Here is a 144,179-nt window from a genome sequence, read left to right as displayed (position 1 = left end):
GCATTAAAAAACATGTACAAGATATTGTATCCGGGAAGAGAAGATATGATTATCCCGATGTCCAGCAGAAGATGCAGTTCACTCTTTCTTGGGAATGAGGTATTAGGTTCGTGGGATTCAAGGCAGAGGCGATCATCATATATTATGGCATACTGGAACGATTTCGATGGGAGAATAATGCGAGACGCTGAAAGTGTTGTTTTGACTCCAGGAATTGTACAAAAGTATATCCTCCACAACTTGATCGTCGAAGGCAATAATCAGATCCACTTGTTAGCCAAAGTAAACTGGTTTACGCCTCTACCAGCTTCATTACGATACCACTGTGGAGAACCTATCGAAGCTTGGAATAGTGAACTTATTGACACATTTGGTCCATCAGCTTTCATACCCGTACAGAGATTTTACTGTAGATTTGTTCAGGCAGACGGGTTTATATCTAATAAGACAGTTTCCTTCGTTTGTCCTCTTAATAATGGACTAAATGTTTGATAAGCTTTGATGTCATAAATTTTTAAGCGAGGAACAAGATTTTGCAGATGATATATTTTTAATTACTTTATAATTTCTAATTGTCAAACACTTTATGTAAACAAAATTCCACGCGCGTATCATGTATATTAAAGATACAATTACTCTCTAAATACCTGAACCTATATGCAAAAAACACGAAGTTAAAATATCCATTCGTAGTACTAATTTATCGTAGGACGTGTAGAAAAATCCGTTTGTTCGGAACAAAACTCGAGCAGTTCAAACCTGATATTTTAAGATGTCTGCACGTTGATTTTATTTACAGTGAGATAATTTATCATTCATATAATTTTTGGTATATTAGATTAATATTTTCTGTTAAAAATATCTAATTTTCCGCTTTTTCAAAAACGAGGTTAATGTGTTTCCTATATATATGAAGTTTGACAGGGGTCGTTTCAACAAAGCGTCTGATAAAAAAATGTCTTTAGACACTCTTACAGATTTTGAAATGCTTTTTAAATAGTTCGATTGTGTTCTGCACAGGGTTGTGGTGTATTGTTTAAATTCAAATCTGTATTAAATTTTGTTCATCTAGACCTCTGGAATATGATTTTTCAAGTGAATATCTTTGTTAACTCTTTGTGAATTAGTTTTATGCATGAAGCGAATTTTTATTAATCAATTGTTTACCAATCTCTTCAACACATTATTTTTACTGAATAAAAGGATGTGTACTTTGATGGGTTTTACATATGATCTTAATATATTTTTTTTAAAATCTTCCTTCTCCAATTCCGTCTCAAGTGTCCCTTTGAGTTGAGTATGCAAGAATTCTATAGATTCATAAGAAAAGAGGCCATGGCAAAAAATGAAAAAAAAACAAACAGAAAAACAGTACTTCACATGACACAACATAGAAATCTAATGAATAAGCAACACGAACCCCACCAAAAAATAGGGGTGATCTCAGGTGCTCCGGAAGGGTAAAAATCGAACCTTCCGAACATCATTACTTTTCGCAGGAAACTCAAATGTATAAATGAAAGAAGCATTGAACGAAAAAGTAAGCTAAAAATACATGCGACCAAAGATAAATATCTAAAGATAACAATGACGATAGAATCTCACAAAACGTAAGGCAAGCTATATATGTCTGCCTATGTGTCTAATAATAATAATAATAATTCTTCATTTAAAGAGGGTTACACAGTTAGCTATAAAGCTAATCTTCCTTGAGACCCTGTCTTTCTGTGTTGTGATATTACACATTTGTTTCAGATAAGGTAAGGGGTCTGTACCAATTAAAACGTTTAAACCCCCTGCTTTTGTTTGCACATGACCAAAGTCCGGAATCTGATGTTCTGTTGATATACGGTTCATAAGTGTTTCTCGTTTCTCGTTTTTTAAATAAATTAAACCTTTGGTCATTTTTTATAGCTTGCTGTTCGATGTGAGCCAAAACAAATACAAAAAATAATATATATATATACATGTATATCAAAGTCAATGTCATAGGCAAACAAGAAACACAATCTTATAATTTTGAATTGTTACATGTAAGACTGAAATATGAAGACATAATAAAATTGAGAATGGAAATGGGGAATGTGTCAAAGAGACAACAAACCGACCAAATAAAAAACAACAGCAGAGGGTCACCAACAGGTCTTCAATGTAGCGAGAAATTCCCACACCCGGAGGCGTCCTTCAGCTGGCCCCTAAACAAATATATACTAGTCCAGTGATAATGAACGCCATACTAATTTCTAAATTGTACACAAGAATCTAAGATTAAAATAATACAAGACTAACAAAGGCCAGAGGCTCCTGACTTGGGACAGGCGCAAAAATGCGGCGGGGTTAAACATGTTTGTGAGATCTCAACCCTCCCCCTATACCTCTAACCAATGTAGAAAAGTAAACGCATAACAATACGCACATTAAAATTCAGTTCAAGAGAAGTCCGAGTCTGATGTCAGAATAAGTATTATTTAACTTATTCAGGAAAATACACAAGCAATGTAAGCATGACCTCCCTGCCGTATATTGAAATTGTTTTTCCCTACGTTTGTATGCCCCACCTACGATCAAAGAGAGACATTATATTTTCTGGTCTGTACGTCCGTCCGTTCGTCCGTCCGTCTGTACCGGTCAAGGTTAAATTTTTTTGGTCAAGGTAGTTTTTGATGAAGTTGAAGTTCAATGAACTTGACACTTAGTACTCATGTTCCCTGTGATATTATCGTTCTAATTTTTATGCCAAATTAAAGTTTTGACCCCAATAACGGTCCACTAAACATAGAAATGATAGTGCGAAGTTTAAGTTAAAGTTTTTGGTTCGGGTAGTTTTTGATGAAGTTGAAGTCCAGTCAACTTGAAACGTCCTATGATATTATTTATACTATTAAACGAGAAGACCTCATTTTGTGTGTCGCTTCTCTTCTTTCCACAATAAATTAATCAACACGCCTCTGTGTCCTATAGGTACAGTACATAGTCGCATTTGTCATCCATTCGTTTGATTATTCAGATTGAGTTATTTTGGGAGAAAAACGAGAAAAAAGTCTTCCGGATTTTGTCCCGTCATTGGACGAAATTTTAAGTCAGATTAGACTTCCAGTTTGCTTTTTTCTGTATTCTCTGAACATACATATACTACGAATAAAGTGTATTTTAATTCTATCTGCTATCATTTTCAAGTTTACTATCCACGACGGTCACAGAGTTTATTAAATGGATAGGATCTGTATACTATATCAATTGACCACCATGGATCGAAAAGTAAATTTAGAATTGAAAGTAAATACGCTTTATTTATATAGGAATTTTTGAAAATGAAGGAGGAGGGATAAAAAAAAACATTTTCCTATCCCCAATAACCTATGACTTATGATACTTTTGCTGAAATTCTCCAGTCATTCAATATTTTACCAAATTCTTCCAACAACACTTTACAGACTTTAAACTATGCTCTGAATGCCGGTGTGTTCTAGTCTTTCTAATTTGAAGGGCATAAACATCAATAATTTTCAACCAATGATATAAGATAAAAGATTAATGAGAACTATGTAAGTTCTAAAAGAATATGTAGATAAAGAATCTAGTATGATATGTGTTTTTAATTATACACTAATGCATTTTAATGCATATAAATAGGTGTCCTAAGGTTAGGACGATCAATGCGATATATCAAGTTAGACAAAGACATGTCATAAGATAGTCTAAGAACATGTAATTATCCTAAGATAGCTTCGGGAACACCACCAAGAATTGCCATCAAAAACTTATTCTCGAAGAAAGTGTATTTACTCAACGAAGAACACAATATAAAGATAAGGATATGTGGTATGCCTATCAATGAGACAGCTATCCACCAAAGTTCACATGAAGAGGATTTAAGCAATTATAAGCAATTGCACGGCCTTTAACAATGACCAAAAAAAAACCAATACCGTATAAATAGTCGGCAATAAAAGGCCCCGACAACACAGGCACTTGTCTCAAAAAAAAAATCCTATATACCTTAATATAAAAGGTATACATAGGATTTTTTTCCTGAGACAAGTGCCTGTGCCCGACAAGCTAACATTACCATTGTCTATCAACAGTTTACAATATTTATCGACAGAAACGATTTTGTACCACTAATTCACATTAACTTCAAATAACAATACGTATATAACAATAAGCATTGTGCTTCCAAGAAATGAACTAAAATTGTTCAGGCTCCTAAAGGATATGCAGATCATGCTTTATATATGTCATGTTGATCATTTATGAACAAATTTGATATGAAGTTTCATTCCTAGATGTAACGTTCAAGGCAAACAGGACGATCAAAACATGCATATGCAATACTCTAAGGAACATATTGCTGGTTATCTGTGACATAAATGTTACTGAATTGTAACCAACACGAGATTGTTTCGTAGCAGCTCAGATTGTCATATTATTTTCGATCTATGAGTTTGACTGTCCCTTTGGTATCTTTTGTCCCTCTTTTCGAAAGGATAACTATAATTACATTACGTGGAACCCATGGGTTTATAGCTTGCTTCTTATTATCAAGTAGATCCTATTTGTCGGCAGGGGTCTAGAAACATGATAATTTCTTGGTCATCTTTCCACGACAGAAGACACGCTGGACTGTGTGTGATGTATAAATTCGTCCGGTCAGTAAGAGAACGTTACGTTACTGGATGCCGATGATTTATTATAGTATGAACCCTTGCAATAATTCTGTGAGAGGAAAGGCGTTGGTCAGTTACAATGCCTAAATTCTGTTCCTTTTCCATATACCAACATTTTCAATTTGCATTCCAACTTTCCAGCGACCATCCCGGTTTAACCCCTATTGCAGGACCTAACTATTGTATAGATTTACTTTTAATTTGTCTCATCCTGATAATGCATGACACATTTGTCCTGGACCTTAGTCAAACATCAATAGTATCACAGAAATTGTGTGAGGACATACAAGCTCCGGAATATTGTATCAAATGGAGCTATACAAGCTATACACAAGAGCTGCTAAGATCTTTTTCAAAGAAATGAAAAGTTAGGTAGACGCCATCATCTCTTTTATGTCAAGTTTTTGTTTGAAATCGGCCATCATGGTCAATTTCTAGATGTATAAGTCAAGGTGAGAGACAAACTTAACTATACAGTGGTATCCTTCCATGTTCGATACGATAGATCGAGACATTCGACGGAGTCACCATCATTGAACTATTTAGCGAGAGGACATCATCTACATATCGGACTGTTAATATAATTCGAATGTTCCGAAGGAAATGTGACTCGTATGAATAATGAAATAGTCTACGAGCATAAACCCAGTTAATTTCCATATAATGCCGATTCCTTGTCGAAAAGTTGTCACCCAAACTAACAGATATGTAGTCAATAAAAATTACCAATCATCTTGAAAAAAGCAGCTTCAGAGAATTTCTGTATGAATATAAAGAGATTTTTTTTTATATAACGTTGATAAATTGTTCATTACTAAATGTTCAGTGACAAATTCATGTGTGTTTAGGACGATGACCATGAGTAACGTTAGGATATGCAAGGTTCTGGTCTGCAGGGAAGGCGGACGGGAATGTTGGACTGTCATTGGAAAATAAGGGCATGTTACGTACGGACTCCTTCTTTAACGTGCAAGCAGCAACACTCGTTTAATTACACAAAGCACCAGATTACATAGATATAAGAAGATGAAGTATGACTGCCAATGAGACAACCAAGTCACAATTTGTAAAAGTAAACCATAATAGGTCAAAGTACGGTCTTCAACAAGAGCCCCAAAAATAAGTAGTGAAAACCCGTTTAAACGGGAAAACCAACGGTCTAATCTTTTAAAAATAACCACCCCAACAAATGATAACCATGCACTGAACATCAAGTTCCTGTCCTAATTCCGAAGGGGCACGACTACCTATATTTATGTATCCCAAACAACCAAAATGGAAGCCGCAATAGCACAAGGATTTTACTACTGGAACCATTAGTACCAAAGAGGACAATATATCTAAATCCCAGTTAACCCTTGGGGTCAATCACCAAGTATAATTTGTTCCTCCCTGGAACCAGATAAATGTATCTACGTTAAACTTTGCTTTCTTTTTTATAAAACAAAATTGGACAAATAATTTTGATTTGAAATTTTAAATATAAGTATAAAATCTTTATAGGATTACAAGAGGGAAAAAAATATCTTACAAGTCTATGGAATATTTTGTATCCACATCTGATTCGTTATACATCTCTTACATGTTATCAGACGAATGTTTATGTTCGCATATACATAATAGTTCAGCAAGGATTTATTCAGGATTTAATTATTCTAGTAAATATCTCTGATAAATATCTTTTGATAAATAGTAAAATATCCATTATGCATTTTTTTCTTGATAGTTTTATAAAGGATCAATACAAAAAATTGTAGATTCCTTGTCTAAACATGTTTACTATAGAATACGTTATGATATTATAAAATGTATTTTAGAATATAATTTAAATGTTTTTACATCGCCTTTCTTAGCAGCTTTTTAGCTAAGTAGACATATTTTCTTTTAGTCTATTCATGCATGGTGCAAAAATAAATAAAAGAAAGAGAAAAACTGTATGGAATATACATTTATTATTTACTATTTAAACACCCGTCTACATTTGTAAATATATAAAAAGAACTTTACATTGTTTAGATTATATATCGAATTTCTAAATTTGTAGATAAACGATCGACTATAAAGTCAGAGTTCAAATTATCATATATAATAGTTTAACACGTCCCATTAACTTAATTGATCAGGAACGCCACGATCTTATTGTGATGAAAGCTTTATAATAAAGTACTATTGGCGTCCTTTGATCCTTTGTCAGAAAATGCACCCTACTACGAAACATTTGTTCTTGCGGATGTGAAAATATCTGCCAGATTTAATTTACATTAGAGTTAGGGCAATGAGGTCATATAACCTCTTTAGTTATTTCACTTCCATGGTTAGGGTAAAAAAAAACCTGAATAATTAAAAGTCAGGCGTTGATAAAATAAATAATAATAATCTTTATTGACTCATATATATTTCAACAAATTAAACGTGTTTGTGACAAACTGAAAAAAAAACCTAACATATCCACATACATATAATATATATGTATATATCTATTGTTGCAAGTTGCAAGTATATACATGTAATATAGTGAAAAATCTAAATACAAATTACAGCATATTAATTAACCACAAAACTTTAAACCATGCATCGGTAAATCAAGCCTTGTCCTCAGTTTAAAAACGAGCCTAAAATGTGTTGAATTTTTTTATTGATTGATCATGATGAGTATGTATTGTAGTTTTTGTTTGTTAGTGCAACACACAAAGTCAGTATTTTGAAAAGCATTTGCAGAGAAGTTATTATTTCTTACATGTTTATTTATTTCGCAATGAAAGAAGGAGTGAAATTCACCATCTATAACTTTTAAAGGGCAAAATCGAAAAAAAATAGTTTAAACATGGAAAGCAGCTAATTTCCTTTAATTTTTTTTTACCAAGACCATACATGTAGTGTCAAATGTGTACTTTTAGATTTACACATATATTTGTTTTTTGTTTTACATATTTTCGGACACGTGATTATCTTATAACTGTACAAGTTATAGAAATTTGTTCAGATGGCACACGACCTCAATTTTACAGATACATGTACATGTATTTGCAAATTTTTAGTATTTATTATGAAACGATCTGTTGGACACCCATACGCAATTTAAATCGCAGGGGAGTTTTAAACTCCATATTGGATTATAATTGATAAACTCAAGTTACGACCTTTGTATACAGACCTTTATATTTAAAAAAAACTTATGGAAATTCGGAGCTCAGATTTTAATAGATACCTAAACCATGGAAGTATAAATTTTACTTCCATGCCTAGACAGTGCATTTTGAAAGGTTCAGAGTTTGAATCTGAAAAGTATTCTTGATATCCATTCGTTAGGCTAGCATTAAAAGAACAAAGCATGAGATTATGGACCATGTATATTTTTCCTACCAATAAAATAGACTTGTGGTTAATTTTCATTAATTTATGTTTTATATGTTGTACACTTGTATTGTGCATTGCTATGTAAATCATATGTGCTTTATCCAATGGATAATTTGGATTTTTGCAAGTACGAAATTTCGACACGTTACATGAAGTATAAAAAATACAGGGAAATTAACCGAACCTCTATAAAATTCCATATCCTTAAAGTTTTGCTTATCTAAATCTTAAACTCTGCTTTAATACATAAGGCTAATGTATACCAAATTGTATATGCCACGTCTGTTTATATCATAGAAACTGTGATTGGTAAACAAACATAGCTGTAATAGTTACACAAAAGATTCCATTGAACCACATTTGCATCTTCCTTTCTATGATACTAAAAGATGAAATATACATGTACATACAAAGACACATAATAACGATTTCTCGATTTCTACCGATTGGATTGCGGTGCGATTGCCCATATATTACGACATTTCATAGATCCGTTTGATACCCTTTGTCTGAAAATGATAAACCACTTAAAAAAAGGGACTAGTAAGCAAATATTTTGACTGTTACTTTAAAAAAAAGTGTAAGCACTTTACAAATATGATATTCCACAAGGGGGACCGTTCCCCTGCCCCTCCCCACTTCATCATCTTCTCACAGTTGTAATCGAAATTTCGCTTCATTGGAGTCGGTGTTGACAAAGTCGTCTGCCGGTGAAAATTAAAAACAAACCTGAATGATACAATGGCATACATTGTACATACTCTTGTATTAACTATATTATTCAAGATCACCGAAATTAAAATGATTTATTCAATATTTTGGGAAAAAATACAGTATATCCGTTCATAGGAATAGGCGCACAATTAGGGTTCTCCGAAAATCAGTATAAAAAGTGATGAAAAATGTGTGCGCACTCATGTCTTGCAAATACATGGTTCAAACTAAAATAAAATCATTTTACCCGTAAACAAAAAGAATCGTATGAACAATTAGTTGTTTGCTGGTTTTAGTGACACTATCGTTACGCTTGGCTTTCTAAACACACTTTGACGAAGAAAGAACCACAGTCACAGCCTCAGTTTTGACACGCTAGTGGCCATTAAAGTACTAGATTGTCATTTCGGGGCCTTTTATAGCTGACTATGCTGTATGGGCTTTGCTCATTGTTGAAGGCCGAACGGTGATCTATAGTTGTTAATTTCCGTGTCATTTTGGACTCTTGTGGAGAGTTGTCTCATTAACAATCATAACCACATCTTCTTTTGGTATACGTAGACAACTCGGTGATAAAGTTCCCTTCACATATCGACAGATCCAGTTTTCTTATGACAAATGAATATATTCTATATCATATTCATTGAAATGGATATGGTTTGTTGAATTAGTTCGTCCTAAATATATCTGTAATACTTGCCACTGCACGATGAAACGATCTATTAACCGTTCATAGGAATTGCGAAATTGTTCTCTTTCAACTTCTCTTCCTGCGTACTGTTTAAGGGGATGACCATGTTATAGTTGGAGAGGGGCAGTAGACGATTTCAGGAGGAGAATATCAATTTTCCCCTTTTGCGAAGCCGGCTTTTTCTTTTATTTATCTAAAATGGTCTTTTTCCAGAGACATGTATAACAAGACCAGAAGACTCAGGTGTCATAATCTCCCTCAAAGAATATCAAATGTTCGTTCTCATATAAACAAAGAAAATCTTTATTATTTTAATACATATTTATAGAGAAAATTGATTAAGATTTTTAAATAGCTGCGTAACATCAACAAACAGTTCACTCTAATTTTAATGCGAACGGTTTTAGAAGATACTCTGATTTACAATGTATGTAGACCGATACACTGAGTTGACATTTTGAAATAATGACTCCATTTATAGTGCGAAAAAGAACCCAATGCTTGATATTATTACAAGACTTTGTCTCTGCTCTTTGAACAAACCCACAACCTCTAAGCCTGTACATAGGACAATTACAAACTCTTTACCGTGAAACTACCGATGTGGTACAATTGTAATACAAGACAAAAATCTAGAGTTAAATAGAACTTAAATCAAAAGCAACATGCAACTGTTGTATAGGATAATTCAAGTAAAAATACTTTCTTTTATAACTGCCCTTTCAAAGAATGTAGGCATATTGTGTTTGCCATTTTACCTGTGTGGAAGTTTTTGTAAAAAAACTTTCTTTTGAAGAAGACCTAAGACATACGATGATTTTGAGCTTGTCATCAATGCTTGTACAAAATGTATATTACCTTTAAGTTCGGTCTCAATGTCAAAATATCAATGTCGGATTATTCGTATTGATGTTACCTTTCCGAATATAGTCCTTTGATTCGACCTTTTTGATTTGAGTCGGTGTAATTTTTTGTCAATCGTACTTACATGTATGCATGATATTGGTTCTCTAGAAAAGTTCTCGGTTTCGAACTTTATGTTCGTGTGACGTTGAATAAAAAACAAAGATAGATTTCAGTATTAAAATAAGATAGTTCAGTTTCATACAATAACAACTTGAACTAATTTTAGCCAGATTATGAAATTCTGTGATATATGACAACCTGGGTGTAGAGAATTCGAATATACGGAGAAATGCATAACGTTAAAATGTAATGGGATGGAAATTGTGTTTTCGTCATCGGTTGTTATAAACTGACTACTAAAACTTTCAAATAGTTCTGCAAGATTGTCCAGGTGGACACATTTTCACAGGACACTATTATATCTTACAGTTGCTTCATATTTTTATTTTTCTTCGGCTTCTCAATTCAAAGATTGGCCAGACTCTTTCAATTGCTTTCTTTACATAAACAAATACTAGATATATGATCTGTTTAGGAAATAGCCATGTCCTTAACATTTTACAGTATTTTACCTTTTCTATTTTTTTAACCTTGATTGTATATTACAAATTCGTTTATGTGCTGGCGTTGTTGTGGTAGTAAATAGAAAGATAGAAACGGTAAATTAACCAATTAGCATGTATCTAATATTTAAGAATAACCAAATAAAACGTTGTTGTAAATGCAGCGCAGTTAGTTCCCCTGGATGCATCTTTTGCAATCAAAGGGAGGTAAACTCTACGAACATAGGGATACAATTTTAGATCATACTAAGCAAAACTAGATGTATGCTAAACAGTTACAACATATGCTAATTTATTGCAAAAATTAAAACCCTGACTATACTGATAATGCAAAGGAATATAAATAATGCCGAATAATATACGAATGATTAAACAGTTTAATAGCATAATACACCATATTTGATGTTTTCATTTATGAAACAAAACAGTCACAGCTCAACTTTATCATACGATTAAAAAAAAAAAGCGGGTGCTTCGCATGCTAAAGTCCATCATTATTCCTGTTTTTTTTTTGTCTCCTTCGCTGTATGAGAGAAGTAAGCGGTCTATATTTTATATATATATATTATAAGTACTTCTGAACCAGTGACAACTCTACAACCGATTTATCCATCGGATCATCAGCAGTGATGGTGATACATGGCTGTGTACATTCTGTATATACAACACGTCTAAACATCAACCCAACAATGTCAGATCTGTAAATTTGCTTTCGGAAATTTGTTGTTCTTCCCTCGCCGGGATTCGAACCCATGCTACTGAGATATATATGCATATATTTGTTTTTAAATCAACGCGTTTTAAACGTTCAGACAGGATCTACACATTTTTCAATTACGATGTAAAATAAAGTCATATTCTGATCAGTACACAATATAGTATACTGCTTTGTGATTCGTCTGCAACACTATTTTCAAGAGTTTGGTTTGATACAGTCTGGAATCGAATATATATACGATTTTCCACATTTGCAGAGAGCATACTAGCCTAAGATTTCAGTTCAATAGATTAGATATAGGCTATGAGATTTAGTTCTAAATATTTAAAAACCACAAAAGGGTACGGTAAACTGTCGAAGCAGTTAACATTTCAGTACTATAAGGCTAGGTTATAGTACTAAGACGAACCCAGCACTGCTTTCGTGTTTAGATGATATTTAGGGGCCAGCTGAAGGACGGCTCCGGGTGCGGGAATATTTCGCTTCATTGAAGACCTGTTGGTGACCTTCTGTTGTTGTCTTTTCTTCTATGGTCGGGTTGTTGTCTCTTGGACACATTCCCCATTTCCATTCTCAATTTCAATGTATAATAGGCAATGCCCAGGAAATGTGTAAATAGTACTAAATACTCAATCACGCATGGTGAAGTCAGAAGTCAGATCAGTGAAATTATTCTGATTCTACTTCTAAATAGATTGAACATAGCGCATTTTCATGCGTTAGAACCGTTTTATCAAAAGTATGTGACTTTTCAGATTGAGGCTTTTTAAAGCAGAAACTTTTATCCAACATATCTTCTTTTTATGGACACTCCAAATATTATAACGTATACACATTTTATGTTACAAGTATGATTACAATCATTAATCACGAACATTGATTCAGATAATATTTATAGTAAGAACAATTAGAAACAAGCACTTGACGTATGTTTTATGTCAGATAAGTATTGAGCAGTCATTGTCCTAAATCCGACATCGGCGATTGTTCCAACACTGTCCAAGTTATATAAGCGGATTGTTGATATTTTTAATCCGGTTCTTGGACGTTCCTGTCCAACTTCAATATCAAGTCCTTGGGTTTTCTTATTTTCGTTTAGTTTATTATTTACGTATATTCTGACCGTGCTTTTTCAATTTCGCTTAATTGTTATTCTTTTATATTTAATTACTTGTAATTGATGGCTTAATTTCAATACAGTGTATGAGATTAGCTCATCGGTGACTGTCATGCGATGAACCCATATCTGTTGGTCTCTGGTGGATTTATGTATAATCCTAATACTTATACAAATTGTTTTTTTTAGTTGTGAGAAAATAAAAATTTATAGAAGACAATATATTAATGTAAATTATTTATTTAAACGTTTAATAGTTTGGATAAATGTTTTACATTGTTATAAATAAAATGTGAGATTTTGAATTAAATCGGTGAACATGAATTTGACAGCTAGTGCCCCTTTAACATAGTCATCATGTCAACATAACCATTGCACTATGATTTCCCTATAATCATTGTCATACTTGTTTTAATATCATGGACAGATTGTCACACACACTTGTATAAGGGAATCTGTATGCAACTACAGTAAATGAATTAGCAGATACGAAATAATTAGTATAAGATATCGAAAATAAAAAAAAGGGAATTTGGATAAAAAGGCCGATTTTCTACATCTCGTAGTGGTTGAATTGTGTAGAATTTTTATAGTGTCCCTCATGAAATAGTGTCCACTGGACATTATTTCATAGTAAATACTGTCCATGGACACGATTTCCTATGTAAAATATGTCCTCAGGTATAACGTGGACATTATTTAATTCTATAATTCTGTCCAGGGATAATTTGTCCACACGGACAATTTTTTATATGATAAAATATTAAATGATATTCATCGCCTTGTAAACTATACGTATTGTAACCTACATGTATAATTGCGAACTTGAATACATTGTTACGTTGAAAAAAGAGTTGTTTCATCAGTACACATGTATACCATCCTTATCTTCTTATTTATATTTAAGTACATGCACATGTATAATGATTTAAGTTCAAAATGCTTTTCAGTATTATTTTCCAAGGACATAGACATATTTAAACACTAACTACTAATAAATATTGTCCTGTAGTTGGACCATATTTCATACCTGTAATTATAACTATTATTGTTAACTGCTGTCCACTTACAGGACAACATTTTATTACAATGGACATTATTTATATCAAAATTCTATGTTTTATTTTGTCTTCTTCTCATAATAAGTATAGTAAAGTTGCTCAAATTTGATTTTTATACTTTACAAACTTCCTCCTTTCATTGTTATTAGCATTAACTGGGTATTTCCAAGGAATTAATGTCTCTATATTCATTTCCAACCATAATATGGTTGTTAACATTTGTATATTAATCAGTCATGCGAGTTTCCGAATTTTCAATTGTTCAGATTTTATTAAAATTCAAGTATAATAAAACTTTTTAATGACCTTTGTATTACTTCCCTTGGAGGACACAATTTAATTGCAGATTCTATGAAAGTTGTCCTGTGGTTAACACTATTTCATGGTTTTTGCAGTAAAAATATGTCCACTTAAGCGACAATATTTCATGGCAATGGACATTATTAAATAGCAAAATTCAATGAAAAACTGTCCAGGTGGACACATTTTTACAGGACACTATTATATCTTACAGTTGCTTCATATTTTTATTTTTCTTCGGCTTCTCAATTCAAAGATTGGCCAGACTCTTTCAATTGCTTTCTTTACATAAACAAATACTAGATATATGATCTGTTTAGGAAATAGCCATGTCCTTAACATTTTACAGTATTTTACCTTTTCTATTTTTTTAACCTTGATTGTATATTACAAATTCGTTTATGTGCTGGCGTTGTTGTGGTAGTAAATAGAAAGATAGAAACGGTAAATTAACCAATTAGCATGTATCTAATATTTAAGAATAACCAAATAAAACGTTGTTGTAAATGCAGCGCAGTTAGTTCCCCTGGATGCATCTTTTGCAATCAAAGGGAGGTAAACTCTACGAACATAGGGATACAATTTTAGATCATACTAAGCAAAACTAGATGTATGCTAAACAGTTACAACATATGCTAATTTATTGCAAAAATTAAAACCCTGACTATACTGATAATGCAAAGGAATATAAATAATGCCGAATAATATACGAATGATTAAACAGTTTAATAGCATAATACACCATATTTGATGTTTATGAAAATAAGGAGATGTGGCATATTTGCCAATGAGACAACTAAGATTAAACTATCCATATATATATATATACATATATCCATCAAAATTCAGATGAAGTGGATTTAAGTTATAGGCAACCGTACAGAACATCCTTCAACCATGAGAAAACCCCTATACCGTATAGTTGGCTACAATAAGCCCCGACATAAAAACCATGAAACAATTAAATTGAGAAAACCAAAAGCCTTATTTCTTAATAACCCCAAAATTGTTAAATTATGTACGAGGAAAATAGGAATTTGCAATGTAAAAGAAGTAATATGATAATGGAAAGGGGAGTAAAGAATTAGTATCAACTTCTTGAAATTTGACCCAAACAGTCTTTTTTAATAAATGATTTATTAGCCGATATATCCAACCTCAGATTAAATAACTGTTGTCTCAAATGTCTGCACAAAAGTAATGTATAGTAACTTTCCTCGTTATCCGATAATTCAGTGAACAAATGCAAAGACGAAAAAAGAATAGAATAACTTGAATATAAAATTAATGCTATATTTTGCAAATTTGCTTTAAACCACTCCTAACTATATGTATACTATAAAAATAACTCTCATTAAGATTTCAAGATTTCAAGATTTATTAGGAAAACACTCAGACACATTTACAATGTGTTACAAGAGGTCATTATTGATAACATATATACATTAAATATGACAGAAATGAACAAGTGATTAACAAATTAATACAAACAAAATTTAAAGAAGAGAAGACAGTTTTCTGATAAACATTGACAATTTTTTATATAATTCAATATTGCAGAGTGACAAAAGACCTTCCATTTTTACAATGTTTGGATTATTTCTATAATACTGTGGTAAATATCTGTTTCTCAAATCTACTATCTCTGCATTTTTACAAATAAATAATACATGATACTCATCACCAATATCCTCTTTGCATAAATTACATTTTCTTTCTGATTTTGGTATATTGTACCATCTACCAGTTTCTATAGGCAATCGTAAGTTTGCAGTTCTGAGTTTTGAAATCCAAATTCTAGATGACTCTGGTAAATTAATAAGGTATCTTTCTATTTCAAAATTCTTTTTGAGCAGTGAATAAAATTGTCCACGTGATGTGGTGTGTAAATCACTATACCATTTTTGTATGAACTGGTCACACAAAATTTGTTTTACTAAAGCCTTTTCGTATATAGCAAACTGGTTTAAAAAAATAAAGCTCATGCCTAGCTCATTAAATATAGATTCTATGTGGTTTATCCACTTGAAATTCACACCATGATTGCTTTTTAAAGGATGGGGTCAAATGTAATTTAACTAGACTTTAAATTGCAAAAAAACATAACAAATTAAATTCTCATGAATTAGAAGTAGAAAATATTTTAAATTCGAGTTATTCGTTATTCAATTCCAACTAAAAAACTTTTTATAAATTCTGATAAACTTGAAATATATTGTATTGTAAATTTACTTTAATGTGAATTAATTTTCAAATCGAATCAATTCAGTATTTTCTGACAAACTTGTAGTATAATTTGCCTTAAATTTCAAGTATATTTCTAAACTTCAGTAGAAAGAAATTTATTGAAAAATTAAATGTTAGTAAACGCATGCGTTCATGCAGTGTAACTTATGAGGTTTTTTAACAGCATTAGCGAAATGAAATATAACACAAGAGCGAAAGACTAAACCACTTACATTAGAATTCTTGAGAGCAGCATGTTTAGTTCTCATGAACAGAGTTGTACGTTGGATATGAGTATAATCTTCCAAACGTTACATAAATAAGATCTTCCCACGCACAATATGTATTCGAATCACATCTTTTATGAAAGCATTCTGATAGGTTATTGTATAACAAAAATAATGATTATTGCCGCCTTTTTCAATAATTATATCTTTGATAACATTGATCGTGATAGATCAACCGACTTCTCCGCTGAAAAATCTTTCCGCTAATAATGCATAAAAAAAACTTTCTCCCGCGCTGTTATCATAATTTCTGTATTCTTGATAAACCACATATATTTCTAGATATAGAAAAGGCATCTTACGTACAATATTTACATGAAGACAGAAGAATACAGAAAAAAATGCTTAGACAATAGATGATGCATCTTTAACGAGAAGCATATATTCCTGTGCTAATATTCTATATATATTTAATATTCTAAATTCTATATCGTTATGCAAAAATCATCTGCTTGTATTTATAGACATCTGCATTTTAAAAATTAATGCTTTATTTTTTCTTCAAAGTATTAACATTTTTATATGTAGCGGTCAGAAGACTGTAAATCAGTGGCCGTTAGTTTTCTCATTTGAATTGTTTTACATAAGTAATTTTAGGGCTTTTGATAGCTGACTATGCAGTATGGTTTTGTTCAGAGTTAGGTGACTAATAATTGTTGATTTGTGTGTCACCTGGTATCTTGTGGATTGTCTCATTGGAAATCATACCAACTCTTCTTATTATCATATTGATTGATAGTTTAACGCCGCTTGAAGCACTATTCGGTATTTCATAGCGGTAACTTGACATGATATAAATGGTAATACTACATAAGTTTGATTCTCTGTATTTGCAGGTATAATTTAAAAAAAAAACACATTTAAGGTGGTACCCAACATCTTAACTACAATTAATTTTGCTCGTTTAATTTTCTTAAATTTTGACAAAGTACTTACTTTGACCCCTTGACAAAAATATAAAAATTTCAAAACATTTAAACCAACCATTTAATCAGAAAAATTACAAAGGCTATATAGCGGTTTGACAGACAATACTTTTGATCATTGAGAAGCTAAATATTCCCTTGACAACATAACGTAATTAAAACGTTTAGCTGATTTTTAAAGAGTTATATCCCTGTAGTGTTAGGTACCACCTTAATTGCATCATTGACTCGAAGTGAAAGTAGGAGAGTTGTCTCATTGACAATCATACCACTTCTTGTTTTTTTACATTCCACTGAAATTTTAAAACATAAAAATGGAATAGCAAATTGGCATTGATAGATAGAATTCTACTTCAAACAAACGTAAACAATTGACCAAAAAAAATATATGATTTTGATCTTGTAAACAAATTTGAAAATCATCAAGGCAACCCATTTTTCATTTTCGTTGTATTGAATACCTGAATCAAATATAACAATAATGATAGTAAAACATTTACATTCTTCACAAATATAGATCTAAATTATAGAAATATATAAACAAATATGTATAAAAGAGATATGAAATGATAGTCAATTATAAAACCATCCATTGAAGCAGATTTAAGTTGTTAAGGCAATCTTACGGCCTTCGATAATGAAAAAAAACTATATCGTATAGTCGGTTACAAAGGCTCCGGAAAATGGGACACAATTTGAATTTGAAAACTAAAGGCCTCATTCATAACTATAACTTAAGTTAACACAAGTACAGTGGAACATGTCTAATCCGACACCTGAGTATTCAAACATTATGATGCTGTAACCGGAACTATGAGTATTCCAACATTCTGATGCTGTAACCGGTACAATGAGTATTCTAACATTCTGATGCTGTAACCGGGTCACTGAGTATTCCAACTTTATGCTGTAACCGGAACACTGAGTATTCCAACATTCTGCTGTAACCGGAACACTGAGTATTCCAACATTCTGATGTTGTAACCGGGATACTGAGTATTCCAACATCCTGCTGTAACTGGGACACTGAATATTCAAACATTCTGATGCTATAACCGGGACACTGAGTATTTCAACTTTCTGCTGTAACCGGAACACTGAGTATTCCAACATTCTGATGCTGTAACCGGGACACTGAGTATTCCAATTTCTGCTGTAACCGGAACACTGAGTATTCCAAAATTCTGCTGTAACCGGGACACTGAGTATTCCAACATACTGCTGTAACCGGAACACTGAGTATTCCAATATTCTGCTGTAACCGAAACACTGAGTATTCCAACATTCTGATGTTGTAACCGGGATACTGAGTATTCCTACATCCTGCTGTAACTGGGACACTGAATATTCAAACATTCTGATGCTATAACCGGGACACTGAGTATTCCAACTTTCTGCTGTAACCGGAACACTGAGTATTCCAACATTCTGATGCTGTAACCGGGACACTGAGTATTCCAACTTTCTGCTGTAACCGGAACACTGAGTATTCAAAAAAAAAATACTGCTGTAACCGGGACACCGAGTATTCCAACATTCTGATGCTGTAACCGGGACACTGAGTATTCCAACATTCTGATGCTGTAACCGGGACACTGAGTATTCCAACATTCTGCTGTAACCAGTACACTGATTATTCCAACATTCTGCTGTAACTGGGACACGGAGTATTCCAGGATACTGCTGTAACCGGAGCACTGAGTATTCCAACATACTGCTGTAACCGGGACATTGAGTATTCCAACATACTGCTGTAACCGGGACACCGAGTATTCAAACATTCTTCTTTAACACACAACTAAACCTGTGTGACAGAAATGCACCAACGACAATAACTGACTTACAGCTACCTGCTTTGTAAAGGCACATACACAATTGATTTGTTGAACTCTCCCTTTAACCTTGGACAGTGGTGCTACAGCACTAAATTAGAACAAATCGTAACAGACAATTGCAATGTGCTTTACCGAAAACATCAGTGCTCGGTACATAACAACCAACGAAGAAACAATAGACATAAAGGACCGAAATGATAGAATAATGAGGTGCTTTATCATAAGGAATACAAAATAATAAGCATCAAAATATAAAAAAGAGGAAAATAAGGAAATCAAAAAGACCACAGAAATGAATGACCTGAATTCAGACCCTAATATAATACCTACAATAGAGTATGATTAATAGAAGGCGGGGACACTGTTATCAAACTTAATTGTGTATAACCTGCTGATGAACGGGACAACGAAACTCTATAGAAGTGTTTATAATGAAAAAAAACATCATTTGTTTTGTAAATCATTTTCTTTTAAGATCCATGGAAACTATTATTATAAAAGATCTTGACTCTCTTATTATTATTTTATGGTAAAGCTTCGTGCTATGTTTTCCCATTAAGGAACACTACCAGTCCTATTGACAGGATACCAAGATTATTTTTTAACGCAAGATTCGTATTTCAACATCCTTATATTCTTTGAAGGATAATTAAAGATCTATGTGTTCAATGCAATGAAAAATGACTCCAATTAACGTTACACAGAACAACAACAAATTTCTACAATAGACACATGAACTATTAATCTCTGATCACAAACAAAAAGCCTTGAGCTTTGAATATGTTGAAAAGGAATAAAAGTATCCCATTATATTTACAATTTACCAAAGAGATTGAGCTATAACACAAACAAAATATTAGTTGAAACATTGTTCATGTGTTTGAGAACTGTTTTATGTTATTTCACAGACACATTAAGTTTTATAGTTGTTTTAGATTTTGATAATTATTAATTAGCAGATATTCAGATATATATGTTAGCAAATGTTTTCAGCTAGGGTAAATGAGAAAAAAAGTTGCTTGAAACCTTGAAAATTGTATGATGATTTCTGGCTTTAAATACTTTAGAATACCAAAATGATTTAATTTATTAATCCGTTTCAAATTTAGAAGCTACTCGCGGCCGATTGTTCCTAACAGATAAATGAAGAGTATAGTAGGGGATTCATCCGAATATTACCGATGAAGAAGCAAATTGCTGAAACCTAGTACTACTGTTTTCAAATGAATTAAGACTATTGCCAACCAACTAGTTTCGCAAGAGATTTATTAATGTGACTTTCGCGAGTAAAAATATAACACGAATATAAATCGTAATGGATATCAAACTTGCTTTTTTCCAACTTGCTTTTTTCCTCTTTCATTTGCATCAAGTTAATTGAAGAATCGCAAAATAAATCGCCCCGGAATGGGTTCGAATGAGCAAAACGCAAAATAGTGTTTCTGCGAAAATAAGTTTGTATTCAGTATTTCTATGTAAACAATAAAGTATAAGTATTGAAAAACTACTTATTTCTTAACAGCTGTGGATACCCTAACCATTGATGTCATGGATGGTTTGATAAGGAATGTGTATTCCCAAGACATTGAAAAAAATCATTTATTTAGTACAAGGAAGGACTCTTCTGTCATTATGTTTAATGTGGTACTAACACTGATAGATTATTTCTTGTAATGAAGGTTATACAAAGAATTACAGAAATTATGTCCATTCTACAATGTCATTGCATGACAAAATGGTATTTTTGTTTGTGGAATAAAAGGACAGATTATTTGTTTTCAGCACTGTTAAAGCCATTTTTCATTAAAACAAGGGACCGATTATTGATCTTCACAGTTATATTTATAAAGCCCGAAGAAGCTTATAAATAGGAGAATTATATTTTAATAGCCCTTAAAATATGTGTCAGGTTACTTTTGATATCAAAAGTTGAAATTCCTGTTACATGTTTACAAGAGAAGCAAAATAATTTGTAACTAGGGTAAGTAGGTAATGATAAAACATAATGCTATTCTATTTCTGAAAAGTTTTGATAATTTACAGCCAATATGTCCACAAACTCGTTAAACAGTGAAATTGATATCGAGCAAAATGAACATAGATTGAAGAAAATAACGTACTGGATAAAAATACGGCGTCAAACGTTTTCCTTACCCAGGGAGACGCAGATTCAAACCGTTAATTTACCAATCTGACGACGGAGGGATCATTTTCTCAAATGACGTATTCCGACTGACAATCAGACAGTTTGACCGTGTATATACAGCTTATTTAGAGAGAAGGAAATCACCAGAACAGTATATACTAAATCTAAGATATCCTGAATCTGTTTCTCTGATGATTTTTATCCTTCTTTTGATAACTATATTTCAAAGATTTTCAGAAACTTGTGTTCTTTATATGTCACGTCATTCGGCATGGTCTCCTTTTTACATGACGTCCCAATAGGAAAATTCAGTAGAAAACAAAACATTTTGACCTCATTATCTAATTTCGACTAATCATCCCGAGAACAGATATTTTACTAGCGAGGAGAAATATTTATCTCACACCGATCAAGAAATGTGAAAATAGCACAAACAATAGAGAAAGTGGCGTTAAACACTGATAAATCAATCAGTCACTATAAATTATGAAACGAATAAAAAATACTATTACACAATAACTAAAAGCTATACCAAATGGCAGTGTGTTTTTCTATAATTTAACGGACAATGCCAACTTAGTATTGCATATTCGTGATAAATCACATTTTAAATGACAACCTAACTATAATTCTGAAAATCGGTTTACAAGAACAAAAAACGTTATATTTCGAAGTCAGACAAGGTTAACTTTAGATCTAATTTCCTTATGCAGGTAGAACAAGATTTTGGTTAACATGATTGCTTTGTTTGTATATAGTTGAATTGTAATTTAGATAATTGATGTCCAATCAAATTTAGATATAATATAATTATAAAGGTTTATCATGCCTTAATATATATATTTTCTGAAAATTGCAATCTTATTTAATATAGCTTGAGCTTATTTATACACACAAAGCAAGCAAGCCCACCAAAGTTTTACTCTATTTAAACAATGTCACTTATGTTTCGAGAATTATTCATATTTTTTGGCTTTTGAATTCCGCTGCTTTGGTGGGGCCCCCTTTGATTGCACCTACCGTAACCTGCTGTTTAGTAGTTGTTTGATAATGTATTTCAAGGTGTTTCTCGTTTTTTCGAATATATACTAGACCGTTAGTTTTTCCGTTTGAATGGTGAATTAAACCCCTAAAAATATGTTTTAACGTAAATTTTTAAAATTTCGGGACGGAATTGGTTCAATTAAATGCTTAACGTACCGTGGCAAATATTATTCTCGACGAAATAACATTTTTGATTAGACGATTCCTTCAAATAGATTAATGTTTGCGTACAATATCCATTGACATTCATCAGGCATACTCAGTTTGGTCCCTTATATTCATTCTTCTATATGGACTTGTCAAGCTTATGTTAACGTTGTCAAGTTAAACAGAAGTGGAGATTACAAGATTATGCCATTGTCTGTTAAATTCATTCTTCTATGGGGACTTGTCAATATTATGTAAACGTTTTCAAGTTAAACAGGAAAGGAGACTGCAAGATTATGCCATTGTCTGTTAAGTTCATTCTTCTATGGAGACTTGTCAAGAGTCTGTTAACGTTTTCAAGTTAAACAGGAAAGGAGACTGCAAGATTATGCCATTGTCTGTTAAGTTCATTCTTCTATGGAGACTTGTCAAGAGTCTGTTAACGTTTTCAAGTTAAACAGAAGTGGAGATTACAAGATTATGCCATTGTCTGTTAAATTCATTCTTCTATGGGGACTTGTCAATATTATGTAAACGTTTTCAAGTTAAACAGGAAAGGAGACTGCAAGATTATGCCATTGTCTGTTAAGTTCATTCTTCTATGGAGACTTGTCAAGAGTCTGTTAACGTTTTCAAGTTAAACAGGAAAGGAGATTACAAGATTATGCCATTGTCTGTTAAGTTCATTCTTCTATGGGGACTTGTCAATATTATGTAAACGTTTTCAAGTTAAACAGGAAAGGAGACTGCAAGATTATGCCATTGTCTGTTAAGTTCATTCTTCTATGGAGACTTGTCAAGAGTCTGTTAACGTTTTCAAGTTAAACAGGAAAGGAGACTGCAAGATTATGCCATTGTCTGTTAAGTTCATTCTTCTATGGAGACTTGTCAAGAGTCTGTTAACGTTTTCAAGTTAAACAGGAAAGGAGACTGCAAGATTATGCCATTGTCTGTTCAGTTCATTCTTCTACGGGGACTTGTCAAGAGTCTGTTAACGTTTTCAAGTTAAACAGGAAAGGAGACTGCAAGATTATGCCATTGTCTGTTTAGTTCATTCTTCTATGGAGACTTGTCAAGAGTCTGTTAACGTTTTCAAGTTAAACAGGAAAGGAGACTGCAAGATTATGCCATTGTCTCTTCAGTTCATTCTTCTACGGGGACTTGTCAAGAGTCTATTAACGTTTTCAAGTTAAACAGGAAAGGAGACTGCAAGATTATGCCATTGTCTGTTAAGTTCATTCTTCTATACGGACTTGCCAAGAGTCTGTTAACGTGGTCAAGTTAAACAAGACAGAATACTGTGACATTATGTCATTGTCTGTCAGGTTCATTCTTCTGTACGGACTTGTCAATATTCTGTTGATTTTATTTATTCATAGCTACAATGTTATATGCTCTTTTACAAATACTGAATCATAAGTGAGTAATATATTTCTTCTATAAATTTTAGTACATTCTGATGATTTATTTAATAATAAGAATGAGAAAGACATGTCTTCCTGTTTATAATATTAACTGACACGTCGACATTATCAAAAAGAAATATCGTATAGGATGGTAGTTACGACATTAGTAACATATCTGTTATCATCAGTGAAACAGATCTTCCATCACGATCAACAAACTCGTGATGGCGTCTGTAAAATGTTCGGACGATTTCAAAAACTTTATTTGGAACTCTTGGTTTAATAGCTCCAGGTAAAATATTCGAATATGTTATATTGAAATTGACACAATTGTCTTTCGATTACCTTTAACTTTGGTATGATTCGACTAACCGCATAAATAGGTTTCGAATTACAACTTGTCTATATAAAAAAAGATGATGTTTTATGATTGCCAATGAGACAACTATCCACAAGAGACCAGATGACACTGAAATTAACAATTATGTCACCCTTCGGCCTCTGACAATGAGCAATACCCATACCGTACAGTCAGTTATGAAAGGCCCCAAATTGCCAATGTTAACCAATTCAAAGAAGAAAATTAACGGTCTAGTTTATGTACACAAAATGAACGAAAAACAAATATGTAATACATAATCAAACGTCAACGACTGAATTACAGGCTCCTGACTTTGGACAGGCACATGTCCACCAAAAAAAAACATGAATTTTTGCTCGTTTTTCCATAAAATTTAATTGTAAAGATCAAGGGTCAAAGCAACACGGATGTTAGAATACGGACATTCAAACAGAGAAATGGCCTCTAAAACATGTTAAAATCAATCTAAATGTTCATATAAAGTAAAACCTACTTGGAAGGCTATATTCTTCTTCTACTACCAAAAAATCAATTTTATTGTACAAAAACTTTTATATTTTAAAAAATTCCCCCATGGCCAAAATGCGAATCAAATTTGCAACTGTGTATTGCTACCTCTGACTGGTGATCATGTCGTTAAAGAAAATGGGGTTTCCAATTCTTAAGAATGCATAATAAAACCAGCAATTTCCCTAAACGTACTTTAATATGAAGAAGTGATTTCTAATGATAATCTGACTACGACTTTTATATGCAAAAATAGTGTAAGTTGTATTTGTTACGGTTTACGGAAAGCTGTTAAAATATTTTTTTTTTCAAATAACCTTGTTAAAACATAAAACTCGGATGAATACATTAATATCCACATGATCCAGTGCATTTGGAGCTTTTTAAGCTCATTATATTAAGGCCCACACAAACCAGACACTCTGGTGATAACAAGTTCGTTTTCTTTTTCTTTTATAATTGTTCTATTACTGTAGTATTTAGGCCTTTTAAAATGTTTTATTTAAATTTTTTTTTTTTTTTTATCTAATAAAAATTTTACTTCCCAGCTTTTGTAGATATTATTGGCGAACAAAGCATGAAAATGAAAGGATATAGTTTTCTGGACATAGTGAACCTCCTGCACTAAGACTGAGGAATCTTAATCAAATAAAATTAAATAGTTTCCTTGATTTAGTTGATCTCTTCCACTAGGACTGATGAATCTTAATCAAATGAAAGGATATAGTTTCCTTGACTTAGTTGACATCTCCCTAAAGGGCTGAGGATTCTTAATCAAATGAAAGGATATAGTTTCCTTGACTAAGTGGACCTCTCTAAATAGGGCTAAGGATTCTTAATCGAATGAAAGGATATAGTTTCCTTGACTAAGTGGATCTCTCCAAATAGGACAATGAAGTTTTAATCAAACTCAAATATATAGCATCCTTGACTTAATGGACCTCTCTTCCTAGGACTGAGGATTCGTAATCAAATGAAAGGATATAGTTGTTTTTTTTTTTTTACTTAGTGGATGTTTTCTCTATGACTGATGAGTATAAATCAAATGCAACGATATAGTTTTCTTGACTTAGTGGACCTCTCCCACTATGGATGTGGAGTCTTAATAAAATGAAATGATACAGTTTACTTGACTAAGTGGACCTCGCTCACAAGGACTAAGGAGTCCTAATTACTTTAAATGCATAGAATGAAAAGATCAAGATCGAAGCTTTGTGTATTAAGATTAAAGTTGAAGTCGTCTCTTCTGAAGAATTATTTTGATGCAATTAGAAACCTGTGTACCATATATAATTGAAAAAACTGCAACATTACCGAATGAAAAGTGTCACTTATTTTTCATTATCATTATGAGGAACACGTTTATCCATGGTTTGACTTTTGTGCCTCAATTTCTATGACATGTATAGTGTTTTGTAATTGACCGTTTTAGAATCTAACGGAATATGAATAATTTAAACGCTTTTCCTTAAATAACCGTACGACACTTGTCGAATTCTCATTGTTCAGGAGGATTGTTAACAATCACGACGTTTTGGTGACCGCTTTTAGGAATATTACCCAGAATGCAATTGTATACTGAAAAGGCGAAATGATGTTTTTCCCATTGATTTGTGATTTTTTTCTGTTACTTTTTGCCCTGTGGTATCTTTGTTTTCTTTTTTGGTCCCTTATACATGTTATATATAAAATAAGTGAGATATGTGGTATGATCGCCAATGAGCCAACTGTCTACCAAATTTCAAATGAAGTGCATGAATATATGCAATTATAGGAAACATTACATGTCTGTTTTCGTTTAAACGATTATTTTTTAATAAAAATCCTGCACGCAAAGAAATGGTTAAAGATATAATTTGATTTTAATAGACCATTCAACAACGTGTACTCTGTGTAGTATTTGTATTTGTATCCATCTGATGTTTAACGCTTTTTCAACTGATTTTTATAGTACGTTCTTTTTTGTACTGTTACACCACTGTCCCAAGTTAGAGAGTTCGGATTGGATCCTGCTTACACATTTAACTCTGCCACATTCTGTATAAATGTGCTTGTCACAAGTGAGAAGCCTATAATTTTACTGGTTGTCGTGTGTTAATGTGTTACATATTTTTTTTGTTCATCTTTGGACATCTATTAGACCGTTAGCTTTTTTTTTTCTGTTAAATGTTTTACATTATCCGATCGGGGCATTTAATAGCTGCCTGTGAGGTATGGTCTTTGTTCATTGTTGAGGGCCGTATGGTGATATATAGTTGTTAATTTTAATGTCATCTGGTCTTTTGTGGATAGTTGTCTCATTGGCAATCATACCACATAGTCTTTTTCATATAGACAAGGTACAATTCGAAAGTGAAACTTTTTAAAGGTAAACGATAAGCAATAGAGTATGTCATTTTCAGTATGTCATATTCAATTATTTTACGTGGAAGCTATTAAACCAAGAGTTTTAAATAAAATTCTTGAAATCGTCCGGAAATTTTCCAACGCCATCACAAGGTGGTTGACCGTTATGAAATATCTACTTCACTGTGATAACAGATATGCTCCTAATGTCGTAACTATCATCCTTTCCGCTTATATAGACTGCGCAACCTTATCAGACTTGTTACCAGGTTCGTTCTTACATGAACAACACGACGGCTGCAACACGTGTAGCAGGATCCGATTACCCTTCCGGAGCACATTAGATCACCCCAGTATCTAGTGGGGTTCCTGTTGCTTATTCTTTATTAGTTTTGAATGTTGTGTTTGTGTGCTATTGTTTGCCTGGTTGTCTCTTTTTTGCCATGGCGTTGTTAGTTCAATTTCGATTATGTGTTTGAATTTTTCTCTAATATCTTTCGCCCCTCGTTTGCGCCTCCTTCTAAATAATGAGACAATACAAATACTTTGATTAAACAGAAAACAACATGTCTCTAATGTTTGTTCTATTTTCACGTTTCCTGACCGGTGTGAGAAAAATATTTCTCCTCACATGTGAAACATCTGTTCTCGGCAAATGATTAGTCGAAATTTGATTATGACGTCAACATATTTTGTTTTCTGAATTTTCCTATTGTGACGTCATGGAAAAAGTCGACCTTGCTTGATGACGTCGCATATAAAGAACACAAGTTTCTAAAAATCTTTGAAAAAGAATGATAAAAATCATCAGAGAAACAGATTCCGACACTATAACTCGTGTATTACGATATTTCTCCACTCTCGACAGTTGAATTTTAATTATTTAAAAAGCTCGGCAAGCCTCGCGCTTTAACATGCTTACTCAATACAATTTAACTGTCTCGAGTGGGAAAATATCGTAATACACTTGTTGCAGTGTTGGAATCTATATTCCTTTCAAATCAAAATTCGATTATTTAATGATCTATAAATGATATCATTATAGTATACTTATTTAATAACGATTTAATCAGTTTATTAGAGAATGGATATATTCTTTAGATTTTTTTTATACTCTTTGAATAACATTTTCATATAGAGTTGCCACTTATGCTTTATTGCGCTTCATAATTTTAGAAGACTAGTCGTGCGAGCAGCCGGCGAGTTATCACACTTAGCGCATCACAACTCTTGAATAATTGTTACTAAAACCAGGAAGTAGGTGTCTGACAGATCTGTTATTCACATGTTTTCAATTCATTACTACAGCACATGGATTACTCGGCTGACTAATCGTGATGGAAATATGTTGAAAAGTTTACGAGAAAGGTTCATAGGCGGACGAAGGGCCGAAAAACATTTAGGACAAAATAAGCTCTGAAGGTATAATACCACCAAAGTAGGTCGAAAAAAATATTCCCTTGGATTTGACAGTTGTAGGTACTTAATCCTATATTTTATTGCAGTAAAACTATTTATGTGTCATAAACATTGGGTATTTCAAAACACCATTATTTTTTTTTCAGATTTCTATAGAAAATTTTGTTATCTTGAGGTTACATGGTGACTAAACCTTGTACACAGTTACAATGAGGCGAGAAATTGGTTAACTTCCAATGATGGTTATTTTCTTAAATGGAATGAAATATTCTGTGATTTTTTTTCTATAGAACTGGACAGGATAAATCTTTACTCATGCCAAGTATTTCTTTCTTTGAAACAAAGATATATTCTGCACAAATTTTTGAAAAGTGCAAATTAAACAAAGACTAATAGGGGGAAATCAATGTTGGTATTACACCTGAAAGAACGGATTGGGAAGGTATTGACAACAATTTTAATTAAATCGAAAACAAAATGAATTTTATATCTCATTTTAATCGAAAGTAATACATAAAAATATTCAGCAAATAAGTGCCACGTTATTGCAGTAAAATAGAATGATAGGGGATAAGCATAACACAAGCTATAAGTTAATGAAAACATGTCTATAAACATGCCATCAAACATTTCTGCGTAATGAAAATATATTTTCTTTTTAAAACACTAAACCATTCATTAAGGACATTTGATTACAGAATAAATTTAATACCCATGATTTCCTAGGTCAGGAATATTTATTAATAATAATGTCATGGTTAATAAAGCTGAATGTACTTTGTCCAAGTATATGTGTTATCAGATACAAGATAACTAAGCAGAAAATTTAAATAAAAAAAAATAATGCGCGGGTTTTATTAATGCGAATAATACAATTTGGTGATTATCGCATTACTCAGAACTCGCATTATATATCTGATACATATGTTTGTCTGCAGATGACTAATCTTGCATTTTGTCCATTTTCCAAAAAGGGAAAAAAATATAGTTGTTTGGTAGTTAATAAACATTAAATGATCATTACAACAAAATAAGATGATACCAACTTGACCAATGACCAAAAAGACATAAAACACAAAGGACAGCATGACAAATACCGTCTATAACAAATAAACCGACGTTTCCATGCCCCCCTCCAACAAAAAAAAAAAGAAATTGATTTTGAAATGATCTTGTGGTACATAAAATTATTTTAACATTATAGTAACTACTAACTTTTATCTTTGTGCAAGTTCATTGTATGAGGTGCATAAAATTGTAAATTATCATTACTGCAGTAAACGCATATGTAAATTATAATTTCTGATGCTTTTTAAAAGATGACAATATAACACCTTGACTATTTAAAAACTCAAAATATTCAGCAAATATGGGATACGTAATCAGATCACCATGAAATTCTAATGATGAAAAGGTATGCACGACAAAGCTATTACATGTTACTCAGATAAATGAAAAATTACAAAACTATTCAGTAGGCATTAACAAGATAAAAATCACACCAATTGCCATTTTTTCTAAAAAGCAGACACTAAGATACTAGTAACCGACTATACAATGGCAAAATCATCATCTGAAGCTGTTCCGGTCATGATTTTTTTTACAAAGATCCAAAAACGTCCCAGTCTGGGTCCTGTATCAAATTCGTCAAAGGGTTGCTTTTCTTTTCAGCTACATGCTGCTGACATTCTTGTGTTGCTTTGTTGTAGTTTGAAGCGTAACATTCCTGGCGTACTGAACACAGGTAAACACATTCAATGATACTTCTTGCAAAGGCTGTCTCCAAAAAGTCCCCTTCAATTCTGTGTCCAGATGATCCACACTTGTAAGACCCTTTACCACCTGTTGAAATAAGATAGACATAACTCGTAAAGCGTAACACAATATCTCAAACTGTGCTCAGATACAGACTTAAGTATGTTCGCTGTTCTTGTTTTTGGCTATTATAAAATATTCGGAATCATCTAAATATACATTTTGTTCGCCTAACCGTACTTTTTCTATTAATAATTTCATTAAATATAGTTTGAAAGGCCTTTTTTGAAAATCTAATAAAATCCATCAAATGTTTTTCTTGCCATTTCAAATGTTCATTTAAAAAATCAAATGACAAAATGTACACAAAGACACAAACATTTATACTGTTATAGTAAATACAAAACAATTACCATAAAAAAAAGGAAAAACTAAGACGAAAATAATGCTTATCTCTTATACCTATATATTCTGATGGTAGCTGTCTGCCGAATATTTCAACCTCGCACAATGAAAGATAGTCTGTTTTCTCTAACTGAATACGGACGAACTGCCCCACTGTATTTTGCTGACAGGTGGCATTTAGAAAGTCGACTTTCTCGTTTTGATAATGACATTCGGAAATATCTCCCATGAAAAAGTCGGTCCAGTTACCAAATTGATAGGGTCCACATTTACGAGGCTTTACTGGCATAATGGCATCAATGGTAAACGATGAAAGTCTTTCAACTGAAATCATATATTCATATTTTCCATGATATTGGTTACATTGACTCATCATGGTTATGTACATAGATATTTAAGCGGCAATAAGTACAATAAGGCATTAAGATTAAATCCAAGTCAATAAGCTAACGCCTAGGTATTAATTATATTGCCTACATGAGGATTTAAGCTTAACTCCTTTAAAAATGTATGCAAGCATTAACATTATTGCCTAAAATATAAATGCGTGTATATGAAAGACATTTATTCATTTAAAAAAAATAGCATTTATTACATAATATTAACATTACGAGAACGGAGGCTTAAAGTGTCATCTACCGGAAATAATATCACTGATAATACATTTTATTTATTGATATTTTAAATCTCATCTAATAATACTTTAATATGATCATTTTTTATCACAAGTTGTGGAACTATTAACAGAAAAAAACACTTATCCCCAAAAACATTGGAAAATGGTTTAAGCAAACAATCATATCTTAATTTGTCTACCTTTATCCAGTAACCACCTCTGTTTAATGGACAATACCACATAAAAGTATGAGTTACTGATGTACACCTCTGAGGAGCCAGAAAAAAAATCTTGATTTAAAGTGTTTTTCTTAACCTGATTTTTGGATTTATATAAAAGAATAATTGATGAAGAAAACATCTAATAGTGGTGCACTTTTTTTTGCTACTGCCCTTAGAAAGAACCATCTTTAGATGATTTGGGTTTATTATCGTGAAAAAAAAAATCACAGTTAAATATTTAAATTTTATTCATATTTTCAATAAAGATGAAGTGGACCAATCTTAATAAATTTAACTTAAAAAAGCTATAGGATTTGGTGTAATATAAGAAATGTTATCAAATTTCAGTCTTTTTCGTTTCAAATTTACCATGTTGTCAATTTTAGTTTGTTTGTATGTCTAGTAGTTTTGTTGCTTGTTGTTTGGTGTGAACCAAGGCTCCGTTTTGAAGGCCGTACATTGACCTATAAGGGTTTATCTTTTTTAAATTGTTATTTGGATGGAGAGTTGTCTCTTTGGCACTCACACAACATCTTCCTATATCTATTGGATGGAGAGTTGTCTCATTGGCACTCACACTACATCTTCCAATATCTATTGGATGTAGAGTTGTCTCATTGGCACTCACACCACATCTTCCTATATCTATTGGATGGAGAGTTGTCTCATTGGCACTCACACCACATCTTCCTATATCTATTAATTACTAGATTGACATTTGAACAATTTCTTACTCAACAACCACTTATTGTAGATACACAATGTTTACATAAAGTTATGTAGGTTTGGTCATAACATTTTTAAAATTCATTGATATTTTCCACTTCTATCACATGTTTGTGAAATGATCCATAACGAGATTTCAAAGAGACTGACACATCATGGAGAATATTACGTCGTTCATTCTGTTTTTGAACTGCTAAAAATAATCCAAAAACTTACTAAAATTTGAAGTTCTGTCAAATACATAAAATGCTTGCAGTAACTAAGAAACTACTTTGTTATGTTTGTTTCAAGAATAAATCATCGAATATACATTAATTCCAGAGTTCATGTATTGTCTAAAATTATGTTCGGCAATAGGTTAAATAATAATCTTCAGATTTCAGGAAATAAGCTTAATGCCTGAACATTTCAGGCAATAACTTAATGCCTAGATGTTAACTTATTGCCTAGGATTCAGGCTAAATACTTAATTTCACGTATTGCCGGTAACATATACATTATCAAATATTGAAACACTATTTTTTTTTATACAAAATAGACCCAGGATACAAGTTATGATCGTATTTGTTGCACTCAAAAAAGCAATCTATATATTGAGTTGTAGAGGAAGTTTTGAATGTTCGTATGCTGATTAAGCCAAATGGAATAATTCATCAGGTAGACAGTCGAAGTTAAACTATCAACATATTTTAAAAAGGCAGAACACTTTTTGTTGATATTTATCCGTTATATTCCTATATTACATTCATATTCAGTCTTGAAATGCTCCTAAATGTAGATAAAAGTAAAATCTCAAAAATACTGAACTCCATGGAAAATTCAAAACAGAAAGTCATAAATCGAATGGCACAATAAAAAGCTCAAACAGTTCAAACGAATGGGTAACAACTGTCATATTCATGAATTGGTACAGGCATTTTCTTATGTAGAAAATGGTGGGTTGAACCTAGCTTTATAGATAGTTAAATCTCTCACTCGAGTGACAGTGGCATCGAATTCCATTATATTTATAACGATGCGTGAACCAAACAAACAGACATACAATGTCAAAAGTACAGCAGATAACATTGTGTTATAATCTTAATCACTGAAATACACACAAATATGAAACAAACAAGCACAAAATGGCATATAGATCAATTATTTAAGCAAAAATTAAATACAAGAATATGCAAATTGACCTAAGTTAGTACAATTACACAATGGCGGGATGTATATAAGTACAGAGCCACGTCATATATGTGAAAAAGCAACATAAAAAGGCATATAGACAAAGTAGATAGCAACACTGAACTTGAACACAAGCAACAAACAAGTTTTCGAAGTAACACCAAGAGGCATATAGACAAAAAAAACATTGGCAAAAATGCAAAACATGAATATTAGAATATCATGAATATAATGACAAGACATAGAAATACTACAAGTATCATAATTACAATAAAAACAAAAACATATTTATTATATTTAGCAAACTCAACAACCTCATTAACTGCTTTCTTATTTTTGAATCCCATTTATGGATGTTAAATACATCCATAAACAAATGAAAGACTCTGGGATTGAATGGCCAGATCAGCATGGCTTTAATGCAGAATAGCGCATCAGACGTCAGAATGTAAACGTAGATATATCAAATATTTTTTGTCGTTTAAAGTATGAAAATAATATAGTCTATAGTTCTTTGGGCATATCCTATGATGAATGTAAATGAGAGGTTTACATTTCCTTCTTGCTGATTGTCTATAAGTTAATTGTGTATTTCTTCAAAATAAAAGATAAATGGTACGAAAGTAATTTGTTACGATTGCTAACCAAACAATTGTATACGAATGACTATGGGTCAAAAACGTAAGTTAGTGTGCAGTATTTTTAATAATGTACAAACTCATGATTACGATTGTGTCCGCTATCTCAAATCGGAATAAATCACAAAATGTATTTTAAAACTCTAACTGCTTTCAAGAAAATATTGATTTTGATAGGAGTAATTCACATTTGTGCTATCTCACATATCCAATCGAATTGGAGATGAAGGCTACTACATAATCTTTCAGTCATTTTAATTGAGGTCTGAAGCTGGCATGTCAGTAACTGCTAACAGTCTTTGTTAATTTATGAATCATTTTCATTTTGTATAGTTTCTTTTGTTACCGATTCTGACGTAAGACTTGTAATTCCCTTAATCTCAGTTTTACTGTGCGTATTGCTGTGGGTTTTTCTACATTGGTTAGACTTATAGGGGGAAGGTTGAGATCTCAAAACACTTGTTTAACCCCGCCGCATTTTTGCGCCTGTCCCAAGACAAGAACAGCTGGCCTTTGTTTGTCTTGTATTATTTTTAATTTTCATTTATTTCTATCTTTCGGGGTTAAGTATGACGTCCGTTATTACGGAATTAGTACACATTTTTTAATTGAAATCAGCGGAGGCACGCCTTGTGGTTGGGATGCTGTCTCTTTGACACATTCCTCAAATATTTTCTTTTTCAAATTTACTGTCTAAACTAGAAGATCTACGTCATATCTTGATCGTTCCTCGATATTGACAATAAACTAACAAAATCTAACATTAATCTTTGAAAAACGAGTTTATTTTAATTTTTAAGATGGTCGACGAAAATTTACACAGCATAAGTATAATGGTTACTATTATTGTTGATAATTATTCCGTATGAATTTCACAAATAATACATAATGGTTCTGACGTATATATATTTTAGGTACTGATGTTGTCTGACAGCTTAATTACATATTTTAATATTTGCCTTTGTAAATCATTAACTCAAACACGAGATATGTTAAACTAAATTAAACTATGCATTTGAAAATTTGAAAATGAAATGAAAATTTAAGATGCACTAGCTGTCCTTTTTGTTTTATTTAGTAATAATCAGTCTATTTTTTACCTTCAAATTTTCTAAAGTAGAGGTGAATAATACACAAGAAAATAATTGAATTTGGAATCGCGTATGATATTTACATGATTTATACATGAACAAAATGACGAGAAACTAGAAATTGTAATGATGTCAAACAAGCGCACCAAAAAAATTAAATTGCTGATTTTCATAATAACATGTATTTACCGGTGACTCTACAATGATTGGCATATTTTAAGACATGTGTAAATAGAACTAAAACGATAAATCAAAATAAGAGTAGCTACTACGCAAAACTAGGCCGAACTTTACTATTGTGCAACATGATGTTTTTGGAATAAAATTATATGTACAAACTTTTGGTATAACTTGTTTCAGATCTAAATATTTTTCTTCGAATTTCTATTTTTTTCTTGTTTCTTCTTCTGTTTTACTGCAAAAATATGTCAAGAATATTCAATATTCAATTACACCCGATACGTATATCATAATCAATAATACTCACTGCAGCAATCTTTTCGTCCCCAAATAATTACATGAGATATGAGATATATTGCACCAAGATCGACAGACCACCAGCTGTTAAATTCTTGTTCTGTATGCGTGCATCTGTTCCCTATTTGGTCGTTCGTACTGCCGTCCACTGCTAAATAAGAACCTTTTTGTCGTTTGTCAGCTGACTGTTTAGTCTGTTTTCCTAAAGCAATGTTCTGACCTGTTTATAAAGATGTACATTGAAAGTGCGATGAATGCAGAGTGATAGAAATATATTATTTTTTGGATGTAACACTATGACGTTTTCACAATTTGTCTGTTTTTATTCTGTATGAAATATCATTTTGTTTTTAAATCTACACATGATACAATTCATTTTTCATTAGTACATGAAAGTGAGTCTGAAATGGTCATTTTTGACTTAACATCGTCTTAAAATTTAAAAACTAGTAGTCATGGGCAGGGGCGGATACAGGATTTGACGTTAGGGGGCGCGCAGAAAAAAAATCGCCGAGCGGAGCGAGGCGAAAAAATTTTTGAGGTTAAAATGATCAAAGTTATTGAAATATTCTTCTAGAGTGGGTGCAATGTACATAGATATCTTGCCAAGCGAAGTGTGGCGAGAAACATTTGTGATAAAATGAGCGAGAAATTAAAGATTCAATCTAAAACCGCATAATTTAAATGACTACATTAACCATATTAACAAAAAATCGATTAGTTTCTGTTTATTGACTACTTCTATATATTTACCAGAAAACGGGACTGAACAAAAGTAGAATAGAAACAATTCTGAGTACACAAACTGATTCTCCATATAAAAAAGTGAGACGAAGCAAATGACGATAGCTCATCTGACCAATATAAGATATTGAAAACGAAAATTATTACTGGTACAATTTAATTGTCAATTCATAATACGTGTTTTTATTTTTGTTCTATTTTCGGAGGTCGTGCTGGACTTTTTACATACTGTAAAACAAAAAAAAAACAAAAATGGCCGCTAACCACTAAAATCAAAATGAGATCCTTAAAATATTCATTGTGCTTATTTTCTTGGGATCCCATGTAATACGGTAGTACCTACGGGTTTGGGCCTTGACCGTTAATGCATGCTTCGGCAAAATTTACATGTTGCAAGTGAGAATCATATATTGTCACAGAGATATTAAATAATGAGTCAAATTAACAAACTAACCTCTCGCTTGAACCATAATCTTTATCTTTCCTAACTGAGACTGCTTTCTTGGTCGTGCCATGATGAAATAACCAACCGGTTACCCAAATAGCAGGTAGGGCACTTTCACCTTCTTCGTGGGAAAGTGATGTAGGGATGTTTTTGAACTTCGATTATCAAAGAAATTGTTAATTAAAACTGCAACTACAATGTCACAATTGTTTTATTCTAACTGCTAAAAGTCTATGATATTTGTCATCAAACGCAGTACCGCGTTTGACACCTTCCTTTGAAGTGTAACATGTTTATAGAACTTAAATAAACAAAAGGTCAGTTGATTAGTAATCACGTTAAATGATTCTGTTAAATTACTGTTTTATATAGTAATACTTGTTTGAATGTTAAAACAGATTGAATGCGGCGACATTTGCTTTCGTCTGATACTTTATTACGTCCGGACAACTCATGCTTTGCAAATTTTAGGGGGGGGCGCACGCCCGCCACGCCCCCGCCTAAATCCGCCCCTTTTAGACATATCCACTGCTGCAAATTAAGTACTATTATAATGATTGGTTATCAGGCAATACAGATGTGGTTTGTAGCTATTTAGATAATGCAGTATTGTATTGATGTCTATACAGTTAGCAAAGGTACCAGGCTTATAATTTAGTACGCAAGACGCGCGTTTCGTCTACATCAGACTCATCAGTGATGCTCAGAATGTTAGAATAGCCAATATTCAATCTGAACGTAGACTTACCTTATTTGGATTGACTGAATCTTCTGAAAGGTACTGAGTTAACGATAGTGTTTCAATACCAAATGAACAAAAGATAAACAAATCATATCACTTAAAGAAAATAAATCGTTTGTATTCTACCTAGTACTAATTTAGTAGTCTGATATATATAAAATATGTATGAAACTTCCTTTCATACTTATTCCGTGGAATGTACAACGAAAATCTTATGTTTGCAATGAATGGTACTTTTTGATTTTTTGAAATTACTTCACTGGAGTTTCCCATGCTGTTTATTTGATAAATAACACATATTATTTCCCACTAGAATCTTACTCTTATACAATTGTAACTCGCTGGCGAGGTGAAATATCCAAAATGGTCAACCCGAGTGTAATGACTTTCACCGCGCGTAACGTAACGCTATACTTTGGTGTTCCATATGTAACGTCACATCCTTAGTAACTTTGTTATGTGTTCTTGTATAGATTTTAATACACGTTCCACATGTTATATTTGTTGTCTTGTAAATGCCTAAGTTATTTCACCGAGTAAAGGCGATTCCACGAGGAATGACCATTTATGGGCCATTGCTTTTTTTTTTCCGAACATATACTACTATTAAAAGTAAATTATTATACAAAAATGTAACAAACTGTCAAAACAATTAGTACGTTAGAAAATTATTTTATGTCTATTGACATTTTGCGTAAACATAACAACATGAACAAAGCTAAATATGAATGGCCGTTTACAGGAGATATCTCCGACACTAGATGAATTTTCAACCCTTGTATGGTCTTGTTTTGTCGTCACTTGGTGGACTCCTAACCTGACCGTTGCCATATTTGTTAGTTTCTCTGACGTTAAGTGACGTCAAACTTTACAGGGAGTCAACTCTTGGTCATTGAGTACGACAAGGCTGATTCGCCGTTGAATACTAAGGTTGTTCGATGGAGGTTTCAATTTGTCTGGGTTATTAACCCAGGAATAATAGGGTTGTTTGATGAAGGCTTCAGTTTGTTAATATTATTCATCGCTCCAGCCAATTTTCGTAAAAAAAACATCGAAATTAAACTATTACCAATCAAGTATTTACTGTATAATGTAAGGTATAATAATAACATTGAATACCTTACACACAAAGTTTCCTCCTCTGCTGTCTTTTTCCATAACAGTTTTCAGTCATACCGATGTACAAAAATTGAAAGAAAAAAATCGTTTTCGACTCCTCGCCAAATAAATAGATTGTTTTTCGCCGAAAACAAAGTTTGTCCAGAAAAAAATCCATAGCCCCCCCCTTCCCCCCAGAAAATCAAATAGTTACTGCCTTACCCCTTAAACGTACAGAATCACACAAATATAAAACGCTAAACAGTACGATTGCTTTTTGAAATTCTCCGTCTATTTCAAGTCTGTCAACATAATCAATACTTACCATTGACCATATGTATATTCACAAAAACGAATAGTTTTGTCCAATAAAATAGAAAACATACAGCCAAATTAACTCGTCTCATTCTGATGAATAACAGACATCGAATGAACCTTCAATACGCCTTCTAAAATCAAACTGAAATGACATAATTAACAAAGATTGACATCGATTCAAATAAATTATGAAACGATACTTTTTAATCAAAATAAAACGAGTTATGATAATTTTTGAATGTCAAAGAGTTAGTTTTCTGTTTGTTGTTGATACCTTATTTCTCAAAGGAAAACTGCAAACATTAAACATTATAAATTTTCAAATTCAAAAATTAATTGTTAACAGATAAAATCTACGCCTATGCATGGACATTATCAATTAGTATTTTTCCTGTTAAAAAGATTAAGGCCAAACAAAGAGTGACATATGTATATATATATATAATCAACTGTATTTAGAAGGCCAATTTTCAAAAGCAAAGAGAAACAAACAAACGCCTCAGTAAACGTTGTGCAGGTTCGTACCACTTCAAATAAGACTTGATTCTTTTCGACCCTATTTCGTCTTACTATACTAAGTAAGCGCTATGCATTATACTTAAAAACATCGAAAACCTTGGAATGAAAAAAAATATTTAGTTTTTTTTCTCATTTTCAGGACTTTATTTGAAATTGACCATTTCAATGATTTTTTGGTATAATCTGGGATATTAAAAAAATACTTGTCAAATGATAAAGTATATGCTATTCAAGTGCATTTTCAATTTCTGAAAAAATCCTAGATTATCTCAATCAATTGGCCCTAAGGATATTCACACATATAATGGAAACGCATATTTCTTGCTCTTGATACAACAACCAAGTTAAGTCGTCACATCCTGATTATTCAAAAATTATCGAATGGTTCTTCGAAACTGCTTTTTAACAGAAATGAAATAATTCACACGATTTCATAATTATGAGACACAAATATATAATTCATACAAAATTTGTTCTAAATTTCTATAAATTTTAAATTAATTATAATTTTATAACATTTTGTCTCAAAGGAATTTACGTTGCATAATAAACTGTCAACTGACAATATTCATTCATTGATGAGCGATAAAATCTGCAATTCATCGAAATAATCAATTTGGAATTATCTGTCAAAAAAGCAGAGGGCAAAGTTATTCATCTGGCTAATTTTAGAAGATAACTAGCTTTAAACTAGTCACAGAAAAAAGACAGAAAAAAGCCATTTGTATAGTATAGCAAATGCGAGAACTGTCTTTGTCCCAACATTCCACCTGCTTCTTCTTTCTAAGCGCTATGCTTTGAAAGTCATAGAATCGATGGGTCGACTGCTTAGAGTCTGAACAAATATATCAGTAACCACATAAGACTATACATTATGACGGCATTACATGAGAAATTTTACCTTAATTGGTATTTCCTTGAAAATCTAAGTCGACGTGTCAGTCAATATTATACACAGGAAGACATGTCTTCCTTTTCATTATTTGTTAAATAATCGGAATTTACTAAATTTATTAAAGAAATATATACCTTACTTAATGGCGGTCTTAAGTTGGCTCATATTTACTATTTTTCTATAGTTTAAAAATTACTTGGCTTTACAAATTTCTAGACCCACAAAATCCCCCCCCCCCCCCCCCACCTCCCCCCTTGGAAAGTGTTGCTGCCTAGTTGTATACATAAATTTGGGTGTAACAAATTTTACCCTTAAGTCAAGATGGATAGATTTATTTAGCAAAATAGTCAATCCTTTTTTGCATGGCATTCTGGTAAATGTTTCTAAGATGCAAAATAAGTTTAAGATAAAAACAATACTGATATTCTGACCCAGGCAATATGGCTGAACCCAAACATTAAAATAAGTTGTAAGATAATTTTGAAGTTTACATATATTGAAAATTGGGTATTCTCTCATAATAATCTGGTGCAATTCCAAATAGCTGAAAAAGTAGGGTAGAAGGAAGTTCTAAATTTGATAATATTGATAATAAATTGTTAGATAAAATTAAAAAGGAACCAAAATCTTATAAATTGTCGATCAATTGTTTCCGGAGTATAATAAAGTGTTTACTTTATCTTCCCGTAATAAATGTGGAAAAAAATTAAACATGCAGATTGAAGATTAGAATTTTTTTATATAACTAGACATCCGTTTTTACAAAATTTTCAGTTAAAGATTATTCACGTGATTTTACCATCTAATTCTTTTTTTATTGAAATGTAAGTTAAAACAAACTGTGCTGTGTACATTTTGCTGAGAAATCAGAGATATTCCCCGCAAAATATTGTGAGAAGAAATATTTAAAATATTGGATTAATATAGAAAAACACTCCGTATGTTTCTTAACCCGTGCACGTATTTTTTTTTTTTTTTTTTTTTTTTTTGGTTTTTTTTTTTTGCATTTTATGCAATAGAACCTCGATTAATCAACTCAGTAAAACTTTTCTTAGTTCCGAGATATATGAGGTAAAGTAATATGTGTTTATATATATATATATATATTAAATACTGAATAAATAGTCAACGATAAATCTTATGGGGCGATGGATCATAAAATTATGATTCAGTACACTACAAAATATAACAAGTCTAAAGGGGTACAACATCACCAAAAACACAATAAAACGAACAATATGTTAGATATTTCGGATAACAGATATCCTTCCTCGGTAAGAGCACGATGACAAGTGAATCATGTCAATTCAAATTAAGACTCTATCAAAATCTTGAAATTAGTACAATTTAAGCGAACGCTGGAACAATTTTAAAATTTCCAAACACGGCGCAAAGACTACAGAGATATGTCAAAATAAAAATAGTGATTTACGATGTGAACTGGCACAACTCTAAATTCCCAAAGGTGGTGATAGTTGAGATGTTAAACAACTGCAAGGGAATACAGTCCCAATAAACAGTCCTGACCGATCTAAGCTGGTATAATATTTAAAATATGACAGCGGTAGAAAAATTGCAACAGAGACTGCGTATTTAAACATCCCAAATATATAGTAATTTGATAATAAGAAAAATGAGTAATTAATTTTTACTAAGGTTAAGTAATAGAACGTGGCTGTGTATTTACACATCCCTGCCAACTGTAATTAAAACTAGTATAATTCAAAAATTCCTGAAAAGTGTAAGTGTCCAGTACGGAAGCCGGAGTTACTGGACACAAGTTATGGCAGGAAGTTAGTGATGGTAGGGAAAATGAGTGACTCTTCTATGTTTTTTCATTAATGCCCTCTGGTGAAACTGTCCTGAGCTTTCTTATCCAAAAACTGTCCCGAGCAAGTCTGTCGGCCTTTGGCCAATCCTCTTTGTGATCTATGATGGTGATGGTAAGTTTTTTTTTTAGATCAGCTTGGTCGTGCCCATGTGATCTTAAATGACGACTTACGGGGAGGTCGGGCTTGCAGGTGTAGTCACTACGATGATCATTCATGCGTTTGTTGAATGGCTGTTTTGTCTCGCCAACATACTGCATGCCACATCGACACTGAAGAATGTATACAACATTCTGGGTTTTGCAAGTTACATTACAAAATATTGTGTACACAGACCCAGTGGAGTGACAAGTAAATGTTTGAGTATTCAGTATTTGTTGGCAAGTCAGACATCTTTTGTTACCATATGACTTGCACCATCCTGTAGTTGAACAGCTTTTATTAGAGGAGACGGCAGCTTTCACAAATAAGTATTTTAGACTTGCTGGTCTCCGAAAAGCTAAGACAGGAGGATCGGGAAAGATTTTGGATAATTTTGGGTGATTGGTAATACTTTGCCAATTGGCACGGATCAAACGTGAAAGGTTAATAAAGGCGGAATTGTATGTTAAGACAAATGGAACTATTTTGCTATATATATATATATATATATATATATATATATATATATATGTGTGTGTATACTGTCTGTAGAATGAGAGTAAAGTTGAACTGTCAAGATTATTTGCTTTTATTTGTTTTCTATTATTGTTTATGCGGTATCAATGTTCTAATGAGGTTTTCAAATGTTATTAAGGAAAACTGAATATGCTGATTATTCGCATAAAGACTCTGAGATGGTTCATAAAAAAAGAGGATGTAACAAAACATATATAAATTTTCCGTAACAATAAAAATAAATTGAGTGTTCGTCAATAGTAGATGTCTTCTTACATATTTAACCAAAATAAACAGGCCATTGTTTTCCATGCAGTCAATGGGTTTAGATTAAAAGTGAAGAAGACACAAAAAATAATAGAAAGTTTTTTAATGGAATTCAAATTGTACAATGTTAACATGAATTTCATATCAAAGTCCTATCTACGAGTTGTATAGTACAAGTCATGTCTTCTTTGACCCTCAATGACGTTGAAAACTAAATCATTGGGACGTGTTTCAGTAAATTTCTGCTCCTGATGCAGGACAATAATTAATAATTGTTTTTGGCTTTTAACTATCTTTCAGTTAGAGTACTCGCAAATCTGTTGATACATTTTTTTAATTTTTTTTTGTTATTTGATATTTACTTATTATATGTTATATCTCGTGTCTGTGATTCCAATATACACAAGCTTTGATAAATGTTGAGTATGACTATAAATTATCACTTCTGTTCTCGTACTACGAACAACAAAATTATTTATTTTGTAAATAAAAGATTCCGTTCATCTTTACTATATAACTTACAACAAAATTATTTTCTTTTACCTGTGTATATTATACTTACATTTATAAACACACAGAAATTTTAAAAAGGTTATTTGATACATAGAAAATATACTCCTGTTACAGTGTTGCACTTGTTATACTTTGAAGAGTGAGCAAATCAGGTGAGTGTGTGAGTTAGTATGTTTTATTTTATTTTATTACATTGTATTATGATTGGAGAACCTTAACTTTCTGGTAATAAAACCCGTCACGGCCTGGCTGGGGAATTTGGTAGGCAAATGCTCACAATAATCTGTACCGGTACAGACTCCAAATGTCCTCCTTTATACACCATAACTCATGGTGGTGTTCCTTATAAAGGAGGCTCTTACGGAAACAAAAACTACATTATTCTGTTTGGACGCCTTCGGTGCAGAGATTATGGTTGTCTTTATGCTGGGCACTTCCCCCTTATTTTATTGATTTTGTATTTACATCGTGTAATAGATCAAATTTATTTATTCAGTGTATATTCACTTTTTAGTGGTAATATGTCTTTGGATTAAGTTTAGATATTTCAGTTGATTTTTTCTAGTTTATCTTTCTATGGTGTTACACTATTGTTCCAGATAAGGTTAAAGGTTGGTATCTATTAAAACGTCTAAACCCGCTGCTTCTGTTTGTACATGACCTATGTCAAAAATGAGGTTCAGTGGTTATTGTTTGTTGGTTGGGTTCATAAGTGTTTCTTGTTTCTCGTTTTTAATATAGATTAGACGATTGGTTTTCCATTTCGAATGGTTAATCACTAGCAATTATTGGGACCCTTTTTTGCTGAACGGTATGAGCCAAGATTTGTTTGATGTATATTTTTTTTGGCCATTTGCTTAATCACTTTCTGCGCAACATCAGCTAGTCAAAAAGAAATTTTTGTTTTACATTTTTTGTTGGATGATCAAAATGACACACGAGGTTTTAACACCCATGATAAAGTGACATAAATACAAAACTAATCAAAGCGATATTAATATGACACCATAAGCCTTTAACAATCCATGAATTTTATTGAACCTATATGTTGAGAGTACCATGAGTACGCATACCAGTCATTGCGTTCACTGCGTAAATAGGTCTAAAGAGATCAAACCGGGGATTTTATTTCTCTGTTAATTCGTAGAAAATAATGAATACATAATTTGATTTTAATTGGATATTATGATTTTCGTAATTTAAGGAATAAGATCTTTAAATCGATACATAGTTTTTGATTTTATCTATTATCGATGTTTTTTTTTTATTGTGATGGATAGGTTTGTCACGTTGTCGACTATGTAACTTAAACATAATGGCTGACCAATCGAACATAAACTCGTTACAAGAATTTTCTGGCAAGTTCTAATACTGACACAAGTTTCATCCCAATAAGGCAATTTATTTCTCCTGGTTATCATATCAACACTGATATTAATGACAAAGTTTTTGAAGCTACTATAGAAAACGCCAACTTTAATGATTGAGCTATGGTTGCTGGCAGCTGTCAATCAGAACAGAGTTCCGGAAGTTCCACTTATACCGAATGTTAACAACATTTTGTTTCAAAATGAAATTCCCATGCAAAAACATGATTTAAAACGAGATTTTTTCGACTACTGATAGTAGTAACGATGTAAATAAAAACAATTCTAGAAAATCGGAAACACATCATGACGATTATCAATCGCAGCTGGGCAATTTGCTTTATAATTATTTTGATCTGAGCTTCACTGATGAGTCTTATGTAGACAAACGTTCGTTTGGCGTATTAAATTATAATCCTGGTACCTTTGATAACTATTTATATTTGATGATGTATCCTTTCTCAATCTTATGTATGAGAATACACCTTCTCATACATAAGATTGAAAAAGGATACACCATATGTGTCAGTATGGCGTAGGTTGAAGCTGTCTCAAACATCTGCTTGAGATCCCAAGCTTTTCTCAAATGAATCTGAATGAGTAAAGGCACAGCTTTGCATATCAAAATATGGTTCAAGTCTAATCTACAGTTTATTTAGTAATTATACAGTTCCTCATTCATCTAATTAAGGTCTAAATCCTTTGTTAATATATTGTATTTAGAAGTATCTAAGAAGAATGTACTTAATCTTAGGTTAATATAATGTACCTATTGTTATATTTTAAAGTAAGAACAAAGTGCTATGCTATAATAATGTACGTTTTATTGAGATAGTGTATATTTGTGTATTCATCTGATTGGGTACTAAAGCTATAAAGCTCAGAATGTGTCTTGTGTTATGTTATAAGTATGTACTTAGTGCCATGCTATAAAAATGTACGTTTTATTGAGTAACTTTACAGTTTTTTATTCATCTGACTTAGTACTAAAGCTATAAAGTTCAGAATGTGTATTGTGTTATGTTATAAGAATGTCCTTAGTGCTATGATATAATAATGTGCTTAGTGATATGCTATAAGAATGTATCTTGCGAAATCTTTAACGAAATAAGTACGAATACACCTCTCATACATAAGATTAAGAAAAGATACATCATATGTGTCTGTATGGCTTAGGATGAAGCTTTCTCAATCAGCTGCCTGAGATCCCAAGCTTGTCTCAAATGCATCTGAATGAGTAAGGGCACATCTTTGCAAACATATCAGGATATGGTTCCAGTCTAATCTACAGTTTATTGAGTAAATGTACAGCTTCTCATTCGTCTGATTAAGGTTTAAATGTAATCATATAGTTTCTAGTGATATTTAACAAGAATGTACTTAAACTTCTGATAATTTAATGTAACTTGTGTTATGTTTTTAAGTAAGAACTTAGTGCTATGCTATAAGAATGTACGTTTTATTGAGTACGTGAACAGTTTTTATTCATCTGATTGAGTACTAAAGCTATAAAGTTCAGATTGTGTCTTATGTTATAAGAATGTACTTAGTGCTATGCTATTAGAATGTATCTTGCAAAATCTTTAATGAAATAAGTAAGAATACACTTCCTCATACATAAGATTGAGAAAGAATACACCATATGTGTCAGTATGGCGTAGGGTGAAGCCTTCTCAAACATCTGCTTGAGATCCCAAGCTTGTCTCATCAAATGCATCTAAATGAGTAAGGGCACAGCTTTGCAAACATACCAGGATATGGTTCCAGTCACATCTACAGTTTATTGAGTAATTATACAGTTCCTCATTCATCTGATTTAGATCTAAATCCTATGTTATTATATTGTATTTAGTGGTATCTAACAAGAATATACTTAATCTTATGTTTATATAATGTACCAAGTGTTTTGTTTTTAAGAAAGAACTTAGTGTTATGCTATACTAATGTACATTTTATTGAGTAAGTGTACATGATATTCGTCTCATTGAGTACTAAAGCTATCAAGTTCAGAATGTGTCTTGTGTTATGTTTTAAGAATATACTTAGTGCTATTATATACATATAATGATGTACTTAGTGCTATGCTATAAGAATGTATCTTGCGAAATCTTTAACGAAATAAGTAAGAATACACCTTCTCATACATAAGATTAGGAAAGGATACACCCCATGTGTCAGTATGGCGTAGGTTGAAGCTTTCTCAAACATCTGCTTGAGATCCCTAGCTTTTCTCAAATGAATCTGAATGAGAAAAGGCACAGCTTTGCATTTCAAAATATGGTTCAAGTCTAATCTACAATTTATTTAGTAACTATACAGTTCCTCTTCCATCTAATTAAAGTCTAAAGCATATGTTATTATATTGTATTTAGTAGTATCGAACATGAATGTACTTAATCTTAGGTTAATATAATGTACCTAGTGTTATATTTTAAAGTAAGAAAAAAGTGCTATGCTATAATAATGAACGTTTTATTGAGATAGTGTATATTTTTGTATTCATCTGATTGAGTACTAAAGCTATAAAGTTCAGAATGTGTCTTGTGTTATGTTATAAGTATGAACTTAGTGCCATGCGATAATAATGTACATTTTATTGAGTAAGTGTACAGGTTTTTATTCGTCTGATTGAGTACTAAAGCTATAAAGTTCAGGTTGTGTTTTGTGTTATGTTATAAGAATGTACTTAGTGCTATGATATAATAATGTACTTAGTGCTATGCTATAAGAATCTATCTTGCTAAATCTTTTACGAAATCAGTAAGAATACACCTTCTCACACATAAGATTGAGAAAGGATACATCATATGTGTCTGTATGGCTTAGGGTGAAGCTTCCTCAATCAGCTGCCTGAAATCCCCAGCTTGTCTCAAATGCCTCTGAATGAGTAAGAAAAAACAGCTTTGCAAACATATCAGGATATGGTTCCAGTCTAATCTACAGTTTATTGAGTAAATGTACAGCTTCTCACTCGTCTGATTAAGGTTTAAATGTAATCACACAGTCTCTAGTGATATCTAACAAGAATGTACTTAATCTTCTGATAATTTCATGTAACTTGTGTTATGTTTTTAAGTAAAAACTTAGTGCTATGCTATAATAATGTACGTTTTATTGAGTACGTGAACAGTTTTTTATTCATCTGATTGAGTACTAAAGCTATAAAGTTCAGATTGTGTCTTATGTTATAAGAATGTACTTAGTGCTATGCTATAAGAATGTATCTTGCAAAATCTTTAACAAAATGAGTAAGAATACACTTCCTCATACATAAGATTGAGAAAGGATACACCATATGTGTCAGTATGGCGTAGGGTGAAGCCTTCTCAAACAAATGCTTGAAATCCCAAGCTTGTCTCATCAAATGCATCTGAATGAGTAAGGGCACAGATTTGCAAACATATCAGGATATGGTTCCAGTCTAATCTACAGTTTATTGAGTAATTATACAGTTCCTCATTCGTTTGATTTAGAACTATATTCTGTTATTATATTGTATTTAATGGTATCTAACATGAATATACTTAATCTTATGTTTATATATTGTACCCAGTGTTTTGTTTTTAAGAAAAAACTTAGTGCTATGCTATACGAATGACATTTTATTGAGTAAGTGTACATATTTTTATTCGTCTGATTGAGTACTAAAGCTTTAAAGTTCAGAATGTGTCGTGTGTTATGATATAAAAATATACTTAGTGCTATGATATAATAATATAATTAGTTCTATGCTATAAGAATGTATCTTGCGAAATATTTAACGAAATAAGTACGAATACACCTTCTCATACATAAGATTGAGAAAGGATACATCATATGTGTCTGTATGGCTTAGGGTGAAGCTTTCTCAAACATCTGCCTGAGATCCTAAGCTTGTCTTAAATGCATCTGAATGAGTAAGGGCACAGCTTTGTATATCAGAATATGGATCCAGTCTTATCTACAGTTTATTGAGTACATATACAGCTTCTCATTCATCTGATTAAAGTATGAATACTATGTTATTATACTACACCTAGTAGAAAACGGGTATCTTATACGAATAAACTTATTCTTATGTTAACATAATGTACCTTGGGGTATCTAATTAGAACTTACATAGTGCTATGTTATCATAATGTACATAGTGTTATGTTTAAGGAAGAACTTAGTGCTATGCTAAAAGAATGTACATGCTACAATAAGGATACAGTTTTTTCAAGCTGTCTCAAATACATTTGACTAAGTAAGGGCACAGCTTTGCGTATCAGAAAAAAGTAAAATCGCAAAAATACTGCACTTAGAGGAAAATCAATTCGGAAAGTCCATAATCACATGGCAAAATCAAATAACAAAATGCATCAAAAACGAATGGACAAGAACTGTCATATTCCTGACTTGGTACAGGCATTTTCAAATGTAGAAAATGGTGGATTAAACCTGGTTTTATAGCGCTAACCCTCTCACTTTGATGACAGTCTCATCAAATTCCGTTATATTTACATTGATGCGTTAACTTAACAGACACAATAAATAAAACAGTCAAAATATAGGTACATCAGTCATCAACAATCGTATAACATCGTATAACAATTTTAAAAAGAACAATTTAACAGAACACAAAAACATCTATCTACAAACACATTCATTGATTTGTGTGTCTTACGTCTGAAAATTGTATACGTCACATAGATTTGTCGTTCATTGTTCATACAAACAATTTTAAAGTTTACATAGGCAATGTTAACCTATAGGGTTAAAAAATCAAAAGTATGTAAGAATATATTTCAGAAATAGACCGAGATTGAAAATAGTCCAAAAGTTATATATAGAATTTATAAGAATCCACAAATAGTTAATTCCACTACGCGATTGAATGATTTTGACGTTTATGGTTCAACGTATTTTGTAATTCCTAATAGAAATGTATCATACTGACATAAAATAGAGCAATATCATACTGACGGGATCTTTTAAAGTACAGAGTCACGTTATAAGAACCAAAGAAATGCAAAAAGTCGCATATACGAAACACGCCACCAAAAAAATGAAAGGCAATACAAATACATTGACGAGATGTATAAGTACCGAGCAACGTCAAACGGATATCACATAAAACCATTCAACAGTAATAGTAATATTAACAATAGAACAAAGACAAATGAAAGAACTATAAAACACGTTTTTAAGATGATAAACAACATCAGTACGCAGAATCTATACATCAAAACCATCGTGTATTATTTGTGAAGTTGATACGGAATATTTATCAACAAGATCTTGGTACCTTCCGATGAACTTTTTTAGAAAAAGGACGAGGCGTTCTTTGACATATCCCTGGTTCATCAACTTTCTACTCAGACACCGATGACGTTTTACAAAGTCTGAGTAGGAGCTGCAAGCTCTTGAATATCGAATAAGTTGGGAAATAAAAATTCCATATGCAGGTGAAGTTGGTATATTGCTAATAAGGTGGGGGAAATTAATAATTTCAAAATTCAAAATCGTCTCGTTTGTCATAGATTCTGGTACTGAGATGACTGTGTAAGTCAAATTCGAGATATAAGTCTAAAAATGAGGCGGAGGAAGCCGTGTCTGTTGTTTCTTTAATCTCTAGTTCTGGGGGATATATTAATGGAACCCAATCAGAAAAGTTCGGATTGTTTATGGAAAGAACATCATCAATATATCTGAAAGTGAAATTAAATAATCTGGTTGTTTCTTTTATCCTCTTGTTTTTGACAAGTGTCTGGAGGAACTCCGATTCATAAGAAATTAAGAAGAGGTCGGCAAGAAGAGGCGCACAGTTTGTTCCCATAGGAATGCCGACAATTTTTTAGAAAAGTCTACCTCCAAACTCAACAAATATGTTGTGGATAAGAAACTCCAGCATACTGACCACTTGTTCTTCTGTGTAGCATGTTTTACCTTTTTGTTTGTCACTATTAACGAAATATGCCTTATGAAATCCCAAAGTAATAAATTTATTGCGTATGCTACCATTTTTATGTTGAAAGGCATTGTGGATTATTTCTTTAAGGCGATTTTTCAATTTCACATGGGGAATGGTGGTAAACAGGGTTGAAAAATCAAAAGTTTTGATAGAACTAATTTCAGAAAAAGACCGAGATTTAAACTTGTCTAGAAGTTCTTTAGAATTTTTAAGAATCCACATATGGTTAATACCACTACGCGAGTAAAAAGTTTCACAGTATTTCTGAAGACCCTCTTTCACTGTGGACTGAATTTTAGTCAAACTAATGGACAATTCTTTAGTTGAACATGAAGATAAGCCAGCAATATACTGTTGTTTGTACGGAATTTTATGAAGCTTTGGTATATAATACAAACAAGGTAAGTCCTCCGATTTGGTGTTCAATGTAATGTTTATTGAAGCCATGAAGGACTTATGATTTGCTAAAATCTCATCCTTGTCAAATAATATGTTTTTGTATGTGGGATTACCTGATTGCATCTTTATACCCAATTCTTTTACAAGACATTCGTAGTAATACGATTTACATACAAAGACAATATTATTTGAAGCTTTGTCCGCAGGAACCAGAGCATACTTATCATGAAGAGATGGTAGACATTTCATGGCCTCTTTGTCTCTGAAAACAGACTTTGGTCGATCGTTCACACAGTTTTTCAACTTGTGAATGCGACGTTTTATCAGAGACCTGATAGTTTTAACCCATTCTAACAAAGTGTCCAGTTCAACTTCTTCTCGCTAAGCCCATGCTCTGGCGTAGTGCTCAATGGAATTCATAATTATTTTGAAGTTATGGTTCCAATTGATGTGTTGGGGTTCCCTAAACTTAGGACCATGAGAAATCAGCTTTCGGAGATTTTCATGTTTAATTATGTTTAGATCCCCAGTTATAACATGACCAGAGGGGCTGTAATTCTAAGGCAGGTTAGAACAGTCACATGTTGGAGGTTTTTTATGTATTGTTCTAAGTCAAGGTCCTGCAATGCTTGTTTATAGTTAAATATTTTAGGTGCAATGGTTTTGAATTTTTAGGAATTTTAGATGTTACCTCCTTGTGATGTAGAACGTTGCAGATATTGTTTGCACCAATTTCTCTATTGGCAAAATCAACAGGAAGGAATTTCCTCTTTTCCTCATGTAAAGGTTCCGATCTTACTGGTTTGAAAAGACGGAAAAGAGCTACATCACAAATGATACTGACTAGTCTGTATATTGCAGAAAATGTATTGGTGCCTCCTTTGTCAAGTGCATAATCTGTCATACGTTTTAGAAAATTAACTGGCAGTGAAAAGAGAATAGTTCTTATGTAATGTAACCCTAGTGGATGATGAAGATGTGGAGGGGAATAATGTGGCGAGTTGTTTCTTTAACATGTCTATAATTACCTACTCAGAAGTAAGTTGAATTCATATCGACAATTCGTTCATGCAATACGTCATATGAATTATAAAGTGACAAATTAACTTTTTTTTTCTCTAAGGTTCGTCTTGGTTATTTGAAAAAATCTGCAGATGTTTCCACAGCAAACATGATAACATAGTATTCAGACCTTAATCAGATGAATATAAAGCTGTACAATTACTCAATAAAATGAACACTAGAAATGGAACCATATTGGTCAGATGTATATGAGACTTATGGGGGTCTCAAGCAGATCTATGAGAAGATATACCATACTTATAGCACATCAATTTGTACATCGCAAAGCACTAAGTTCAAACTTAAAACATAAATATAAGTACATTATAATATATCAGTAAGGACATTCTTATTAAATAACACTTGATACATTCGAAAAATATAATATTCAAACATTGATCAGATAGATAAGATGCCTTGCCGCTACTTAATAAACTGTAAATAGTACTGGAACCATATTCTCATATGCAAAGCCGCTCCCTTACTTAGTCAGATCCCTCTGGGACAGCTCCACCGTAAGCCATACAGACACTTATGATGTATTCATTCTCAATCACATTTATGAGAAGGTGTATTTTACATGTTGTACCCATATTTTGACTATTTTATTTATCATGTACATTCTTATTTAATAACCAAGATACATTCTTATAATAAAGTATTCAAACTTTAATAAGTTGAATGAGAAGCTGTGCAGTTACTCAATAAAATGTAGATAATACGTGTTCTGAAAGTACGCATCATTGAGAAAATTTATCACCACACAAATAGCCCTGTACTAAGTACTCCTTTCCGCAAAGATAGAAAAAATTTCTGGATAAGGGAGTTAGGGACTGCAATGCCATATGGTTGCAATGATAATATTAAAGGAGTAGGAAATTTGTCAAGTCCTGCCAGCAGTGATGTTAATGTAATGAGTTTATTTAATACTACCTTACGACAACAAAGTGGTCATGAGCAAAAACATTACCATCGGCCTAATGTAAAAAAGTCTTCCAAATCTAGATCACCCTCTGGGAGCTTTGATGACCTTTTTTCACATCTTCATCATCCACTAGGGTTACATTACATAAGAACTATTCTCTTTTCACTGCCAGTTAATTTTCTAAAACGTATGACAGATTATGCACTTGACAAAGGAGGCACCAATACATTTTCTGCAATATACAGACTAGTCAGTATCATTTGTGATGTAGCTCTTTTCCGTCTTTTCAAACCAGTAAGATCGGAACCTTTACATGAGGAAAAGAGGAAATTCCTTCCTGTTGATTTTGCCAATAGAGAAATTGGTGCAAACAATATCTGCAACGTTCTACATCACAAGGAGGTAACATCTAAAATTCCTAAAAATTCAAAACCATTGCACCTAAAATATTTAACTGTAAACAAGCATTGCAGGACCTTGACTTAGAACAATACATAAAAAACCTCCAACATGTGACTGTTCCAACCTGCCTTAGAATTACAGCCCCTCTGGTCATGTTATAACTGGGGATCTAAACATAATTAAACATGAAAATCTCCGAAAGCTGATTTCTCATGGTCCTAAGTTTAGGGAACCCCAACACATCAATTGGAACCATAACTTCAAAATAATTATGGATTCCATTGAGCACTACGCCAGAGCATGGGCTTAGCGAGAAGAAGTTGAACTGGACACTTTGTTAGAATGGGTTAAAACTATCAGGTCTCTGATAAAACGTCGCATTCACAAGTTGAAAAACTGTGTGAACGATCGACCAAAGTCTGTTTTCAGAGACAAAGAGGCCATGAAATGTCTACCATCTCTTCATGATAAGTATGCTCTGGTTCCTGCGGACAAAGCTTCAAATAATATTGTCTTTGTATGTAAATCGTATTACTACGAATGTCTTGTAAAAGAATTGGGTATAAAGATGCAATCAGGTAATCCCACATACAAAAACATATTATTTGACAAGGATGAGATTTTAGCAAATCATAAGTCCTTCATGGCTTCAATAAACATTACATTGAACACCAAATCGGCGGACTTACCTTGTTTGTATTATATACCAAAGCTTCATAAAATTCCGTACAAACAACAGTATATTGCTGGCTTATCTTCATGTTCAACTAAAGAATTGTCCATTAGTTTGACTAAAATTCAGTCCACAGTGAAAGAGGGTCTTCAGAAATACTGTGAAACTGTTTACTCGCGTAGTGGTATTAACCATATGTGGATTCTTAAAAATTCTAAAGAACTTCTAGACAAGTTTAAATCTCGGTCTTTTTCTGAAATTAGTTCTATCAAAACTTTTGATTTTTCAACCCTGTTTACCACCATTCCCCATGTGAAATTGAAAAATCGCCTTAAAGAAATAATCCACAATGCCTTTCAACATAAAAATGGTAGCATACGCAATAAATTTATTACTTTGGGATTTCATAAGGCATATTTCGTTAATAGTGACAAACAAAAAGGTAAAACATGCTACACAGAAGAACAAGTGGTCAGTATGCTGGAGTTTCTTATCCACAACATATTTGTTGAGTTTGGAGGTAGACTTTTCTAAAACAAATTGTCGGCATTCCTATGGGAACAAACTGTGCGCCTCTTCTTGCCGACCTCTTCTTAATTTCTTATGAATCGGAGTTCCTCCAGACACTTGTCAAAAACAAGAGGATAAAAGAAACAACCAGATTATTTAATTTTACTTTCAGATATATTGATGATGTTCTTTCCATAAACAATCCGAACTTTTCTGATTGGGTTCCATTAATATATCCCCCAGAACTAGAGATTAAAGAAACAACAGACACGGCTTCCTCCGCTTCATTTTTAGACTTATATCTCGAATTTGACTTACACAGTCATCTCAGTACCAGAATCTATGACAAACGAGACGATTTTGAATTTTGAAATTATTAATTTCCCCCACCTTATTAGCAATATACCAACTTCACCTGCATATGGAATTTTTATTTCCCAACTTATTCGATATTCAAGAGCTTGCAGCTCCTACTCAGACTTTGTAAAACGTCATCAGTGTCTGAGTAGAAAGTTGATGAACCAGGGATATGTCAAAGAACGCCTCGTCCTTTTTCTAAAAAAGTTCATCGGAAGGTACCAAGATCTTGTTGATAAATATTCCGTATCAACTTCACAAATAATACACGATGGTTTTGATGTATAGATTATGCGTACTGATGTTGTTTATCATCTTAACAACGTGTTTTATAGTTCTTTCATTTGTCTTTGTTCTATTGTTAATATTACTATTACTGTTGAATGGTTTTATGTGATATCCGTTTGACGTTGCTCGGTACTTATACATCTCGTCAATGTGTTTGTATTGCCTTTCATTTTTTTGGTGGCGTGTTTCGTATATGCGACTTTTTGCATTTCTTTGGTTCTTATAACGTGACTCTGTACTTTAAAAGATCCCGTCAGTATGATATTGCTCTATTTTATGTCAGTATGATACATTTCTATTAGGAATTACAAAATACGTTGAACCATAAACGTCAAAATCATTCAATCGCGTAGTGGAATTAACTATTTGTGGATTCTTATAAATTCTATATATAACTTTTGGACTATTTTCAATCTCGGTCTATTTCTGAAATATATTCTTACATACTTTTGATTTTTTAACCCTATAGGTTAACATTGCCTATGTAAACTTTAAAATTGTTTGTATGAACAATGAACGACAAATCTATGTGACGTTTACAATTTTCAGACGTAAGACACACAAATCAATGAATATGTTTGTAGATAGATGTTTTTGTGTTCTGTTAAATGGTTCTTTTTAAAATTGTTATACGATGTTATACGATTGTTGATGACTGATGTACCTATATTTTGACTGTTTTATTTATAGTGTCTGTTAAGTTAACGCATCAATGTAAATATAACGGAATTTGATGAGACTGTCATCAAAGTGAGAGGGTTAGCACTATAAAACCAGGTTTAATCCACCATTTTCTACATTTGAAAATGCCTGTACCAAGTCAGGAATATGACAGTTCTTGTCCATTCGTTTTTGATGCATTTTGTTATTTGATTTCGCCATGTGATTATGGACTTTCCGAATTGATTTTCCTCTAAGTTCAGTATTTTTGCGATTTTACTTTTTTCTGATACGCAAAGCTGTGCCCTTACTTAGTCAGATGTATTTGAGACAGCTTGAAAAAACTGTATCCTTATTGTAGCATGTACATTCTTTTAGCATAGCACAAAGTTCTTCCTTAAACATAACACTATGTACATTATTATAACATAGCACTTTGTACTTTCTTATTAGATACCACTAGGTACATTATGTTAACATAAGAATAAGTTTATTCGTATAAGATACCCGTTTTCTACTATGTGTAGTATAATAACATAGTATTCATACTTTAATCAGATGAATGAGAAGCTGTACATGTACTCAATTAACTGTAGATATATTCTGATATACAAAGCTGTGCCCTTACTCATTCAGATGCATTTAAGACAAGCTTAGGATCTCAGGCAGATGTTTGAGAAAGCTTCACCCTAAGCCATACAGACACATATGATGTATCCTTTCTCAATCTTATGTATGAGAAGGTGTATTCGTACTTATTTCGTTAAATATTTCGCAAGATACATTCTTATAGCATAGAACTAATTATATTATTATATCATAGCACTAAGTATATTTTTATATCATAACACACGACACATTCTGAACTTTAAAGCTTTAGTACTCAATCAGACGAATAAAAATATGTACACTTACTCAATAAAATGTCATTCGTATAGCATAGCACTAAGTTCTTTCTTAAAAACAAAACACTGGGTACAATATATAAACATAAGATTAAGTATATTCATGTTAGATACCACTAAATACAATATAATAACAGAATTTAGTTCTAAATCAAACGAATGAGGAACTGTATAATTACTCAATAAACTGTAGATTAGACTGGAACCATATCCTGATATGTTTGCAAATCTGTGCCCTTACTCATTCAGATGCATTTGATGAGACAAGCTTGGGATTTCAAGCATTTGTTTGAGAAGGCTTCACCCTACGCCATACTGACACATATGGTGTATCCTTTCTCAATCTTATGTATGAGGAAGTATATTCTTACTCATTTCGTTAAAGATTTTGCAAGATACATTCTTATAGCATAGCACTAAGTACATTCTTATAACATAAGACACAATCTGAACTTTATAGCTTTAGTACTCAATCAGATGAATAAAAAACTGTTCACGTACTCAATAAAACGTACATTATTATAGCATAGCACTAAGTTTTTACTTAAAAACATAACACAAGTTACCAGAAATTATCAGAAGATTAAGTACATTCTTGTTAGATATCACTAGAGACTGTGTGATTACATTTAAACCTTAATCAGACGAGTGAGAAGCTGTACATTTACTCAATAAACTGTAACCGTATCAGACTTGTTACCATGTTTTTTCTTGCACGAGCAGCACGACGGGTGTAACATGTGTAGCAGGATCCGATTACCCTTCCGGAGCACATTAGATCACCCCCAGTACTTAGTGGGGTTCTTGTTGCTTACTCTTTATTAGTTTTGTATATTGTGTTTTGTGTACTATTGTGTGTCTGAATGTCTCTTTTTTGCCAGGACTTTGCTAGTTCAATTTTGATTATGTGTTTGAAATTTGCTCTGATATCTTTCGCCTCTCGTTTGCGCCTCCTTCTAAATAATGAGACAATGCAAATATTTTGATTAAACAGAAAACAACATGTCTCTAATGTTTGTTCTATTTTCACGTTTCCCGACCGGTGTGAGAAAAATATTTCTCCTCACATGTGAAACATCTTTTCTCGGCAAATGATTAGTCGAAATTTGATTATGACGTCAACATGTTTTGTTTTCATCTGAATTTTCCGATTGTGACGTCATGGACAAAGTCGACCTTGCTTGATGACGTCGCATATAAAGAACAAAAGTTTCTAAAAAATTTTGAAAAAGAATGATAAAAATCACCAAAGAAAAAAATTTCAACACTATAACTCGTGTATTATGATATTTCTCCACTCTCGACAGTTAAATTTTAATTATTTAAAAAGCTCGACAAGCCTCACGCTTTAACATGTTTAAGTAATACAATTTAACTGTCTCGAGTGGAGAAATATCGTAATACACTTGTTGCAGTGTTGGAATCTATATTTCCTTCAAATCAAATTTCGATTATTTAATGATCTATAAATGATATCATCATAGTATACTTGATTTAATCAGTTTAAGAAAGAATGAATGTATTCTTACGATTTTTTGATAATCTTTGAATAAAATTTTTATATAGTGTTGCCACTTATGTTTTATTGCGCTTCCTTATTTTAAAAGACTAGTCGTGCGAGCAGCCGACGCGTTATCACACTTAGCGCATCACAACTCTTGAATACATGTTACTAAAAACAGGAAGTAGGTGTCTGACAGATCTGTTATTCACATGTTTTAAATTCATTACTACAGCACATGTATTACTCGGCTGACTAATCGTGAGGGAAATATGTTAAAAAGTTTACAAGAAAGGTTCATAGGCGGACGAAGGGCCGAAACACATTTAGAACAAAATAAGCTCTGAAGGTGTAATAATCAAAGTAGGTCGAAAAAAATATTCCCTTAAATTTGACCGTTGTAGGTAATTAATCCTACATTTTATTACAGTAAAACCATTTCTGTGTCATAAACATATGTTTGTGGATTCTTATAAATTCTATATATAACTTTTGGACTATTTTCAATCTCGGTCTATTTCTTACATACATTTTATTTTTTAACCCTATATGCTAACAATGAACATTGCCTATGTAAATTTTAAAATTGTTTTATGCACATTGAACGATAAATCTATGTACGTATACAATTTTCTGACGTCAGACACACAAATGAATGTGTTTGTAGATAGATGTTTTTGTGTTCTGTTAAATTGTTCCTTTTAAAATTGTTATACGATGATGACTGATGTACCCATATTTTGACTATTTTATTTATTGTGTCTGTCTAGTTAACGCATCATTGTAAATATAACGGAATTTGATGAGACTGTCATCAAAGTGAGAGGGTTAGCGCTATAAAACCAGGTTTAATCCATCATTTTCTACATTTGAACCTGTACCAAATCAGGAATATGACAGTTGTTGTCCATTCGTTTTTGAGGCGTTTTGTTTTTGATGTGTTTTGTCATTTGATTTTGCAATGTGATTATGGACTTTCCGAATTGATTTTCCTCTAAGTTCAGTATTTTTGTGATTTTACTTTTTGGGTATTTCAAAACACCATTATTTTGTAATCTTGAGGTTACATGGTGACTAAACCTTGTACACTGATACAATATAGGGAGAAATTTGTTAACTTCCATTGATGGTTTTTTTCTTAAATTGAATGCAATGTTCTGTGAATTTTTTTTCTATAGAACTGGACAGGATAAAACTATACTCATGCCAAGTATTTCTTTATTTGAAACAAAGATAAATTCTGCACATGTTTTTGAAAAGTGCAAATTTAACAAAGACTAATAGGGAAATCATTGTTGGTATTACACCTGAAGGAACTGATAGGGAAGGTATTGACAACAATTTTAATCAAATTGAAAACAAAAAGAATTTTATATCTCATTTTCATCGAAAGCAATACATAAACATATTCAGCAAATAAGTGCCACGTTATTGCAGTAAAATAGAATGATAGGGGATAAGCATAACACAAGCTATAAGTTAATGAAAACATGTCTATAAACATGCCAGCAAACATTTCTGCGTAATGAAAATATATTTTCTGTTTAAAACACTAAACCATTCATTAAGGAAATTTGATTACAAGATAAATTTAATACCCATGATTTCCTAGGTCAGGAATATTTATTAATAATAATTTCATGGTTAATAAAGCTAAATGTACTTTGTCCAAGTATATGTATTATCAGATACAAGCTTCGCGGATTATTCAATGTGAAGAGTCAAAAATTAGTTTTATGGTTCAATAAAATCAAAATAAATTATTGCCATTCATTATAAATAAATTTCTATCAAAAATAAGGCTCAAAGAACTTTTTATATTAATTATATTAAAACAATAACAACGTACACACAAGTTGGCGTATGAATATACAACGTCAGAGTGGGCGTGTCCCCATAAAAATTGACAACATTGAAAATAAAACTAATAATTTTAACCAATCAGAAGACAGTAAATACACCAAATTTATTTATTATCAGATACAAGATAACTCAGCAGAAAATTTAAATAAATAAAAAATAATGCGAGGGTTTTATTAATGCGAATAATGCAACTTGGTGATTATCGCATTACTCAGAAATCGCATTTTATATCTGATACATATTTTTGTCTGCAGATGACTAATCTTGCATTTTTGTCCATTATCCAAAAAGGGAAAAAAATGTAGTTGTTTGGTAGTTCATAAACAATAAATGATCATTACAACAAAGTAAGATGATACAAACTTGACCAATGACCAAAAAGACATAAAACACAAAGGACAGCATGACAAAGACCGTCTAAAATGAACGAACCGATGTTTCCATGTCCCCCCTTCCAAAACAAAAAAGAGATATTGATTTCAAAATCATCTTGTGGTACATAAAATTATTTAAACATTATAGTAACTACTAACTTTTATCTTTGCGCAAGTTCATTGTATTAGGTGCATAAAATTGTAAATTATCATTACTGTAGTAAACACATATGTAAATTATAATTTCTGATGCTTTTTAAAAGATGACAATATAACACCTTGACTATTTAAAAACTCAAAATATTCAGCAAATATGGGAAACGTAATCAGATCACCATGAAATTCTAATGATGAAAAGGTATGCACGACAAAGCTATTACATGTTACTTAGATAAATGAAAAATTACAAAACTATCTAGTAGGCATTAACAAGATAAAAATCACACCAATCGCCATTTTTCCCAAAAAGCACACACTAAGATACTAGTAACCGATTATACAATGCTGCCAAAATCATCATCTGAAGCTGTTCCGGTCATGATTTTTTTACAAAGATCCAAAAACGTCCCAGTCTGGATCCTGTATCATATTCGTCAAAGGGTTGCTTTCCTTTTCAGCTACATGCTGCTGACATTCTTGTGTTGCTTTGTTGTAGCTTGAAGCGTAACATTCGTTGCGTACTGAACACAGGTAAACACATTCAATGATGCTTCTTGCAAAGGCTGTTTCCACAAAGTCCTCTTCAATTCTGTGTCCAGATGCTCCACACTTGTAAGACCCTTTACCACCTGTTGAAATAAGATAGACATAACTCGTAAAGCGTAACACAATATCTCAAACTGTGCTCAATTCAGACTTAAGTATGTTCGCTTTTCTTGTTTTTGGCTATTATAAAATATTCGGAATCTTCTAAATATAAATTTTGTTCGCCTACCCTTACTTTTTCTATCAAAAATTTCATTACATATAGTTTAAAATGCTTTTTTGACAATCTAATAAAATCCATCGAATGTTTTTCTTGCTTTTTTCAAATGATCATTTAAAAAATCTAATGACAAAATGTACACAAAGACACAAACATTTATAATAAATACAAAACAATTACCATAAAAAAATGAAAAAATAAGACGGAAATATTGCTTATCTCTTATACCTATATATTCTGATGGTAACTGTCTGCCATATATCTCAACCTCGCACAATGAAAGATGGTCTGTTTTCTCTAACTGAATACGAACGAACTGTCCCACTGTATTTTGCTGACAGGTTGCATTTAGAAAGACGACTTTCTCGTTTTGATAATGACATTCGGAAATATCTCCCATGAAAAAGTCGGTCCAGTTACCAAATTGATAGGGTCCACATTTACGAGGCTTTACTGGCATAATGGCATCAATGGTAAACGATGAAAGTCTTTCAACTGAAATCATATATTCATATTTTCCATGATATTGGTTACATTGACTCATCATGGTTATATACATAGATATGTAAGCGGCAATAAGTACAATAAGGCATTAAGATTAAATCCAAGTCAATAAGCTAACGCCTAGTTAGTAATTATATTGCCTACATTAGGATTTAAGCTTAACTCCTGTAAAAATGTATGCAGGCATTAACATTAATGCCTAAAATATAAATGCGTGTAAATGAAAGACATTTATTCATTTAAAAAAACAATAGCATTTGTTACATAATATTAACATTACTAGAACGGAAGCTTAAAGTCTCATCTACCGGAAATAATATCACTGATAATACATGTTATTTATTGATATTAAATCTCATCAAATAATACTTTAAAAATCTAAAACCATTTGTAATCACAAGTTGTGGAACTGTTAACAGAAAAAATACTTATCCCCAAAAACATTGGAAAATGGTTTAAGTAAACAATCATATCTTAACTTGTCTACCTTTAACCAGTAAGCAACTCGACAACTGAAGTGTAAAAATTTCCAAATTATTATTATAACTATTATATAGAATTACACCACTGTTTAATGTGCAATACCACATAAAAGTATGAGTTAATGATGTACACATCTGAGGAGCCAGAAAAAATTCTTGATTAAAAGTGTTTTTCTTAACCTGATTTTCGGATTTATATAAAAGAATAATTGATGAAGAAAACATCTTATAGTGGTGCACTTCTTTTTTGCTACTGCCCTTAGAAAGAACCATCTTTAACTGATTTGGGTGTATTATCGTGAAAAAAAATCACAGTCAAATATTTAAATTTTATTCATATTTTCAATAAAGATGAAGTGAACCAATCTTAATAGATTTAACTTAAAAAAAAAATATAGGATTTGGTGTAATATAAGAAATGTTATCAAACTTAAGTCTTTTTCTTGTCAAATTTACCATGTTGTAAATTTTGTAAATTAGTAATTTTTCTCTGTTTTAGGACCAAAATATTTATTCTTTCAACAGTTTTATTATAAAAGATTGCAAAAATACATATTTAAGAAATTTAAAAAGAAAAAAAAAGTGATATGGGAAATATATTGGTACATGTTGTACAATGTCATGTTTCTGGTAAACACTTTTTTGTCCCTCTTTTGCTCATTTTTGGCTAAGAAAACTTAATTTTTAACGTTTAATCCCGCTGCAAATGTTTGCACCTGTCCTAAGTCAGGAATCTGATGTACAGTAGTTGTCGTTTGTTTATGTACTTTATACGTGTTTCTCGTTTCTCGTTTTTTTTATTTTATATAGATTAGACCGTTGGTTTTCCCGTTTGAATGGTTTTACACGTCTAGTAGTTTTGGGGCCCTCTATAGCTTGTTGTTTGGTGTGAACCAAGGCTCCGTGTTGAAGGCCTTACATTGACCTATAATGGTTTATCTTTTTTAAATTGTTATTTGGATGGAGAGTTGTCTCATTGGCACTCACACCACATCTTCCTATATCTATTAATTACTAGATTGAAAATGACATTTGAACAATTTATTACTCAAAAACTACTTATTGTAGATACACAATGTTTACATAAAGTTATGTAGGTTTGGTCATAACATTTTTAAAATTCATTGATATTTTCCACTTCTATCACATGTTTGTGAAATGATCCAAAACGAGATTTTAAAGAGACTGACACATCATGCAGAAAATTACGTCGTTCATTCTGTTTTTGAACTGCTAAAAATAATCCAAAAACTTACTAAAACTTGAAGTTCTGTCAAATACATAAAATGCTTGCAGTAACTAAGAAACTACTTTGTCATGTTTGTTTCAATAATAAATCACCGAATATACATTAATTCCAGAGTTCATGTATTGTCTAAAATTATGTTCGGCAATAGGTTAAATAATCATCTTCAGATTTCAGGAAATAAGCTTAATGCCTGAACATTTCAGGCAATAACTTAATGTCTAGATGTTAGCTTATTGCCTAGAATTCAAGCAAAATACTTAATTTGACGTATTGCTGGTAACATATACATTATCAAATATTGAAATACTATTTTTTTATACAAAATAGACCCAGGATACAAGTTACAGTCGTATTTGTTGCACTCAAAAAAAAACAATCTATATGTTGAGTTGTAGAGGAAGTTTTGAATGTTCGTACGCTGATTAAACCAAATGGAATAATTCATCAGGTAGACAGTCGAAGTTAAACTATCAACATATTTTAAAAAGGCAGAATACCATTATATTTACAACGATGCGTGAACCAAACAAACAGACATACAATGTCAAAAGTACAGCAGACAACATTGTGCTATAATCTTAATCACTGAAAAACATACAAATATGAAACAAACAAGCACAAAATGGCTCAATCATTTAAGCAAAAGTTAAAGACAAGAATATGTAAATTGACCTTAGTACAATTACACAATGGCGTGATGTATATAAGTACAGAGCCACGTCATATATGTGACAAAGCAACATAAAAAAGTACAGAGCCACGTCATATATGTGACAAAGCAACATAAAAAGGTATATAGACAAAGTAAATAACAACACTGAAACACAAACAACAAACAAGTTTTCGAAGTAACACCCAGAGCCATATAGACAAAAAACATTGGCAAAAATGCAAAACACGAATATTAAAATATCATGAATATAATGACAACACATACAAATACAACAAGTATCATAATAACAATAAAAACAAAAAAATATTTATTATATTTAGCAAACTTAACAACATCATTAGCTGCTTTCTTATTTTTGAATTCCATTTATGTATGTTAAATACATATATAAGCAAATGAAAGACTCTGGGATTGAATGGTCAGATCAACATGGCTCTAATGAAGGATAGCGCACCAGACGTCAGAATGTAAACGTACACAGGTAGATATATGAAATAATTTTTGTCGTTTAAAGTATGAAAATAATATAGTCTATAGTTCTTTGTGCATATCCTATGAGGAATGTAAATAAGAGGTTTACATTTCCTTCTTGCTTATTGTCTATAAGTTAATTGTGTATTTCTTCAAAATAAAAGATAAACGGTACGAAAGTGATTTGTTACGATTGCTAACCAAACAATTGTATACAAATGACTTTGGGTCAAAAACGTAAGTTAGTGTGCAGTATTTTTAACAATGTACAAACTCATGATTACGATTGGGTCCGCTATCTCAAATCGCAAAATGTGTTGTAATACTGTAACTGCTTTCAAGAAAATATTGATTTTGATAGGAGTAATTCACATTTGAGCGATCTCAGATATCCAATCGAATTGGAGATGAAGGCTACTACATAATCGTTCAGTCATTTGAATTGAGGTCTGAAGCTGGCATGTCAGTAACTGCTAGCAGTCTTTGTTAATTTATAAATCATTATCATTTTTTTATAGTTTCTTTTGTTACCGATTCTGACGTTAGACTTGAAATTTCCTTAATCTCAGTTTAACTGTGCGTATTGCTGTGGGTTTTTCTACATTGGTTAGACTTATAGGGGGAAGGTTGAGATCTCAAAACACTTGTTGAACCCCGCCGCTTTTTTACGCCTGTCCCAAGACAAGAACATCTGACCTTTGTTTGTCCTTTATTATTTTTAATTTTCATTTATTTCTATATTTCGGGATTAAGTATGACGTCCGTTATTACTGAATTAGTACACATTTTTGCTTTGGAATCAGCGGAGGCACGCCTTGTGGTTGGGATGTTGTATCTTTGACACATTCCCCATATATTTTCTTTTTCAAATTTACTTTCTAAACTAGAAGATCTACGTCATGTCTTGATCGTTCCTCGATATTGACAATAGACTAACAACATATAACATTAATCTTTGAAAAACGAGTTTAATTTTCAAGAAGGTCCACGAAAATTTACACAGCATAAGTATAATGGTTATCATTATTGTTGATAAATATTCCGTATGAATTTCACAAATAATACATAATGGTTTTGACGTATATATATTTTAGGTACTGATGTTGTCTGACAGCTTAATTACATATTTTAATATTTGCCTTTGTAAATCATTAACTCAAACATCGCGTATGATATTTATACATGAACAAAATGACGAGAAACTAGAAATTGTAGTGATGAGAAACGAGCGCACCAAAAAAAAAATGGCTGATATTCATAATAACATTTATTTAGCGGTGACTCTACAATGATTGGCATATTTTAAGACATGTGTAAAGAGAACTAAAACGATAAATCAAAATAAGAGTAGCTATTACGCAAAACTAGGACGAACTGTACTATTGTGCAACATGATGTTTTTTAATAAAATTATATGTACAAACTTTTGGTATAAGTTGTTTCAATTCTAAATATTTTTCTTCGAATTTCTATTTTTTTCTTGTATCTTCCTCTGCTTTACTGCAAAAATATGTCAAAAATATTCAATACCCAATTATACCCAATATTATAAGATTTCAATCTTTTTGAGTCTCTTGGAGAAAGAAGTAAAATTCCTGATCATTCCGTTATATTAGCAGAATTCAATACCTACGAGGAAGCTAACGAACCCTACCAAGTTACGCGTTCTCTGTCAAAACGATACAAATTAAACTCGATACCAATTGATTTTCTAGCGTCGGACATGCGTAAAACAGCTTTGCAAAATTTGATATTCAGAATAGAAACCACAAGAGAAAACCAGACAAATATGGATAATATATATTCAGATTTGTGTAATATAATCATTGACGAAATGAACGCTAAAATTCCGGTTTTCGACACTAGTAGAAGGACAAGTAAAAGTTTTAAAGTGGGAAAACCTTATTGGAATGACCATCTTGGCTCACTGTGGCATTCAATGCGTAATAAGGAAAAAGGATTTCTTAAATTCAGAGGGAACTTGTCCGTTAAACGTAAACTCCGTGAAGAATTTCATACTGCCCAAAATATATTTGACCGCACTTTAAAGCGATGTGAACGACAATTTAGACATTCGTTTTGTGTTGAAGTTGAAAACATGACAACATCGAACCCTAATGAATTTTGGGAAAAATTTTTAAAAAACTCGGACCTCGTAAAACCCAGAGAATCCCGATGGAGGTATACGGCGAAGATGGAACGATTCTCACGGATGATGAAACTATATTGAATAAATGGAAAACAGAATTTCAGAACATATACAATACGGATAATGCCGCTTCAAATTTCGACGATGAATTTTATAGGCAAGTTTCAACACACAAATCGTCATTAGAGGACAAAATGCTTGACCCGCTTTATAATGCAAATCAAGATAGAAATACGACTATAACCATCGAAAATATTAGACGGCTTGTGTACAAAACAAAAAACGGCAAAAGTTGTGGTTAGATAGTATTCCATACGAACATATAGTGGTCGTGATTCATTCATTGTTCCAACTGATTTTTGAAACCGGTATCATTCCATCTGTTTGGAGACAGGCTATACTTTGTCCAATTCTAAAAGACAAATCTGCAGATCCACGTGTACCTCTCAATTACCGAGGAATTAGTTTACTTTCTTGTATATCAAAACTGTACAGTGCATTCAAAAACAGTCGATTATCATCATATTTAGAGTCCAACGATATTTTAGCAGACGAACAAAATGGTTTTTCGCTCCGATCGATCGTGTTAGGATCATGTATTTACTCTTAATGCTGTATCGAGAAACCTCAAGACTTCATTTGCAACTTTTATTGATCTAAAGAAAGCGTTCGATTTTGTTGACCGAGATTTGCTGTTATATAAGCTTTTGTTAAATAACATTGATGGGAAAATTTACAACTCCATTAAAAACATTTACCTTTAGTTAGTACTTCTGCTTGTGTTCGTGTGAACAACAGACTTTCACAGTGGTTTGTATGCAGTTCTGGGGTTAAACAAGGGGATAATTTATCCCCGACGTTATTTTCGATTTTTATCAACGATCTGGTAGAGGAAGTAAACAGTCTCGGACTTGGTGTAAATATTGGCGACTCAAGGATTTCGTTACTTTTATATGCGGACGACATAGTCTTATTGGCATCATCCGAAACTGACATGCAATGTATGCTTGATAAAGTCCATGAGTGGTGCAAGCGATGGCGTGTTTTGATAAATACAGAGAAATCAAAAGTTATGCATTTTCGTCCGTCTCTATCTAAAAGAAGTAAATTTCATTTCAAAATCGGTAACGTAATCTTCTTCAATTAACTGACACATACAAATACCTCGGTGTAACATTTCACGACCTAAAGGAATTTAAAGATAATGCAAATAGACTATCGGAAGCTGGAGGTAGAGCTTTAGGAGGAGTTATATCCAAGATTCATCATCTAAAAGACTTTGGAATTAAAACTTTTGAGAAACTTTTTACCTCGTGTGTAGTACCAGTGCTTGACTACAGCTCTTCGATCTGGGGATACAAAGACTTCGCTTGCATGAATCAAATCCAGAACAAAGCAATTCGTTATTTTCTTGGCGTCCTTAAATTTGTACCAACATTGGCAATAAACGGTGAAGTTGGTTGGGTGAATGCAAAGGAACAGTGATGGTGCAATATGATAAGGTATTGGAACAAACTTATATCAATGGACGACACTCGTATATGTAAATGCGTCTTCAATTGGGACTACGAAAAATGCACGAACAATTGGTCACTCGAAGTGAAAAACATTATGTCAGTTATAGGACTAGAGAGCAATTTCATTACAAAAAACACCTGCGATTTATTGATGTGTCAAACATTACTCAAAGATAAATGATCCGAAAATTAGCAGAAAGGTTTAACAAACTTTCCGAAACTACGAACATACAGGCTCATAAAATCTGAATACTGCTGTGAACAATACATTGAACTTAATCTTAACCGTACTGAACGATCCATAATAGCGCAACTCAGGTGTGGCATTCTTCCTCTCAGGTTAGAAACTGGTCGTTTTGTAGGTGAAGACGAATGTGACCGTTTGTGTAAAATGTGTAGCGATAACTGTGTGGAAAACGAATTTCATTTCCTTATCAACTGTAACTTTTATAACAATCTGCGACTGCAACATTTCTCACAAATAGACAATTTATGTATACTATCAAATGAAGAACAGTTTAAATATTTACTAAGTCAACATCCGAGAAAAACTGCTAAATATCTTTTGCAAGCTTTCAGTGAGAGAAAAAACTTTTTATATGAAAATTTTCGATAACATTTATTTATTTTTGTTCGTCGTACTATTGAAATTGATGTTTAAAGTGACTTATAGACCCAAAAGGTCGGGTGTTCTAATTATTGTTTTTATATTTCACTGTATTATATAATATTTTGTGAAAAACACATGTCACTATAATAAACAATTTACTTACTTACTTACTTATACCCGATACGTATATCATAATCAATAATACTCACTGCAGCAATCGTTTCGTCCCCAAATAACTACACGAGATATGAGATATATTGCACCAAGATCGACAGACCACCAGCTGTTTAATTCTTGTTGTGTATGCGTGCATCTGTTCCCTTTATTGTCGTACATGTACGTACTTCCGTCCACTGCTAAATAAGAACTTTTTTGTTGTATGTAATGATAAGATGACTGTTTAGTCTGTTTTCCTAAAGCAATGTTCTGACCTGTTTATAAAAATGTACATTGAAAGTGTGGTGAATGCAGAGTGATATAAATATATTATTTTTTTGTATGTAACTCTATTACGTTTTCACAATTTGTCTGTTTTTATTCTGTATGAAATATCATTTCGTTTTTAAACATACAATTCATTGTTCATTAGTACATGAAAGTGAGTCTGAAATGGTCATTTTTAACTTAACGTCGTCTTAAAATTATAAAACTAGTAGTCATGTGCTGTCTTTCATTTTGTTTTTAGACATATCCACTGCTGCAAATTTAGTACTATTATAATGATTGGTTGTCATGCACTACAGATGTGGTTTGTAGCTATTTAGATAATGCAGTATTGTGCTGATGTCTATATAGTTAGCAAAGGTACCAGGATTATAATTTAGTACGCAAGACGCGCGTTTCGTCTACATAAGACTTATCAGTGACGCTCAGAATGTTAGAATAGCCAATAAACAATCTGAACGTAGACTACGTTTATTTTGATTGACTGAATCTTCTGAAAGGTACTGAGTTAACGACAGTGTTTAAACACTAAATAAACAAAACATAAACAAATCAAATCAATTAAAGAAAATAAATCGTTTGTATTCTACCTAGTACTACAATAGTAGTCTTATATATATAAAATATGTATGAAACTTCCTTTTATACTTATTCCTTGGAATGTACAACGAAAATCTTATGTTTGCAATGAATGGTACTATTTGATTTTTTGAAAATACTTCACTGGAGTTTCCCATGCTGTTTATTTGATAAATAACACATATTATTTCCCACTAGAATCTTACTCTTATACAATTGTAACTCGCTGGCGAGGTGAAATATCCAAAATGGTCAACCCGAGTAAGGGCGATTCCACGAGGGTTGACCATTTGGGATATTCATTGGCTCAATGGGCCATAATTGTTATTTTTTTCGAACATACACTACTATTAAAAGTAAATTATTATACAAAAATGTAACAAACTGTCAAAACACTTAGTACGTTAGAAAATTATTTTGTGTCTATTGACATTTTGCGTAAACATAACAACATGAACAAAGGTAAATATGAATGACCGTTTACAGGAGATATCGCCGACACTAGATGAATTTTCAACCCTTGTATGGTCTTGTTTTGTCGTCACTTGATTGGCTCCTAACCTGACTGTTGCCATATTTATTATTTTCTCTGACGTTAAGTGACGTCAAACTTTACAGGGAGTCAACTCTTGGTCATTGAGTACGACAAGGCTTATTCGCCGTTAAATACTAAGGTTGTTCGATGGAGGTTTCAATTTGTCGGAAAAAAAACATCGAAATTAAACTATTAGCAATCAAGTATTTACTATATAATGTAAGGTATAATAATAACATTGGATACCTTACACACAAAATTTCCTCCTCTGCTGTCTTTTTCCATAACAGTTTTCAGTCATACCGATATACAAAACATAATGTTAAAATCTTAGTTCTTAGAATCTTAAATTCCTTACCCCTTAAACGTACAGAATCGCACAAATAAAAAACGCTAAACAGTACGATTGCTTTTTGAAATTCTCCGTCTATTTCAGGTCTGTCAACATAATCAATACTTACCATTGACCATATGTATATTCACAAAAACGAAGGAAACGAATAGTTTTGTCCCATAAAATAGAAAACATACAGCCAAATTAACTCGTCTCATTCTGATGAATAACAGAAATCGAATGAACCTTCAATACGCCTTCTAAATTCAAACTGAAATGACATAATTAACAAAGATTGACATCGATTAAAATAAATTATGAAACGATACTTTAAAACGAGTTATGATAATTTTTGAATGTCAAAGAGTTAGTTTTCTGTTTGTTGTTGATACCTTATTTCTCAAAGGAAAACTGCAAACATTAAACATTATAAATTTTCAAATTCAAAAATTAATTGTTAACAGATAAAATCTACGCCTATGCATGGAAATTATCAATTAGTATTTTTCCTGTTAAAAAGATTAAGGCCAAACAAAGAGTGACATATATATATATATAATCGAATGTATTTAGAAGGCCAATTTGCAAAAGCAAAGAGAAACAAACAAACGCCTCAGTAAACGTTGTGCAGGTTCGTACCACTTCAAATAAGACGTGATTCTTTTCGACCCTATTTCGGCTCACTATACTAAGTAAGCGCTATGCATTATACTTAAAAACATCGAAAACCTTGGAATTAAAAAAAAATATTTAGTTTTTTTTTCTCATTTTTAGGACTTTATTTGAAATGGACCATTTCAATGATTTTTTGGTATAATCTGGGATATTAAAAAAATACTTGTCAAATGATAAAGTATTTGCTATTCAAGTGTATTTTCAATTTCTGAAAAAATCCTCGATTATCTCAATCAATTGGCCCTAAGGATATTCACACATATAATGGAAACACATATTTCTTGCTCTTGATACAACAACCAAGTTAAGTCGTCACATCCTGATTATTCAAAAATTATCGAATGGTTCTTCGAAACTGCTTTTTAACAGAAATGAAATAATTCACACGATTTCATGGAAATAATTATGAGACACAAATATATAATTCATACAAAATTTGTTCTAAATTTTTATAAATTTTAAATTAATGATAATTTTATAACATTTTGTCTCAAAGGAATTTACATTTCATAATAAACTGTCAACTGACAATATTAATTCATTGATGAGCGATAAAATCTGCAATTCATCGAAATAATCAATTTGGAATTATCTGTCAAAAAAGCAGGGGGCAAAGTTATTTATCTGGCCAATTTTAGAAGATAACTAGCTTTAAACTAGTCACAGAAAAAAGACAGAAAAAAAAAACGCCATTTGTATAGTATAGCAAATGCGAGAACTGTCTTTGTCCCAACATTCAACCTGCTTCTTCTTACTAAGCGCTATACTTGGAAAGTCATAGAATCGATGGGTCGACTGCCTAGAGTCTGAACAAATATATCAGTAACCACATAAGACTATACATTATGACGGCATTACATGGGAAATTTTACCTTAATTGGTATTTCCTTGAAAATCTAAGTCGACGTGTCAGTCAATATTATACACAGGAAGACATGTCTTCCTTTTCATTATTTGTTAAATAATCGGAATTTACTAAACTTATTAAAGAAATATATACCTCACTTATTATTCGGTATTTCTGTAATGGCGGTCTTAAGTTGGCTCATATTTACTATTGTTCTATATTGTAAAAATTACTTGGCATTACAAATTTCTAGACCCACAAAATTACCCCCCCCCCTTTGGAAAGTGTTGCTGCCTAGTTGTATACATAAATTTGGGTGCAACAAATTTTACCCTTAAGTCAAGATGGATTGATTTATTTAGCAAAATAGTCAATCCTTTTTGGCATGGCATTCTGGTAAATATTTCTAAGTCGCAAAATAAGTTTAAGATAAAAACAATACTGATATTCTGACCCAGGCAATATGGCTGAACCCAAACATTAAAATAAGTTGTAAGATAATTTTGAAGTTTACATATATTGAAAATTGGGTATTCTCTCATAATAATCTGGTGCAATTCCAAATAGCTGAAAAAGTAGGGTAGAAGGAAGTTCTAAATTTGATAATATTGGTAATAAATTGTTAGATAAAATTAAAAAGGAACCAAAATCTTATAAATTGTCGATCAATTATTTCCGGAGTATAATAAAGTGTTAATTTTATCTTCCCGTAATAAATGTGGAAAAAAATTAAACATGCAGATTGAAGATTAGGATACTATTAACTCCATTCAACCTTCTATAAGGTGTGTCATTTTTGTTTTGTTTACCTAAGCCCAGCCCCCCCCCCCCCCCCCCAATTTCATGTTACAAATGAGACCAATGAGGGGGTCACAAAACGAGGGGGGAAATCAATAAAATTAAAAACTAAAACTGTAGATGGTATTGTAATGTTAACTGAAAAAAAACTAATACGGAAAAATGGATTGTTTTTTTCTTCAAAACTGTATCTTATGATCATAAGGGGACGACCATTGGGGGGGGGGGGGCAGGAGGATTTTGAAAATAGAAAACTCAGCCATGATAATCACAAAAATAAATGGTTTGTTCTGTGGTATTTTGAAAATAAATTACCTGACTGGCAATGTATTGAAAATAAATAACTCAGCAGGTCTAATCGAAAGTATGAGATGGCACCAGATTCTTCGAAAATTCATCTTTTCCCCCAAAAAAATCGCGAAACACTTCCCAAATTTTTTAATAATAAAAGTATAAATATTATTTAAATATACTTGGTATGTCTGAAATTGGCTTTATTTAACTTGAGGTATCTCGTCTCAGGAAACCTTACCTCACTTTTATTTTAACATATTTTAAATGCTTTATGTAGGAAATTTCAAACTAAACGCTTGTCTCCATATCAAATTGTGTTCACAGCGAGTACCTTGCAAGAAGCAATTTCTGTTTTCCCATAGACGTAGTCCTGATTTTTCGGGATCAATATTTCTTATTTATTTGTCTTTTGTTCATTGATTGCCCTTCTGTATTCTGTAGGTAATGCATTCCTTTTGTAATCTAGTAATTTTGTTATGAACTTGATTATGAGTTTAAAAAAAACGGCAGCCACAGACTTAACTATGTGAATTCCATTTTTACTTTATCATGCACATTGGTCTTATGATGTTGTCCCTAGAAACATAAGTCTTACACTGAATTTATACATTATGCTTGAGACCAAAATATTGTCAAAAAATTATTAATACAAAACTTGCATTTTCAGATTATGAAAGGGTCTTCGGAACACTCAGAAAGCATGATTTTGCATCATTTGTTCTATAGCTTCTTGGGCCTTCAGTGGCTCGCTCCGCTCCGCTCGGCGAAATATGTTTGGCAATACTTTTGAAAGGCGTTACAATCAAACTTTAATACTATGCATGTATGCAATACATGTATATGCAGTTGGGAATATAAAAGATTTATTTCTGCAGAGGATGATTATTAATTCTGATTAAAATGGTACATATTAATGACTTGACTATACATGTATTATTTATAATAAACAAATCATTTAAAAATCGTATGTTTTCGAATATCATAAATACAGTTGTGAAAATGAATAATCAGTCCCTTTAATTGCGCTTTCAAACAACCGATTAACCATTTTGTACAATTTAATTACCTTCTATCTAGTTTCATAATTATAATAGATGACAACAAATTATCGTATATATTTGCGTCTTATTTTCTTGAACATTTGTTTTTTAATCTTATTTGAAATAGATGAAGAGGGTGCTTGTTTTTCAAATGATTAAAAACAAAATTGGTATAGTGATAAATGAAAATGAAAAATCTTGCTTCAATAGTGCAGAAAATGAATAATCTGTCCTCTTAGTTTACAAAAATAAATAACCGATCAAAAACAAATCCTCCTGCCCCCCCCCCCCCCCCCCCCAGAATATCAAATGGTCGTCCCCTAAACAAGCTTCTGTCAAAGTTTTGTAGAAATCCAGTATAGTTTGAATACGAAAGTGATTAAATTTTCAAAAACTTTAACCGCAGAGTGAATATTTGTGGACGCCGCCGCCGACGACGACGACGCCGACGGAATGTAGGATCGCTAGCTATGTCTCGCTTTTTCGACTACTGTAAATTCAGAAATTATTGCGAGGTTTTTATTATTGCGAAAAATGCGACAGAGTTGTAAAAGCAATAATTTAAAGACTGTAAAGTCAAAGGCTCGACAAAAACATAAAATAAAACAAAACAAAACAGTATATACTGGCTATACTATATATAGGCAAGAGTGTGTACATATAAGTATACGGATGCCCCATACCAGAGACATATTACGTGTCTCTGCCCATACGCACTGTCATTTTCTATGTTCAATGGATCGTGAACAGGCGCGTAGCTCCCTATACGCTCACACGCAGTTGCGTGCACATCGATTCGGCATGCAAAAAAAAAAAATGGCAAAATAAAAATTTATAGATTGAATGTTAAAGGAAACACCTATGTTGTCACTTTTTTAATTGATGAAATATCATTAAATAACGGTATTTGGTTTCAAAATAAAAGTGTTATTGGAGATTATGACAAAATCGGACAGTAACTTGTATCTTTTACAAGATTTGAATTTGTAATACTCAGTCTAAGACAGGTAGTTTTTGGAGCACATTTTACAGTGTACGGTTCATCAGTTTGGAATCGGCATTAGAATTATCAGAACCCTTCGATATCGTTGAAAATATGCCGAGGCGATGTGGTCGACAGACTACCAGTGCCAATCACCCTGCAAACACGCCAACACACTTATTGGAAAGTCTCATTATTTTTTGCATATGTTGAAAACAAATGTACGATCAACAATGAACGACGACAGTTACTAGTATTACTGCATATTCATCGGCATTTCAGTGTGAATATTGACAATTAAAGTAATAGAGACGGTTTGTTTCTGCCTAGACCCGAAGAGCAGATTTTGGACAATTTTGAGTAAAATCTGTATCACAAATATGTGTTGTTTATGTATTACTCTATTCAGAAGATTTATTAATAGTTTTACATTCATAAATTTTTTATAAGTCCTATCTACATATAGCTCCTCTTTTAACCGTCCTATGACCGAAAACTGGAAAAGAAAACATTTTTCTGCATAAAAGGGTCCCAAAATTTTTTCGCCTCGCTCCGCTCGGCGCTAGTTGCTTGCACATTGTTTCTTTCTAGCTACGCCCCTGGTGAAAATGGTGTCAAAACTCTAATTTGGCAATTTTTAAAAATTAGAAATTCATATCGTAAGGAATGGGAGATAATCAGGTTAAAAGGCGGGAATTTTTACAAAGTTAGCTCCCCTTTTCAAACATCCGCCTTCTTTATTTGTCGTCTGCATTTTTTTTAAGGACGATGTCAAAGATCATATGCTAAAGAATCTAAGATGGTAAATATATCATGGCCATGCTTTTCGAATAGAGCACAATATAAATACAAATCGGGTACAGATGAAAGAATTTGAATTCGTTTAATATGCAAAATGAAATACTTTTTCGACATGTATCACGGGAATGGAAAGTTCTATCAATTACATTCTACAAATAATTCTGTTAAAGCTTCTACCAGAAGCTCTATTGATAGTCTTTATTATTAACAAAAAGAACTCAAACATGTCATGTCTAAAAAAAAATCTCTTACATTAATGATTAGGGAGCTACCATTTGATTTTTATGCGTGAATGAAAAATTTTGTCCTGCATTTTTTTTAGCTGTAATCTCTGTCCTGCCTTTTTATTTTTCACTCTGTTCGGTCCTGCCTTTTTTTTTTTTTTAGTTTATCCTGACTTTTTTTTACCTAAATTGTCGTCCTGACCTTTTTTTTTTGCAAGTGTCTCATCCTGCCTTTTTTTTTTACCCAAAACTCCTGTCCTGCCTATTTTTTTCAAATTTCATCCTAGCCCCCCCCCCCATAAAAATCAAATGGTAGCTCCCTTAGGTGTCCCACAGTGCTGATTTGTAATTTAGTATTTACATAAATTTACATAAATAACCTCCATGGCATAGTAGTCCAAATAATTATGACGTCTGACAAGGCTTTTTTTTCTGGGACGCCCTCATAATTATTTGGACTACCTCCATAGTGGATTAAAAGGGGGGTGGGCAATACCCCGTGTCCCCCACCCTTTTTGTAGGAAAAATTTGGTTTTAGGGGACTGAAGCAGGACTGGAGCACCCCCCTCTTTTTAGGTCAGTCAGCAAGGCCCCCTTACAAAAAGTTCTGGATCCACCACTGACCTCCCCATGCTCCCAAAATACATCAACCATGTAGCAAAAAATCATACTCTTTGCAGATAACTGTTATTATAAATCTACAGACAAATAAAATCCCTAAAACAGCTGCCGCAGGCATCAAGAAGATAAATAGAAGCTGCCATACATGATACAATGTGAACAATAAAAGCACTATATAACAGAAACCCACAATGTGCTTCTTGATTACACATCTGAAATCTTTAAAAAAAAAATAATATAAAATCTGATATTAAAAAATGAAAAAAAAAATGTATAAATATACTAAAAACAAAGAAAAAATGTAACAAACAAAAGTAAACCCTACTTTTTAATCTTGAAAACAATCCACCATAAATGAAATAAATCTACTAACAATATTCCAACTGAAGTCAAATATCATTTAAAAAAGCAATAGTCATATGTGCTTCTTATTAAGCTTCATAAGGTCAAAATAAAGATATGTGTGTTTCCGGTTACCCAACCTACCCTATTTTTTTCCAGTCAAAATCTGGACCCTAAACTTTTTTTTGACGATTTCCGAAAAATTCCGGAAAAACTATGTATTTTTTCCGTAACCATATCTTTTATTACATAAAACTCTTAATGGCTGCGCATTTGTTGACAGCAACAAGTTTGTTGGCTGTACGGATAAACAAATGCCAGCACCTTGTAGTAGATAAAAATGCAATCCTATGCATTGAAAATAGGAGGACCCTGTTGGATGTTTTTTACATAAAACCATGGAGAGCTGCCTAATAAAGGTTTTCAATTGACAGTGACCTGCAATGTATACGTCTACGGACACCTCAGGCTGAAAAGGAACATCAAAGAAAAAGTGACAATTTTTTTTTGTTATATAAATTTCGTTGTCAAAGATGTTCCAAATACTCCTGACATTTTCATTTTGTTTCTGACATTTTTGTTCATTTTGTTTTATTTGCAATTTAATATTTGTTTTCTTATCATTTGTTAAAAAGTTTGAAATTTTAGGATTTGTCTTTTTACACATTTCTTATCCATGTAAGTTCAATATGGAGTGGGCTTACTGTTGCGTTGTTTAATAATTTTTTAGTTATCAACTTTTGTATTTGATTTATAGACAGAATTAGGAGTGCTTTACACATACTAAGGTATCTAAAAATCATGTTCAACCCAGTCTGGAATTGTGTTGGTCATTGGTGCATCAAGTTGTTAAAATTTTTCTAACTTTACGTCATGTGCAAATTTTTGAGTTGATCGACTATTGAGGGGTGTCTGTGTCCCAAATATCATCAGCATATAAACACAAAAAGATTTGGTATATTTGCCAAAGAGACAATTTCTTATTGAAGACCTGAAGAAGTTAATATATATGCAATAGTAGGTCACAGTACTGCCTTTTCAGATGTCATATATGGACCATAATTTGCTATTGGGCTCGTTTCCTATAACGATAGAAAAGTGATAAAAATGTGTATTACTGTAAGAAAAGTTGTAACTACATCTAAAGATGCCTTTGTTTTTATCAACATACAAGTGTATGCTACTCTTCCTTAGAAAAAAAATTGAAATTAACAAATTTCAAAGATTATAAGGCCGTATTTTTGTGTCGTTTCTCACGTTACTTTTCGCTTCCGTAGTGCATAACGCTGACTGATTTATAGATAATCGTCACCGTCAAATTCGTAACTTTAAAACAATGCTTTCAAATAATAAAGAACATCGACCAATAAGAATAGTCAGAAGAAAATGCCGAGAACTATAAGTATTTCTGTAGCAGGTGTAAGAACACTAGCGTTACTTTGGTTTCCGATTTCGTAACGCAAATTTTAGATGATGTAATCTACTTTGTTGTAATAGAATTCTTTATAACAATATGCAAATATGAATTCTCGCGAGATGTTCAAACAGGTAAATCAGAGATGATTTACATTCTAGTTTTGTTCTTCGTAATAATTAAGTTAGAAAATGACGTTATCGTTATGCGTTACATTTCACACGAAACAGAAGCCCAGTTATTTCCTTTTTTTTATTAAAATTGTTTTTGTCGTTCAGTTCTAATCATTTCCGGTCATACGTGAAACATGTGACTAACATGTGATCACGCCCTTACGGCCGGATATATGAAATACTAGGTCTAATTATTGTTTTTGTTTCCAATGGGATGTTAGCAAACATAATCTGTAGACTTGTTTCGTCTTGTTTAAAAAAGGAAAATACAATTTTCAAAGAGATTGCGCCGGGGTCTATTATTTTATCTATGTGCGTAATGTTACATACGATCTTGTGTGAAAATAAATGCCCAATGACTTGACAAAATCGATTTCAGATTTGACAGACGTTATAACACACTTCGTTTCCGGATAACGATGTAAAGGGTCCTTGGAAAATTCAATCGACATTACGTCTCTTATCATTGTGCCGATGCTCGTGTGATTGATTTTGCTTCAGCAGTAAATATTACTGGATATTTTAGGTGAATAAAGATAATTTAATAAAAAATACATGTTAATATACCGTTACACTTGGAATGTACAAAGTTGGTATCTTTGTCACAATTTTTAATTATTTTTTTTTATTCATGTTCTGCAAACACTTTTCAGAAACGCAATAAACTTGTCAAAGGAGAAGTAAACTTTTACCATGCATGACTTGAAAGGAAGTACTTTATTGATTTTAGCCCACTAAAGTAGGTTAAAATGTGGAAACCATGTAGATGGTGTACAGGTCACAAATATCACATGGTGCCTATTTTAAAGATTTTAATTCCCAGTTAAAAAAAAAATTTTCTTTACTGGATTTAAAGAATTTTACATTGCCAATGATTTGGAATAAATTGTATATAACTGGAATTTCAAAACCAAATATAAATACATTTTTTTGGCTAAAACATCAAGATACAACGATTATGGTATCCTGTATCAATGAAGAAAATATGGAAATTTCTGAATAAATTGTACTAAGGCCAAATAAAAATATATATGTGGTTCCAGTAACCCGACCGACCCTAGTTTAAACCCTCCGACCCTAGAACTTTTTTTTTCATTTCTGAAAAATAAATTTCAAACGATCTAATTTTGAGAATTGTGAATTAAAATAATATAGAATTCGTAGATTTCTGTCATATGAATTTCCATAAGAAGTATCTGTTATTGGTAAAATGCAAGAATTTATAACAATTTGTTGTCAAAATGCAACAAAATTAATGAAAAGCGTAAATGACTGTCTTTATTTTGCAACCAAACGCTTTTAAACTGGCCGACTTCCAGTATTGACATGTGTAATACTGGAAACAATTTCGGTAAACACACATTTTTTTTCCGGATTTTGACAATCCTTAATAAAATTTAGAAAAAAATAAATAAAATTTGCCGACCTACCGACCCTATTCTTCAAAAGTATGTAACTGGAACCACACATATATTTTTATTTGGCCTAATTGTTTTCAAAACAAGCACATATTTAGGAGTTTTATAATACTGTTATATTTAAGATGGATTTTAAGAAAAAGTATACTGTTCAGATTATTTTAAGCAGATTTTGCAATAAAATAAAACTAAAAAAATGCTTTCGGTTTCTTAAGGTTTCCTGTCGCCTTTAAAAAAAACTTTAATTTAACATTGAAAATAGATTTTAAATATTAACATGAAGCAAGTAACACTATAGTAATGGTGTTCATTTATGTATTTTGAAATATATTGCGCAAAATAAAGAAAATAAAGATTGATTTCCTGTTTGGTTTCCTGTCACGTAAACGGTGAATCAAAATGTATTAATTTTTTCTTGAAAAATTCAATTGTTCCATTAATACTATTCTAACACCAACACAACCCACAGAATAAAAGTTAAAGTTTTAGAACTTATAAAAAAGGATACAAAAAGAAACCAAAGGCCGAATACCAAATTATGGTCCATATTCCTTTTAATCGTTTCTGAAATAACCTGTGTGAGCATCATAGTGGTTATCTTATGTAAGAAGCTGGAGCTGCTATTCCTTCCAGTGCACCTGAGGTAACCCTAGTTTTTCATTTGTTTTTAGTTTTTGTAGTTGATTGGTATTGTTTGTCCTTGTGCGTCTTATCTCTTCCACAGTTTGTCTTTGATGATAATGCTAGTACATTGATGATAAATGGTTAACCTTTCTTTTATAATTAACGAATTCAATACAGTACAGTTGCATTCTTTTGTTTGGACTGTAAGGCTCACTTAAGATGATTTGTACAATTCTCAGTTTATTAGTAAAGGAGTTCAAAATTGAAAGCATGTATAGAATCAACAAAACAATGAATATATCAAAGACATAAATCTTTTCATGGGATCAACCATTGCTGAAATGAAAAGGTAATAAAACTGTTTAATATATACATCAAGTATACTGTTCAATATATATGTTGAATTTCAACCCCCCTTTTATTAAAAAAAAACAAACAAAAAAACCACCTACCTACCCTATTTTGAAATTCCATGTAATAGGAAACACACATATTATTTTTTTTGGCCTAACGATTTCAATCAGTTGAAAAAAAATCATCTTTTTCCAATATGAAATGTTTTGATGCACCAAAATAGAATTTTATACTACCAAAACCAATGCAATATATACTTTAAACATATTTTGAAACTCTGAGATATGTATACAAGAGGCAAAATACATAATCAGATTTATTGTATGTAGTACAGATACAATTGAGAATGGAAATGGGGAATGTGCCAAAGAGACAACAACCTGACCATAGATCAGACAACAGCAGAAGGTCACCAACAGGTCTTCAATGCAACAAGAAATTCCTGTACCCGGAGGCGTCCTTCAGCTGGCCCCTAAACAAATATATATACTAGTTCAGTGATAATGAACACATACTAAACTCCAAATTGTACACAAGAAACTAAAAGTTAAAATAATACAAGACTAGCAAAGGCCAGAGGCTCCTGACTTGGGACAGGCGCAAAAATGCCGCGGGGTTAAACATGCTTGTGAGATCTCAACCCTCCCCCTATACCTCTAGCCAATGCAGAAAAGTAAACGCATAACAATACGCACATTAAAATTCAGTTCAAGAGAAGTTCGAGTCTGATGTCAGAAGATGTAACCAAAGAAAATAAACAAAATGACAATAACATCAGACTACTAGCAGTTAACTGACATGCCAGCTCCAGACTTCAATTAAACTGATTGAAAAATTATGTCTTCATCATATGAATATCAGGCACAATCCTCCCCGTGAGGGGTTTAGTATCATGTCATCAAAGCATGGTGTCTTCCTCGAATGCCAACATTTTATATGTAACCTATTCCTTGAATGCCAACAAAAATATTTCAATGGATGTTTATATAATAACAGTAGGTGTTTTTATAAGTACTTACCTGATAAAAATAATTAGTGAACTTGACAAAATTCAACATTTTATCACTTTTTGATTAGAAAAAATAGCAAAATTTTAGGGTTAAAATTATTATGAATTTAAAGAAATAAAATGAAAACATTTTATGACTTAATTGAAAAAAAAAAATCAAAATTTTGGAATGGAAATGTTTATTAACATAAGAAACATTGGAAATATTAAAGACATTTAAGTTAAATACAATTATTTCAAACTAAAAAAAAGGTATTAGAGATTTATCAAATTTCATATAATTTCGCATAGTTTCATGTACATGTAAGTATATACATAAACTATATGAAGATTTCAACTAAACAGTTATTGTTTATTAAACTTTTAAAATCATCAGAAATAATTAAGTAAATTTTATAACTTCCAAACTGGCACTCTGCAAAGCTTGAAGAAAATCCAAAAAATAGGGTAACAACATGAACAAGAATTCAGTCTTAGTGGCATGATTTTTTTATTAGTATTCAGTGGATTTATACTATTTGTCCGTAACTGCGAGTACTCTCAGTTCTGTACTTGATGTCTTTTTTTTTTGTTCGTATAAAAAGTACACGGCCACGTCCACTCTGTGTAATATTTTTTTTTTCCCCACCCGATGAGTTAAAATTGAGAATGGAAATGGGGAATGTGTCAAAGAGACAACAACTCGACCATAGAGCAAACAACATCCTTTTTCAACTGACGTGTATTTTTCGTTCTTTATATGCTATACTGTTACAACACTGTCCCGGGTTAGGGGAAGGGTTGGGATCCCGCTAACATATTTATCCCCGCCACATTCTGTACGTATGTACCTGTTCCGAAGTCGGAAACCTGTAATTTTCCCCTTACCAATATCTATTTATGAATCATGATCTACAAAAAAGGGTGCAGTATTATAACAAAGAAAAATATCCTGAATAAACTGAACATAATAAAACATAGTAATCAACACATCAAACAAAGTTACAAGAACTTCTATCAATACGGGAGGATTTTACACAGCACACACATCTATAGAAATATTGTAGAAAAACTTCAAAGTCCAAAGAAGCAGTTGCAGAATTTGTGTTAATTGGAATTCCTGACAATATGACTATGTACATGTTGAGTTTGTGATGCAAGACTTTTCAAAGTTTCATTTTAAGAAAATCCATATTACAGCAAAAAAATATTTTCAACAACTTGTAAAACATGAATTAGATATTACCTATCTGTTTAATTAGTATGATTGTTTTCATATGCATGCAATTTTGTTGTGATAACTTCTTGCACCTATTCCTCGAACGCCAACATTATTTTACAGGTAAATAGTCGGTATATCAAAGGATGTTGGCATTCAAGGAATAAACCCAAAGCTTATATGAGAAGAACATAACCCGTGTCATGCCAACAACTGGTTTATTAAATTAATTAATAATAAATGTGTTTTAAGTTCCGTTGCAAAGACCCTATTTTAAGTGAATCAATATTAACGCCAAAATATGCATTAGAACATATTAATTTAATATAATTACAATATTTTAACTAATTTGTTAACGGGTAATGAAAAGTGATAAGTTCCTCATAACTTTAATATCATGAATAATGCAAAATGATCAGCAGCCTTTTTAAGGATAACCTAGACTGTGTATTGTTATATTCTTTATTACATTTTTTAACAATAACAGATAGATAATAAAACTCTTTTTTTTCAACTGACAACTGAGATTATATTTCCTCCGCTTTGTCTGAAAAATTGTTTGACCTTTTGCAAGGCATAATTAAATGAATAGTCCTATGCAATTACACATAAACATCCAGATATATGTTGGAGTTCTTTTTGGGTTCTTTTAAAATAATGTGTTGCAATATAATATATATATATATACCGTATATGTTTATTTGGTTTATTTAAATATAAAATATTATAGTTCAATAAAAGTTATATTATTTTCAGTTCAATGCTGCAAGCAAACTACTGGAAGTTAACACACTCATTAAAGAGAAAGAACTACGGAAAACTGCTGAGAAAAAAAGAGACCAAAGACGTGCAGAAAAACCTAATGATGAGAAAAATCAGATACCAGGGTCGTCACGCAAATCGCCAGAGAAGTTGCTCAAGCCCCCTGAAAAGTTGCATAAATCTCCTGAAAAGGCGCACCAATCTCCTTTGAAGGAGCACAAATCACCCGAGAAGGAAACACATCTGGGACATACTTTTAAACAGTTAGTGACCTCTTTGGATGCCAATACAAAAATATTAGAACAAACCGTTAATTTTTTACGACAAGCACAACATCCTATTAATGAAGGAATTCATCCTGCGTCCAAAGTTCAGACTCCCCATTTAGCAGAGGAAATTCATCATAATAGTAAAGAAAAAAGGCAAGAAAAGGTTAATATTTAGAATGAAATAAATTATCTATAAACTATAGTTCTATATTTGTAAGGGACAACGACATCAAAAGTTCAATGAAGGATAAAAAACTTAATTCACATATAGTTTTTTCACTGACCCCCAACCCCACCCCCCTTTTAACTTAATTTGGGAAAAATTGATTGACCCATATGGATATATATATAAAAATCAATGTCGGATAACCAAATCTTACTGCAGTTCAACCCCACCCCCAAACTAATTGAATTAAGTTTTTTATCTTACATTCATCTTTTGATGTTGTCCCTAAGTTTGAGTAAAATTTAATTAATTACATTCTTTACAAAATTTCAAAATAAAGGTTATAATATATAATCGTTTATGTATTTACATGTATCTGGGTGCTTCAAAAATCTTTAATGGCAAGAAAAAGATGCAGCCATGTCAAAAATATGTTTTGTGAACTAGCATGAAACTAATATAAAGAGTATTTAAAACAGAATTTTCTGATAATGTTTAACCAATTTTTATCTTATATTTCCTTAGGCATGGTAGGTATCTGGAAAATACTGAGGAGCTTAAAAAACATTTCTGGTACCATTTTTGACTGGGTTATGATGATTTCCAGACGGCTTAACCAACAAACAGTTTCCATTGCGATCAAACAATATATTTCAAATTTTAATATGTTAGAAATACTTATGATAAAATCAAGGTCTATTTTGATATTGATAAATGCTTTTTAGCTCACCTGGCCCAAAGGGCCAAGTGAGCTTTTCTCATCACTTGGCGTCCGGTGTCCGGCGTCCGGCGTCCGTCGTCGTCATCGTCCGTCGTTAACTTTTACAAAAATCTTCTCCTCTGAAACTACTGGGCCAAATTAAAGCAAACTTGGTTACAATCATCATTGGGGTATCTAGTTTAAAATTTGTGTCCGTTGACCCGGCCAACCAACCAAGATGGCCGCCATGGCTAAAAATAGAACATAGGGGTAAAATGCAGTTTTTGGCTTATAACTCAAAAACCAAAGCATTTAGAGCAAATCTGACAGGGGGTAAAATTGTTAATCAGGTCACAATCTATCTGCCCTGAAATTTTGAGATGAATCGGACAACCGGTTGATAGGTTGCTGCCCCTGAATTGGTAATTTTAAGGAAATTTTGCTGTTTTTGGTTATAATCTTGAATATTATCATAGATAGAGATAAAGTGTAACAGCAAAAATGTTCAGTAAAGTAAGATCTACAAATAAGTCAACAAGACCAAAATGGTCTGTTGACCCCTTTAGGAGTTATTGCCCTTTATAGTCAATTTTTAACCATTTTTCGTAAATCTTAGTTATCTTTTACAAAAAACTTCTCCTCTGAAACTACTGGGCCAAATTAAACCAAACTTGGCCACAATCATCATTGGGGTATTTAGTTTAAAAATTGTGTCCCGTGACCTGGCCAACCAACCAAGATGGCCACCATGGCTAAAAATAGAACATAGGGGTGAAATGTAGATTTTGGCTTATAACTCTGAAACCGTAGCCTTTAGAGCAAATCTGACATGGGGGTACAATTGTTTATCAGGTCAGGATCTATCTGCCCTGAAATTTTCAGATGAATCTGACAACCTGTTTTTGGGTTGCTGCCCCTGAATTGGTAATTTTAAGGAAATTTTGCTGTTTTTGGTTATTATCTTGAGTATTATTATAGATAGAGATAAACTGTAAACATCAATAATGTTTAGGAAAGTAAGATTTACAAATAAGTCAACATGACTTAAAAGGTCAATTGACCCCTTAGGAGTTATTGTTGTTTATAGTCAATTTTTAACAATTTTCATAAAATTTGTAAATTTTAACTCACATTTTCCACTGAAACTACTGGGCCAAGTTCATTATAGATAGAGATAATTGTAAGCAGCAAGAATGTTCAGTACAGAAAGATGTACAAACACATCACCATCACCAAAACACAATTTTGTCATGAATCCATCTGCTTCCTTTGTTTAATATTCACATAGACCAAGGTGAGCGACACAGGCTCTTTAGAGCCTCTAGTTATTTTGTTTCCTTTATATATAACAATTAGGTACAAATTATTTACATTATATATGGTGTTATTTAAAAAGTTGTGATGTTTCTGTGAGACGATTTTCATCACTAAGCTAGCCCTGGGTATTATATATTTCAATTTGCAGGTAAAATTTTATCAAACCGGTTAAGTTTAAATAAACTTTGATATGTGAATGTTTCTACTAGTAAATCATCACTCACAGTGCAGCTTTAATATTTTTCAAAATATTGAGAGATTTTTTTTTTTTAATTGATATACATACTATTATAAACAAATAAGACAACTCTCTACCAAAAAACCATGAACACAGCACATTCCTTAAAGAAGCCAGTTTAGATTATCTTACATCACAATATATAGATTAATGAAGATATAATTTGTATTACAATTTTCAAGAAAATCAGAAATGTCGATCAGAAGCCACAGACACCTGTGGGAAATATTAAATCAGTTAACTTGAAAATGTTAAGAAAAAAAACTTTTAGATGGTAATTAACTGCATGAAATTTTTCACCAAAAAAAACCTGCTGAATTTCCCAGCATCACTTTTCATTATTTTCTTAATTGCAGTTACAGAAATTGTGTTGGTCAAATCATCAAAGCTTTGCAATATTTAGGTGGTCAAAATCTTCAGACCAATTTTTGAGATCTCTGCATTTTAAGATGACATATATTATGATTTGAGTGCTATCTCAGTGATTTCAAAGGTCATAGATTATCTATTTTTAGATGGTGGTGCAACTCCGATTGACATTTATGAAGATCACAGACATAGACACAGTTACCCAGCAGTTTGAGGCTGAAATACTGGTCAGAGCAAAATGGATGGAACCATTACTGGATGGAAAATTTGGTGTTGTAGGTTCAATGTATTTCTGTTTTACATGAAATTTTGAAAAAGTCTTAATTTAAACAAGTTTATTTGCCATACAATAGTGTTTCATAATCAGTTTCTAAGCATAACAAATATTTTGAAAGTTAAATTTTTAATTGAGAGGCTAAAATATTAATTTATTATTATTTGACTTGAATTTCAAAGATTTTCTAATCCACTTAAACAATGTGGTGGGATTGTGACCAACAGTTGAAGGACTAATTAATATCAATTTATTATTATTATTTGACTGAAAAGGTTTGAGCAAAAAAGAATGTGGTGCCCAAGAAATAGAAGGAATAAAATATCAATTTATTATTATTTGACTTGAAAGGATTTTGAGCCATTAACAATGTTGTGTCCATAAATTTGAAGGACTTAAATATGAATTTATTATTATTGGACTTAAAAAAGGGTTTTGAGCCTCAAATTGATTTATTATTATTTGACATAAAAAATTATTGAGCCTGACACACAATGTGGTGATTAAGAAATTGAAAGACTAAATAATCAATTTATTATTATTTGACTTTAGGTGTTTGATCCACACACAATGTGGGTTCCTAATTTGATAGTGCTGAATCTGGATGGTGGCTTTATTATTGATAAGCACTGTTACAAAGTGGTCCACAATGCACCTGGATATGGAGCGCCATTGGTTGTCTGGCTGTGGAGATTCAAAGGATTCTTCAAGGAAAATTTAGAACTGGCACATTTCCCTATTGACGTACAGGTATAAAGATATGTGTAAATGGAATTCAATTTAGGGATACTGTGGATTCAGTTATTTTCGTGGGTACCAATTTTTCGTGGATTGATGAAAAACTTGCATATGTATTCGTGGATATTTGATTTCCTGGTTTTTCAAAATATTGCATATAATTATACAGCAAATTTGCAATTCGTTGAACCTATAAATTCGTGGTTTCCATGTACCCATGAAATCCACGAAAATTGCAGTCTTCACGATGAACTGTTAAATCTACAGGCCCAGAGCTCAATTTTTGAAATTTTTTAGTTAGATTCTGTTGGCCTGTAGATATGATTTTTACAGGCCCGAGAGCAATTTTACAAGCCTGGGCGGCTGCCACTCAGCGTGAAGACTGAAATTGGTATCCAACGAATTATAATGAATTCACAGTACTAGTTTTAGTGGATTTCGTAGGTATATAGATCAACCAGGAATTTATATGTTCAGCTGAAGTACAAAGTTTCTAAGGGAAATAACCCCTTACATATTTATTGATTGTCTCCCCTATTAACTTTTTTCTTCCATGTGCATGCAAAAACTATTTGTGTTCCATTGTGCTGTATTTTATTATTTCATTGTCATAGCAAAAATCCTTGTAATCAGTGTATGCAATTTAAAACCTGCAAGGTCTATAATTGGATCAATAAAGAATTTCTATATATAATTTGCTATTTAAAACTGTTTAAAGCAATTTAATTTCATGATTTTCTAACTTATTTGATGTATTTTTGTTAGGGAACACTCAAATGCTAGATTATAATAATGCACATTATTCTCCTTTCTGTGCATGTTGCCAAAATAAATCGCTTGTGAAAATTAGTTGGTTTTCATGCAGTTAAATTAGGAAAAAAAATATATTACTTTTTAAAACTTAAAGTTAAGTATTTATTTTATAATTTAGGACCTAACCATATCATTAACAACAGAACGATCAGATGAGGAGATTGACTTGATTGAAGACAGTAGTTCTTTGAGTGGAGTAAATACTGGGACGTTTATGGATGCACAAGAATGGGACATATATACACATGTTGAGACATATGAGGGTAAAACAACGTTGGAATATGCCAGTGATGAAACCCATCCCATCTTTTATGCACAGTGTAGAGTTAAGAGAAAAGTTGGTTATTTCTTGTGGAATATCGTATTTATTGTGGTAAGGTATCATTTAAATGATATCATAGAATGATAAACAAATTATTGACCCAAAAATTGCCATATAAGCACACTTTATTCTGTCTCCTTTAGTTCTTCTTGTATATTATATCATCATAATCATACTTTTTACATCTTGTTTATCCATCAAAGGGAATTTTATAAATTTGGTTTAAATGAATACGGTAGACCACTTTGAGTTAAAAATTGTCCTTCACTGGAAAAATTTGTCAATTAGGCACGCCTTTATGACCTCATTTACCAGATAGAGTGGATGGCTGTTTCCCTGCACTATTAACATTCAACAAGCATCTAAGTGATTATCATTGTGCAGGATAAACTAGAGATAATGTTTGTTCTGTAGGTACTTAATCACAATTCCCAACAAGAGTGCTCAGTGTTGATTGTCTAATATGAGATTTTGATTTACCAAAAAATTCATGCATTTATAAGCATCATATTTTCTAACCACTTGCTCAAAATGGGAACAGAAGTGACAAAGCCCCTAAACTACCAATAATGTTCACTAAAACCAAAGTTTTTAATGGAATGCATTCGAAAGTTGACTACTATTCAAAAACAACATGTGTTTGCCCACTATCTGTCACTTAAACTTATGGTTGTATAATATTTAGAAAAGATGTACTATAAATTATTAAGTCTTGAATTGGAGATTTTGAATTTTCGAAGCAAATTGAATGGCTGTCATGAAATTAGAGACATTTTTGCAATCAAAAGGATTTTTAATTATTATATATTGAACATTTTTTTTTGTGATGGGGGATGGGACACCCCCTGGTTGATATTTTAAAAATAGTTTTTGGCACTGCAAAAGTTCAAAGTAAAAACATTTTATTGACACTGTAAAAGTTTTTGACATAGCAAAAAAAAACACACATGTATTCAAAGTTCAATTTTACTCCAAAAAATTATAAAATTCCTAATCAACTGTATTTATTGAGATGTTTTTATTTATCAATCTTAATGCTTTGATTTGTATTTGAACCTTTCAAACAATTTTCAGCTTATACTTTCGTATTTTTATGCCCCACCTACGATAGTAGAGGGGCATTATGTATTCTGGTCTGTGCATCCGTTCGTCCGTTAGTCCGTCCGTCTGTCCCGCTTCAGGTTAAAGTTTTTGGTCAAGGTAGTTTTTGATGAAGTTGAAGTCCAATTAACTTGAAACTTAGTATACATGTGCCCTTATAATGATATGATCTTTCTAATTTTAATGCCAAATTAGAGAATTTATTCCAATTTCACGGTCCACTAAACATAGAAAATGATAGTGCGAGTGGGGCATCCGTGTACTGTGGACACATTCTTGTTTGTTTTATTATGTTATGATTTACTTCTTTTTCAGTCATTGATTACAGTGTTAACCTTTACAACATTTTCCATTGAACCATCCTCAGCTGATCGTCTCGGTGTGACTATAACACTACTCCTGACTTCTGTTACATTCAAACTGATAGTCAAGCAAAGTCTACCAACAATATCATACCTAACTTATTTGGTAAGTATAGATCTATATAGAAAACTATACAGATTTACCTCCCAGACCAGTGGCGGATTCAGCCATTTTAAAAAGGGGGGGGGGGGGGTTCCCAACCCAGGACAAAGGGGGGGGTTCCAACTATATGTCCCCATTCAAATGCATTGATCGGCCAAAAAAAGGGGGGGTTCCAACCCCCGGAACCCCCCCTGGATCCGCCACTGCAGACTGTTTTCTAGTTTTAAAACACAAACTCTACATAGTATTTTTATATGATGTCAGACAAAGGGATAGATTATAGTGACATAAAAATTAGAATTGGTCTCAAGTTCAAGAAACTGGAAAATTTTCAATGTCATCACAAAGTTTAAGGGATAGATGAGAATCTCCCTGCCTGTTCATCCTCTGGCTCTGTTATATTATATGATTTTACAACATACTAAATGACAAGAGTGATATTGCTAAAACTCACACAGTGGTAGCACACTACATCAACATCAGGCTCACTGACATGAATTGTATTACTTTATAACTATGTACATCAGGTCCGAGACCACAATTGTCGTCCCTTGATTTTCGTTGTTCACGAATATAGTCCCTACTGTTGACAGTGGGTTACTTGCCATTAATTTTTATACCCCTTCCAAATTTATTTCTCCATGTTTAATGCCTCAAATTGCAAGTAGGGGGTGAAATTACACTGTAAAAAATTTGGGTCCAGAATTTTAAAGGAAAGTAGTGATTTGGTCCAGCTGAAAAAGGTTGAAAATTAGCACTTCGGAAGCTGTCAAAAGATTTCAAGACGCCCTAAACATAAAATTGTCCATATTTTGAGTTAGAGCCGATGAAGTTTTCTATAATTTTGATATAGTTTGTCCCAAAAGTAGTACAACACACTGTAAAAGTTTCTTTGAGAAAGCGCAGGTGGGATTTTTTTTATTTTCATTTATGTTCTAAAAGAAATGCACTACGAAATAATTGTGTTCTCGGACCATCATGTCAGGATATGCATAGAGCAATGTAATTATGGTTCAAAATGTAAGAGAGGAGATATTAAGTTTCCATACTTCAATATCTTTTTTTTTAATTTGGGGAGTCGAGCTAATAAATATGACTGGGTGTAACTGATATTTAGTTTTATTCTTAGAATATTCCATTTAAAAGAATGTTGCCTTGTTGGAGGATAGGAACAAACTGGTCTGGAAGGTTTTTTTCCCTATTGGCCCAGGGCCCCACAAAAATAAAATCAATGGGCCATTTAAAAAAATAATGGGCCATGTTGTCAAATGAGTGGGCCATTTGAATTAACTTCTGTAAAACAAAAAAAAGTATCAGTATAGTTTGGCAAAGAGGTGTTGGTACTTACCTTTATGATTTTAAATAAAATCATGGATATTGTTCCTGTGATTTTGTAATTTCAATTTCAATGAATATACAATAACTTCTTCCAACCCGAACAATATTTAAGTTTAATAACCTTTATTTACAATGTTTAACCTGGTACTGTTGCCTTGTTCATGTTCATGTTGGTTTTTTTTTGCACATTAAACTTGGGTCTTCGTCGATACCATACTTATTCCAGATGTTCCATATCAGAGGACATTTCATGCATTTCCTCTGCACTTCTTGTATTATTATAACTTCATCACGGCAGTGATTTTGCTAGCGCTCGTCCAAGGCCGTAACTACCCTTGAGGCAAGTGAGGCAATTGCCTCACTAAAATTTCGACAATGATTATTTTTTCAAATACATATATATATAAATATAATAGTCATTTGTTGTTCTGTCTCAACCTTAATTTCTATAACTTGTCATCATTCCTTTTAAACTATTCTTCCTGTATATAATTCAGCATCTCAACGGGTGATGTTTCTCGATTACATTAACCTAGTAACGATAATCATCATGGATCTTTAGTTAAAAACAGGCTCTTGCAGAAAAAGGAAGGTAAAGAAGGAATTATTCTAGTAAACTAGTTTTTTTGTGAACAGAGTCTAAGTATTGCATATAACTTCATTAGAACAATCAAAAAACGATAAGTAGACTGACAAATAAAGTACTGGTCTTCGGAAGGGGACAGTCCTGTCTGCGTATTCGTTTCTCTGTTTCACCAACTTTTGACAAATCAAGTACTGGGCATCACAATGGGCAATTCCTGTCTGCGTATTCATTTCACAAACTTTAAACTTTCTCTTTACAGATAAATGAAATATAAATAATATGAAACATGAATGCATGGATTAGTTTTTATCCATGTTTCTTTAACCTTAAAAGTTGAAAGAATATCCCATATTCCAATTTGATATTATTGAGGAATCGAAGAACCTTTAACACAATCAGTGATATTTGGATGATTATCTTACATATAAATTTAAATAAAGTTGTTAAAAATTTGGTGTTAGTAAAAGTCTTAAAATATGAAAAATTTATATAAAAAGTGTCCAAATTCAAAACATTATCAAACTCTCTAAAAAGACCTAGAATGCAGGATTTTGCACCATTCATTTCATACTCTCCAAAAAAAAAATCGCCTCGCTTCGCTCGGCTCAATTATTTTGCCTCACTTTCGTATTTTACGAAAGGGTTTTCTCATTGACGAAAGTATTTCAAATCAATTTCGTCACTTTAATTTTGAAAGTGTAAAAAAACTTTCGCAATAAAAACTATAAATCTACCTGTCTTCATGTTTTTGACAAGTTTATGACCTCCAGGTAATTAACATTTTCAACAGGTGTTACAAGTTGTGATTACAACTAATCCGCTTATCGCCATCAGATGGGTCACTTATCCGTAATTTATTAATTAACCCCATAATTGAATGACCATCATAATTATTTCCCCAAGAAAATCAGTCAGTCGGCATTTCAACAACCAGGAGTATAATTTCGTCATTTAATCAAAAATGTAATAACCCGTCCGGACAGTTCGCATTTAAAATTTCAATATTTCCCAAACGATCACAATCTGAAGTTAATTTGTCGTAGATTCGTCATTCGAAGGCATTTTCGTCATAATTGATTTAAATTTTCATCAAAAACTTTCGACAATTTCCATTTAAAATAAAGAACATAATGTTTTCATTCAAAAAGTTCACAAGAAATGTTTTAAACAGGTGCTTCCTGTATTGTGTTCTACGCATGCGTGAAAGTATTCCTTTGACTATTTATAGACATTAAAAACGTAAAATATGAAATCATTTAGAATCAATTAAACGAGAGAGACAAATATATATCTCTTAGTAAAGGAATTTAAATCGAAAAATGATAATTTCCTGATGAATCCGGACCTGTTTTGAATTTATTATCCACGTGTCACTTCCCGTTTTCGTTTCATTTCAAAACCGAAAGTAGTAAACGTGATCTAGTGTTGATTTGTTTACAACCTCCTTTCAGTCATTATAATCGTCCAAAAAGGATTTTATACATTTCCAACTTGATAGAAATGATTTCCAAATATCGACTTAGAGTTTTATAAGGATAATGATTATGCAGTGAAATAATCATTGCAAATTAATTTCTGCTGTGATTCCTCGTTTAAAAAAAATAGAATTAGGAATGACCCCTGGAACAAACTGAAGAGAAATTGTGAACTAAGTTTCTGGATTCCATGTCAGAATCTTTCATAATAATGGCTGATACAGTCAAATCATACAATAACTGCCAATCATGCTGGTGCCTCAATCCCTTAAAATCTGACTAAGTCCAAAGATGAAGCTAGAAATAAGCATCATTGGTCCATTGCTTTTACACTATAAAATAAGGTTGATTTTAATAACGCGCAAAAGTGACTAAAGCCCTCAAAATCCTAGCTTAAACCCTGAATTCACGGTGACAAGAATAACAGTACAGAGTACCATTAATTCAAAGAACAAAACAACAAATCGCTGAAGTCATGTTTACAAATGTCAAAACGAGCCAAAGACCAAAAATGACAAAGACAGTTAAGCGTCTTTTATGGAGACAAAAACTATATTCCTAAAAAGTCTTTCGGGTTCTTCAATTGAAATATTAGCAAGCTAAACTAAATGAGGTTATTATTAGAGTTAAATCTCGTGTGTACTAGCCAAATTTCACAAATTTAAAGTTGTTTATAGAAAAAATATATCATGAATGATGGTTAATTACGTTTTTCGGGTTATCAGTTAGATTGCATGGTTCTATTATTACAAAAGGAAAACACCAGAGACATTAAAACGCATGGTTCTATTATCAAAGGGAAACACCCCAGACGTCCCAAAAATATATAGGTGCACCTATTATTAGAGGAACATTACACAGTATTGTACACACACATGGCACAGAACACGATCAGAAATCCATTTGATGATATCTAAGCGTTTCGGAACGAAGAAAAAATATTGTGCGCCACGTGGGCACTAACATTTGTCACTGTATGCACCATTTCTTGTCAATATGCGCTATAGGCGCAGGGCGCACGTCCTTCCCGATCACTGCCAGTTGACATTCATTAAGGGAAACACCCAAGACGTCCCAAAAATATATAGGTGCACCTATTATTAGAGGAACATTACACAGTATTGTACACACACATGGCACAGAACACGATCAGAAATCAATTTGATGATATCTAAGCGTTTCGGAACGAAGAAAAAATATTGTGCGCCACGTGGGCACTAACATTTGTCACTGTATGCACCATTTCTTGTCAATATGCGCTATAGGCGCAGGGCGCACGTCCTTCCCGATCACTGCCAGTTGACATTCATTAAGGGAAACACCCAAGACGTCCCAAAAATATATAGGTGCACCTATTATTAGAGGAACATTACACAGTATTGTACACACACATGGCACAGAACACGATCAGAAATCCATTTGATGATATCTAAGCGTTTCGGAACGAAGAAAAAATATTGTGCGCCACGTGGGCACTAACATTTGTCACTGTATGCACCATTTCTTGTCAATATGCGCTATAGGCGCAGGGCGCACGTCCTTCCCGATCACTGCCAGTTGACATTCATTAAATAATTTTACCTACATTGAAGGACATTAAACAATAAATACAATTTGATTTGTGTTAAAAATTTAAAGTTCTTTCCAACTAATAGCTGTATTCTTGTTATTTCCAGGATTTGTATGTTATAGCAGCCTTAGTATTCCTGGGACTGACTTCTGCACAGCATATGTGTCCATCAAATACCCAGAGAATCAGATCTATAACTAATCACTGTATTCTTGTTATTTCCAGGATTTGTATGTTATAGCAGCCTTAGTTTTCCTTGGACTGACTTCTGCACAGCATGCTATTATAAGATATATGTCCATCAAATACCCAGAGGCTCAGATCTATAACTAATCACTGTATTCTTGTTATTTCCAGGATCTGTACGTTATAGCAGCCTTAGTATTCCTTGGACTGACTTCTGCACAGCATGCTATTATAAGATATATGTATGTCAAATACCCAGAGGCTTAGATCTATAACTAATCACTGTATTCTTGTTATTTCCAGGATCTGTATGTCATAGCAGCTTTAGTATTCCTTGGACTGACTTCTGCACAGCATGCTATTATCAGATATATGTCCATCAAATACACTGAGGCTCAGATAAACCAGTATGACAACTATTCCATTATTACCCTGCTTGGCATCTTCATAGCTTTTCATGTGATTTTTGCTATTTACATGAGACTAACAGTAAGTTTACTTTGATTTAACCATGTTAACCTTTATTTTAAACTAGTTACTCAAGGAGGAAGACCTAGGCTATGGGAAATAATTCTAATAATCACTAGTATGTTTTGTCAACCATTTTCATAAATATATTCTAAGCTTCTACGTTACATAGGTTATTTCCAATCTGTTTTAGGTAAATTCTTGAAACACATTGATGAAACTTGACAAACTCATAACTAATTTAAAGAGTTATCTCCCTAAACCAAGCTCTACACTCTTAAGCACTGCGTTCTTCACTCTTTATTTTTATAGTATTCATTTATTTATCATCTCATGAATGTCCTAAAAATGGCAAATAAAAAGGATTTTTTAGCAGATGTCCAGGCCATTCCTTAGGAGGCGGTACCCGGTACTTTTACCCTCCTATGCTATTGACAAGTACCGCCTAAATGTAGGAATTTTTATATAAGATGTTCATGGAATAAATTGAAAAGTACCACCTAGAAACGTGGAAAGTACCAGTCAACATGAAAGATAATGAAACCCTTGGATGTCATTCAACTATTTCACCAGTTATCTCCAATTTTTGTAAGAATTGTTGTTATTGGATATTTTTTTTAACCAAAAAATAAGAGGCAGACGATACCAAAGATAGAATCAATGTCATAACTTGAAAAAGCTTTCATCAACATTGTGGTAAAAAGGAGAAAAATAACATTCTATAAAGAACTACATGAAAAACTAAAGACCTCAAGCAACAAAAACCCAAAAAATCACTTTGTGCTTTGGAAGAGTAATTAGCCCATCCTGCTCAACATGTGGCTTCCAGTATGTTTTCATCTGCATACTTAATATCAACTGGGAAATAATATATAGTTTCAAAATTTTGAAGATTATAAGTTGGGAGAACTATAAGAAAAAATGTTTTTGTCAGAACAGAACAATATAAAAGATCAAAGAGCAGATTGCTCTGAGGGATATAATTGCTATTGTTTTCATTGACACATGTACATGTATAGCTGGATAGAATTATTTTCAAAACTAATTCAACTGCACATGTAAAATGTAATTTATGTAATCTGAATTAAGTTACTCAACTTTAAAAATAGCCAATCCCGGATACAAGTGTATGAACAATGTACTTATTGTGTTTTATTTTTGTACTATCAATTCCAAGTTTACTTTCCACAGCAGTCACTGAGAGTGAGAGAAGGTATTTCACTTCGTATCTTATCACCTATTCTCCTACTTTAATTCTAGGAGGAACCCCATTTCTAACTCTTTAAATATTTAATTTCCTTTGGGTCAGTGGGCATGACTCCTTTCCATACACACTCCTCTGTTGAAATTGCGATCGTTTTTAATATAATACGACGTTTATCGACCTCTGACAAGTTATTTTTTCTTGACGTGTCGTATTGTATTTTGATTTTGACAGAAGTTACTTCAGGAAGGGAGACAACTCGAAACGATAATATAGAAGACTCCATTTTGGCTGAAGGGGTGTTGTAGTTACACCTGTAAGATGAATCTATGATGTGGACTACCTTTATTATAATTTAAATGATGCATATGATTTAAAATTATGCAACAACAATTACCCTCAATAGCAGACAGACATAGAAAGGATCCCATGAGTTTCAAATTAATCAATAGAGTGGGGAATCCAGAGCAACCATTCAATCTGATACCCCTTGAAGTCAAGAAAACTATAAACAAACCCTAGACTTGTAATTTGGAGCAAGAACGTATACCAAATTTTGATTAAATGACCTAGATGGTTCTCCATTTCTTTTTGAGAGTACAATATCAAATATCAGTTTAATAACAGTGACATATAAGAAAAACTCCACTTCAGTTCTTATATGACAAATAGATTTATCGGAATTCAGAGAACTCTCGCATTTTATCAAAACTGGGGAATTCCTGAAAGATTCCCTCTGACATGGTTCTAAATTTATTAAAACACTAAATATAAATACTGCTTACTTCTGATTTTCCGTGTTCTTAACAACATGCATATAAGTCAAGGGAAATATCAAACATGAAGATTATGAGAAGAACATTATAGGAAAGTTGTTTAAGTTCAATCCTTTTGGTTTTTTTTACCTTTTATTATGAGAAGAACATTATAGGAAAAATGTTTAAGTTCAATCCTTTTGTTTGTATTTACCTTTTAAAGCAAGACAATCATAAGAATCTGAGATGTTCCTTAATGTTTAGAATAAAACGGTTGATGTGAGGGCATGGCCCTGAGTCAATGGTATAAGTCTACAGATTGCTTGAAAGCAATCGTATCCCAATAAACACTACCCCCTCCTCCACATCCAACAAAAAAATAATTTCTTTTACTTAACAGGATTAATAATGCTATAGTATGAATATATATTATGAAGTTATTACTTTATTTGTGACTTCAACCATTCTTCTCCAAAATAAAACTTCAACGGTGAATTAAGCATGAAAATACAATGTGCTAAGAAAATGGATACTAGAATACAACAGTTAATAGCGAACCTAAAAAATTGTTCTTCATACTTTTCATAAACTACAAAATCTGCCTTCAATTCCAATTTTTTAACTTGTTTTAGATAGAGTACAACTATAACATTTTAACTGATATCTGATGGACTTTTTAATAATTGTTTTGTGTATTTTACTCAGGCAATCAAGAGACGTTCAATTATGATGGAAAAAGACAAAATATACAAGGTTAGTGTCATTTTAAATAAAATAAGTTTAATTGACATGCCATTTTACCATTAGGAATCTACGTTTGTATTGATTAGTTATTGATACTAAATTAAACCTATACTCCCAAAAATTAAATCCAGAAATAAACCCAGTCCAATACTAATGAAAGGACAGGAATAGTGTACAGAACATAGGTTTACATATCAGAGCATAAATAGGTAAGGAACAAAATTGTGAAGAATGTTAAGATACATGCATATGTCTTCCTGCTTTGATAACAAATTGTCAGACCTCCCTTTATATGAACTTTCACTGAACTAATACACATTTATATTTTGGGGTCAGCTGATGCTTTCCTCGCTGTGTTGAAGACCCATTCATGATTGGTGGCCTTTGGCTGTTTTTGTTGATTTGGTCAAGTAGTTGTCTCTGACATATTCCCCATTTTCATTCTCAATTTTATGTAAGGGCACCTTACAATGGATACATTATAAAAATAAGAAGATCTATGTGATATGATTACAAATGAGACAACTCTCTTACCAGAGACCATATGATACATAACATAGTTTTTATTGAAAGATTATTCCTGTTTATGTCTAAAGAAACTTGAAGTAAGAAAACAAAATCTTAAATTATTCATTGGTATTTGGTATGGACTGCAACTTGAATGGGATATGATTGCAATTGTTGAATTTTTGAATTATGGAAAGAAGAAATGACATCATCGGTAATCAATATGTTGTGACCCTCGACTATTTGGGATATAAAAAAAAATAAAAATAGAATATTACTGGCTCTTTTGTTTATTCTTTAGCTAGTCTTGTTGAGAATTTAAAAATAAGAAATTGTGGTATGATTGCCAATGAGACAACTCTCCTTCAGAGACCAAATGATGTTGTTCACTAAAGGTCACCGTATATCCTTCAACAATGAGCAAAACTCATACTGTGTATTGAGTTTACTCTGAATAATATAAATAGGTGTAAAGTCAAAATCTTGATTGTTTAGTTATTTTAAATTTATATATTTTAGTCTAAGAGAAAGTTTATTGACCACTTTGGAGAGAATGCAAGGACTGAAAAAGCAATTGAACAGTCCATGTCCAAGACCAGAGGAGGCACTAGAATATAAACTACACAATCAGCACTGGACTATCAAATGTTATGTCATCAATTACTCGATATAGAATCAGTACCGGACTATATAATTTTATCTAATCAAATTCAATTACTGGATCATTACATCAGCATTGCCATTAGTACATTTCTATCTCATCATGAAGTCAATTTTAATATGGTTTTAATTGGATGTATTGTAGACTAGAATTTCATGAATATTTTATTGTTCAATTTCAAGATTTTCTTGTTCAAAACAAATGCATTGTTATTAATAGTTTTTTTGTTATTATATTTAATTATTAAATTTTAATTCAAACACCAGATTTTTTTCAATTTCTTTACAGAATGTTTATAGTGTGGTTTGATTTTATTTAGACCTGTTAGTCTTTGATTACAAAGTTGCAGGGAATTAAATATTGCTATGGTTAGGAAATGTGTATGTTCATTTAACTTTGTTAACTTAGACTTGGTCTGTAAAACACAATGTTCACAGTTTTGTTCATGTTTTGATAATTTTTTTCTTCATAAAATATTCAAATTTTCCAATTTTCAGCATTATTTAGGTAAAATTCTCAAAATTCTGCTCTTTGACCCAAAATCGTAATTTTTTAACCCAAAACGGCAAATTTATTTGTACAGAAAGGACATTTAATGTCAAAAAAGTATACTAGTTTGGCTTCAATTCTTCCATATTTTCTTTCAAAAAAAATGTTCCCTCATTTCAAATTTTCGTAAATTCCGTAAATTTCCTCTGATTTTGACACAGTTTTCAACAAACAGAAGCGTCATGTTTACACTTTCATCCGGGTTTTCAACAAAGAAGATAACTTGTGTTTTCACTGTTTTGAGCAGGAAATATAAAAGAGGTTTTCGGATCCCGGTAAAACAGGACTCATCGTCAGCTATCTGAAGCGTGAATCCTAGTAAACCCGGACTTATTGGCTAAAGGGTTAAGTTACAGTCTTCAACACAGAGCCTTGGCTCACACCGAACAGCAAGCTATAAAGGTCCCCAAAAATTTCTAGTGTGCAACCATTCAAATGGGAAAACCAATGGTCTAATCTATATAAAATACGAAAAAAGGGGAAACACTTATGAACCATTACAACCACTGAATATCAAGTTTGATTCTGATCTTGACATCAATTTTACATATGATTTGAATCAGGATTACAATCTAAAACCGAGGGAAACACATCAACCCACTCTTAAAGTACTCATTTCTCTTTGAAACAAAGTGAACTTTGAGATGGTTTACTATATTAATCATATACAATCCAGATTTAATCTATTTCATTCATTTATTGCTATTATTACAATAAGCAACAGTTCAATTTGTTACATGATGAATGTTAATTAATAATCATCTGATTAATAAGATGACAAACTGTGGATGCATGAATATTCGTGGGATACCAATTTCAGTGGATTTTCAGGGTAAAGGTGAATCACAGATTTAGATTTAGAAGTACAAATTGTATACAGGCTTTTATGCAAACTTTGGCAAAATGAGGAAATCCAATGTCCACAAAAAATCCACCATAATTGGAGCCCACTAAAATAAATAAAAACCATATAATTTTAATTAATACATAAAAATATCTAGCAGTCCAGCAGATCATTGGTAATAATATAATTGAGGTTAAAGATATCTGTCCAATTTATTGTAAGTTCAAATCTGCTAAACATGAGACATCTGATGGTTAATAAATTGTAAAAATCTTCATATTTGATTCTTAATACAGATATCATATCAATACACATAATCTATTTGTGTCTCTTAAGTTTGCAAAGTTAAAATGTACCACATTTTTACAGTGATTAAAATGGCCGATTGCACTTTTTCCCACTGGTAAAATCTGACAGCTTCACTCAACTTCTTTAATAATAGATTTCTTCCTCTCAGGTACAAATGGTACAGCGCCAGGCTTGCTGTGCTTACGGCGATTAGCCTCCCTAAAAAAAGAAAAAATATGTATATTAGTTTAAGTAGCAACATGTGACAATCATAATGAACAACAGAGACGAGATTGTTTATTGTAATCAAGAAAGATCAACATTTCTTTCAAAGAGCTTGAAATCTTAGCAGATTTAGACAGATTTTTTTATTTCATTCATGGAGGGAATGGTGGCAGAGAAGAAATTAGATGGTACCCAAAGCCTTGCTCATTTTTTATGGTTCACTTCAAGATAATCATATGAAATTTCTTGGAAAAATTCAATAAAGCTTTTGTTTGTCCTCATAAAACACTTTGGTCAGAAAAACAAATACTATTTGTTGGATACCAATTTTTCATAGATTTTGTGGGTACAGATGAACCACGAATTTAAATTTTTAATGAATCGCTTATATACAATAGATTTGAATGCAGATTTTCGCAACACGACAATATTAAATATCCATGAAAATGCAGGTTTTTTTCGATCAATTTTTTGTGTTTTAGTGCCACTTTTAAGCACCACTTTCAATCCACCAAAATTGGAACCCACGAAAATAAATCAATCCACAGTAAACAACATACTTTCTTTTCTGTGACTGTCTGATGATTCTCATTTCCTTCTGTTGGTTATAGATCATCTTTGGTACATGTCTATGGCGAGAGATTCTCTTCACTTCTGGATGGAATGCAAATTTCTCTTTCAGTTTTGAGTTGTAATTAAATGCTGTTTTCTCTCTTGGTTTTAGCTGAATAAAAATAAAATTATTAAGTCTAGCAGTCTGTGTTACAAATTTAATTCAGGAGATTTGATAACAAAATTGTGTACATCAACCTCCATTTAGGTGAGAAAGGGGAAGTAACTCTTGCTGAATTTGTGTCTATTAAAATTAAATGCTGTTTTCTTTCTTGGTTTGATAAGAGTATAGAATAAAAAACAAGAGGCTCTCAAGAGCCTGAATCGCTCACCTTAATTCTTTTGGTTAAATCTCTCATCAATGATTATTTTGGCTTTTCAATTTATTTAAATGTTTTTTGGATCGTCCTATTTTCTTCAAAAGCCAAAAAAAATAATCATTTTCTCCTATGTTCTATTTTAGCCATAGGAGCTATGTTTCTTGACATACAAGGAAATAAAATATAAAATTTATACTAGATACTCTGAAACTCATTTAGCCTAAGTTTGGCTGATATTGATACAGCAGTTTCAAAGGAGAAGATTTTTTAAAGTAAGTCAACATGATGAACAAATTGTGAAAAAAGTTTTTAAAGGGCAATAACTCCTTAAGGGGTCAATTGACAATTTTGGTCAAATTGACTTAATTGAAGATCTTACTTTGCTGAACATTATTGCTGTTTACAGTTTATTTCTATCTATAATTATATTCAAGATAATAAACAAAAACAGCAAAATTTCCTTAAAATTATCAATTCAGGGGCAGCAACCCAACAACAGGTTGTCTGATTCATCTGAAAATTTCAGGGCAGATAGATCTTGACCTGATAAACAATATTACCCATGTCAGATTTGCTCTAAATGCTTTGGTTTTTGAGTTATAAGCCAAAAACTGCATTTGACCCCTATGTTCTATTTTTAGCAATGGCGACCATGTTTGTTGATAGATCATAACTTCGGATACAATTTACAAACTAGATACCCTAAGGAACATTCAGTTAAAGTTTGGAAGTATTTGGCCCAGTAGTTTCAGAGGAGAAGATTTTTGTAAAAGATTACTAAGATTTACGAAAAATGGTTAAAAATTGACTATAAAGGGCAATAACTCCTAAAGGGGTCAACTGACCATTTCCGTCATGTTGACTTATTTGTAAATCTTACTTTGCTGAACATTATTGCTGTTTACAGTTTATCTCTATCTATAATAATATTCAAGATAATAACCAAAAACAGCAAAATTTCTTTAAAATTACCAATTCAGGGGCAGTAACCCAACAACAGGTTGTCTGATTCATCTGAAAATTTCAGGGCAGATAGATCTTGACCTGATAAACAATATTATCTCTGTCAGATTTACTCTAAATGCTTTGGTTTTTGAGTTATAAGCCAAAAACTGCATTTGACCCCTATGTTCTATTTTTAGCAATGGCGACCATGTTTGTTGATAGATCATAACTTCGGATACAATTTACAAACTACATACCCTAAGGAACATTCAGTTAAAGTTTGGAAGTATTTGGCCCAGTAGTTTCAGAGAAGATTTTTGTAAAAGATTACTAAGATTTACGAAAAATGGTTAAAAATTGACTATAAAGGGCAATAACTCCTAAAGGGGTCAACTGACCATTTCCGTCATGTTGACTTATTTGTAAATCTTACTTTGCTGAACATTATTGCTGTTTACAGTTTATCTCTATCTATAATAATATTCAAGATAATAACCAAAAACAGCAAAATTTCTTTAAAATTACCAATTCAGGGGCAGTAACCCAACAACAGGTTGTCTGATTCATCTGAAAATTTCAGGGCAGATAGATCTTGACCTGATAAACAATATTATCTCTGTCAGATTTACTCTAAATGCTTTGGTTTTTGAGTTATAAGCCAAAAACTGCATTTGACCCCTATGTTCTATTTTTAGCAATGGCGACCATGTTTGTTGATAGATCATAACTTCGGATACAATTTACAAACTACATACCCTAAGGAACATTCAGTTAAAGTTTGGAAGTATTTGGCCCAGTAGTTTCAGAGAAGATTTTTGTAAAAGATTACTAAGATTTACGAAAAATATTTAAAAATTGACTATAAAGGGCAATAACTCCTAAAGGGGTCAACTGACCATTTCCGTCATGTTGACTTATTTGTAAATCTTACTTTGCTGAACATTATTGCTGTTTACAGTTTATCTCTATCTATAATAATATTCAAGATAATAACCAAAAACAGCAAAATTTCCTTAAAATTACCAATTCAGGGGCAGCAACCCAACAACAGGTTGTCTGATTCATCTGAAAATTTCAGGGCAGATAGATCTTGACCTGATAAACAATATTACCCCATGTCAGATTTGCTCTAAATGCTTCGGATACAATTTATAAATTAGATACCCTAAGGAACATTCAGTTAAAGTTTGAAAGTATTTGGCCCAGTAGTTTCAGAGGAGAAGATTCTTAAAATAGTTTACGACGACGACAGATGACGGACGACGACGGACGCCAAGTGATGGCATAAGCTCACTTGTCCCTTCGGGACAGGTGAGCTAAAAATATTATACAATTATGGAGAAAAAGAAACACACATTTTTATTACAATTAGCAAGCAATATATGTTAATAAAAAAAAGGTTTACTTCTTACAAATTGTGACTTGGATGGAGAGTTGTCTCATTGACACTCATGCTACATCTTCTAATATCAATTATCATAACAAACTAGATACTACATAACAAGTCTATCAAAAATACCACCTACATACAAAAGAACTTGTTCATCAAAACTTAAGATAGAAGGATTAACAAACTTTTAGACCATGGTGTTGGTTTTTTTAAAGTTCATCCACTTTGTATTTTCCTATGTTCAATACAAAAAACTATTAACATGGTTAAGATGTTAAGAAAATTAATCCTCATCAACTAAATTAATACAAAGAAAAAAATACTCATTTTCCTGCCCCATTTAATTTTTTGAGAGTAAGTACTAAAGAACTAAAAAATTTATTTGTTTTTCCCTGATGTATTTGGTTTGGTATGATGAATGAAAGTTTCTCATTGGCAATTATATAGAATGTATTATTGTATAATAATATAACTGTTATAAATCATTTTGTTTATCATTCCAAATATATAATCGAACAGCCTCATTTCTTTCGATGATCTCATAATTTAAAAGGATTTTTTTTAATTTCTACTAATTATGTATCGTCCCCCTCTTTCTTTTTCATCACATTCCAATTAATGTTGGATGAACCAATGTTAATCTTACCACTCCTAGTTTCTCTGAAGCTTGTGCTTTCCAGATCCTAATATTCATTTCGTCAGAACCAGAAAGAATATATTTGTTGTCTAAAGACCATCGTACAGTTTCAACACGCTGCATACGCTTTGTATGATATATTTCTCTGCAAAGAATAAAATGGATAATAGTTATAAATAATATCAAAAAGAGTAGTTATAGTGTTATCTATACAATTTTCTCTTGAACTGAATAAGTAACTACCTTGCATAATGGAGTCAGTATGGAATGACAAAGGCAGGTCATTTATTTTATGTGTGTACTAATTTTGGTGAAATTAGGAAAATATGCATTTTCTTGCGTACTAGATTTAGTGAATTCACTAGTCCTGCTTATAATTTTTTAGAAAATTGGTTTTAGTTCACCAGTTACATTTAGGTTTCCCTTATAACCAAAAAATCCATAAAAATATGTATAAAGTTAGCCCTAGAGTTATTTCCCTTAGCAGTTTTTTTTTAAATTGGAAACAAAATCAGTAATTGGCTATTTAGTAAATGAATCTCAATAACACCATTTTCAATGTTTATTTAGATATTTGTGTGTGATCATTTTATACTTCAAGTATAAACTGGACTGAGAATGATTTTTAAGATCTCCTTCTGCATTTTTGTTCTGTTCTCAAATACAAGAAAAGTATTCATTCATTTCCATTTCAACAATATACCTGCTGTGGGTTCTGTCAGCGGGAAATATTCTGACAACTTTATCATAACCAGCTGAAGCAAATTCTCTTCCTGTTGGTGAATAATCAACATCCATCACTGAAAAAATTAAATCAAAATACTGCAATCCAACTAATTTTCGTGACTGTATCGAGAAGAAAAATAACGCAATTTAATTGTCTAGAATATGTTTAACTTGGATCTTTCCTTATTTTACTACATCAAGTTAATTGGAAAATTGAGAAATTAAAATGCTGCGAAGTGGACTAGAAATGTAGAAAGGGTTAAATGCGAAATAGAGTATCCGTGAAAATAAGTTTGTTTACAGAACTTCAACTTTCCTTCATTTATATGCCACTTTATAATAAATTAATGAGCTATTCAATTTAATTCATAGCCTATCCTTTATTGTTGAAATAATATCTTAAAGAAAAGTATGCAGATCACTGACAAGATTTTTTTTTGTCAAGTATTGTAATAGATTTTGATAGCAAAATTAGTAACAAATCTATAACCTGTTAATAGCCGTTTCTCAAAATTTACTACTTGTAAAAAGAAGCTGAATCAAAATAAAAGTTTGCTGCAAATGTGGAATAATATATTCATCCCTCTAAAATTAGTTTAATTCTTAAAAAGTTCAGCAAATGAAATTTTCCATTAAAAACAGGGGAGACAACTTGAGAGAATATATAGGAAAGTTGTATTTTGATAACTTGTGAATATTTCTTCCATGTTTTCCTGAATATTTTTTTAAATGTTACTTTTGAGATTTGTTATCACATTATTTTCATATACCAAAAAAAATTTTAATCAACAAAATAAAGAATATGGTTTTTGTGTGCGGTTGTTTAAAATCATATTCTTTTCTCTTAGAACACACTATTTATTTTTAATTGGATAATGATAAGATAAAGATAATTTTTGTTTGTTCAGAGCCATGATTGAGAGATTATATTTGTCTTTATTCATAGGTTGATATTATATTCTATATATATAACTTACCAGCAGAAACATGGTCCATGTGAACAGTGACTGGCATCGATAACTTCCTCATATCAAAGGAATATAAACTGAAAGATAAATAAAATATTAAAATATGCTATAGATTTGTATTACTGTGGATTTATTTATTTATGAGAGTACAAATTTTCTTGGATAAAATTTACATGTTGTTGACGTTTGATTTTGTGGTTTTGCTGAGTCTGCATAATTTCATGAACATTTAATTTAATGGTTCACCTATTCCCAAAATCCACAAAAATTGATCTCCAACAAGGAATACTGAATCCACTGTAAACAATTTAAACAAGAGGCTCTCAAGAGCCTGTGTCCCTCACCTGTTACTGTATTTACATATGTCGGCCATCTTGGTTGGTAGGTTGGTCATTAGACACATTTTTAAATAGATACCCTAGTAATGATTGTGGCCAAGTTTGGTTAAATTTGGCCCATAGTTTTAGAAAAGAAGATTTTTGATGAAAAGTTGTTCAATATTGACTATAAAGGACAATAAATCCTTAAGGGGTTCTCTGACAATTTTGGTCATGTTGACTTGTTTGTAGATCTTACTTTGCTGAACATTATTGCTGTTTACAGTTTATCTCTATCTATAATAGTATTCAAGATAATAACCAAAAACTGCAAAATTTCCTTAAAATTACCAATTTTAGGGCAGCAACCCAACAACGGGTTGTAGGATTCATCTGAAAATTTCAGGGCAGATAGATCTTAACCTGATCAACAATTTTACCCCATGTCAGATTTGCTCTAAATGCTTTGGTTTAAAAATATACATTTTACCCCTGTGTTCTATTTTTAGCCATGGCGGCCATCTTGGTTTGATGGCCAGGTCATCGGACACATTTTTAAAACTAGATACCACAAGGATGATTGTGGCCAAGTTTGGTTAAATTTGGCCAAGTAGTTTCAGAGGAGAAGATTTTTGTAAAAGTTTACGGACGCCGGACGACGGACGCCAAGTGATGAGAAAAGCTCACTTGACCTTTCAGGTCATGTGAGCTAAAAATGAGAAAACTTTTTACATGTCTTTATCAAAATTAAACAAATTCTTTAAATCTCAGGTCAAATAGAACAGAAGTGCTTGTCCAGAATAATGTATGTATTGTACCAAGGGAAACAACTCATTAAGATTTTTAGAAGTAAAACATGCAAGAAATTCATTGTTTTGTATACAAATTACAATTCATCATGAAATCTTGCCTAAAACAGAGGTGATCTAATAGTTTATTATTCAACAAGCTAAAATTCTGCCTTTTTAGATAGATATCTTTTTTTAGTAATTCTATTGTCTTCTGTCTACCTGAAGCATTTTGTCAGTTGAGGCATTTGGATTCTGGTGGATACTTGTATCATTGGCACATCTCCTTATTTTTTAAAATCAAATGAGATACCTTATAATATACGTACTTATAATCTTCATTGGCAACAGTAAATATAAAAGCTTCCATAGGATTCCAGGCTATTGTGTTAGATCTCAGTTTTAAAATTACCTAAATGTACAAGGATATACAATGAATCAAGCAAATAATGATTACATTTGATGAATGTTCAAATTAGCTAAACATTTTATCAGTAACTAGTCCTACATAAGAATATGAAATTGTTAAAAAAAATCTTAATGTCCACCCAACCCCCAATAAAAACTTAATTACAAGTACCCCACTGCATTAGTATGCACCTGTCCTAAGTCAGGAGCCTGTTCAGTTGTTGTCATTCGTTGTTCAGGTTCATAAGTGTTTCTCGTTTCTCCTTTATCTATACTATTAAACGAGAAGACCTCATTTTGGGTGTCGCTTCTCCTCCTTCCACAATAAATTGATCATTGTGACTATATGTCCTATAGGTACCATGCATAGTCGCATTTGTCATCCATTCTTATGATTATTCAGTTTCGGTTATTTTGGGAGAAAAACGGAAAAAAAGAAGTCCGGATATGTGTCCGTCATCACTCCGGCTTTTATTCATAGACAACTTCCTCTTCCGTTTATATTTCCAGAAGTTTGGTAAATTTACATTACATTCCCTATATTATCATGTTTTATTTAAGATTCATTGCCTGAATCGTTATATAAGAATGTTGTCCCAAGTGTAAGCAACGACCCAGGCTGTGTGAAAATAAACACAATCATTTTTGTCAAATCGTTATACAAGAATGTTGTCCCAAGTGTAAGCAACGATCGACCCAGGCTGTGTGAAAATAAACACAATCATTTTTGTCATTCACTTATCGTCACGTAAATAACGACACAGGCATAGCCTAAATTATCATGTTTTATTTGTCACGTAAATAACGACACAGTCATAGTCTATATTATCATGTTTTATTTAAGATTCATGCAAGCCATTTTCACACTTATCGTCACGTAAATAACGACACAGGCATAGCCTAAATTATCATGTTTTATTTGTTGTCCCAAGTGTAAGCAACGACCCAGGCTGTGTGAAAATAAACACAATCATTTTTGTTATTCATTGTCCCAAGTGTAAGCAACGACCCAGGCTGTGTGAAAATAAACACAATCATTTTTGTCATTCACTTATCGTCACATAAATAACGACACAGGCATAGCCTAAATTATCATGTTTTATTTGTCACGTAAATAACCACACAGGCATAGTCTATATTATCATGTTTTATTTAAGATTCATGCAAGCCATTTTCACATTGCCTGAATCGTTATATGTTGTCCCAAGTGTAAGCAACGACCCAGGCCGTGTGAAAATAAACACAATCATTTTTGTCATTCACTTATCGTCACGTAAAGAACGACACAGGCATAGCCCATATTATCATGTTTTATTGTCATTCACTTATCGTAACGTAAATAACGACACAGGCATAGCCTATATTATCATGTTTTATTGTCATTCAATCACTTATCGTCACGTAAATAATGACACAGGCATAGCCTATATTATCATGTTTTATATATTAAAATAAGTAAAACATGCTCAACTTCATCTAAAACTACCTCGACCAAAAACTTTTACCTGAAGTGGGACAGACGGACGAGACGGACGATCGAACAAACGAACGCACAGATGCACAGACTAGAAAACATAATGCCCATAATTGGGGCATAAAAATTTATTGTTAAAAGGGAAAATAGTGATTTGGCAAAAATGAAAGTAAGGTAGAGATTAGAGGGAGGCAGGACCTTTTTCGGGGCGTCGGGATCGGGTGTTTTTAAGTTCGGGATTTGGGGATTGATCCTTACGGGATCCGGGAATATATTTTTTGATTTCGGGATATTAATTTCTTTAAATTCTGCATCTCAGTTTCATGGTTTTAAGCCCGGGATTTCGGGATCAGGACCCCTCCGATCGACAACCCCTCAAATTAGCCTTAGTCGGTATTAGTCATTTATACATGATTCAAATCCTACAATTGGCATGTTAATAAGGCTCTCAAAAAAAAAAAGCACTGATGAATTGTCATAGAAGCATATTTTTTAGACTACTAATGGTCTATATATAAGCAGTTACATTTATTTCATGTTTGAAACGGTGCAAATTTTTAATTTGATTTGACTTTTACCAAAAGAAGCATTGTAGCAAAGGAGAAGAATAAGTGTGGTCGTAGGCCAGAAACACGAATATAATTGAATTTAACAGAAAGGAAACAAATATCGGACTTTGGAAAAAGGGAGGTATACCTTCTATGTAATATTCCATACATAATATCTTTTACAAAAAATCATCCTGCAACAGTTCACAAGCTGTATATGCCCGCGATTTCGCGGGTGTGTTCTAGTTATATAGATTACACATTGGTTTTCCTATTTGAATTGTTTTACACTAGTCATATTGGGTACCTTTATAGCTTGCTGTTTGTTGTGACCAAAGGCTCTGTGTTGAAGGCTGTACCTTGACCTATAATGGTTTACTTTTTACAAATTGTGACTTAGAGAGTTGTCTCATTGGCACTCATAACACTTCTTATTTCAATTCTGATGCAACTACTTGTACTTACTTTTCTCAAAGGAGCTGCCCCTCTCATGTCATACAATATAATACTTCTGTCTGAAGCACAACTACCTACTATATTGGTCTGAAATTAAAAAAAAATATATTATGTTTACATTTACTAAATAGAGTCTCTACAATTGTGACATGTTGTGAAAATTTGCCCATTTGTAATTTAAAAGAGCTTATATTTTGATTATTCAAATAGAATCAATTAACCAAACTAAACTGAAGGGTAAAGATTGCTTTCATTTCGCAATGTGAACTAAAAATCAAATTATCTTTATTCATAATTCCGTTTCGTAAATCAGCAGCGCTAGCCAAATCAATGACTTATTGATGAAACTAAAGCCTTCATTGAAAATAGCATGCTAAAAACTTTTCCTCCACAGTTAAATGAAAAGCTGACTAGATTTGCTCATTGTTGGAGGCCGTACATCAACCTATAATTGTTAATTTCTGTGTCATTTGGTCTCCTGTGGAGAGTTGTCTCATTAGCAATCATACCACATCTTCTTTTTAAAACTAACAGTTCTTTTACCTCGATAGGATTAAATTTGACAGCATGTAGACTGTCTACACCCCATGTAAAGGATCTGACCGGTTCTGTTCTATCTTCATCCCAGATATCTAACTGTTGGCCACACGTAGCATACTTGTTCTCGGACCAATGATGGTCAATAGATGTGAATATTGTCTGAAAAATAGTTGTGTTTTTATCGAACTAATTTTTATCAGTCAGGGGACTTATTGAAATAAGTGATTTTTAAATCACTTGTTTGAGAAGCAAATTCGAAGTTTTGTCACAGATTGTGATTTTGTAGTTTTACCAAAATTTTAAACACATAGGTTTAAATATTATCTTTTCATTAGTAAAATTGAAAAAAATGAATTTTTTGCTTCTTTAAGTAGCAAGGTTTATGCCTTTGATGCTATCATTTAGTTGCAAGTTCTATTTTAGTTGAAAAAATGATGTAATAATGGCTTTACATAATGAACTGATACTTTCTTAACAGATTTTTCCCAGCAGTTGGAGTATTTTTCCTGTAAAATTCAAGGTTTTATCTTTCAGATTATATAATAAAATTCTACTGTTCCCGATAAAAATTTCACTGTTCGGGGGTGTTGAAATTAGTGGGGGTTATTAAAATAATGATACTTAAAGAAGTGATTTTTGGGAAGGAAATGGAGTTATGATACTTAAACAAGTGATTTTCGGGAAGGAAATGGAGTTATGATACTTAAACAAGTGATTTTTATGTCATTATCCTAGATTCAGTACAAGGTCATCACCTGAAATGACCTGGTCATCCAAGACAACACAGATGTTGGTTCTGATAAGTTTAGAAACATAATTAGTCCCTGGATCATAAGTATTCTATATTTAAAGCTACAGTAAAATTAAATCACTTCTTCTAGTGATTATTTTGTACTACTTAAATAGGTGATTTTTAAAGAAAGACAACTCTTACTTCCAACTTTTATGGAAATAATGTCACTGATTTAAGTAAGTCCCCTGACTGTTTATTTATACATTTACATCTGTTAGTTTATACATCAAATACTGGTATCTTCTCAGGGCCTCATTAACATAAGTATATAAAGAAAATGTTTTATTTCAACTTTTGTCTGTTTTCATTCATAGCAGTATCCAACAAATATCAAACAGTAGCCATGTTTTTTGTAAATAACTATCATTGGTAATAGATGAGCTTATGAGCCTTTGTCGTTTGTTTCTAATTGCACAAATCTTGAGCACCTGAGATCACCCCCAGTTGTTGGTGGGGTTACGCTTCGTGTTGCTTAGTCTTTAGTTTTCTTCTTTGTATCTTGTGAACTATTATTTTTCATAATTAGTCATGTCGTTGTCCATTTAATTTTGATCTATGATTTTGAATGTCCCTCTTGTATCTTTTGCCCCTCTTTTTTAATTATTCATTTTGTAGAAAAGATGTAAGAATACAATCAAGATGTTTTCTTGTGTAAGAAAGATCTAGACTGAAAGCCTTTTTCATACATAAGTGTTGACAAATGAACACATTCATCTTAAACCTTATGTAGAAATTGTATGCCATTTCTTTTAAATGATTAAATAAAAGCTTGCTTGTATGGAGCTGCTCCTTTATGGGATAGGAGCAACACCACTTGCTTAGGGCCTTTATTTTTATAGTAAAGATAGAACAAAGTAGTATTGTCTATCTGTATTTTGATTGATGTTTGATGATCAGGATTGCCTCCAAATAAGCAAAATTGTATATTCTGGACAAGTAATTAAAGTAAAAGCATTTTTTACATACATTGTACATTGTGCAAAATTTGTAAAGTAAGTAGGCAATTATTTATTTTAGGTGACATACATGACATAAGGCCACAATTAAAAATATTTTGGTTTGTCCTAACCCTTCCCAAGGTTGGGACAGTGAGTAGGTAGGTAGGCATTTTTTTTTTTATTTTTTTTTTTTTTTTTTAAGAAATTGAAGTATTGGATGTTCGTTAGTCTTTATGCCTATCTGATTAAAAAAAAACTTCTTCAAATCAGGACAATAAAAGAATTTGAGTAGGCAGCTTTTATCTGGGTAGGTAGGGTTTGGGCAAACAAACCTATTCTTTTTTATGGCCTAAATAAATGTTTTTTTCACTTTTGGTATTAAGCTGAATTTTGTCTTCAAATGACCTTAGATCTGCCCCGAATAACCTTATGACTTCAATCACTTTTTTATTTTGACGCCAAGTTTTTAAAATTGTGATGTCAACTTGTGTGATTTTGCGTGATGGCAGACAAATTTGCATACAAGTGTAAATAGATCTATTCAACACAATTCACTAATCAATAAACAGTACATTTGATAACACTGATAAAAGATGGAATAATTCCTAATTATACCTTTCCTAAAATAGTACTTTGAGGTTCCTCTTCTATTTGACCACACTCTGATAAACTCCATTGTTTAATTGTCTTGTCATTTCCAACCTGTAAAAGAGCAGACATCAAAAACGCAAACTATATATAAGCTTGCTGTTTGGTGTGAGCCAAGGTTTCGTTTGAAGACTGTACTTTGACCTATAATAGTTTGCTTTTACATATTGTGACTTTGATGGAGAGTTGTCTCATTGGCACTTATACCACATCTTCTTTGTCCATTCAAATTAATTTATCAATGAAATGGACAAGACTTCATTCATACAACTAGCATGACTATCACAAAGTTAAAATTGTACATGTAAAATTTGTTTTACTTACAAATTCATTTTATATTATAATATCAAACGAAAAAAAAAAACTGCCCAATATAATGATATAAATCATGATGGCATTTCATTTTTTTATACGGACTTCATCATGTTCATCAGCTTAAATATCAGATCGCCTTTCAAGGCTGGCTAGATATTTTTGCTGTTGAAGTCAGTATTAAAAAATAAAACCATTTTTCTTTATGTTTTTGTCTCTTTTAAATCTAGATTCTGCATTATTCAAAGTTTGACTTATTGTATAGATATCGGTCTATTAGTGATTATAGTAGATAGTATATTGAAAGTATAGATAATATTTTTTGTGCTCTCAATAGTATGTGTCAAATGAAACTGTGAACAATGTAAGAATTACTTACACTGAAAAAATATCTTCCAGATTGGTGCATACATAAACCCTGTACCATTCCCTCATGTGCCTGGATTGTCTGTAAACAGCTCCTCTTGGCTAGACTCCATACTTTAACCTACAATATTACAAGTATTGGTAGAAAAAGTACTATAAACATAAAATGCGTATATTACATGGCTGAGCATAACAACAAGTACCAAATTTGTACAACAAATCTTTATATCATAAAAGGTTACAAATATTATCCTAATGCTACATGTGCTAACAAGTTAAAGGTTTGGTATGCTAGCTTGCTTTGTTTGTATTAATATAATGTTTGCTATATAGAATTGTAATAAACATGATAAGATTGATATCTGAAAACAATATATATTTATCTAGACTAAAATGGGATTTAAATTTTTGTGAAATACCAGTTTCCATGGTTTCAAAAATTGCAATTATAACCCTGTTGTATTTTTGGCATTAATAAAAACATCATAATAATTTCTGAATTTACAGTACTGGGTTCCTCCCCTCTGTACATGCTTAAGCTACAGCTATTCTTTATTTATTGCTTTACCTCTCCATCACAAGCTCCGGAGAGAAGCAGACTGAGTGCAGTTGGATGTTTACACAGACTTCTAACCCCATCTCTGTGTCCATCTAATGCTCCAAGGAAGGGTTTGGCAAACACACGCTCTAGTTTTGTAGCATTCAAAGCTCGTACATATTCTCTTGGTGCTTCAAATGGATGGAGGGCAGGATCATAATTCCTAGGTACTACAAGATATTAAAGTATGTTTACTTAACTACTGATTTCTCAATATTTAGTATTATTATTTGATTCAAAAAGTTTAAACATATACATATACCTGTTAACTTTCAAGATCTCTATGAGGGGTATTTTAAACACTCAACCACATAACTACCGGTAAATGCAACTTTAACTAATGTTTATATATATATGTCAGAAGGTGCAGATTGTTTTGTAACCTGGTCGTTTCATAACTAGTTGAATTTCGTAACTTACTAGTTTATTTTGTAACTGAAACTTTTCATAACCTTATAACAATATATAATCAAAGAGCTGAAAGCTCTGAGGAAAAATGACGCCATTGCCTCTAATATTGGGATATTTGTTTATGCAAGTCTTGATTTTCACATACCGTAATAAGTTGAACATTGCAACATGTCTCGTAAGCATATAATTGATATTCGTATATGAGTGTGTGAAGTCACTCACTGTGAAGATGACAACTGACTGGTTTTTTTTAATACAAATGAATAGGCCAAGAGTCAAGACTACCTAAATGATCTACAGTATCCAATGACTACTGGCTGGTTTTTTTTGGTTTTTATTTGTACAAATAAATAGGTCAAGACTACCTGAATGATCTACAGTATCCAATGACTACTGTCTGTTATTTTATGTACAGATAAATAGGTCAAGAATACTGGAATGATATACAATATTCAATGATTACTAGCTGTTCTTTTGTACTAATAAATAGTTCAAGACTATTTATATGATCTACACATATCCAATGACTACTGGCTGTTCTTTTGTACGTACTAAATAAAAGACTACCTGAATGATCTAAAGTATTCTAAGTAATGTGTATTTTTTTTCTTGCAATTACATTTTTCTAAATCAAGAATACAGACTACTAGTATCTTTTTCAAACCAAATGATTATGAAGAGCCTGTTGTAATAAGCTCTTATACCCCACTAGTCCTATAACATATGACTTCACATTCTTATTCAATTTTTTACGTTTTTATACTGATATTTTCATTTTTTTTAAATTTTTGAATGCAAGGTGTGACACATTGATAGTAAAAAAAAATTATCAGAACAGTAAATAGAAATAGTAAATAATGCTCCTGAGTTCATATGTTATAGGACTAATTACACACATACTCGTTAAATAAGTTACTAGTGACATACACAAATGTAGTTATTTCTGTTACTTGAAGCAAATCCTATTTCTGTAGATTTACACAATATTGTTATACTTGTTTTATTTCACATTGAAGATTAGACAAATAGGGATACTCCTTTGATTTTTTTAATTTCATTTCAGTCAGGTCCCTTTATACATGTTATATGAAACTTGAAACCACTTCTCTGCTATATTGATATTTTATAACAACTCTGACCATGACCCATATAATTTGATATTCATTCTTTAACCATATATCATAGTAAGCTAGTTTTTTATGTTACACTAATCCACAATCTTTCATGTTAAATTTTGTCTCTATTTAAGTTAATGCCATTGAACCATCATGGTATTGAACACAATTCCAAGTAATTATGCTGTTATAGAGGGTCACCATATATTATCTTGGGTGGCATTCCAGTTATTGAAATTTGTGTCAGATTGGATAATGATCTAGACCTTTAGGAATTGACCTCATAATTTAATATGGAGCTATCGTATGCGACCCCTACTCGGTAACAAAAATAAACATGTCAAGCCACAACATTTATCACCAGAGATTACAAGTCAAAAAAGGATGGATAAGTCTCCAAAATGCTTTCCAAACTGGAACTACAACAACATCTCCAGACAAGGACGAACAAGGCTTTAAAGCCAAAGTAAGTATTTATGTACAAAGAAGTTGAGGGGTTGATTCACGCTATTGAACCAGATGAATTCCTTTTAAAAGCATGCCCGAAGAGAACCATATCTACCAAGAAATTCAAAGAATACTATGCAACAATTATTGTGGAAAAGCAAGAAAAGAATAACTCTTACTGTGAGTGTATTGACATTCCGCCAAGTAAAACACCGTACAACATTCAAACTCATTTTAGGGAATAGGGTACAAGTCAAATCGGCACAAATAGAAAAAGTCAAATCGGCACCTGGTTAAATCGACTAGTCAAATCGGCACCTATTTCAAATCAATTAGAAAACCAATAATACATGTATATATAAATAATTCAACCCTTAAAAATGTGAATAAACATGATAAAATTAGGTTAATATTTCTTGCCAACTCCTTCCTTATCTAACAGTAAGACAGTGATCTTGATTTATTTGCCACAAAGTCCTCTTTTTCTATCAAATGCAATGAAACAGTAAAAAATAATGCTTTGCATCAAGTTTCCCCTTGGAACATGTACTAAATGGCCTATCTCTATTATTTATTACATCTTTAGTTTTGATACAATTGAGGTTTGAAAAATTCGTACAAAAATGGCTACAGAAGGGTACATAAACCTTAAAATTACTTTTGTGCTAACCTTTTTGAATATCTCTTTTTGTTTCACGTAAATAGTCATCAGGGTTACGGCTTAAAACCTTAATTTTCATAATCAGTCTTATCTATCCCATTTAACAACAGAATGAATTTGAGTGATGACAAAAACGTGCTTGTGTTTTCATTCTTGAAACTCTAAGGGACGTAATCCGTTATAGGGTTGACATAAGACTGCTACTACGGACCCGTGCCAGTTCCCAACGTTAACAACCACATATCTTCTATACTATTAAACGAGAAGACCTCATTTTTGGTGTCGCTTCTCTTCTTTCCACAATAAATTAATCAACACGACTCTGTGTCCTATATGTACAGTGCATAGTCGCATTTGTCATCCATTCATATGATTATTCAGATTGAGTTATTTTGGGAGAAAAACGAGAAAAAAGGCATCCGGATATTGTCCCGTCATTGGAGGAAATTTTAAGTCAGATTATACTTCCGGTTTGCGTTTTTCTGTATACTTTGAACAAACAAATAGTACGAATAAAGTGTATTTTAATTCTGTTCAGAGTTTATTAAATGGAGAGGGTCTGTATACTATGTCAATTGACCACCATGGATCGATTACTAAACTAAGAATTGATAGTAAATACATATCTATACTATTAAACGAGAAGACCTCATTTTTGGTGTCGCTTCTCTTCTTTCCACAATAAATTAATCAACACGACTCTGTGTCCTATATGTACAGTGCATAGTCGCATTTGTCATCCATTCATATGATTATTCAGATTGAGTTATTTTGGGAGAAAAACGAGAAAAAAGGCATCCGGATATTGTCCCGTCATTGGAGGAAATTTTAAGTCAGATTATACTTCCGGTTTGCGTTTTTCTGTATACTTTGAACAAACAAATAGTACGAATAAAGTGTATTTTAATTCTGTTCAGAGTTTATTAAATGAAGAGGGTCTGTATACTATGTCAATTGACCACCATGGATCGATTACTAAACTAAGAATTGAAAGTAAATACACTTTATTTATATAGTAATATACAGATAAGCGCTAAAAAATATTCATGTGAACTTTTGATACCTTTTCTGAAATTCTCCATTCATTAAATATTTTACAAAATTCATTGATTACAAAAACTAGAGGCTCTAAAGAGCCTGTGTCGCTCACCTTGGTCTATGAACTTGGCCCAGTAGTTTCAGTAGAAAATGTTAGTAAAAATTTACAAATTTTATAAGAATTGTTGAAAATTGACTATAAAGGACAATAACTCCTTAGGGGGTCAATTGACCATTTCGGTCATGTTGACTTATTTGTAAATCTTACTTTGTTGAACATTATTGCTGTTTACAGTTTATCTCTATCTATAATAATATTCAAGAAAATAACCAAAAACAGCAAAATTTCCTTAAAATTACCAATTCAGGGGCAGCAACCCAACAACGGGATGTCCGATTCATCTGAAAATTTCGGGGCAGATAGATCTTGACCTGATATACAATTTTACTCGAGTCAGATTTGCTCTAAATGCTTTGGTTTTTGAGTTTTAAGCCCAAAACTGCATTTTACCCCTATGTTCTATTTTAGCCATGGCGACCATCTTGGTTGGTTGGCCGGGTCACGCCACACATTTTTAAACTAGATACCCTAATGATGATTGTGGCCAAGTTTGGTTTAATTTGGCCCAGTAGTTTCAGAGAAGAAGATTTTTGTAAAAGTTAACAGACGACGACGGACGACGACGGACGACGGACGCAAAGTGATGAGAAAAGCTCACTTGGCCCATAAAAAAGATGTGGTATGATTGCTATGTTGAGACAACTCTCCACAAGAGACCAAAATGACACAGAAATTAACGACTATAGGTCACCGTACGGCCTTCAACAACGAGCAAAGCCCATACCGCATACTCAGCTTTAAAAGGCCCCGAAATGACGATGTAAAAAATTGAAACGAGAAAACTAGCGGCCTTATTTAAGTACAAAAAAGGAACGAAAAACACACATGTAACACACAAACAAACGACAACCACTGAACTACAGGCTCCTTACTTAAATGTTCATAACATACTAAATGTATGTTCATATTGAAATTGATAGAAAACCAAAGAATTTTGGAAATGAAGGAGGAGGTATAAAACTTCAAACAACACTTTACATACTTTTAACTCCGCTCTGAATGCCCGCGATTTCGCGGGTGTGTTCTAGTAAACTATATAAACGTGCAACATTTTAGACAAGTGTCATTATAAACATGTAGTTTTACAGATCGAACACAAGCGGCAAATCACGGAAAACAATTTTAAATTGACACTAAAATACGAGTATTTTTCTACATTTGAGTTAAAAAAAAAAGAAATGTAAGTTAGACCCTTTTACCTTTTTGTTACACTGAAGTTGATAAATTTAAATTAAAAGTCTAAATGGATTAAGTTTATTTAAATTAAGCTCATAAATCCTAAGTAGTTCAATTTTAAGGATGTTACACATATGTAAGACATTTTAAATTGTTAAAGTGTTCCCTATTCAGCTTTTTTTTTGTTTTGTTTTTCATGTTTGTCCCCTTTTTCTCTGTTTGTTTCGTTATTTTTTCCCATTATTCTGCACGTTCTGTCAATAATTCTTTCAAAATTCTGTTTAAAAAATCCACAGATTACAGACCGGATCCGTGTTACCGTCAACGAAATATGTATTGAGAATGTCCATTCTTTCAAATTACTTGGAATTGACATTGATGAAAATTTAAGCTGGGAAGATCATGTTGATCGTATATGTAAAATTATCTCATCTAAAGTATCACTTTAATATAAAATTAAAGTATATTTGCCAATACACACAAGGCAACTATTTTATAATGCATATATTCTACCATATATAGACGATTGTAGTTCAGTTTGGGGAAATTTATTACAAAAAGATTCAGATAGAATCATAAAACTTCAAAAAAGAGTAGCAAGAACTATACTGGAATGCGATATTTCTATTCCATCTAATTTCATGTTTTCTTCTTTAAAATGGCTATCTTTTACCAAAAGAATAAAATACCAACAACCAATTCTAATGTATAAAATTGTAAATGGGCTAACACCTGATTACTTAACAATGCTAAATATTGATGATGTGCAACGCCACAACTTACGATCTGTCTCTAATAATGATCTTTTTGTTCCAAGACCAAATACAAATTTTTATAAAAAATCTTTTCATTATTCTGCAACCAAAGTATGGAATAATTTACCACTCGAAATAAAAAAGTGTCCTAATGAGGAATTATTCAAGAAACATAGTTATAATCATTTTCTTGAAAATTATATGCAAGTCAAATAATTTGTTTTCCTCTAACAAAACTATATCAAATATTGTCATTTATTACCCTTTGTATATTTCAATAATTGAATTGTGTATATACTAGTAATATATATTGTAATTTAATGTATGAATGTATGAATGTTAACTGTATGCATGTATTTTGTTTGAGGGCCTAAAAAAAAATTAGACTATTTCTAATTGAGTTACCCTCTTTAATTAAAAATTTATTATTATTATTATTATTAACCCTTTGTTAACTTATTTCAATAAATTTTGTAAGCTGGTTCTCGGCTGCACTTTGTTCATAGTTTGAGTGTAGCGTAATACGTAGTACAAGCGGTTTCCAGTTTACAAACTTCGAAGGTCCGACTTTAAAAGTATTCGGACGTTTTGAATATTTTTCTGGAATTAATATATTTCGACTGTTAGAAAATTTTCTGCATTATGTAATGAAATGCGTACTAAAGTCGCACAATATGCAAATTCCAGAATATTTTCACGTTTGATATTTTGTCATTCTCTCTTTTCAATATGTGGCTAGTGATTTGTTGTCCTGGACCAAAACTTACAGAGTTCAATTATTTCGTTTGTTTCTAAAATATTAGACTTAATTCTCAAATTCAAGTTTTTTTGTTTGAATAGTCAGTAACAAATTGATTTTAACGAGTTTTCCATTTTACTATGCCAATTTTGCTCGACCATTTAATCAAATAAGTCTAATGCACCGTAACGTATAGATTTATATTACCGTGTAATCAACCAGTCCACACTAATAAACAGCTTTTCTATAAAATCATAACAGTTAAGTTATATAAAATTTATATCTATAGACTAGACAGGTAAATACTATTCCGAGAAAAAAAACCTACAAATTGTTTTCTCATATTTTACAATTATAGTCTAAAATAAGGACAACATATTGACAAAACGTCAAAAATATGCATGTATATGCGTTCCAGTAACGACCAACGCTATTTTTTGGCAAAAACAAATAGTGTTCATTATGGTCAGATTTAGGAAAATGTTAAGTTATAAAAATTTATATGTTTTAAAGTATAAGATAATATGAAATTTCGTTTGTGTCAATTATGCTGACAAAAGTACATAGATAGACCATATCAATATCGAATTTTTGCAGAACTCACACCACATATAAAAATGCAACGGCTTCTGTAATATGTCTTGCAAGATGTCCAATGTCGGATTTCGCCGCTTTTTACAAATAAACTCATTTGCGACGTTATTTATTGCAAATTCAGATTTTTTTTGCATGCTATAAAGTACTTTTCCGTAATTGTACTTTAACTCTACAAAACAGCTACATGTACATACTTTTTGATAATTTGCGTATACAAAACGACTTCGTTTTCAAAGAAATGAAATGTCTTGCAAGTTTGTCCACTGGACAATTTTCATACGTTTTCAACGTTGTGGATTCGGGACGCTATTTATGATGCATCATTTGTATATATTTCCTCAGATAGAATTTTCTTGATAGTCGGATACTATCAACAAGACCACAAAGTATAAAAAAAAAAAATCAGATGATTTGGGTTGTTCGTTTAGATGAGGTTGTGTATTACGAGAGGAGAATTTTTTTTCTTCAAATTTTCAAATTCTGGAAGCGTAAAACTGCGATTTTGTTTTAATTATCTGCAATAAGATGCATATGTATAGAACACCAAAGTGAAAATAAAATTTTGCCTGAAGCGTGGCTATATACCTCTCCACATCATACAAAGCTTGTAAACATATGAGATGAATATAATTAACCTTTTTTTTTCTTCTGACAATCGTTTTATTCCTTAATCTAGTTGTTCCGTTATTAAAGAAAATCAAGTGAATTTCATAAGCAAAACCCGTTTAAGTTGTAATTCCCGACAAACTTTTTAAATTAAAGCAAAATATATATCTTATTATGTTTCGGATCTAAATGGGGAAACATTGCAATCTAGTTACGTATTATATCAATTAATCTGTGGCAGAGAGTTGTCTCATTGACACTCATCATACGGTATATATCTTCTCATTTCATATAGACTTATGCATTACCCAAAAACGGTATATTTTGTTGTTTGTTGCTTACGTTACTTTCAGTGGGAAATATTTCATGCATGTTCAGTACAACCAAACATTAAGAAGTATCCATATTGATGTGCAAAAAAATAATTGCGAGCGAAATATAAAAAATATCCCTAAAAACCAACTCGACGTTAAACGTAAAAAAATGACGTTACCATTTGAGACGAAATATCGTGCGTATTGTCATAGCAAACCATACAAATCACTAAATTGTTATTTTGATGTCGGAGGGTCCTTGGATGGAGGTTTACATTCTTTATTTTTTTTAATCCTTTTTCTTTAATCTTTATTTCTTTGGACCATTTTTTTTTACATGGTCTGCATGGTCGGGATTGGGTGTACAGAATGAAGAATAGTATGCCAAATTTGCAGAAAAAAGTCCCTATATCAAATACTAGTAAAAAAAGATTAGAGAGAAAAAACAGGGCAAAAAAAGAAGAATGTACTAGTAGATAGTATGCTGAAATATTACAAAGTAGACAATAATGGTAACAATGAATAAAGGAATAGAGATTTAAAAAAAAAAGTTCCCAAAAATTGAAGAATAAAGAACCGAAGGACACCATACAGACACTCCTTGATTCTGACTTTCACAAAATTAGAAGAACGTCTGTCTCAATGTCTCAACTTTTAAATATTTTGAATTATGTTGTCATAAAATTGACATAAAAGTGCGCTAATAGTATTTGACATTTTTAAGTTATCATTGTAAAGTACATTCTTGATATAAATTCGGTTAGTATAAACATTTTTGGTAGACCTTATATCAATAATCATATAATCATATATATATATATATATATAAATTTGGTGTATTTACTGTCTTCTGATTGGTAAAAAGTTTTAGTTTTATTTTCAATGTTGTCAATTTTTATGGCGACACGCCCACTCTGACGTTGTGTATTCATACGCCAACATGTGTGTAAGTTGTGATTGTTAATATAAATAATATAGAAAGTTCTTTAAGCCTTATTTTTGATAGACATTTATTTATTATGAATGGCAATAATTTATCGGATTATGTAAAATGTGAAGAGTCAAAAATTAGTTTTATGGTTCAATAAATTCAAAATAAATAATAGCCATTCATTAAATAAAATATGTACAAAACTTTGTATTTTCCAAAAAAAAAAAAAAAATAGGAACTTAGGATTCTAACTATTCAAGGAATATATTGCCTATGGTTAGCTTATTAGTTATATTTGGCTCAACCTTTTCTGAATATGGGTCATCAATGGTCTTCATCTGCGTACTTTAGATTGGCCTTTTTAACTATTTTGATTCGAGCCTCTCTGGTGAATGGTATTTAAAAGAAGATATAAATCTCGCGTCTGGTGTACACATTTTTACGCCTTGTAGCTATCTTCGATTTCTTTACATAAGTTGTTCGTTGTTGAAAAGTTTATACGTAAAAGTTAAACAGTACGACGATTTTTTTGTGTTAAATTGAGTATGTTTCAATGTGATTTTACAAAATGATTAAAAATGATTAAACCAGAGACCTATGCAATACAAATGCATTGGACGTGTTATCATTGAGCTAACTCGGTGTAATGTTGTATGTCTCTTATTAAACTAAATGTAAAATAATTGCCATGAAAACGACCTTATCCTTTATCCTTTACGTATACAAAAATAACCAATTCATTTATCCGAGCAAAACTGTTTCGGTGTATGCATTGAACACAACCTCCTCGTGACGTAATCCCATTTGGTCAACTCCTGCAGGGGTTAATGGTATTAAGGTCAATGTTGTCGATGAAGTTTTAGTTCGGAAGACTTTTGTCGAGGAATTATATTCTGTACCTTTTAAGTCAACCACAAAGGAACAAGAAAGGTACGTCTTGCAGGATTTAATAAATCTGCTATCTGTAAAAAGAATATCGATAATGTTGCAGATTTTGCATAGCCTTCAAAGAGTGACAATAACCCGACTAAAGAGCAATTGTAGACATGTTGGTGACCTTCGGCTGTTGTCTGTTCTATGGTCGGGTTGTTGTCTCTTCGACACATTCCCCATTTCCATTCTCATTTTTATACAATACTAACAAAACTCCCGAATTCGATGTTGGAAAAGGTACCAGAAAAAACTGAACAAAATGACAATAATAGATAAATTAACAAAGGCCTACTAGCAGTAACTGACATACCAGCTCCAGATGCCAAATGTTATGTCTGCGGTATCCTATGCTATCAGACGAACTACTGAAAACCTTAATGGTATATTAACCGATGTGATCACCGAAAAGACAGTAACACAGACTCGAATTGGTCAGGTGGCATTGTAGGCATTACTATTTAAAAGTTTCTTTTTCTAATATCCATTAGAATAGTCTTATGCAAGAAAGAGCTAGCTGATCTTGATGACAATAAGGAAATTTGCATAAGAAAATAAGACCATTTCCCACCATGTCGGTCCCATATTCAAGTTTCCCGTTTTCATGATAACGACACAAATGCAGTGAAAATTAAGACTGCTTTGGTGAAGGCATTTGAAATAGAGAACACTGAATTGTCTGTTCTTTCCCTGCTTATGATCCATCACTGATCAGTGGCGGATCCAGAAATTTTCATAAGTGGGGGCCCACTGACTGACCAAAGAGGGGACCCGCTCCAGTCACGCTTCAATGATTCCCTATATAAGCAACCAAATTTTTTCCAAAAAAGGAGGGGCCCGGGCCCCCTGGCCCCCCTAAATCCGCCTCTGCTTATAACTTAATAAACTACAATACCCTTCCTTTTTCCCGAATGTGACCTACCGAATTAGACTATTTATATATAATTACCGGATTTATGATAACATTAACAACACGACCGGTGCCTCATGTGGAGCAGGATCTGCATACCCTTCCGGAGCACCTGAGATCACCCCCAGTTTTTAGTGAGGTTCGTGTTGATTAGTCTTTAGTTTTCTGTGTTTAATCTTCTGTACTATTATTTATCTGTTTATCTTTTTAGTTTTAGTCATGGTGTTGTCAGTTTATTTCGATCTATGAGTTTGACTATCCCTCTGGTATCTTTCGTCCCTCTTTTAAACCTCGCATCGTATGATAAAGAAGTAACACGACGTGTGTGACATATGGAGCAGGATTTGCTAACTTCTGGAACAACACAGATAAAACCCGTTTTTTTATGGGATTCGTGTTAATCAGTCATAATGGTATTTGTCTTTTTTATTTTTTGCCATGAAGTTGTCAGTTTATTTTCGGTTTATATTAAAGTTTGAATGTCCCCTTTGTATCTTTCGTCATTTATCTATAGTTACATGTATATAAAAATAAAAACGTCCATAACAGAGTTGATAAAAAGTTCAATTCTCTTCAAATTCTTTATCACACGGAAAATATTATGCATTTTATACAACACTTGAGAGTTTATATTTGATGAATCTATACACGAATACTTAAGTTTTATTGTTTAATAGATAAAATTGGTTTTTAAAGTGCACTCACTAAACTTTACAAAATTTTGATTTTATCAGTAAAATGATATGTAAATAAAAAACATCTAAATAAGGAAATTTTATTATATTAAATTTGTTGAACTTGGCGCACTTAAGATTGTTTCAAGTGCTTTGGTGTTCAAACATATCAATATAAGGACATTTATACATGTAACCGGATATACTTGAAATTGTATATTTTTGGGGGACTTTTCAGAGATTTTGTCGCTTATTCAGTTTTAATAGCCGCCTTATACAAAAAATACTGATACGTTGAACTGTAAACTGGATCAATCGGCAATCCTCGGGTGATTCCGCTACTCTCCTTACGGAATCGGCCGAGTTGTGACGAATGTAGATAGGATCAATCGGCAATCCTCGGGTGATTCCGCTACTCTCCTTTCGGAATACGCCGAGTTGTGACGTATGTAGATAGGATCAATCGGCAATCCTCGGGTGATTCCGCTACTCTCCTTACGGAATCGGCCGAGTTGTGACGAATGTAGATAGGATCAATCGGCAATCCTCGGGTGATTCCGCTACTCTCCTTACGGAATACGCCGAGTTGTGACGAATGTAGATAGGAACTTTATAAAACAATCAAAGGATCTTAAATTGATGACTCTTGTGTTTTCTTCGAGTGTTTTTGTTTTATTGTTTGTGCTAGACTGTGACGAAATTGAAAGCGAAACATTCAAAACAACATCATATTAGAAATCGAATTATAATTGTTACAGAATCAGAGTGCAGTACGTTTCAACAAAATAAGATGTAATTCGTTAATTACATATTGATGGAATAGCAAAATTTTACCTGCAATATCAATTTTAACTGTTACGATATGCAAAAAAGCATATTGTTAAATGTAAAGCTTGAGTTGTGATAAATTGCCGGAATTTACAACAATTATGGCTTTTTTGAAAAATAAAAATGCATGAACGACACTCAACGAACATGTATGTATTCAATAGATAGAATATATATAAAGTTGTAAAACGATTTCCGGAGAACTTGTCGATTACTTTATCAAAAACTTTAACACAAGACTGCGACATAGAATCGTACGAGTTAAACTCCCCGGTAGTTTACTCTACATGGAGTAAAGGAAAATTGTTCTGGAACGGAAACGATTACTGTACGGAGTTTGCATACCCATACCAGCAATATCTTATCCAAAATGGGACGAATGCATGAAATTCCGATTATTCTATTATCGAGAACTGTCGACATGGGACCATGGTTTATAGTAGCAGCAATTGTTTCTTATGTAGCGGTGATCGGAAATGTGTTTGTTTTTGTTGTTTTTTGTCAGAAGCCTTTTCTTACACCGGCTACAGTGTTACTTCAGGGACTTGCGCTTGCCGATGGACTTACAGCGGTATTTATGTATGGATTCGAACCTATCTTTTTAAACGCACTATCAGAAATTACTGTTCCGTCTTTTAATGGTTCCTATGTGACCCTACAGTCCTCGGCATGTAGCATTTACGTATATACTATGCTTCTGGCATGCGACTGCTTTCACTTAATATCTGTATTTTTCACAACATGTATAGGATTACAGAAGGTTGTCGCGGTGAGGTTTCCGATCTGGACCAGAAACAATCTCACAGTGAAGAAATCTCTCGTATGTTGTGTTTTATGCTTTGCTATCCCAGCGGCCATCAACGTTCCTTTGTTAAATGCGCATTCATTTCGGTATGAAAAATTAGCTGGTCAAGAATCTTGCTTGATGAACACACATAATGAATTCCTTGAGGACTACTATCATGAATATCAACCACTCATTACATCGGCAATATTCATATTGATGTGTCTCACCATGATGATTTCAAGCGTATATATTACATATAAACTATGCACGAACAAATTCAAAAAGTATTTGACAAAAGATGAAACAAGATCCATTTTGATGGTGTTTGTTTTACTATTTGCATTTCTAATTTCCGAAATTCCAAGAATTGTGGGAAATATTACGTATTTCGTTACTATAAGAAGCATACGGAATACAATGGACGAATTCACGTACCGTATAATCTCGGGCAGTCAACTTGACCGGAAATTCTTCAGTTTCCTGTTTGCCATTCGTACAGATCCGAGTTCTCTAGACTTTAGTGAGAAGGATTTAACAACAGCACGAACATTTTTCGAATTTGTAAAATTTATAACATTGTTGGCGTGTTTGTGTAATATACTCATTTACATGACAATGAGCAAAAAGATTAGGACACATTTGAAAGGTTTGGTTTTCAAAACAAAATACAAAACATCCAGGAGCTTCAAAAGTGAAAAGAACGAAGTTCATCACATTTGTACCTCTTTTTGTAGGTGCAAACTTAATAGAAAAGACAGTCAAGATGCAATGATATTATACTACCCAGGCGGTTCCCAGACTTGAATGCTTTAAGTGTCAGTCTTGCAAAGATTTGCAAAACAAGACAAAAAAAAGTCCGCATTTCTAACCATCCTATTTTGAAGTTCCACTCATCTTGAGTTAAAAATGGTAGGTCTTTCATTTCGGCTTGTCTGGAAGTTCAAGAAATATTAGATAACTTTTGTTTAGAATCATAGCAAATTACGGAGTTAACTCCTGTAAACAGTAAATTTCTAGTGCATTTTAACCAAATTTTATCTTGATATTCCAGCAAAGGACAAGGAAACGAATATTTTATTCGTGCACCATTATACAATCTGAACTCAAAGTTAATGTACACTTGAGCAGGTTTTATGTGGCATTTTTCAACACTGCATGATTTTTTAGGCAAATTGGCACTTAATTACAACTTTTTGAATGTAAACTATAAAATTATGACGTTCAAATTGCAATGACATTTCACTATTTAAAAAATTATTCGACTAAAAAGGTTTAGTTATACTTTTCTATGTAAACTTTATAAGTATTAACTATATCTTAAATTAAAAAGTTTAAGAATTATCATGGAGCATTATTATCAACTTTCCAAAATATCTGAGAAGAAAATTCACTACAAAAGGCACATAGACGTTCAGTTACCTATACATGTATATGAAAGGTCCCACATTGGGCATTTACAATTAACAACTATAATATAATATAAGCAACAAACATGAGACATTGTACCGTATATATAGAATAGAATAGAATAGAACATTTTTATTTTCCAAATTACAGGGCCCATAAAGGGCATAAAATCAGATACAATTGATTTACATAATTGGTAACAACAACAATAATAGAGGCATATACATATATATATTTGGAATATAAGCATTGGTCAGAATCAAGCTAAAACCACATATATATTGTGAATAAAAGAATAATAAAATTACATTATATATATGTATTTATTCTCAAATTATTTACTTGACTTAGTTTTAGTGTTCATACCTGATCTCCTTATTTCAAAACAGTCACAGAAACCGCGTCATTTTCTTCTTTTAACTGCAAACTGAAAAAAATGCATTTTCTACAAATATATAATTTGATTTTTGAACCGAGTGTGCTTCGGTATTTTTAACAGTTAGGTCTACACAGTGAATATCCGTCTCGGATACATATTGAATTATAATTATGAGAAATTTGCTTGCAGGACTTACACGTCCCAAAGAAGGCATTCTTTCATGACATTTTTTTAGTCTACTGAATGCATATGAAACTAATATTTTTTGCTAGTTGTTGATGACTTTGAACCAGTTGTCAATATTTGCGGGTACTTTTAGATCTGTACTTTTGTTGAGTAGATGAATAAGTACCCTGCCACGTCTACCCTGTGTTTTTGTTACCCGCTTTAAATTTGTGCTTTGTATCGATTTAATAAATTAAGCCATTTTCAACTGATTTTGAAGTTTGTTCATATGATGTACTGTTACACCACTGTTCAGTGTAAGGAGGCTTGGGTGCCCGACTACATTATTTATGTCTCAAGTCAGGAGCCTGTAATCCAGTGGTTGTTGTTTGTTGCTGTATATCATATTTCTTTTTCTTTCATTATTTTGCTCACAAATCAGCCCGTAATTTTCTCGTTTGAATTGTTTTACATTTATCATTTTTGGGCCTTTTAAAGCTGACTTTGCCGTATGGGTTTAACTCATTGTTGAAAGCCGTATGGTGACCTATAGTTGTTCATTTATGTGTCATTTGGTGTCTTTTGGAGAGTTGTCTCATCGACAATCTTACCAAATGTTGCTTGTATATATACATGTTTCTAGATATCATATAATAATTCACTAATTTATACAAGCAGAACAATCGGTTCTGCAATAAAAACCGTGAGAGGGTTTCCGGTTATGTTTAAGTGTAGTCATCGTCGCCGCTTAGTAATGTATTTACATTTTTAAAATCTGGTGAAGGCTTTTATGAAGAGACACACGTATCGTTCAATGTTGTGCATGGAATAAAACTCCTGCCAAAATCAATCGTCTCATGCACTAGAAATTGCAGTAAAATTAAAGGTACCTGTCTTGTATTACAATTCCAGTTTCCGGTGCATTCAAAACATGGAGTGAAATATAAATAGTCCATTTTTTTCTGGACTCAATTTGTTCTGTTGGATTCAAAGTTTATGCAGAATTGAAACATATATATATATATAATTATATAGATTTAAAACAAATCTTGCATCTTTTGGGGGATATCAGTCCAGGACAGTTGAAGGATATCACGTTTTCTGGAAGTGGTGCGGCCTATAGTAAAAACAGCAAACAGAAAATAGAAAAAAAATTAGTTTATTTTGACTTCAGGGTTACATAACTTTTTATTCTGCGTGGCATAACCCTCTTTTTTTCTCTCTCGATTAAATCACAATTTCACATTACTGCATACATGATATGAACATGAAAACATTTTTTTATGTAGCATTTTTTATTTTTTTATTTTCAAACATCAGCTGTTTTGCATGTAAGCCTATGGAGCAATCAATAACAATACTACAACCTAAACTTTTGAGATGTTTCTACTAACAGACCTGCAAGTTCAAATTTCCACGCGACTGAATGTCGTTCGGGCGGCGTACACGCTGTCAGAAAATGATAGACCTCTTAATAAACGGCTAAAAATTGTCAGTGTTTATTATTTCATGCGTGAGGAGATCGTTTCTGATTGAGGACATATATATAATGAATGCTTGAGGGGAAATGCAAACCAATATTATCGAAAACTATAAATAATATTACAATCTAGTATTGATTATATATGATAATATCTTTGCCCAAACTGGTGTTATCATCGGTCAATTAAATGCGGTATCTAAATGATTATGGGTTGTCTCATGGTTTGTACACCAAAATGAAAATGACGTTACGTCATTGGTTGAATTTCCATTGTTTAGAACGTTTTAAACCAATCACAACGTTTTGGTGTACGTTTTTGAAAAATTACCCAGAATGTATTAGATTCTGAATAGGCGAATTGGCTACATTGTAAATATAAGTGGTTTAGATTTATGATCATTGACTATGTTTTTCCCGTGTGCATGTAAGACATATATCTATGTTTAAGATGGATAGAACACGCCACCATTGTCTGCAGTGTGATGAAACATATTCTCGACGTCCAAGGCTGAACTTCCATGTAAAAGTTGGTACATGATAACATACTAGACATAAAGTGCAGCTACTGTGACAAGACATTTTCATCTGAAAATTTAACCATTATATCCAATATGAATTTTTGTTTTGTATGCGTTACTCTCAGTAGCAAATACTTCATTCACACACAGGACAGTTTCTATATCCGAATGGGTATTTGCGGTATGGGTTTTTCTAATTTTTCCGTGCCGTACGGTGACCTATAATTGTTTTTATCTTCGCGCCGTTTGAACTCTTGTGGATATATGTCTAAATGACAATCATACAACATCTCCTTATTTTTATATGTAAGTGGAGATTGGTTTATTTTTCTCTTATTTTCATAAATTAAGTATTCTTAAAAATGGGGTAATAGTCGACACATTTTCATTAAACAACATGAAAACACGAAAAAATGCAATTTCATGCTTGATTCCAGCCTTTGAAAGTAAGCATTAATATGTACCAAGCTAAACTATTACGTATATACCAGTTATACTATCTTCAAGGTAACATTATATACATAATTGTCACTCTATCTATTTTATAACCTCCTTACCATAGATAAAAATATCCATATCATAAACTTTATCCTAAAATAAGTTAAGTACCTAGATACCTAGCGATTATGACAATTCTAGTATTTCATCATCGATCAGTTCGCAATATTGTTATGCTTAAAATGGTTTTAACTTGTACAAATTCGAAAAATAAGGATATTTTTCTATTATCGCAACAGATGATATTGACCTCAATAACATTTTCATAACTTTTTTTATTATTCCTTCATGTTAGTGTATTTTGTCCTTTTTTGGTACAGTTAATGTCCAGGGGTCGGTATAGCGAAGCATTCCTAAGACCTGTCATAATATATATATTAGGACATGTCTTATGATCCTCTTATGGCTATCTATGGACATATCTTTATTTGATGAATTATAATTGTGAGTGTCCAATTTGAAGGCAATAGTAAAATACTTTCATTCTAGTTGACACTAAAAGACATAAAAGGATAGCCAGGATATAGATGTGTCTACAAATAAATTTGGGAATTGAATGGGATGTGTGTCTAAAAGACAACAACCCGCCCATGGAGCAGACAACATCCAAAGGCCACAAATACATGTTTTTAAAGTAGAGGATATATATTTAAAACATCAAAATGACATTCGCCTCATGCAATGATCTTATAGTTTATAAACAAAAATTGAGTTATAAATTTACACTAGTCATGCTGAAGGCCAAAAATGTTGAAGAATAGATCCAAAGATATTGATAATGAAGCGTGGTCCAATGAAAACTATTTCAGCTCTCTCTTGCTTTTACAGAATAAGCATATAAGACATTGTTTTAGTCTTTGCATGCTATAAAATCTGGAGGGGGGAGTATTTCCCCAAATTATTAGGAATCGTTCTTAAATTTTTTGGAAGAATTTAGTTACTAGTATTTAATGTAATTGTCATTGAGGAATGCAAGCTTTTAGTAAATAGTTTCACACTTATTTAAGCCATGATGGACTGCATAAAACATACAATTACATGAAAACACATTTTGCCAACACAAGTCATGGAACATATATTTCTGAAACTTTGTGATCATTGTCCTCTACAGAAAAAGACACGTTCTGGCCTATTTATTGTTGTTCTTTATGCATTGGTGAATTTAAATGTATATTTTACTTCATTAAGATTTATTTTAAATTTTGTACAAGTTAAAACCATTTTTAAGCAATATTTTGTACAGGTTATAACATGTATGAGGTACTTTTGTACATGTTATAACTTGTATTTTTGCGTTATACAAGTTATAACATGTACTTGTACACGACATATATATAATATGTTATAAATGGAAATTTCAAAAATAATTGTTTTTCAATTTACAAAATAGGACACAATATGTGGGTTTTCTAACAAGACGTGTGTCGCAATCCGTTTAAAACAACATTCATAATGTTAAACTAAAATGACTAAATCCACGTATTGGTATGGGAAACCCCCAAAATCACTCAGATCAAAGATTAAAATGGGGCTTCTTACTCTTTTGTGCCATTATAATTTTCTGTCACAATATAAATAATGTTGAATATTCTTAAAGTTTTTGTTTTTTTTCTTTCTTTTTTAGCCATGGCGTTGTCAGTTTATTTCCGATCTATGAGTTTGCATGTCTCTCTGGTATCTTTCGCCCCTCTTTTATATATATGTTAAATGAGGGTGACTGATTGACTTGTGTCAATGTTGTACATAATATGCAAATATATTTAAACTAAGCACAATGTGCCCCATATCCTTTTATTTTTACTTTCACCGATGTTATTTGATGATGATTTTTACGTTTGTAGTATTTGTACTGATACTCTTGATATAAACATCAGACGATGATATGATTGCCAATGAGACAACTCTCCTAAAGAGACCACATGACGTAGAAATTAACAAATATAGGTCACGGCACGGCCTTCAACAATGTGTTAATCCCATACCGTAACTAAGCGTTAAGAGGCCCCGAAATGACAAATGTAAAACAATTCAAACGAAAAAACCTGATTTATATACAAAATTATGAACGAACAATGCTGAATATGATATACAGCAGCAAACGACAACAACTAAATTTCTGGCTCTTGACTTGAGACAGACACATACAGAATGTGGCGGGGTTAAATAAACTTGAGGGCGACCCTAAGCTTGGATATTGATGTCACACTGCTGTCACAGCCCAAAATATGAAAAACTATAAAAATCACTTGATTGATACAAAGCATAAAAAACAAGTAACAAAAACACTGACCGCACATTGCAGGGTATTAATCCTTACCACAAAAAAGACACTAAGTACATATATCTGAAAGTACTTGCAGTTCTGGAAATACTTTGGTTTTTTTTTAAATGTCCAGTGGCAAATATCATTCAGTAAACGAATTACATTGATTGATTGATTGTTGTTGTTTTTGATAATCTCAGCACATTGGCTATTTTGCGGCAGTCAGTCTTTATTGGTTTAGGATTCTGGAATGCCCAACTAAAATAACCTTCGGCATAAACATTGAAAAGTCATTGTCAATTAAAGTTTGATCGAACGCACCGGCCACGTGCGAGGTGCAAACTGACAACTTCGAATATAGTTAGACTCATGCAGTCTTAGTTATGACAGGCTAGTGGTCACTTACTGTAGTTGAGCTACTAAGTCCTCTCGACAACCGAAGGTCCATAAACGAGATATAATCGTTATGCTAAGAAAAGGATAAGAATGGATAATTTGGACTGGTTCTAGATAACGATGACATGTTGGATAAGAGCATGCATTTTGCTTTGTATTTGATTATATTTTATTTTCAAAAAAATGCAACACTCATGACTTTGCGTGCTTATTACCCTGCATGCATTAGATTCTGAAACGGCCAATTGATAAAAGAACAACAGGAAGTCCAAGAAACGTAAATAATTAAGATTTAAAGATTTACTTAGCGTGTTTTAAGGATGTACTTGGGTGAAATTTTACAAATCAAGAATTTTGAATTGATACTATAAGTCAAAAGAGCAATAGTTAAGGAACAAAATAAGCTAAAGTATTGATAAGTTACTTAGTTTAGTTTTTTAAAAATTACGGGAAAGGCTGACTCGGGTCTTTTACCTTATGTTTGCATTGGTATTATTCAGGTTTCAAATCGAAAGAAACGAAATCTAGAATCTGCTTAAATTTTGGGAAATGACATTTTATGTACTATTGAAGCCTTATATTAAAATAAAAATGTGTGCAATGGGGAAAATATTTTACCCTGTATCGTAGGAAAAAAAGAAAGAGACCGAACGACCGATACAATGTCCAAAACGTCACATAAGTACATCCTTAAGTTCATTTTAATCTAGCTGTTATGGTTGAATTTGCTCTTGAAGATGAACAAGCTTTAGACATTTTCATTTTTTTTTAGGGGGGGGGGGGGTTAAAGTTAAAAGTCGAAAGTAAGGACGAACCGCTTTAATGGTATAAGCTTGTTGAGTGCCGTCAAAGGCATTTAATTCTTCTAAAGACGAATGACGATCAATGTACATTAAGATTTCTTCAAAATAGCTTTTTAATAAATAAGCTTAAAAAAAAATCAAAATGATGCATTGTAGTTCTGTTGTCGTTGTCACAACCTGAAGAGATAATCTATCTACTAGTGTAGATTTGTTAGTAAAAATTGCACGCTAACTGGGACAACCAAGTCAGAAATGTAACAGTTGTTTTTGACTCGTTCGATGTGGCTGAGCTTTGATTTTGCCATTGGACAATGGACTTTCCGTTTTAAATTTTTCTTGAAGTTCGGTATTACTGTTATTTTACTTTTTGCAATACATAAATCTCGAAAGTGACCATTAATTAGAAAAACATTATTATGTATCAACAAAATAGAAATTATGGTACGCACCGTTGGTCTTCTATGTCAACAATATCTTCTATATATAAATATATATTTAAAATTAGATCACAACAAAGTATTTAATTACACTTTCAATAATCGATTTGTTATTGTTTATATATATGCTTATTTTGACGACGAACAATATTTAATGGGAACATGTAAGGGGTTTCGAAACTTGCGACGTAAAATAAAAAAAAAAATTTTTTTTTTTGATGTATATATCACACTTAACTCAAATTTAATCATTCTTAACATTTTTTATTAATTTGTGTCTTTTTTATTGACCCGTTTTAATGTACGGGATGTTTTGTTTTGCCTGAGTGAACCCCCTGATAATCAGTTAGAAAATTGATTATATATATAGCAGGTAAGAGAAGATATATTTCATTTGAATGTTAACCATATATATATGCCGAAGTACAATGTTACAAATAAGACCTCTTAATAATCATTAGTATACAGATGGTATTGATGGCTTCATCTGGTCAAAATATCATAATTATTTGAGCTCGCATTGTAAATATGTCATTGTGTACATAAAAACACTACTTTTTAAATGTCTTCGGTCAATTTTTTTTTTACACCAGTTATTGTCTGTTTCGCAGTGGTCAATACGGTTTACTCAACATTAACGTGTTCCATAAACATATTGCCACTGGACAATTAGGCAAACAATATTTAAACAATCGTATTTATATTGTAAAAATAAAACAAGTTGGCTATTTTAGAGATTGTCCATTAAGAATGTTCACTCCTCTGTTTAGAAATAATAAGCTTTTTGAAAATACTGTTTTACATTGATAGTATATTAATAATAGAACATAAATAGAAAAACAAAATTACAGGTCCGTGTCCTTTCTTTTGAGATATAATCAATAGAAACTTGGCGAGAAATAATTTCTTTTATGGTTTTCTTTCACTTAACTTTCTTTAGCGAACTATGACGAAGAGTGGTGATTAACCAGGAAGATTCACTTGAAAAGTTATAACCCTGATAAATTTGCACAGCTTTTTTTTTTTTAACTTATTTTTGTTTTCTAACTGAAATGGTATATTAATTCTGTTCAAGAAAAAAGTATTCAAATACTGTGTTCGAAAATTTGCCAAAGAAGTACATTGCAAAATGTAATGAAATTCATCACCAATATCGTTACAATTACACAAATTACAATAAGCAGAACAATAGTATATTTTTTATTCTATTTCTTACCATATCTATGCATTGTCGTGAACAATATCTGGTTCCTCTATAACGTAAGCTTTTCTTGTCAACATAGAATGGATTTAGTAGTATGGATATTTATTAAAGGGGGCTACTAGAAAATTGTAACTGTTTTTGTGACTTTGTTTAAACATATTTTATTGTCTAAATAAACAATCTAAAACAATGGGCACCTACATTCACAACTTGGGTCATTAACTAAATTAATTCTGCATATAAAATCAGCGTTTAAAGGACTATATCTGTGTTGTAATTTTGTATGCAATATATTTTCCATCCGATTTCTAATAAGCTAATATTTAGGTATCAGAAATGAAATATCATTTAGCCAGATAGTATTTTTGAAATTTTGAGATGATTGAATGGATCTAATATCTAACGTCAATAAATTCCATGCACTAATTGAAAATATGTCCAATCTACATCAATAGTGTGAACGGTTTCAAGTATTATAAAAAACATATAAAATTGCGAATGGAAATGTGGAACGTGTCAAAGAGACAACAACCCGACCATAGAGCAGAAAACAGCCGAAAGCCACCAATTGGTCTTCAACACAGCGAGAAAATCCCGCACCCAGAGGCGTGCTTCAGCTTGCCCCTAAACAAAAATATGTACTAGTTCAGTGATAATGGACGTCATACTAAACTCTGAAATATATATATGAGCTAAAATTAAAACTCATACAAGACTAACAAAGGCCAGGGACTCCTGACTTAAGAACAGGCGCAAAAATGCGGCGGGGTTAAACATGTTATCATGATTTTTTGCATACTAATCTGACATACAATTCGTAAGATATTCTGGAACATTATTAATAATATACGGTATTTAATGAAATAAACATAATTTACGTCTATTTATTTTACGTAAGTTAAAATTACCCATCAAGTTTCAAACAGTAGAGATTTTTTGCTTACAAATTGCAGAAGGCCAGTAATGATTATGGCTGCCTCTTGCTCCAAGTGCTCATGTTTTTCATAATCTCTAACACAGCATCCACCCATAGCTCGCACGATATTCTGAAGGTGGAAGTATGTGTGCGAGATACATCTTATTAAGATTGTTTCTGTTAAGAATATATTTCAATATCCGGGGAACAAAAATCTATTTAGTGGCACAACAATATTATCTAAATTTACTGACTATTTGCAGTTGTTAGAAAACATAACACACAAATGTTTGTGGTCATTATTAAATTGTTTATTTAATTTCTATTTGATAGGATGGAAATCCGTAAGGAAACTAAACACCATCTAATAGAAAATTTTAGAATATTAAATCTACAAGCCACTGATTTGACTGATTATTTAAAGTTTACTATAACACACCCGTGATATCGCGGGTTCGTGACTGAATTGAGCCTTATTTAAGTATTGGTATTGTCATCTGATAAAGTCATGCCGAGGGAGAGATCCGTTTGCGCCAAAAAGCGTCCTTTTGCGCCACAACTTTTTTCCTCAAATGCTACGTTTGCGCCACCTGTTTTAAAATTACATGGCATCATTTGCGCCAAAAAATAAAACATACAATTGCGCCAATTAGAAGAAAAAACGACTTCCCTCCTCCTTTATTCGGACTTGAAACCGGTAGTGTACACGGCAAATGTTTCTTTTTCTGAAACATACTTTCTTCTTACTGCTGCTGCATGGGTACTTCCCAATTTAATGTATGTAGTAGCAATACGTTTTCTTCCCTCTCTGTACATGGACTGTCTAATGCATTTCAAGTCATTTCTCTCCAGATATGCTCATCTTCATGATGAAATATTTCCGAACGTATGATACTTTTTAAGCCAAACATAAGAATAAATATTTAATCATTAATATTTATGATCGATATGTGTACAGGCAAATTGGTGCAAATGAGTTCCGAATATTGGCGCAATTGATACATTTGGAAAACAAAATTTGGCGCAAATGATACCCCTGAAAAACAGTAATTGGCGCAAAAGGACTGCTGCCGATAATAACATACACAATTTTCTCTGTTTTCAAATCTTTCTCTTTGAACCCGTCGACCTGGAACTGATCAATTATTGGTAATATTTATTATTTGGAAAACAACAGGTCCTGGAATGGGGTATTTTTTTAATCAACAGCATTGTCCTATTATATTAGTTTTAAATAAAGGTGAATTCTTTGATTCGCTGTTTTACGTCATGTCCGCTTATAACAATTTGAAAACTGTACCTATACGCCTTATTTTAAGTCCAGATTTTTAGTATTCGTATTGTTATCTTAGAAAGTCTTACTGATTGAAATAGTACAATAGGGAACAATTTGACAATGAATGAATTTAGTAGTGTCAACCCGTGTATATAGCAAAATCCTAAATACTCCGTTTGGTGATGTGCCTGTCAGATGCAGAACGTACAGATAAGGTAATAGGTAACAGGTGAATATACTATTGGTATCGGTATCGGTATCGGATTCGACCCGGAACTTGTTAATTATTGGCAATATTAATTTTGTGGAAAAAAAGGGTCTGGAGTGGTGTAATTATTATTTTGTTTTACGTTATGACGGCTGATAATTTGGACCTCGTTATTTTAGTATTATAGATAGATCCATATTTAATTTCCTCTCTATATCTAAAGCATATTATTCGAAAAAAATAAAATAATACATAAATAAACTATCATCTGCAAAAAGTCTATAACTAAACATTGAATTGCATCTGCTTTGTAATGTATAAACAAGAAATAATTAGGGCCCAAGTACTGAGCCCTGTGACACACGGTTTTAATGTTTCATTTGTGGATTTTTTTAAGAAGCGCCTTCTATTTCCGATTACTTAAACAAATGTTTGAGCTCGCATTGTAAATATGTCATTGTGTACATAAAAACACTACTTTTTAAATGTCTTCGGTCAATTTTTTTACACCAGTTATTGTCTGTTTCGCAGTGGTCAATACGGTTGACTCAACATTAACGTGTGCCATGAACATATTGCCACTGGACAATTAAGCAAACAATATTTAAACAATCGTATTTATATTCTAAAAATAAAACAAGTTGGCTAGTTTAGAGATTGTCCATTAAGAATGTTCACTCCTCTGTTTAGAAATAATAAGCTTTTTGAAATATTTCCGAACGTATGATACTTTTTAAGCCAAACATAAGAATAAATATTTAATCATTAATATTTATGATCGATATGTGTACAGGCAAATTGGTGCAAATGAGTTCCGAATATTGGCGCAATTGATACATTTGGAAAACAAAATTTGGCGCAAATGATACCCCTGAAAAACAGTAATTGGCGCAAAAGGACTGCTGCCGATAATAACATACACAATTTTCTCTGTTTTCAAATCTTTCTCTTTGAACCCGTCGACCTGGAACTGATCAATTATTGGTAATATTTATTATTTGGAAAACAACAGGTCCTGGAATGGGGTATTTTTTTAATCAACAGCATTGTCCTATTATATTAGTTTTAAATAAAGGTGAATTCTTTGATTCGCTGTTTTACGTCATGTCCGCTTATAACAATTTGAAAACTGTACCTATACGCCTTATTTTAAGTCCAGATTTTTAGTATTCGTATTGTTATCTTAGAAAGTCTTACTGATTGACATAGTACAATAGTGAACAATTTGACAATGAATGAATTTAGTAGTGTCAACCCGTGTATATAGCAAAATCCTAAATACTCCGTTTGGTGATGTGCCTGTCAGATGCAGAACGTACAGATAAGGTAATAGGTAACAGGTGAATATACTATTGGTATCGGTATCGGTATCGGATTCGACCCGGAACTTGTTAATTATTGGCAATATTAATTATGTGGGAAAAAAGGGTCTGGAGTGGTGTAATTATTATTTTGTTTTACGTTATGACGGCTGATAATTTGGACCTCGTTATTTTAGTATTATAGATAGATCCATATTTAATTTCCTCTCTATATCTAAAGCATATTATTCGAAAAAAATAAAATAATACATAAATAAACTATCATCTGCAAAAAGTCTATAACTAAACATTGAATTGCATCTGCTTTGTAATGTATAAACAAGAAATAATTAGGGCCCAAGTACTGAGCCCTGTGACACACGGTTTTAATGTTTCATTTGTGGATTTTTTTTAGAAGCGCCTTCTATTTCCGATTACTTAAACAAATGTTTGAGCTCGCATTGTAAATATGTCATTGTGTACATAAAAACGCTACTTTTTAAATGTCTTCGGTCAATTTTTTTACACCAGTTATTGTCTGTTTCGCAGTGGTCAATACGGTTGACTCAACATTAACGTGTGCCATGAACATATTGCCACTGGACAATTAAGCAAACAATATTTAAACAATCGTATTTATATTCTAAAAATAAAACAAGTTGGCTAGTTTAGAGATTGTCCATTAAGAATGTTCACTCCTCTGTTTAGAAATAATAAGCTTTTTGAAATATTTCCGAACGTATGATACTTTTTAAGCCAAACATAAGAATAAATATTTAATCATTAATATTTA

General features: G+C 32.2%; 2 protein-coding genes and 1 long non-coding RNA gene across 4 annotated transcripts; 1 reads left to right on the top strand and 2 right to left on the bottom strand.

Moving 5' to 3' along the window:
* Positions 1 to 60,098: 60,098 nt before the first annotated feature.
* LOC143055148 (uncharacterized) lies at positions 60,099 to 71,831 on the bottom strand. The gene is made up of 4 exons (XR_012971960.1): positions 71,688 to 71,831; positions 69,878 to 70,099; positions 62,242 to 62,508; positions 60,099 to 61,876 (listed from the first exon to the last, which is right to left on the bottom strand). It is a non-coding gene; the product is annotated as an uncharacterized LOC143055148 (long non-coding RNA).
* A 5,077-nt stretch (positions 71,832 to 76,908) lies between these two features.
* On the top strand, positions 76,909 to 101,665 carry LOC143055138 (acetylcholine receptor subunit alpha-like). Of its 2 annotated transcripts, XM_076228280.1 has the most exons (9): positions 76,909 to 76,998; positions 85,131 to 85,568; positions 88,342 to 88,470; positions 89,022 to 89,219; positions 90,139 to 90,393; positions 91,759 to 91,911; positions 97,367 to 97,552; positions 100,196 to 100,243; positions 101,261 to 101,665. In XM_076228280.1, the coding sequence occupies exons 1-9, from the start codon at positions 76,996 to 76,998 to the stop codon at positions 101,357 to 101,359; spliced, it is 1,509 nt and encodes a 502-aa protein (XP_076084395.1). In that variant the 5' UTR covers positions 76,909 to 76,995; the 3' UTR covers positions 101,360 to 101,665. The 2 variants fall into 2 exon arrangements, with proteins under 2 accessions (XP_076084395.1, XP_076084396.1); XM_076228281.1 differs by lacking the exons at positions 97,367 to 97,552; positions 100,196 to 100,243; positions 101,261 to 101,665 and adding an exon at positions 97,103 to 97,226.
* A 963-nt stretch (positions 101,666 to 102,628) lies between these two features.
* Positions 102,629 to 119,898, bottom strand: LOC143055137 (DDB1- and CUL4-associated factor 13-like). Its single transcript, XM_076228279.1, has 12 exons — positions 119,736 to 119,898; positions 117,063 to 117,262; positions 116,508 to 116,615; positions 115,784 to 115,870; positions 113,441 to 113,596; positions 112,907 to 112,984; positions 110,341 to 110,423; positions 108,916 to 108,983; positions 107,916 to 108,012; positions 107,222 to 107,357; positions 103,869 to 104,032; positions 102,629 to 103,302 (listed from the first exon to the last, which is right to left on the bottom strand). Exons 1-12 carry the CDS (start codon positions 119,803 to 119,805, stop codon positions 103,215 to 103,217), a joined length of 1,335 nt encoding a protein of 444 aa, XP_076084394.1. The 5' UTR covers positions 119,806 to 119,898; the 3' UTR covers positions 102,629 to 103,214.
* Positions 119,899 to 144,179: the final 24,281 nt, after the last annotated feature.

This window comes from Mytilus galloprovincialis, chromosome 12 (genome assembly GCF_965363235.1).
Source record: "Mytilus galloprovincialis chromosome 12, xbMytGall1.hap1.1, whole genome shotgun sequence".
NCBI classification, from domain to species: domain Eukaryota; kingdom Metazoa; phylum Mollusca; class Bivalvia; order Mytilida; family Mytilidae; genus Mytilus; species Mytilus galloprovincialis.
Note: the sequence above shows the minus strand (reverse complement) of the source record. Positions and strands in the feature narration are given on the sequence as shown.

Coding starts and splice junctions, on each gene's coding strand:
- LOC143055138 (XM_076228280.1), top strand. Junction 88,471..89,021: donor TGGATGGAAAATTTGGTGTT/GTAGGTTCAATG, acceptor ATTTGACTTTAG/GTGTTTGATCCACACACAAT. Junction 89,220..90,138: donor ATTTCCCTATTGACGTACAG/GTATAAAGATAT, acceptor TTTATAATTTAG/GACCTAACCATATCATTAAC.
- LOC143055137 (XM_076228279.1), bottom strand. CDS start 119,805: ATGAAAATTAAGGTTTTAAGCCGTAACCCTGATGACTATTTACGTGAA. Junction 116,616..117,062: donor CCGGAGCTTGTGATGGAGAG/GTAAAGCAATAA, acceptor GTAATATTGTAG/GTTAAAGTATGGAGTCTAGC. Junction 108,984..110,340: donor GTTGCCAATGAAGATTATAA/GTACGTATATTA, acceptor TTTATCTTTCAG/TTTATATTCCTTTGATATGA.